Genomic DNA, 122013 nt, shown 5'->3' with positions numbered 1-122013 from the left:
TAACATATTTCTCCTATTATTTTTTCAATTTTTTACAACACTAATTTAAATATATTAATATTATTTTAAAAAATATAATTATTAACTATGTTATTAAATTATCATCTTAATTAATAAAAAAATTATATTTTAATATATTAACAAAATGTTTATTGGACACTTTTATCTCTTAATCTTACAAAATAATCTCCAGCATTATCCCAACTAGATTCCCTGAATATATAATAAATAATTCAAATTCTGAAAAATAAGAATCTTATATTGATTAACAACTTCAACAATAATCTTATGTGTGTTCCCTATCATTATTATAGTATTAAATTCAAATTCTTTTAACTCCCTATCATTATTATAGTATTAAATTTAAATTCTTTTAACATAAAAATAAGAAAAATATGGGAAAGAGTGTCCAAAAAGTAGAAGTTGGATATTTAATTATTAAAAAACAATTGATGAATGAGTTAGGGATTAAGAATGAAAAGCGGATCCAAAAATTTAGAGAATGAGTAGGATTTTGTTTAAGTGAATTTTTGTCCATATTGACCGAGATGCTCCGATTATTGTTGACTTATTGTCACGATACGTCCGTCGAGTTAACTTAGTTTTGATTTGTTTTTCTTTTTTGGATGAAACTCAGCGTGCTCAACTTGTGGTTTTGTCCAACTACACGTGTAAGTTGTGAAGTGAGTTATCCCGTTGGCCAGTGATATCAGCTGAGCCCAAATTTAGTTATATATTTCGTCATCCTAATTTAATTTTATATAATTTTTATTATAAGATGTTCTCTCGTTTCTCTTACATTTAAAAATAACAATCTTTAATAATGTAAAATATTATTATATTCATTACTGTTTTTCAACATCTCTATTTTATAATAATTTGATGAAAAATAAGTATGATGTTCTAAAATTATATATAAACTAAACAAACACGCAAATGATCGGGGTGATTATGATAAATAATTAAATAAATGAATAGAACCCTACACCCACATTCCAAAGTCCTCGTCATTACCTAGAAGAGGTGTATAGGTGAATAAGGATATGCTGATAAATAAAAAAGTTAAAATATTTTTAAATTATTAGATTAAATAAAGATGAAAAGCTTAGATTTTAGATTTCAAAATTCTAATAAATACGTGTACTCCATGGAACTTTGCATTCCATTTTATGAACCCATTAATCTTCTGAAGTGAAAGCTTCATGTCAACCATGCATCGCTTCCATTCATGTTTCATTTATGTTTGATCAATTATAAATATTTGAAGATACTCTTAGAATTTCAAATACATAAAATCTTGTTTTCCGGCTCCTAAGTCTGTAACAACTTTCAATAAAATATGATCAACCATTTTGGTTACATAAGCAAGTGATAAGAGAGTTTTTCAAAATCGAAGATAATAAATATTATCATTTATTTTTGTCCGGCTCAATAATTTTCTAAAATTTCTAATAATAATATATTAATAATTAAGTCTTAATCTCAAGTTATTTATTTTTTCTCTCTAAAATGAGCAATAATCTCAAATTAATTATAGACAAAATCATCTAGCGGTATCTTCTAAAGTTGATTAAATTTTATCATATAGACATATATACGTATTTAAAAATTCAGAAATAAGATTACTTTAAACTTTAAACATCTTTATTGGGCCGACTAAGCGTGTCTTGATCAGAATTCAGTATATTCTTTCCGAAAGCCCATTATTTATCCTCTTCTAGTTGCTAATCAAATAATACCAGACAAAAGCCCAATCCACGGAGTAAATCTGAACTATGCGGTTGGACGAAGGGACATCGATGACCTAACTATCGGGATAAATCAGATACACATCAATTCCCAGAGCAGCTCGGATTTCACTAATTTTCGTTAAATATCTTCTTTTCGATAATTCAACTGACAATTTCACGTACGGATTTTCACATACACAAAAACTTTTATCGATTAAAACCATCATTCTAAGTAAATAATAACTAATATGGACATACATTGGAAATATTTTTTTATCTTTTACGTAAACAAAACATAAACCTATTCAACCGCACTCAAAAACATAAAATCATTTCCCTAACTTATTTTCTCGGATTGCACCAATTTTCATTAAAAAATCTTCTTTGATAATTCAACTGACAATTTCAAGTACGTATTTTCGCATACACAAAAAACTACATCAATAGAAATCATCCTACTAAATAAAAAATAATTAATATGGACATACATTAAAAATACTCTCCCGCTTCTACGTAAACAAAACATAAACCAATCAATTCAACCGCAGTATAAAACCATTTCCCTAACTTATTTTTGAAAAATAAAATAGGGATAACAATTAAAACATGAAAAGATCTTTCCGAAAATAAAGTGCGAGGCGCAGCATTAATTATTGGGAGCAGTACGAAACTTGAAAATATTTCACTCGAATAGGAACGGCCGAGATAAAACAAAATACCTCCACACAAAAATCACATGGGCGTGTCGGAGTAAATAATAATGCAAGACGAAAAAAACATTAACCTGTCTCAGATTCTCAAGTAAATTTGGATATGCAAACTTTGATTATGTACCGTTTTTTGCATGTAGATGATACAAAATGTTGCAGTAACAAACTCTGGAGTATCTTAGTTGAGATGTACTCCTACATTCCAAACTTTTGCATCAAATTGGTAGCGAGTATCTGGAAAAAGTAGCTTTTGAAAAGCAAAAAAAGGACAACAATCACTGGATAGCCATAGACAAATCCAGATGATACGAGATCTATACTGCAAAATCATGTGGCTGGGGATTAAATTAGAGCCCAGGGCCTCACTATCGTACTCCTACAGCTTCATCTAGAATACTTCAATTTTTTTACAGATTTGACATCTTATTCCAGATCATCTCTTGCTTGCTAGTGCATGGTACTCCCTCCGTCTCTAAATGCTTTTCTTGTTTGTACTTTTCACGTTTGCCAACACACACTTTTAATCGTTAATATCTTTCATTTTGTAGTAGCATTAAATATAAAAACTTCACTGTATTAAAGTACTTGTGAATACGAATCTAACAAGATCACTCATGATTATATTTAATTTTATAGATTAGATGTAAATTAATAATTTGTCTCATGTTATGAACAGTACCGACATCACAAACAGGAAAAGAAAAAAGAAACGGAGGGAGTAAACCTTTTTTGATTAGACACCTCAATAAATGTATGTACTACTTCCGTCCCAAATTGTATACGTTATTTTTTGACACGTTTTTTAAAATTTTTTTAAAATATAATTTTATAAATATTTTTAAATTATTTTTTAAAAAATAAAAATTTGATGTTTAAACTTTTATATAAAGAAGGATCCCCGCACCTTCTAGTTTTTCAATATAGGTCGATTGTGTATGTTTAGTCGTGAGGAATGAGGATGGAGTTAAAAGTGTATTAGATTCGAGTTACTATAATAATCTACATTTTTTCTGTTCCAACTATTCTTTCTAACTTTATTCTGTGATATTTCTTTTTTAATTAATCTTCAGTCCAATCCAAAATATAAAATTCGGGGGATAGAGTATTATTCACGGGATAGATTTTTCTATAATTTCAGTTTCTCTATTCTTTGAAGCAGGAGATTAGTTCAGATTAGTGTGTTAATCTGGTTTACCTAGTCGGGTTAATGTTATGATCCCGTCAAAAGAAAAGGACAGAAAAGGACGGAGGCTAGGGAAGAAAAACGAGGATTTTAGGAGACTAGGCAATGGTTACAACAAGTATTACAGTAGTACAATAAAGATGATGCAGCCTTTTACAATGCTGCCAAGCAATTAACAGCTCACTTTTTCAACACTTCCATCGTTTGCTTCAAGCCAAAATTTTGCAGTGATATTGATCTTACTATGACTTTTGTACTACTTTCCAACACTATGTTCAACTCTTGTTTTTCTTGCTGCTCATCTTTACCTGTATTATTCCACCACATTGTAAATTGTTTATGTTCCGAGAATTTCTTCACGGTTTCCCCTAAACAAACGCAGTTGCCCGATATTAATATATTATACGCAAAACATCTCATAAAATAATAAATACTTGACCAAAAGTTTTGAGGCAACTAATCAGAAATTCATGGATTTAGAAAAGCCAGCTCTGATTGACATAGATTAGAATATAAATCGCCGTAGATTTTGATCCAACTATAGAGCTGTAGTTCAGGTCGGGAAGCTCGTTCAGTTCGAACTTCTTCAACTGGACTCGACTCGTTTAGTTAAATGAGTCGAGTTCGGCTGAGGTTCTGTCTCGTTTAACTAAACGAGAAGACTCGATTTGACTCATGAATTAAACGAGTTAAGTTCATGTAAGAGTTTAGACTCGATTAAGTGTAAAATTAAACAAGTCGGCTAAATAAACGAGCCAAGTTCGTGTAAAGATTTAAGCTCGATTAAGTATAAAATTAAGCGAGTAGGTTGGAATCAGCTCATTTAGCTAAACGAGCCCGCTCGATTCGACTCATAAAACTAATCTTTAGCTAAATGAGCCCGCTCGATTCGACTCATAAAACTAATCGAGTCGAGTTTGGCGGAGGTTCTGACTAAACGAGTCTGATTGTCTAACTCAATTGATCTCGACTCGCATGACTCGACTTAAAACCCTATATAATTAAATCCGTATTCACGAGATACCGGAGGTTCAAATCTCATCAGTCTCTCGGAAATGAAAACCGTAAAACCCGATTATCCAATTAAATACAATAATACATCGAAATATAAAGGCGTGGTGCAAAAAGAATCTGAAGTGTGAACAGCCGAATGGCCGCGAACAGCCCATGGAAATAGATTTAACAAGGCGCACCATCAACAGTCTGACAAATACAAAATTAACAAAGCATTAGGCCTTAAAATCAAACCTAGACTAATAAACAAGAGCATGTGATTCCAAGACAATGACTTAATGACGCCCAAACAAAGCACATATTCAAACACGAGAACAGCTAATTCGCAAGGGACAAAACTTATTATAAGACAAAGGAAACCCTGAATTGAGGAAATTTTGCAACAAGGAAGCCATATTATATGCAGCTAACATAAAAAATGATCCAACAGGCAAAGACAATTAGCAGTGGTGCCAGAAGGTTACAAAACTAAGCATAGTATTACAAGCAAACAGGCTGAACAAAGTCAATTAAAACGAGGGATTCAAGTCTTTGTCGAAAATTAGCTGTTTTTATCATTCAACATGCCACATAAAGCAATCCCAACAAAGAGAGAAAACTAGACATAGAGATAATCAAGAATTATACAGATATTTGTGTGTATCACAAGTGGTCCAAACTAATACTTCCAAAACTCCCAACCACTAGAAGATGAGTTCTTTCCCACCCCATAACAATAAAGCCAATTCTTGTGATTTGCTAATTTATCTTATATTCCAGCCCGTTTCATGAACCCGAATATTTGATTTTTGGCACCGGGTATCTGTTAAGACTACAATTCTAAGAAGACGGGCAAGATTTTAACATGGTGATACCCGAATGACATGTTTTTGCTGAAACTTGAACAATCGACCTATAGTTACAGGGAAACAGGGACGGGACTACCGTACTAGAAATTGAAATTATTGACGCTGAAAGATGGTGGCATCCATGATTTGGACTCCTGTCAATCATACCTAATCAAGCTAATGATGGGGGTAGGTTTTGGCTTTTGATATGGCACCAAATTGAAATGGTCCACCATTGAAGCAGCATTGAAAAAGACCAAAGCTTTAAAGTGTATGCACTTAGCAAAGCAAGAAAAATCTGTGCCTGGCTTAATGTAGTTATTTTAAGTCCTATAATCAATGACACAGAAGTAGCTGGAGAGAATTACAAAGATTTTGTTAAAGAAAATGGAGTGAATATCTCTAGAATTTCACATTTCTAGCAAATTGTCCTACAACACTCTGGCAGTTATGTAACTGACAGAGAATACAAAGAACTAGACTGCTTAGTAATGGTTAACAGACAGAACATAAAATACAAAGCCAGAATGACAAATTTTACCAGAAATATCACAGAGTTGAAGAATCATATCTTTAAGAAGCAGCCAAAGTTTCTGAGGTCAAGCCTGAGGTGGATAACAGAACAAGATCAGAAAGACCACGAAAGTGTTGGTTCAAAAAATATGAAGGAGATCCAACTGAACTACTGAAGTGAACAAACAAAATTCTTCATATATTTCTAGAGCACAAGTATAAAGTACAAGTTCACTATAACATAAGCACTTGAGATGCATATTCAGAGATTAGCTTCTGGTTATAATATCCATGAACATAATAAACTGATTGACCGTCAATCATGAACATCGCAGTACTATGACCTCCTTATTGCTGGAGGCTAGACTGCGTAAAATTGAAATTAAAAGTTTGTCAAATACTAAAATGAATTACAACCCACTTAACATTATGAAGCGCCCTTCTGTGTCTTGCACCAAGAAGACAGCGGCAAGTGCAACATCCTTCGTAATGAGAACAATGGGGATCCCAAATGCTGAATCGGAGAAGTGCCGAACCCGGATCAGCAAATGACAACATCAGTAATAAGCAGATACTACACAAATATATAGCTACACACCATTAGCGCAATAGTGGGATGAAAAAAACCCAAGTGGAAGTTAACATTCTGCTATGTATGGCTGCCTGTAGTTGAAGTTAAGTAATCTATTGACAGCTGTGATTAACAAAGTCCTTTATCTTGTCCATTAGAGTATAGAAATGGTCATTGTTCGGCAAGAAGTAGAAACCAATTGTTGCCTCATCCAGAAATAGAAGCTCCACTTCTTGCCCAGCTTCCTTCAGGCCTTCTACATAAGCCAATTGCCAGTCTTGAACAAGATCCAAACCTGCCACACAGACTAAACTTTTTGGAAAATTCTGAAGTCCTTTCATGCTCTTTGACCTAGGGCCAAATATATTACATGCTGGATGGTCTCTGTCTTCACCTTCGGGTAAATATGCTCTCCAGTACCAATCCCGATCTCGGAGTGTCATGAAATACCTTCCATCCAATCTTGTCTCTGAATCCTTTCGCTCTTCGCCACCAAAGAATGGATGAAGAAGTATATTGCCCAGGACTTCAACTCCGGACTCTGCAGCCTTTACTGCAACATGGTGAGCAATATTTCCACCGGAACTATCACCAGCTAAATAAACATGAACTTTAGCGTCCTTCCCACTTTTTAGCCATGGTCTCGAATGAACCCACTTTAGAGCTGTCCACCCATCATCATAAGCACAAGGATACCGATGTTCAGGTGATCGACGGTAATTTACTGAAACAACAACTGCATTGCAAATGCCAACAAGGCGACGACAGAAGGTATCGTATATAGCACTGTTGGAGGACGAATGGGCGAAGCTTCCTCCATGGAAAAAGATTATTACAGGCACAATTTCTGTGGTGCTCAAGGGCTTTTCGAGATCAATGATTCCCCGTTGAGTTTCACTGTCTGGTGCTGACCTATAAACACGATTGAGAAGGTTGGTGACACGATCAATAACATCAAACGAGTAAACCCCATTAACAGGAATTGTGTTGGCAGGAACTTTCCGATCAAGAAACTCAGCCAAATCACGATTAAATGTGCCATCAGGACGGCGAAGCATGTTGTACGCCAGTTTGAAATTCGATATCAGAATCCATGTATTCAGAGGAACAACCCTCTGCAGAAAATACAAAAAAGCAAACTGTTAGAACTTCTAAGCTAAACACCCAAACTTTTATAGCACAAAATCCCTTAAATTTAGAATTGAGAAACAATAATTTCTAAAGTGAGCATAAATCATATGATAAAATCCCTGGAAACTATAAAAAGTAATGCATAATTCATCACAAATAACTAACTACTTTAAAAGAAACAAAGGGGTTGATAAAAATAGAAAGAACAACAACTCAAGCCGTTTAAATCATTGTAAAAATCCAATCTTTAACCTCAAATCAGCTCATATATCACCCAAAACATTAAATTTCTTGCAAAGAAAGCAAATAAATACAAATAGCAAGAAAAAACACACCCCATCAACCCAAACAACATCATGATCTCAAATTAATCACTTCAACTAAATTCCAACACATCATAAAACAAGCATCAAAGACAAAACTTGAAGTGATCTAAACAACACTGAATTTACCTTGGATTCACTAACATTCACTTCATTACTACCAGCCATTACAAAGCTTCAAGATTCAAAATTTAAAACCCAGAAATCAAATTCCACAGATCTCCAAATTGATGAGCTCAAAGTCCACCAAACCTCAAAAAGATCACAACTTTAGGCCTTTAAGCTTGATGGGTATGTATATTGACGAGTGAATCAAGCAATATGAGTTAGTAGAGGCTCAGAGAAAAGAGGGTGGAGATAAATATAAGTTATAAGTATGTGGGAGGAGTAAGTAGAGAGAGGAGAGAGAGAGAGGGTAGAGTCAAAAACGCAAAAGAGACGACGGTGAGAGAGACGGAGACGAGAGAGACGACAAATCGGGCGGCCAAAATGAAACTATTTAGTGGGACCTCGCCATTTCTCGCTACACTCCAAACTCACTTTTATCATAATTCATACCAGCATTTCTCATTACGTAAGTGCATATATAGACACACATTTTTATACACGCCTACACGCATTCACGGAACCAAGTTTTTGTCTATGAATTGTTTGGATATTATTTTCGTTTTGCAAATGCTACAAGTCTCAAACCACATACTCCCTCCGTCCCATTTTAACTGATTTTGATTTTTTTACACGTATTTTAAGATGTTAAAAAAATTACATCTAAATATGATTATTTTTTATAAAATTTATATCAAATAAAAGTTTAGAGTCTAAACTTTTATTTGATATAAGAATTGGAATTTTTTATTGAATGTAGATATTGTTTTTTACACCTCAATATACATGTTAAAAAGTCAAACATCAGTTAAAATGGGACAGAGGGAGTAGTAAATGATAAATTATTATTAAAATCGTATTTTAATCGGCGTAAGAATTTCTGTTTTACCATCTCAATTCCTCAATTCAGGTTATGGATTGTTAATAATTTTCGTATACATTAAATTAATAATTAATATTAATATGTTATTTACAACTTAAGATTTTGAAATTTTAATAACACCTTAGTGAAATATAAAACAATCTAATAATTCTCATTAGTTTAATTTAAATGATACGACTATAATATATTAGATATTACAACAAATCAGTCTATCAAACTTTGAATAAGGATTTTATATATATCGAACCAAAACATGATTTAAGATCTAAATTATGAATAAATTCAAAACCGGCAAATTCAAGTACATGTGTGTGCATATAATGATATAATATTATATATAAAATATATTTCATAATATTTTTGACATAAAATAATTGATACATATTCATTTTACTTTTCATAATTTATCGTTTCTTCATGTAAAAAACTCACTGATTATTTTAATTATTTTTTGAGAATAACTTAACGTCCACCCATAGTTTTGTCCCTCTCATTTCTTTACTGTTACTATTTTGGCATATCCCTCTCATTTCTTTACGTTACTATAAATAGTAAATTTTTTCCATCATTACACCCACTATCTTCCCCCACTATCTCATATTTAACAATAAAAACTACTATTACACCCACTACTTTCCTCCACTATCTCAAATTTATTATAAAATATTGATGGGTCCCACTACTTTACTCACTTTTCATCTAACTTTACTCATTTTTCATACATTGTTTTGGTCTCCGTGTCCCCCTCTAATGTAAACAATTGAGGGGGACGGAGGGAGTAATATGTTATGTATAACTATTTATTCAACTTAATAACTAATAAATTTTTGGATTTATTGTCTCTTAGCTTGACCCATTTTATTATATTGTATTCGGTGACGGTGAATTAATGGGAAAGGCGTGGTACAAAGCTAATGCAAAAATAACTTTAACGGGTTCATGAATTCACCCCATATAAACCACTCCTTTTTGTTTGCTATACGTCACGTTTTTTCTTACCTTTTCTTTTCGTATTCACTTTTTGTCTTGTTAATTTTTACCAAGGTGCTCTAAAACCCTCCAAACTCACCTTAAGCATTTCGAAAGAAAAAGTTAAATCTTTATCTAAAAATTAATAAAAAATATCATAAACAGAGACTACAAAAAAGATGTTAAATATTTCATTCCGATGATGAGTTCATCCCATCTAAAATTTAATAATCATGTTAACGAATGTTTAGGAGCTCTAAAAATATATTCGAACATAATACATTATCTATTTAATAATAGTATAATATATTATATATAATCATTTTTAAAATAACAACATAATCCTGTTAGAACACGGCTAACAAGCTGCACATAGTCAATATTTCATAACATCCTTCCAAATATTTTACTAATACTACAAACCCGAAGTTATAAATCCGATTTTTAAAATTTCTTTAAATATCCTTCATCTGTATTTATTTGTCACTTTTAAGATACACCCATCTTAAAAACAAACATATTAAAAAAGTCAATTGGATGATTGATTTCTTAAATACTTATCTTATCAAAATGATATAATAAATTTCTAGAAAATTTAAAATTTAAAATATTATTAACGTATAATCTATCATTATAAGAATTCTCAAAAATTTCACGTAATCAGTAATTATATAATTTTAATCAATTATTTAGCCACACCATAAAGATGCTCTGACATGGGAAATCGAAACATATGTTTAAATGTTCTTGTAGTCGAGTTAAATTAAATATTTTTTCTTAATTCAATAAAGTTAATAATTTTTAAATATGATTTCAAATAGTTTGCTATACCAAAATTAGGGACTGCCTAACTGGTGAGTGATGAAGAAGTTAAGACATCCTGAAAAACATTAAAATAAACACAGAGCAGGAAGGGGCAGAAAAATATTAAAAATTCGTGTTTATATATTTATAGTGTATTAACACATGTCGGTCATCCTCGGGTCATATTTTCCAATACTAGGGCCACCTCCTCCAGGTGTCAGAAGCCTGTTCCAGTTATACAATTGGGCTTGGCTAATTTGATTATCCACCTGCTCCGCTTTTTCGTCCACTCCGGTATCACGGAGACCGGATTTTGTCATTTTTACACACCAACAAACTTGGATTATTATTGTTTAACAAATTGGAAAATTGGATCGATGGTTCTCCAATTACAAGTACATCAAAAGAATCGAATTGTAACAAAGAAAACCTTGAGTTTCTGTCAGTTGGGATGAGTTTAGATAGATTTGGACTCAGGTTTATAACCGAACAAAAAGATATTCAAGAATAATTTTGAACAGATTCTAAGTTCCATCGAATCTGATTAGCGTTGTCTTGTATCACTACAATAGTTTCTTTTAACTTTTATTTTTAAGTCATGATTTTTTTAGTCATATCTTACATTTTATAATAAATTATATATACATACATAGGGTAGCACTCCATAGCATACCCTCTTATATGGAGTTACGTAGCACACCATTATAAATATACACATAATATATATTCTATTATATTTTTTATGAAATATAATTGCAAATTTTGATTATTAAACCGAAAACGAAGATATACAATTTTTTTTATTCCAAAGATCATCTAAAATTATGCAATATCTCAACATGATTCTATAACAGAATAATAATCATCCAGAATTATTCTGTTGTAGAATCAGTTTCGAAAATATACTTTTTTTCATCAAATTTTAAGTTTTAAATTACTTAAAATAGATATATTTTATAGTATTCTATATTAGAATCACGTTTTATATGTATTTTATAACAAAATTTATAATAAAATTGATGATTTATAGTGGCGCACTATGTAACTCCATATAAGGAGTCCCTCTTTTGAATGTTGGCCTACATATATATATATATATATATATATATATATATATATATATATACTATACTATTAAAGCTGAAAGATTAAAAGTTTGGTCGGTCGGTACTTGGGCCAATATATGGGCCTATCTATATAACTAATTATTCTTTTTAATTTGGGCCAAATTACGGGTCTATCTATATAACCAATTAATAATTCCTTTAAAATCGTCGGTACTTGGGTCAAAATACGGGCCTATCTATATAACTAATTATTCTTTTTAATTTGGGTCAAATTACGAGCCTATATATATAACCAATTAATAATTCTTTTAAAATCGAAACAATAAAAGTTTGGTAGGTCAGTACTTGGGCCAAAATACGGGCCTATCTATATAACCAATTATTCTGGACCTATCTATATAACCAATTATCTTTTTTAATTTGGGCTAAAGTACGGGCCTATCGATATAACCAATTAATCCTTTTAATTGAAATATATTACCTTTTTTATATTTCTGACTAAAAAACTTAATCTTCTAAAATAACATTAAGAAACATGGTAATTACTTTTTTAAACTAAAATATATAATCTTTTCATAAATTTTCTAACTAAAAAATTAATCTTTTACAATTAATACGGACATGGGCGACATATTTATACGTAAAGATGTGAGCCAAAAGTCTAAACGTCAAATAATAAAAAATAGAGAGAGTATTATTATATTGGTCGGGCGGTCGGTACTTGCACCGAAGTACGGGCCTATCTATATATAAACCAATTATTCTTTTTAACTAAAATAAATTATCTTTATATATTTATTAGCTAAAAGAACTCAATCTTCTAAAATAATATCGAGCAACATAGTAATTGTCTTTTTAATCAAAACGGGTTATCATTTTTAGATTTTCTAACTAAAAAATCGAGTTTTTACAATTAACACGGACGTCATATATATTAAAAATATAATATCATTAAATATAATTATTAATAAATAACATGTGATATTATTAAACCAAAAATACATTAATAACATTATTTTTAAATACTCTAATGATCTCACATTAAAAAAATTTTACAAATCTATCATATACTATATATTATTACAATATTAATAAAGCCGAAATAAAAAGTTCACTTGGTCGGTCAGTTAGTAAAGTTGGTGAATGGGTTGGTATTCGAACCACGGAGCTCTTGAATTTATAACATGTTATACTATATTTTTTTTTATCATTTATTAAACCAAAACATTAAATTCAAATTAGTATGATGGGTCGGTATTTGGTTTCATACGTCTCTTTAAACTATAATATGTTTTATACCATATTATGAATTATTAATAACGAAATATTAAAAAGGTTGATTGGTTAGTTTATATATGAGTTTATAGGCCTTCTTAAATTATAACATGCAAAAAATTATATTTTAACATTCTCATTAAAATATATATGTTCGACCTAATATTTAATTAGCCATTTGACGGACTTAACTATGAAGAATTTATCCAACTGCTAAATAAAATATTTATTTAACCGCATTATTCTATCATAATTTTATTTTTACAATAAAATTAGATAAATTTAAGATATATAAAATAAAATAACAAATATGTTAACCGCCCGTGCATTGCACGGGTTATAAGCTAGTATATATATATATATGTATATATATATGAGTTGGGTTCAGTGGAGACCCAATATAATTGGAGTCTCCAGAGACCACATCTATCACTACACCAACAGTTATGGATCAATAAGTTATAAAATTCTGCACTGTTCAAATTAGACGGTTACAAAACAAATATATCCATTTTTAGTACTGATGAACAGAGTTATCACTGCAGATTGCAGATCATTTGCAATGATTGTTCATTCGTTCTGCACCATTGTCTATAACAAAATAAATCTCTAATCACTCGAATATGTCTAGTCTAGTAGAAAACAAATAAACTAAAATTTATTAAACAACTATATATTGAGAAGAGTTGCGGGACAAATATGATAATGTTAAAATAGACAATAATTAAGCAAGTAAAAGACAAAATTCGCAGAACAATGTATTATAACTTGAATCTGATGTGTAGTTATGCATAGAGATAATTCACAAAACTGTAGTTCCTTGATTTATGTGTTCCTCTCACGCTTATTTACATACAGATCTAGATTTATATAAGTAGGATTAAAAAATAATTAACAAAATAAGATATGATTAATATAGACCCTTAGATTAGATTGTAATGAATGGTGTAGATTTCGGTCTCCAATACTCCACAAGAATCAGGACTCCACAGAACTTTTCCCATATATATATATATATATATATATATATATATATATATATATATATTTTATTCTGATACATAATAATCGGACGTAAAATGTGTAAACAATTTAACACTTACAAATTAAGCAAACATAATACATTACACATTCTGTGTTCGTAAAAAGACGAATATATTATTATTCTTCTAAATTATTCAGATCGAATAACAACATTATACTATTAAATTACTGATAAATAAATAATAATAAATCAAATAAAAATTAAAAATACCTTATAGATAGACGATTTTATTCTGTAATCTCCCGAGAGTTTCCCGATAATCTTATGAAACAAGTTCTCAGCTCTAGAAGAGGTGCACAAAGTAGCCATCGATAAACCAAACCGGTTCTAAAACGTGTTCAAGTGTTCCAATCAATTAATTGTTCTCCATTATAACGTTAAACACAATAGTTTAACTGCTGTTGTAGTTTTGTTAACCTGAGTATCGATCACCAATCACTTTTAAATTTAAAAAGATATATGCTGCAATTTTTACACGTAATGGCCAATGGGAGACATCAACAATAATCGAAATTAATTTATTGGCACTAAGCGTAATAGGAGGGGATCGAATTCGAGCTCAACTGAGTTCGTTCTTAATTCTAATTAAGTGAATATGAAATTTAATCATTTATTTTAGTGTTAGTTGGAATAAAAAATATGATGGATATGGGAAATGAATTCTGGATATAAAAGTATTTAATAATATTAATGTGGGGAATGAATATTATCTTTTGGAAAGACCGGAGAAAGAGCCAATGAGATGCAAGTGGGTGCAATTTTGGACTCATTAGTTGTCAGTATTTGAAGGTGGCTGGCTAAGCATGTGCCACACACACAACCATTTTATATGTAATAATATACTGATATATCTCCCGTCCTCGTGTAATTTTAAAAGTTTTTTTTATCATGTATTCAAAATAATTTCTTCAAAATTTTCTTTCCGGAATATTAATAACACATATTTGTTAAAGTTTTCACTTATAACAAAAATATTACCTTTAATTATATGTTTAAAATACTTAATATTAGATTAAAAAAAATGAAACACCCTGAAGGTGACGTGAATAGACTCGTTAAACGAGCCGAGTTCGCGCAAAGGTTTCATTTAGCTAAAAGGCTCGCTCGGCTCGTTAAAACCGGCTCATTTAGCTAAACGAGCCGGCTTGTGAAATTAACCGAGTCGAGTTCAGGCAAAGATTTAGGCTCGATTAGTTAACCGAGCCGGCTCGACTCGACTCGATTAAACTTAGTTCAAATTAGACTCGGCTCGGCTCGAATTACAGCACTAAATGTGAACAAGATTGTGGAGTTGTTTCACGAAGTGTTTATTGTTTTATAAAAAGAGGTTTATTATAAGTGAGATATTAATTTTATTTTTTGTACTTAGACAAACAATATGAATAATATATATAATATAATATAGAAAAAGTATAAAGTTTTGAGTAACAATCAGACAGATATGTAGAAATTTATATTCCCAGACATGACTCTAGTCCAAAAATTACAAAAAATGATATTAGCTAGGTTTTCATGAAAGACTTTTGGCGGATTTGAAAGGGAAAAATGAAATGAAACGACTAAAATATACGATAATAGTAGAAGTAGGGGAATGTTTTGAAAGAAAATTGAGTGAGTTTAAATTATTATCATAAAATTTGAGAAGAAAATGAGTATAGCATTCTTCTTCGAATTGGGGTTAAAATCTAACATATGTTGTATAGAATGGAATGGAGAAATAAATGAAATTTATAAACATTCCTTCATAATATTGTTCAAATTTCATTACATTTCTTTCATATTCATTTTAAAATAATGATACATCATATCATTTTAAAATTGTTATAACCATAATAATTTTTGAAAAGAGAGAAATTTCAGTCTCATGGGAATACAACATTTTACATGTCCTCTATAATTTACATAATAATATTTTCCATATTTATTTCTATCAAAAGCAGGAAATTATACATCTTTTTGATATATAATATGTAAGCAAACATGAAAGTTATAAAGCTTAAATATTTACACTGAAATGCTAAAGGGAATATGGGGTGCTTTTCTGGAATTGCAAATTGACTTGAATTATACACCTTGATTGATATGAATCTTCATAATGTCTGTACATGGTTAATCGAAGACGACAAACCAAAATCACAGGTTAAATAAAGCCGCCCATATTCGAAGAATCATCGATATATAAATAAATAAATGTAGAGCAAGACCTGCATTATAACAGATGTTGTAGTCGGTTTCGTACCAACACTTGCTGACTTTAGTAGTAGTTCAACGAATTGTAGCATCAATTTAATTTTATAATTATGCGTGGATAAAAAGTCCGGTACAACTACAATGAATATGTGTTTTTATTCTGACTAATGCTTATAAAATATGTTTACAGATTAATTCTGATTCCCGCAAAATAACCTGATGTATAATGCTGCAACTGCAACAGATAATTATGGCGAGGAAATGAGTAACATGAGTCCCGTCTAATATCTGCAACAATCGGAGTGATTCAAAGTCGCAGAACTCTGATTCCAAGATGTATGTGCATCTCTTATTTTAAAGCAATTATTCATCTTAATTTAATATTGCAAGGTAATGGACCTAGTCAGATGACATGTATCATGTTCGCATAATATTAAATGTATGTAAATTGTCCATGTATCTAGCTTACAAATTGCATGGGTAATGGTAATCGAAGCAGCAAGAATGACGATTGCCATGAGCAAAAATGGAAGATACATGGATCCCTTTAAGGAGATCAAATTATTTGAAGGTTTGCCACTCCGCCATGGAAAACAAGACTTTTCAGTTCTCAATGACTCAATGTATCAGCCATTACATTTTTACTGATTTATAGATAAAAGACCAGCTAGGGGCTTTCATTCTCAGAATCTCAGTATTCTCGGGTATCTGTTAAATACATGGAGATATTTAATGAAATTTTATGTCTATCTGTTATTGTATTTAAATAATTTTGTATATATATTTTTTATAATTTAAATAATAAAATATGTGTCTTAAAATATAACAAATTCCGTCGATATAGATAATTAATATTTTATCCAGTTATCTTTTTTTATAAATAAATTGTTTTTTTAAAACAAAATAAACATATAAATCCTTTTCCGATAAATTATTGAATCCCGTAATGAGACATACACAAATTTCAACATAACATGCTGACATTCTAAAATATGGGTTTGATTAATAATCTTGATGACATGGTACTCAAGAAGATTTTATCAAAAAAATTTGATTTTTGATTTTATTGAAAAACAGATTAATACAAAAGATGATGGCAAAGCTAAAAGGGCTTGTAAGCTAAAAATCTGGAAGTGGAGAAGTCTTGACTATACTCTAATTACAAAACACTCTCAGGACAGAGTAGATAGAAATAAGAACTTTAACCAATTGTCTTTAGGACCGTTTGACTGGATTTAAAAGAAGTGACTTATTGCTTAAAATAAAGAAGTGGATTATAAATGAAAAATTAGTTTAAACTTATAGGTTATTAAATGTGTTTGGATACCCGCGACTTATAAGTTATAAAGAAGCTTCAAATCAAAAAAAAAGCTAGGTTTCCTAGATTTTTTTCTTGGCTTCTTAAGGACCATTTTAAGTACTTATTTCAGCTAACCAAATGGTACGAAAAAAGCTGAAGCCCACTTTTTTTATAAATAAGTCATTGCCAAACACCCGCTTAATCAAACTAATTAAAGTGCTCTCGGGGAGTCATTTGATTTTTTGTTCATACTATCTGTTTGTAGACTCCTGTAGTAAGCTAATTGTAACAGGGGTGCCTATAAACAAAATGTTTCTTTATAACAGGAGAAGCTGGGGCATAAACTTGGCCTATCTGTTTTGGGCCCTTCACAATAGTTTTAGTCTTGCAGAGCCTTTTGGACTATTTGGGCCTTGGAATAAAGCTTGCAAAAATTACTATTAAACGAAGCCCATATTAGCGCGCCATGATATTGATACCGTGAGACCTGGACATGATTTCAGCTGTTGTTTAATCAAACAAACCCCAGACTGTCCCTCAATTTGCCTCTTAGCGGTAAAATCAAGTACAGGTTCTGTAAATTGTTTTACCAGTAATATCCATGTTACATCAAAGTTACAAGTAAAACATAAATAAATAAATATGCAAGAATGATGCCTATTTTTCAACAGAAGTGGTTGAATGGTCTTCTTAGTTGATCCATTATAATATCAGCTCATTGCAATATTTAAATCCATGTTCTTGTTTCACTTGAATTCTAGATTATTCATCACATATTTTAAGTAAAGGTGTGATGTATACAGCATATCACTATCACAAATTATAATCACATTAATGTGTACATAGTTAGGTGATGTACACCTCGTTTTGAACCCGTTGTTAGTATTTTGTTTCTTTAGTCTCCATCCATTGTTAGTTTCTTAGCATAATACAATTAGCTTTGTATTCTTCTCTTAGTATGTTTTGCTATCTGCTCTTCATATCTTGTTAGGTGATGTACACCTTACTTTGTAACTATTCTTGTATATTTTGGTCATTTACTCTCTATACCATGTCCTCTATTAAAAATTTGAAGTTCGTACAATAGATTTTGTACTCATCTCTTTGCAAAAATCGGAAATCAGGATTAATTAGCTGCTCTATTGATTCAGAATTTGTTGATTTTTTTTTTTTTTGATAAATCAGGAATTTTTAGTACGTTATTCATACCGTGACTTTGTGGGACAAATTAAGGAAGCAATTCTAGTGGAGTTAAAAGATAGTGTTTAATTTGGTTAATTTCATGATAAGACCTCATTCATACCTCAAAAATTTCTTAAAAATGGTCTCTTGTTCTGGTAAACAAGTTTGAGTATACTCCAAACTGTGGTTTTCCTTGCACTTTCTATGCTTATGCTGATTCCTTCAACATTACCCAAGTCAATACTATCAATGCATACAAAACTGCAGCTATCATTTACAATTTTATATCAATATAATGAATCACCTTAAAATAATGTCCAACATGGAGACTTGATCAATCTGTCACCATCTTTATACCTCTCCATGTTACAATATTTCTTCTCCTAGTAATCAAACTCATCTAAATCTCTGAAATCATCTAAGCAAACTCCATGGATAGACTTGTGAAGCTAGATGTAAAAGAAGTGAACATAGTCTTTAACAGAAATGAAATTTGTTCCACCACCTTTAAGGTAACTAATCTCATGCACACCATGGCTGTGGCTGTGTCTCTTACCACTACAAATCCTTCTGTTTTGTCAATAACACCTCCTTTCTATGTTCTGCCTCCTCTGTCAACGTCGTCTTTCGCTCTATGTTTGTCGCAGCCATCTGATTACCCTCCTCTGGCTACTCCTCTGGACAGTATCATAGTGAAATCAACCATGCTTCCTACTGGAAAAGCCAATCTGGAGGCACTGCAGAAGCTGTTTTCGAAACCTGGTCCTAAGATATTTAAGGATGCTGTGATTCCCATCACCTTTGTCGGTCCTCAAGTCGTGGAATTCCTCCTCAGTCCTTCAAGGAAAATAGATAGTGCTTATGTTCTGTCAAAGGCGATCAAAGCATGTGATGAATCTGAGCTTTGTTTGTTATTGAGGTCAGCTGTTAAGTGTGGAAATTGTTATTTTGCGTCTACGCTGATTGAAGCTGGAGCTGATGTAAATAAATGTGATTTCACTAATCGGTCTTTGATGTCCTTGGCAATTCAATCTGGAAAATCTGATATGCTTGATTTGTTGATTGATTGCGGTTATGTTGTTGATAATTCAGAAGATCGGTTATTGCACGAAGCAGCAGCAATGAATCGACTGGATTTGATGGAAACTTTGTGCCTAGGCTATTTAGATATTGATGTGAATTTGGCTGATTTACATGGCAGAACAGCCCTTCATGTTGCTGCAATTTATGGACATGTGGAAGTTCTTCAATTTCTTGTATCACTAGGAAGCGATCCTGATGCAGCAGATCAAAACGGTTGGACACCGCTTCATTGTGCTTCAATTGCTGGACATGTAGAAGCAGCTGAATTTTTGTTGACTTGTTCAGTTTATGTGAAGTATGCATTAACTAAAGAGAAACAAACTGCATTTGCTCTAGCAGTCGAAAAGGGTCATTTAGATTTATATGATATGTTACAATTAGGGGATGCACTGCATAGAGCTGCAAGAATAGGTGATGTTCATGAGATCAAGAGATGTATTGCAGAAGGAGCTAAGGTAAATGGAAAAGATCAAAATGGCTGGACCCCTTTGCATAGAGCTGCATTCAAGGGTCAAACAGAGAGCGTAAAGGTTTTGCTTAATCATGGAGCTAATGTTGATGTGATTGACAATTCGGGCTACACACCACTTCATCGTGCAGTTGAGGCTGGACATGTACCAGTGGCTTTGGCTTTGATTGGACACGGAGCAAAAGCAAATATGAAGGGTCTCAAAGGTGTGGTTCCATTGCATTTGGATTCTTTCAAGAACCATCTTTCTCTTGTCACCCCTTCGTGTGAGGAGAAAGAAAGAGCTTAAATCTATGTACAGAATTTAGCGTGTCATGTATATCTGAGTACTGAGGTGTGTTCTTTAATCTGATAACTTGTGATCAGATATTTAGGACTTGCGTTTTGTAAATAAGGCCTAAAGGTCTTGCATAACTCTGAATTATGAGTATTAGTGTGGTTAGCCTTCAGATTGTAAATCCTTGTGCAAGAGAATAGAACTTGTGTCAATTAGATATCTGAACTTCAACTATATCATCAGAACTACGTGTCTAAGATTTTAAATACGTGAACCTGTGTTGCCAAAAGTGCGGAACATGAGTTAGAGTTTGCCATAGCCCAGTAAGTTGCATTCTTTAATTTTTCTAAAATTAATACTAAATAAAGTAGCACATGAGCAGATCAATGAATTAATGACATTTGCATTTTACACATGGACCCAGATCGCGTACTCAGAAAATAATATGCTAACATAAAAGTCTTGTATACTGGAGTTCTTCAAAATTTTCTCTAGATCATTTCAAAGCAGGAGTCTTATACATGGGATGCAAAGCTAGTAAAAACCACGGTACCTTCTACAACAACCAATTGATGGAGATGTATCGCATGTTTGATGGTTATAATGACTTGTTAAAAATGCACCTTGGTATGACTAGCTAGTTACCTTTTGTTATATGTTGCTGTTTGTTGATCACTTCACATGGTACATACTATACATAGGTTTCGTCTGTAAAACACATACCAGAAATCCAGGGGCGGCCCTGAGACGTGCAGGGCCCTCGTCAAAATCAGTTTTCAGGTCCCTAATCTACTATATTCTACATATTCCATACATTTTACATATAAAGGATTTGAATATTTTGGGGTCCTTAAGCGTTGGGGTCCTAGATGCAAGTCTTGTCCGCTTATAGTCAGGGCCACCCTTACAGAAATTATTTAATTTCTTCAGTTTAATGAGACTGTTGAACGTGTCATTGGCAGAAAAATCAAGATACCAAGAACCGACAATGGTGGAAACATAATACGGGCTTTGACAAAGTCAAGATTCTAAGAACGACACATTCCTTATAGTGACTGCCAGAAATTTTCTAGACAAGCCTTTGAGAGTTTCTTGTTAGTTGTTAGGCGGAGCTCCGAAATATGAGAAGAATTCCTCTGTGCTAAACTATTTCAGTGCTTCCAAGTTTCACGTTCCATTCTTCCGGAAGAATTCCTCTGTGCTAAACTATTTCAGTGCTTCCAAGTTTCACGTTCCATTCTTCCGATGAATCCGATCCCTGTACAATATCATATAAATGGGGTACCATGATTCTGCAACAAGAGAAACTAATAAGATAGTTTACCTTGGCATTTGAAGTCCATACATCTTTTGGCATCAGTATGGGCTTCCGTAACTGTCAGATCGAGACATATAATACTTGTCAGTCCAGTTTCTGCCACTCCATTCTACCTTGAACTGTTTCTAGTAATACCAGCAGATGCACTAGAAACAAGATGATCTAATCACATCCAAGTATTTCTAGCAATATAATAAAATATAGAAACTTTGCACAGTGATTTAAAGATTTACATACTTCATCCATTTCTATATTGCAGGAGAAAAAACAGACGTGCCAGAAGCAAGATTGAGTAGTAAAATTAATTTGTAGTTTAACGCTGACAGGGTTCAGTTTCCAGGTTTAGTGACTCTAGATTATGCCTGAAACAATCAAGTTATGATTCAGACATAATATTAAAATGTCAAATGAAATGCCAAAATACTAGATGATTTCGCTTAATGTCCATATAATTTACAAGATTCGCTATTGTTAACCATTTCTAGTTTAATTAAGCTGTAATACAGGAACTCCTGAAGCAAGTCGAAATACCCATATCTGATTCTCTCTTTCTAACAGTTTTACGAACTTTTTCTGTAATTTCAATTTTTAGGAATATTTTTCGACAGTGATAAGCATTCGTGATTTATTGCAGAGTTACAATCTTGATGTTACCATTTAGCCTGTCAGTTATGGCTTGGCAACTGCATGTTGCAAAACCTGTGAAGGTATTACTGTATTTTTCTTATTACTGTAGTCTTTTTGTGTACAGTCAGACGGTTCTCCAACTACTAATTGGAGGCTTGCAGCTCTTCAGTTTGGAAAAATGTAATTCTGCCGAGGATTCGGGTCCCCAGCAATCAAATCAAAATTATATGGAAAAGAATTACATAACTACACTTGGAGAAGATATAATTACATATTCGGATTTTAAAGTCCGCATATATTTATTTTAGGTTGCTCTGGTTACATGTAACATTAAACTATATAATGGAATCAGTATTTTTTTTTTTGGCTCTATATTAGTTTTCGCGTATTAATTATCAAAGTTGTTTTCGGGGTATTAAATTGTAAATATTTGTTTATCTCGATTCGATATAAAGACTATTCATGAACTTGTGCTCATCGTCATGAACGGCAATCGGTCATCTCGTTATTATCGCCACACCCTCGCGACTATCGCCTCACCATCCTCTATAATAAATGATAATTTAATCACCTCGCTAGTATCGCCTCCACATGAAAAATATCGCCCGTCCATCACTATAAAAGGCATCTCCGTGTTGTTTAGACTCTACACTTTTCCTTACATATCTTTTCACTTACATATATAATTTATTGCTCTACATTTATGGTCTATGGAGTGTGTTTGGTGTCACGACCTAATCTATGTTTCTGTAACTTTGTATTAGGATACGCCGTGATGTTTCCGATTCAAAAACCATTGCAACAGTACCAAGGTTCACTGCTAGTTGATTAATATCTTGTTAACAATTAATTAACATCATGCTAATAATTGCCATAAATAATCCGGCGTCATCTTGGTTAAACCTTAAACATGATAACTAATTATCTCGATTTCATGGTTTTTGTTCTACTGTACTATTTATCTCGATTTCAGTTGTACAAGTCTATTTTTAAGCACCTCTGCTCATACACATTTATTTTGATGTTATGCTAGGTGTGCAATCTAAGCAATGATTGCCCTTTGTGAGATAGATCACCAACTAAAATTTGACGTGTGGCCTATTTAAGATGCCTGGAATTGAATGACCAAAGGGGGTACATCTGCGGGTGAGGCAGTGCGTCATTCGAAGAGAAATTTAGATGCAACACCTGCAGAGGTGGAGCCGTGGAGGAGTTGGTCGTTGCTCCACATATGCTTCGAAGGAGGGATATGTGATAGTAATACAGTTTAAGATCCAACATATGGGAACATACACTTTTTCTAGGCCGGCCATAGGGTTTTTTCGGATTATAGTTAGGAGTAAGCGTTCAGCCGGTCGACTCACTGAGAAGACGAACAATTCTAGGAAGAAACTTGGATCATTTGTCCTTCCCGCCTAAGATTTTATTTCAATTGCATATTATGTATGACGGGAAAATAGATTTTTAATCACCTAACTTATTGTACTTTAGAAACCTACTACTCAATTATAGCTTTTTTTTTTCTTTTACTCACTATTACTAGTGTTAGGTTCAGATTTCTTTTAATCACTTAATACTAATATTAGGTTCAGATTTCTTTTAATCACTAATGTTAGGTTCGGATTTGATAATTTACATTATGTTAATATTGATGATGTGATGTATGTTTATATTTTTATATATAGTATTAATAATATAAAATGAGCTTGTAAAAAAATTAAAATCGAGAAAGATTGTTATTAGAATTCTAGAAATTCATGAAATTATCAATCTGTAATCAATAACTTCAAACAATTCATCCTTCCTAAAAAGATAAAGTTGAATTTAATGATGCAATGCATCATTTTTTGATATTAAAATTTCAATCGACATGTTAAGCCCAAGATCACACTCAAATTTTATCTTTTTGAATCTTAATAACTTGAACTTATTTCAATTTTTAAGATAAAAAAATCATTTGAGAGGACAAATTTACCTTCGATGATTGTCCTCTATAATGCATTGTTTTTCAAGTATTAAAATTTCAATTGACTTGTTCACTCCGATATCACTCTCAAATTAAATTTAGTTTTCTACTTTTATAGTATTGTTCCTTATTTTTATACAATAGATAATCATAAAATTTCTTAATCTTGGTTTGAGATTTATATGATATCTTAATTGGTTGTTGAACTCCACAAAAATATAGTATCACTTAACTCGACTTCGCTTGAAAATTGATTGTAGATGATAAATTATTTGAAGTCATTGATTTCAAATTGATGGTTTAATGATTTTTTAGAATTCTAATTATAATTCTTCCCGATTGTAGTGGTTCATTTATGTTATTATTACTCTCTCATTCTTTATAGTTCTATTCCACTACTTAGACATGTATTTTAAGGTTCTTACTTCTTTTAAAGATAGTTTCATAACTTAATTTTGAGATTTAATTTTTGTGTATAAAAATTCAGACGTTAAATTTTTATTCGAAAAAAATTAAAATAATTTATGAAACTAAATAATTTAGGAGCCTTAAAATGCGTGTCAAACTCTTGTCCTCCAGGGTAAATTATGCAGGGGACATACGGAGTACTATATATAAAGATAGAGACATATCAAATCACCATAATATTGTAGACTATTATTATGTTTTAATAATGCTACAAAAAGAATAACATAATGTTAATAATCAAATATGAACATAACATTAGTGACTAAGAAAAATCCGAACTTAACAATAGTAACTAAACAAAAAAATTATAGTTTGATGATAAATTTGTAAACACACAATAAGTTGGGTGACTGAAGAAATCCATTTTCCCTATCTATAACATAATTATAGTGACACCAACTTGTACAATTTTTTTGCTAATGCCATATGATTTCATCAATAGTAAGGTTTTAAGTGTGTTTGTCTCGATATAAAGATTTATATGTTTGTGTTTTAATCTATTTTCGATTTTAAAATGAAAAATGTATGTTCATATAATAAGTCACGGTTTAAAGTAGATATAAGTCAGGACCTGACTTGAAATCAAAAATTAATAAAATATACTTTTTTGATATGATTTTTTATAGGGGTTTTTTCATAAATATATAGGAAAAAGTAAATTTTTGCAAATTTACTTTTCTCAAGAATAGCTATTTGCAGTTTTACTACACTAAGTTTCTAAATTGCAAAAATACTACCCCTCCATTCTGCAACTGAATGCAACCACATGCAACTGAATGCCTGATTTCAAGTTCCAGTTCTCGAATGTCATTTTCGACCTCATCCTTGGAATCCATATATATATATATATATATATATATATATATATATATATATATACATCAATTGTAACTTACAGTTTTCAGTTGCATATGAGATTGCATTCAACCATATGCAACCTCATATGCAACTGCAACTCCTGATTTCAAGTTCCAGTTCTCGAATGTCATTTTCGACCTCATCCTTGGAATGCCCCTGGCGGGGCCATTAGATCAAAATAGAATCAACTGAATACAACCTCATGAGCAACTGAATTTTTTTAGGGTGGGGTGATAATGTGGTGGATTTGGGTTGCAGGCCCCGCAGGGGCAATATTCAACTGAATATGCAATCTCATAAGCAACTAAATGCAACTGAAAACTGTAAATTACAACTGATGTATGGGTGCCCCTGGCGGGGCCATTAGATCAAAATAGAATCAACTGAATGCAACCAAATGCAACTGGATGCAACTAAATGCCTGATTTCAAGTTCCAGTCTCCAAATGTCATTTTCGACCAGATTTTCAGAATCTATATATATATATATATATATATATATATATGGATTCGAAGGATGAGGTCGAAAATAACATTTGAAAAGTGGAACTTGAAATCAGGCATTCAGTTGCATATGAGGTTGCATTTAGTTGCAGGGGGAGGGGGTAGAATTTTTGCAATTTAGAAACTTAGTTTAGTAAATATGCAATTAATTTAGGAAGATGGTATTTTTGCAAATAAAATCCTAAAAAATAGTATATTTGATAAATTCCCTTTTTTATATTATGAGTTTTTAAATAAAATTAAATTTCAACACTAAAATAAATAATCTATTAAATTTATATTTTAATAATTCATAATTTTTTATAATAATTTAAAATTTAATAAATACTTGCGACTTACCTTATGACCTCATTTATTATAAATTATTTAAAATGTAATTCAGAAAATAATATGCCAATACAGAAGTCTTGTATACTGGACTTCTTCAGAAATTTTTCTAGATCATTTCAAAACTGAGTCTTATACATGGGATGCAGAGGTAGTAAACCACGGTAGCTTCTCCAACAACCAATTGATGGAGATGTATCGCATGTTTGATGGTTATAATGACTTGTTAAAAATGCACCTTGGTATGACTAGCTAGTTACCTTTCGTTATATGTTGCTGTTTGTTGATCACTTCACATGGTACATACTATGCATAGGTTTCGTTTGTAAAACACATATCAGAAATCCAGGGGCGGCCCTGAGACGTGCAAGACCCTCGTCAAAATCAGTTTTCAGGTCCCTAATCTACATATATTCTGCATATTTCAAACATTTTACATATAAAGGATTTGAATATTTTGGGGCCTTTAAGCGTTGGGTCCTAGGCGCAAGTCTTGTCCGCTTATACTCAGAGCCACCCTTACCGAAATTATTTAATTTCTTCAGTTTAACGAGACTGTTGAACATGTCATTGGCAGAAAAACCAAGATACCAAGAACCGACAATGGTGGAAACATAATACGGGCTTTGACAAAGTTAAGATTTTAAGAACAGACACATTCCTAATAGTGACTGCTAGAAATTTTTTAGACAAGCCTTTGAGAGTTTCCTGTTAGTTGTTAGGAGCTCCGAAATATGAGAAGAATTTCTCTCTGCTATACTATTTCAGTCCTTCCACGTTCCAATTTCCATTCTTCCGATGAATCGGATCCCTGTACAATATCATAATAATGGGTACCATGATTCCGCAACAAAAGAAATTAATAAGACAGTTTACCTTGGCATATGAAGTCCATACATCTTTTGGCATCAGTACTTGCCTCCATACAATTCACGAAATTTGCTATTGTTAACCATTACTAGTTTAATTAAGCTCAACCTTTGTCTTTTATATTTCTTCGAGTTACTCTAACTTGCAATGTGATACAGGAGCTCCTGAAGCAAGTCGAAATACCCATATCTGATTCTCTCTTTCTAAGGGCAACTCCAACCCAACACCAAAACACCATTTTGGTGTCAAATTTGGTGTCAAATTCACTCCAACCCAACACCAAATTGGTGTAAAGTTGACACCAAATGAATTGGTTGACACCAAATTTGGTGTCTAAGTATTGATTTGGTGCAACTTTTACACCAAATTTGGAGTTTTCCAAAATACCTACTATACCCTCACATATGTTAATGAAAACAAAATTATTCCACCTATGTCCCATTAAAGTTGTTTTATGTTATATTATTTATTCTTTAATCATAATTGTTTTAAATTTTCTTTCTTTACTATTTTACTCATGTTTTTTATTTATTTCCAAATATCAATAAATTTATATTCTTATATAGAAGATATGTTTTTTAAATAGCTTTGATTAAAAAGAAAATACACAATGATTAAAATATAAATTAAATAAAACTAAAAAGTTTGCATTACTTTTGAAAGAAATGGAGACGACGAATTTCATGATTTTCTTAGTAGATATCGACAAATTAAAGATAAGGAAGCTCATTTTGAACTTCACAACGCTTTGATCGAGCATATATGGGAAGAGCACGGGAATTCATATAATTAAGTTGTCCTCTTGAATTTATTAATGAATTTATAATTATTTTAGGTCCTTGTTTATTTGACATGTTAAAATTTAAGTACAAATTCAATATTGATATAAATAACTTAAAAAGAGAGAATATTCCATTTTATGTGTAATAGATTCTTTTTGGTGTAGGATATGGTGTTGATGGGTTGGAGTGAAATTTTGATTTGGTGTAGTTTTCACATCAAATTGGTGTATTTTTCACACCAAAATGGTGTCATGGGTTGGAGATGGTCTAATAGTTATACGAACTTTTTCTGTAATTTCAGTTTTTAGGAATAATTTTCGACAGTGATACGCATTCGTGATTTGTTGCAGAGTTAAGTATCTTGATGTTACCATTTAGCCTGTCAGTTATGGCTTGGCAACTGCATGTTGCAATACCGTGAGGGTATTATTGTATTTTTCTCATGACTGTAGTCTTTTTTGTCTATAGTCATACGGTTCCCCTACTACTAATTGCAGCTCTTCAGTTTGGAAATTTTTTATTCTGCCGAGGTCCTGGTCCCATGTAAAATCCGTGATTTATTTATTAATTAGATATTAGATATTAATTTAATTAGATAATTATTGTATTTAAAATATTCCGGAAACCTTTTGTGCAAGCTAATTGATTAGAGATAATATTTGTTATTTGTGGAAATAAGTGTAGAATTGATTTGAAAATCGATATCTTTTAGAATTAAGGAATTGTGTGTATAGAATATTTTAAATTTGGAATTTACTTGGAGAGGTTGTAAATCAACTTCCCTAATTAGAATTAGAGTTTGTGCACCTATATAAAGAGCCCTTGACATTAAGAATAAGTCGTACAGCTCTTCTTCAGCCAACAGGTACGATAACCTCTGATGTTCAATACATTTTATTTAAGTGATGCATCGTGTGTTAATTGGAGTTCGATGATATGAGATTTCGGATAAGTTTGACACGTGGATTTATAGATTTTAGCTGCGCCTTTATAATAGTCATCTTTGTAATAGAATTTTAAATTAATAAATTCGTTGTAATTTAGTTTTGGATTTAGTTTTAATATTCCGAAAAGTCAAAATGTTACATCCCAACAATCATATCGAGATTACATGAAGAAAATTACATAACTACACTTGGGGAAGTTATAATTATATATTCGGATTTTAAGGTCTACAAATATTTATTTTAGGGTGTTCTAGTTACATGTAAAATTAAACTATCATGGAATTAGTTTTTTTTTTTGTTATTAGTTTTCTGCGTTTCGCATATTAACTATCAAAGTAGTTTTCGGGGTATTAAATTGTAAATATTTGTTTATTTCAATTCGATATAAAGATTATTCAAGAACTTGTGCTTAGTTATTCATCATAAACGACAATCGATCATCTCGTTATTATCGCCACACCCTCGAGACTATCGCCTCACCTTCCTCTATAATAAATGATAATTGAATTACCTCGCTATTATCGCCTCCACATGAAAAATATCGCCCGTCCACCACTATAAAAGGCATCTCCGTGTTGTTCAGACTCTACACTTTTTCTTGCATTTCTTTTCACTTACATATATAATTTATTGCTCTTAGTGGTACACTTATGGCACAACCTGAATTTATGTCTCTGTAACTTTGTACCAGGATATGCCGTGATGTTTCCAGTTCAAAACCCACTGCAACAGCACCCAGGTTTACACCTAGTTGATTAATATCTTGCTAACAATTAATTAACATCTTGCTAATAATCGCCACAAATAATCCGGTGCCATCTTGGTTAAACCTTAAACATGATTATTAATTATCTCGATTCCATGATTTTTGTTATGTTGTACTATCTATCTCGATTTCAGTTTGTATAAGTCATTTTTTAAGCAGCTCTGCTCATACACATTTTATCTGTTGTTATGCTAGGTGTGCAATCTAAGCAATGATTTCCCTTTGTGACACAGATCACCAACCAAAATTTTGATGTGTGGCCTATTCGAGATGCCTCGAATTGAATGACCAAAGCGGGCACTTTGGGCAAAGTTGGGAATCATTTTTTCCGCAACTTCGACTGTCAGAGTTGAAAGTTCAACTTTGTGCCATTGCCGGTCCGACTTTGGCATTCAGAGTCAGTGGCCGAAAATCAGTAGCCATTTAGTTCTCTGACTTTTTGCACAACTGCGTGCGAGGCAGTGTGGCTTTGGCTTTGATTGGAGTCATTGGACACGGAGCAAAAGCAAATATGAAGGGTCTCAAAGGTGTGGTTCCATTGCATTTGGATTCTTTCAAGAACCATCTTTCCCTTGTAACCCCTTCGTGTGAGGAGAAAGAAATTGCATCAATCAATGTATAGAATTTAGCGTGTCATGTATATCTGAGTACTGAGGTGTGTTTTTTAATCTGATAACTTGTGATCAGATATTCAGGATTTGCGTTTTGTAAATAAGGCCTAAAGGTCTTGCATAACTCTGAATCATGAGTATTAGTGTGGTTAGCCTTCAGATTGTAAATCCTTGTGCAAGAGAATAGAACTTGTGTCAATTAGATATCTGAACTTCAACTATATCATCAGAACTACGTGTCTAAGATTTTAAATACGTGAACGTGTGTTGCAGTGCGGAACATGAGTTAGAGTTTGCCATAGCCCAGTAAGTTGCATTCTTTAATTTTTCTAAAATTAATACTAAATAAAGTAGCACATGAGCAGATCAATTAATTAATGACATTTGCATTTTACACATGGACCCAGATCGCGTACTCAGAAAATAATATGCTAACATAAAAGTCTTGTATACTGGAGTTCTTCAGAATTTCTCTAGATCATTTCAAAGCAGGAGTCTTATACATGGGATGCAAAGCTAGTAAACCACAGTACCTTCTACAACAACTAATTGATGGAGGAGTATCGCATGTTTGATGGTTTCTTTTGTAAAACAGATATCTGAAATCCAGGGGCGGACCTGAGACGTGCAGGGCCCTTGTCAAAATCAGTTCGCAGGTTCCTAATCTACATATATTCTGCATATTTCATACATTTTACATATGAAGGATTTGAATATTTTGGGTCACTTAAGCATTGGGGGTCCTAGACGCAAGTCTTGTCCGCTTATAGTCAGGATCACCCTACAAAATTATTTAATTTTTTCAGTTCAGTGAGACTGTTGAACTTGTCATTGGCAGAAAAATCAAGATGCCAAAAACCAAAAATGGTGGAAACATAATACAGGCTTTGACAAAGTCAAGATTCTAAGAACCGACACATTCCTTATAGTGACTGCTAGATATTTTTAAGACAAGCCTTGAGAGTTTCTTGTTAGTTGTTAGGATCTCCTACTATGAGAAGAATTTATCTGTGAAATACTATTTCAGTCCTTCCACGTTCTATTCTTCCGGTGAATCGGATCCCTGTACGATATCATATAAATGGGGTACCATGATTCTGCAATAAGAGAAATTATAAAGATAGTTTACCTTGGCATTTGAAGTCCATACATCTTTTAGTATCAGTACTTGCCTCCATACATAATATAAATTTCAATTGAAATGCCAAATACTAGTAGATTTAGCTTAATGTCCATATAATTTACTAAATTCGCTATGTATACTCTAAGTTAGAATGTAATACAGGATCTCCTGAAGCAAGTCGAAATACCCACATCTGATTCGTGATTTATTGCAGAGTTACGGATCTTGATTTTGATTTACCATTTAGCCTGTCAGTTATGGCTTGGCAACTGCATGTTGCAATACCTGTGAAGGTATTACTGTATTTTCTCATGACAAGGTGATTGCAACATTTTATCTGATGTTATGCTAGGTGCGCAATCTAAGCAATGATCGCCCTTTGTGACATAGATCACTAACCAAATTTTTAATGTGTGGCCTATTCGAGATGCCTTGAATTGAATGACCAAAGGGGATACTTCGCGCAAAGTTGGGAATCATTTCTCAGCTTTGTGTTATTGAGGGTCCAATTCTGGCATTCAGAGTCAATGGCCGAAAAATGTCGAGTAGCCAATTAGTTTTCCAACTTTCTGCAGGTGAGGCAGTATGTTATTCGAGGAGAAGTTTAGATGCAGCACCTGTAGAGGAGCAGGAGTTGGAAAAACTCGTTGCTCCACATATGCTGCGGAGGAGGAAGACCTGACAGAATATACAGTTGAAGATCCAATGCATGGGAACATACACTTTTTCTACCCCGGGCATAGGTTTTTCTCGGATTCTATTTTGGAATAGGCATTTTGTCGGTTCGCGGAGAATACGAACTACAGAAAGGAACTTGGATCATTTGTACTTGCATAGCAATGCAAGAAACAACCTTCCATCTAAGATTTTACTTCAATTGGATTTATGTGTAACATAATTATAGTGACAAGTCAAGATTATAAGAAATCACAAATCCCTTTTTAGTGACTGCTAGAAATTTTTTAGACAAGCCTTTGAGAGTTTCTTGTTAGTGGTTAAGATCTCCGAATATGAGAAGAATTTCTCTGTGCTATACCATTCCAGTCCTATGTTCCATTCTTCTGATGAATCGGATCCCTGTACAATATCATATAAATGGGGTACCATGATTCTGCAACAAGAGAAATTGATAAGATAGTTTACCTTGGCATCTGAAGTCCATACACCTTTTGGTATCAGTACTTGCCTCCATATTAAAATTTCAACTGAAATGCCAAATACCAGTGGATCTAGCTTAATGTCCATATAATTACGAACGCTATTGTTCACCATTACTAGTTTAATTAAGCTCACCCTTTGTCTTTTATAGTTCTGCAAGTTACTCTGACTTAGAATGTAATACAGGAACTCCTGAAGCAAGTCGAAATACCCATATCTGATTCTCTCTTTCTAATAGTTACACGAACTTCTTCTGTAATTTCAATTTTTAGGAATAATTTTTGACAGTGATAAGAATTCGTGATTTATTGCAGAGTTACAGATCTTGACATTACCATTTAGCCTGTCAGTTATGGGCCATGGCTTGGCAACTGCATGTTGCAGTACTAGTGGCCACTTTTTGTGAGACTTTTTTTTTTAGGTTTTTCCCAGAAAAGTGGATTTAGCCATTTATTTGAAACATAAAAATAAAGTCCAGTTATTTATTTGCAAACTTGAAATTTTGACCATCACAATAAAAACGGATAAAATTCGGTCATCATATCTACTTCTATATATTAAATTGCAACCAAGGACAAAAAGAGCAAAAGAATTAGGCGTGAAATGTCTATTATACCCCTACTTAACCTATAATTACAAAAATGCTAATATGGATCATTTATTATATTCAACATATTAAATATCATTGATTAGCTATTTGCACATATATATTTATGTTAATTAATTACACTTTTTACCTATTTATGACCCTTTATTTATAAAAGTTTTTTAATTAATATATTCCTACAAAAATTTATTAAACGCTAATAGTTAGTTAATTTGAAAAAGAAAATATTTTCTGAACTGATTTTGGAACATTTAATCAAACTATCATTTTAATCATAAATTTAAATTAAGATATTGTAATTCTCATTTTATTTAAAAATGAAAATTATTTACATGTAATGGACTTAAGTGACAACTTAATTAAATTTGTAACCACTGTTTCAAAAATCAAATTATGATTTGACTCAGTGATTATATCGAGTAATGAGTATTTGGGTAAATATTGAAGTACTGGGAAAAATTTGGATTGATTTATAAATTAATTTTGGAGATTAAATTATTAACATTTGTATATTATACGATAGATTATATTATATATTATAATACTATATCCAATTTCACGAGTCTTGGATAATTATGTCATTATATTCAAGGGCTTTTTTTATTCATAACTACGTTTTCAATCTTATTTTCAAAAATACTACCTTATCCAGTCTTATTTTCAAAAATACTACCTTCTCTAAAATATTTTCAAAAATACTGTGGTTGCATATGCAACCATATATGCAACTACAAATCCTGATTTCAAGTTCCAGTTTTCAAATGTCGTTTTCGACCTCATATTTGGAATCCGTATATATATATATATATATACACGTTTGCAACTTACAGTTTTCCGTTGCATATGAGGTTGCATGCAACCTCACATGCAACTAAATGCAATTGAAAACTGTAAGTTGCAACTGTTTTTCGGGTATTAATTATAAATTTTTGTTTATCTCAATTCGATATAAAAATTATTCTTCAATTTGTGTCAAACATATTACTCCCTCTGTCCCAATTTATTTGTCATATTTGACTTTTTATGGTCAAATTGCCCAAACTTTGACTGCAATTTATATATATTAAATAATTTCAAAAAATTATAAAAAAACATATTACTATAATCTACATCTAATCTATTTTAAAATGTATTATTAATTATCGGTCAAAGTTTGATCAATTTAACCACAAAAGGTCAAACAAAACAAATAAATCAGGATGGAAGGAGTATTTATTAGTTATAGCGACAATCGATCATCTTGTTATTATCACCACAATCTCGTGACTATCGCCTCACCTTCCTCTGTAATAAATGACAATTAATCACCTTGTTATTATCGTCTCTACGTGAAAGATATCGCCGACCCACCGCTATAAAAGGCATCTATGTGTTGTTTAGACTCTGCACTTCTCCCTATATTTCTTTCAGTTACATAAATATTTTATATTGCTCTTAGTGGTCCACCTATGGAGTGTGTTTGGTGGCACAACCTGAATATATGTTTCTGTAATTTTGTATTAGGATATGCCGTGATGTTTCCGGTTCAAAAGCCACTACAACAATACCAAGGTTAACTATTAGTAAATTAATATCTCGCTAACAATTAATTAACATCTTGCTAATAATCGCCACAAATAATCCGGTGCCATCTTGGTTAAACCTTAAACATAATCATTAATTATCTCGATCTCATGGTTTTTGTTCTCCTGTACTATCTATCTCGATTTTAGTTTGTATAAGTCTATTTTTAAGCACCTCTGCTCATAAACATTTTATCTGATGTTATGCTAGGTGTGCAATCTAAGCAATAATCGCTCTTTGTGACATAGATCACCAACCAAATTTTTGATGTGTGACCTATTCGAGATGCCTTGAATTGAATGACCAAAGGAGATACTTCGCGCAAAGTTGGGAATCATTTCTCAGCTTTGTGTTATTTAGGGGACAATTCTGGGATTCAGAGTCAATGGCCGAAAATCTCGAGTAGCCAATTAGTACTCCAACTTTCTGCACATCTGCAGGTGAGGCAGTGTGTTATTCGAGGAGAAGTTGCAGCACCTGTAGAGGAGCAGGTGTTGGAAAAACTCGTTGCTCCACGTACATATGCTGTGGAGGAGGAAGACCTGACAAAGAATATACAGTTGAAGATCCAATGCATGGGAACATACACTTTTTCTACCCCAGGCATAGGTTTTTCTCGGATTCTATTTTGGAATAGGCATTTTGCCGGTTCGCGGAGAATACGAACTACAGAAAGGAACTTGGATCATTTGTACTTGCATAGCAATGCAAGAAACAACCTTCCATCTAAGATTTTACTTCAATTGGATTTATGTGTAACATAATTATAGTGACACCAACTTGTACAATATTCTTGCTAATGCAGCATAAATTCATTAATAATAAGATTTTGAGCCTGTTTACCTCGATTTATATGCTGGGGTTTTAATTTGTTATTGATTTTAAATCGAAAAGTTTTTGCTTGTATAATGTTTCACAACTTAACTTAGAGTTAGAAATACCGTACTTAAAATCTAAAATTTGTAAAAAAAAAATTTTAATAAATTTTGAATAAGTAAATCAATTTGTTCCGATTACTAATTTAGTAATTTGTAGTATTAGGAGGGTAAACAGTAACTTTTTGTTGGATTTTACCACATGCTCGTTGTACAACATATGTGTATTTTTGGATGTTGGTCTTGACTATAATAATCTATAAGAAAATGACAACTAAATATTTTTGGGTGTTGGACTCATGTTCATCCTTTTTTTATTCTTTTGAATCTACACGATCTAATATTTAGAAATTATAAACGCTATCTGATGTAACGTTTTACTCGTAAAACATCACATCGTGTAGTATTTTGTAGGATTTTCAAATCTAAACGCAACATGATCTAGTGTAATTTTCTTCCAAAAAATCAAAATACTGAATTATTCGACATTAGTAAATAATAACTGGGACCCTTTCTTCCAACTCTTAAGTGTTGGGAGTCTTAGGCGCAAGTTTTGTCTGCTTATAGTCAGGGCCACCCTTACAGAAATTATTTACTAGTTTCTTTCGTTTAGTGAGACTGTTGAATGTGTCATTGGGAAGCGACAATGGTGGAAACATAATACGGGCTTTGACAAAGTCAAGATTATAAGAACTCACAAATCCCTTTTTGATGACTGCTAGAAATTTTTTAGACAAGCCTTTGAGAGTTTCTTGTTAGTGGTTAAGATCTCCGAATATGAGAAGAATTTCTCTGTGCTATACCATTCCAGTCCTATGTTCCATTCTTCTGATGAATCGGATCCCTGTACAATATCATATAAATGGGGTACCATGATTCTGCAACAAGAGAAATTGATAAGATAGTTTACCTTGGCATCTGAAGTCCATACACCTTTTGGTATCAGTACTTGCCTCATACATAATATTAAAATTTCAACTGAAATGCCAAATACTAGTGGATCTAGCTTAATGTCCATATTATTTACGAATGCTATTGTTAACCATTACTAGTTTAATTAAGCTCACCCTTTGTCTTTTATAGTTCTTCAAGTTACTCTGACTTAGAATGTAATACAGGAACTTCTGAAGCAAGTAGAAATACCCATATATGATTCTCTTTTTCTAATAGTTACACGAACTTCTTCTGTAATTTCAATTTTTAGGAATAATTTTCGACAGTGATAAGAATTCGTGATTTATTGCAGAGTTACAGATCTTGACATTACCATTTAGCCTGTCAGTTATGGCTTGGCAACTGCATGTTGCAGTACCTGTGAAGGTAGTGAGTCTACTAGTCTTTTTTGGTATTGTAGTCACTAGTCATACATACAGGTCTCCAACTACTTGCAGCTCTTCAGTTCGAAAAAAGAGTAAAATATATGTTACTGGCCACCTTTTGTGAGATTTTTTTTAGGTTTTTTCCAGAAAAGTGGACTTGGCCATTTGTTTGAAACATAAAAATAAAGTCCGATTATTTATTTGTAAATTTGAAATTTTGACCATCACAATAAAAACAGATAAAATTCGATGATCATATTCTATTTTATTCTTGGAAAAATGTATATATGTAGAAACCGGATCTAAAATTTACAAATATTTATTTTAGGATGCTTTGGTTACGTGTAACATTAAACTATCATGAAATGTATTTTCTTTTGCTATATATTAATTTTCGTTTTTTAATTATCAGAATAGTTTTTTGGGTATTAATTATAAATTTTTGTTTATCTCAATTCGATACAAAAATTATTCTCCAATTTGTGTCCAACATCTCCCTCTGTCCCAATTTATTTGTCATATTTGACTTTTTATGGTTAAATTGACTAAATTTTGACCGTAATTTATATATATTAAATAATTTCAAAAAGTTATAAAAAAACATATTACTATACTCTAAATCTAATCTATTTTAAAATGTAATATTAATTATCAGTCAAAATTTGGTGAATTTGACCACAAAAAGTCAAACAAAACAAATAAATTGGAACGGAAGAAGTATTTATTACTTATTAGTTATAGCGACAATCGATCATCTCGTTATTATCACCACAACCTCGTGACTATCGCCTCACCTTCCTCTGTAATAAATGACAATTAATCATCTTGTTTTTATCGCTTCTTCGTGAAAGATATCGCCGGCCCACTGCTATAAAAGGCATCTATGTGTTGTTTAAACTCTGCACTTCTTCCTATATTTCTTTCACTCACATAAATAATTTATATTGCTCTTAGTGGTCCACCTATGGAGTGTGTTTGGTGGCACAACCTAAATCTATATTTCTGTAATTTTGTATTAGGATATGCCGTGATGTTTCCAGTTCAAAAGCCACTGCAACAGTACCAAGGTTTACTTCTAGTAAATTAATATCTCGCTAACAATTAATTGACATCTTACTAATAATCGCCATAAATAATCCAGTGCCATCTTGGTTAAGCCTTAAACATAATCATTAATTATCTCGATCTCATGATTTTTATTCTACTGTACTATCTATCTCGATTTCAATTTTATTTTATAAGTCTTTTTTTAAGCACACGGCTCATACACATTTTATCTGATGTTATGCTAGGTGTGCAATCCAAGCAATGATTGCCCTTTGTGACATAGATCACCAACCAAAATTTTATTGTGTGGCCTATTCGAGATGCCTAGAATGGAATGACCAACGCGGGCACTTTGCGTAAAGTTGGGAATACATTCTCAGTGTCTTCGACGGCCAGAGTTGAAAGTTAAACTTTGTGCCATCGAGGGTTTGATTTTGGCATCCAGAGTCAGTTGCCGAAAATCTCGAGTAGCTGTTTAGATCTAACTTTCTGCACATCTGTGGGTGAGGCAGTGCGTTATTTGAGGAGAAGTTTAGATGCAGCACCTGTAGAGGAGGAGTTGGAAAAACTTGTTGCACCACATATGCTTCGAAGGAGGAAGATGCTTCGGAGCTAGGTGTAAGCATTTGGTCGGTTTGCGCAGAATACGAACAACTACGGAAAGGAACTTGGATCATTTGTACTTCTATAGCAATGCAAGAAACAATCTCCCACCTAAGATTTTACTTCAATTGCATTTTATCTGTAACATGATTATAGTGCCACCAACTTGTACAATATTTTTGCTGATGTCCATGATTTCATTAATAGTAAGATTTTGAGCCTGTTTGTCTCGATGTATATGTTCGGGTTTCATCAATTTTCGATTTTAAACCGAAAAATATTTGTTTGTGTAATAGTTAGCACTTGATTTAAATTTCGAAATAAGTCGAAAATTGACTTATAATCAGAAATTAGTAATAAATACATTTTTTTATATAACTTATTTTAATTTTAATAAAATCAATTTTACACACAAATATATATAATTTATTAAATTTATCTAATTATTATTGATAATTCATCAATTTTTATAATAAAAATTATCTAAACAGATAATTCAAACCTAACACTTATTAGATTATGTCAGGTAAATTAGAATTCATAATTTTAAGTCGGGCAAACTTATAAACATTTTATGTAAAACAATGTCCAATTTCTTGCCAACAGTTGGCCAGTGGCCATCTTTGCGGGCCATAAACAATTCAATCTGATTAGAATTGTAAAAGGCCCACGAATTTAGCCCACACATGTCCAGTCCAAACACACTCCCAAAATTTCAGAATTTTCGAACACTCTGAAAAGTTATAAAATGTCATGAACCGGGTTAGTAGTGGTTAGTTGGTTGAAGTTAGTTAGTTGGTTGAGAGGAGAGGGAAACAGATTCTATATAACAGATTGTGTCTAGAATAGTAGGAGTCTTGGCTGATTAGTTACACTACTTCTTCCTAAATTCTCTCTGTATTCTTCTCATATTCTCTCTGTATTCTTGTCACAGTTAGGGTTGTTGTGCTTGTAATTCATTCAGTATATTCAGTATCAATACACATTTCTTCAGTTCAATATAAGATTTACAGTCACGAACGTGACATTTGGTATCAGAGCTTCCGATTCTTGGCCAATTTAAGCAATGGCTAGTAACACGCGATCTCGAGCCTCAGATGAATCTTGGAAGGAATTGGATTTGAAGATTCAAGAAGTTAGTAATTTGTGCCACAAGAAGATTGCAGAAAGTACGGCTGCAATGGAGAGCAAGATTATAGGCAAAATGGATCAATTAATGACGGTGGTGTCTAATTGTGATGCTAGATTGGAGGCCTATAACTTGTCAATGGGAGAAAGGATTTCATCTGAGATAGCAGGAGTATTACAGAGAAATAATGTTGAAAGGAGAGTTGGGAGAGATGGAGAAATTTGGGTAGAGAAAACACCATTATTGGCAACTCCCAGAGTCAATCAAGCAAGTCAAGGGAATGAGGAACATATCAATTCCAGGGAGAGACAGAGTTCTGGTAACAAGAATGTTATGATGCATCAACCCAGACTGGAAATACCCAGCTTTGGGGGAGATGATCCAAGATCTTGGATAAGGAAGTGTAACAAATACTTCTTATTATATCAGGTTAGTGATTCTTGTAAGTTGGATATTGCTGAATTACATTTGGAGGGTAAGGCAGACTTATGGTATCAAAGTTTTAGGATGATTAAAGGAAAGGTTTCTTGGGTGGAATTTTGTGATTCTGTGATGAATAGGTTTGGAAAAAATGGGGGCATTGATTTTCAGGAGGAATTCAATAAACTAACTCAGACTGGGTCATTAATGGAATATGTAGAACGTTTTGAGGAATTGAAATCATTGGTTCTGCATAAGAATACCAATTTGGGGGAGAGTTATTTCATTTCCAGTTTCATTTCTGGCTTAAGAAATGAGTTGAAACCTATGGTTAGGTTGATGAAACCTCAGTCATTGTTAGATGCAATGGAGGTAGCACAATTTCAGGAGCAGACTATAGATGTGTTGTTAAGGAAAAGTGAAGTCAAGAAATCATATGGGACAACAACAAGGAATGTCACACAAAAGAAAGAGGGCACTGAGGAGAAGAAATCTGGAGCAAACAATTATTTCAAGAAGATTTCACCTGAGGAATTTCAGTATAGGAAGAACAATCATTTGTGCTATAAGTGTGGTGAAAAGTATGGCCAAGGGCATGTATGTAAAAATGAACAATATACTTACATGTTAGTGGAGGAAGAAAAGGAGAAAGAAATTGTAAAATGGTTAGATGAGGAGGAGGAAGATTTGGGAACAGTTACAGAAGTATCCTTAAATGCATTGTCAGAGAGTATGCTGAGAAAGACAATCACATTGGAAGGCTGGATCAAGGATAAGAAAATAAGGATTTTAGTAGATACTGGCAGTTCTATAACTGTGGTGGATAAAAAGTTGGCTGAACAATTACAGTTAGAAGGACAAGAAAGGGAAGCTATATCAGTAAAAATGGCAGATGGCAGGACTGTGTTAAGTAAGTTAGTAGTTCCCAGAATGAAGTGGGGAGTACAGACTTACAAATTCTGTTGTGATGTGAGAATTTTAGATATTGGGGCTTGGGATATGATTGCTGGTGTAGATTGGCTAGAACAATATAGTCCAATCTTATTTGATTTTAAGAAGTTATTCCTTAAGCTACAAGCTGATAAGGATGTGGAAGAACAGATGTTGTTACAAGGGGAAGTTAAGGAAACTACAGCTATTAAATTGGTCAGAGGGAAAGAATTGCAAGATTACAATCAAGAATTGGTGAGAAAACAGATTACACAGGAGGTGATTAATACTGTAGGCCAAGAACAAGGAGGGGAGAAGGCTGAGTTACCATTGGTAATTAACCAATTATTGGAAGAGTATGCAAAGGTATTTGAAGTACCACAGACCTTGCCACCTAATAGAGCAGTGGACCATGAAATACCACTCATACCTGAAGCCAAGCCTTTCAAATTAAAGCCATACAGGTATCCCCATTCACAAAAAACTGAAATAGAAAATCAAGTTCAAGAGATGCTGAAATCAGGTGTCATAAAAAACAGTAACAGTCCTTATGCTTCTCCAGTAATTTTGGTTAAAAAGAAGGACAACTCTTGGAGATTTTGTGTAGATTATAGGCACTTGAACAAGATTACAGTTAAGGATAAATTTCCAATTCCAAATATTGATGAACTATTGGATGAATTGCATGGTTCAAAGGTATTTTCAAAACTGGATCTCAGGTCAGGTTATCATCAAATTTTGGTTAAGCCAATTGATACTGCAAAAACTGCTTTTCAGACACATCATGGTCATTTTGAATTTGTGGTAATGCCTTTTGGTTTAACAAATGCACCTGCTACTTTCCAGTCTTTAATGAACCAAGTTTTCAAGGACTATATGAGGAAATTTGTCTTAGTTTTTTTTGATGATATTCTCATTTATAGTCCTGATTTGGAGTCTCATACAGAACATTTAAGATTGGTGTTGAAGGTGTTACAGGACAATCAATTATATGCTAAGATGTCTAAATGTTCATTTGCTGTGGATTCTGTTGAGTACTTGGGACATTTAGTCTCTTTTCAGGGTGTTAGTATGGATCCTGCTAAGGTAGAAGGGGTAATGAAGTGGCCTGTACCTACTGGTGTTAAGGAGTTAAGGGGTTTTTTAGGTCTTTCAGGCTACTATAGGAGATTTATTAAGGGGTATGGTATAATTTCCAGGCCTTTAACAAACCTCCTTAAGAAAGATGGGTTTAAATGGGGAGAAGAGGCTAATGTTGCATTTCAGAAGTTAAAAGAAGCATTGTGCACTGCACCTGTTCTGGCTATGCCAGATTTTTCTCAGCCATTTATTCTGGAGACAGATGCTTGTGGGAAGGGCATGGGAGCTGTGTTAATGCAGAATTGCAGACCAATAGCTTACTTAAGCAAAGCATTTAACTGCAAAAATCTGGGATTGTCTGTGTATGAGAAGGAATTGTTGGCTTTGGTGATGGCTGTTACTAAATGGAAACATTATTTGGTAGGCACTCATTTCATTATCAAAACAGATCATCAAGCACTTAAACATTTGTTAGAACAACAGTTGCATACTGCCTTACAGTATAAGTGGATGTCCAGATTGTTTGGCCTGGATTATGAGATCCAATATAAAAAAGGTATAGAGAATGTTGCTGCAGATTCATTGTCAAGAAGTATGGAAAACAAGTTGGTAATGGAGGAAACAACTGTAGCTGCAATTTCAGCTGTGCAGCCTGTGTGGATCCAGCAGGTAGAGAAGAGTTATGAGGGTGATACTGTGTGTCAACAAATAATCAGCAAATTGTTAATTGATTCTCAAGGGGAGAAAGAGTTTGAGTATGTGCAGGGTATTCTTAAAAAGGAGGGAAGAATTTATGTGGGAAATGGTACTGATGTGAGAAGGAATATAATTCAGACATTACATGCTTCTGCATTAGGAGGCCACTCTGGACAGACAGCTTGTCTCCAGAGAATTAAGTTGGCTTTTTATTGGCCTAATATGAAAAGTGAAGTGAGTGAGATGATAAAAAGTTGTGAAGTTTGCCAGAGAAGCAAGAATGAGCATGTACAGTACCCTGGTTTACTACAGCCTCTGAACGTTCCCACTCAGATATGGAAGGAAATTTCTATGGATTTTATAGAACAATTGCCAGAATCTAATGGAAAAAATGTTGTATTGGTGGTGGTTGACAGATTGACCAAGTATGGTCATTTTATTGCATTACAACATCCTTTTTCAGCTAAAGAGATTGCAGATGTGTTTTTAGACCACATATTCAAATTACATGGGATGCCAAGCTCAATTGTAAGTGATAGAGACAAGATTTTCACTAGCAGTTTCTGGACATCTGTATTTGAGAAGTTGGGGGTGGCTTTACATTTCAGTACATCCTATCATCCTCAATCTGATGGTCAAACAGAGAGGTTAAATCAATGTTTGGAGTCTTATTTGAGGTGCTTTACAAGTGAGAGACCTAGCAGTTGGAGCTCATGGTTATCCATGGCTGAATTCTGGTACAACACTTCTTTTCATACCAGTCTAGGAATAACTCCACATGAGGCTTTATATGGGGTTAAGCCAATTCCATTGAGTATGGGAAGTTTACAGGACATGGTAATACCTGCAGCCCAAGATTTGTTGTCTAAAAGAGTGCAAGTTTTGCAAACCTTGAAAGAAAACCTAATCAAAGCACAGAATAGAATGAAATATTTTGCAGATGCTCATAGGACAGATAGAGTTCTGCAGGAGGGTGATTGGGTGTATTTGAAACTGCAGCCTTATAAACAGCAGTCAGTTGCTATCAGGAGCTCTTTAAAATTGGCAGCAAGATTTTTTGGTCCTTTCAAGGTGTTGCAGAAGATAGGTTCAGTAGCATATAAATTGCAGCTACCACCTCAGTCAAAGGTCCATCCAGTATTCCATGTGTCTTTACTCAAGAAGCATGTGGGAACCATACCTATATCTGAAGGAACATTGCCAGAATATGATCAGGATGACTTGGTAATACTGGAACCAGAGAGGGTTTTGCAGAGAAGACAGATTACAAGGAATGAACAGCTGGTCATTCAGTGGCTGATCAAGTGGAAGGGATTGGATGTCAGTGAAGCTTCATGGGAGGATGCTACATTCATTACTAGACAGTTCTCTCAATTTCAACCTTGAGGACAAGCTTGTGTTTAAGAGGGAGCGATTGTCACGAACCGGGTTAGTAGTGGTTAGTTGGTTGAAGTTAGTTAGTTGGTTGAGAGGAGAGGGAAACAGATTCTATATAACAGATTGTGTCTAGAATAGTAGGAGTCTTGGCTGATTAGTTACACTACTTCTTCCTAAATTCTCTCTGTATTCTTCTCATATTCTCTCTGTATTCTTGTCACAGTTAGGGTTGTTGTGCTTGTAATTCATTCAGTATATTCAGTATCAATACACATTTCTTCAGTTCAATATAAGATTTACACGAACGTGACATAAAACTCCCGCACAGTAAAACAAAAACATCCACGCTGGCAATCCTGGTGAAACCCATTCCTCCAATCACAGCCCGCTGTCTCTCCCTATAAATAAATTCCACACTCATCTTCTCTTTTCATCGCAAATCCATTTCAATTCCTAAACCTATACACACAAACACTTTGTAGTTTGTATCTATACATTTTCTGAGTAATCGCAATCATGAGTTCAACAGGAGCAGGCAAAGGCATCGCCGGCAGAGGCAAATCCAAGGGCACCAAATCAGTGTCCCGGTCTCAGAAAGCCGGTCTGCAGTTCCCGGTCGGTCGGATCGCCCGGTTCCTCAAAGCCGGCCGGTACGCTCAGCGGGTCGGGTCCGGGTCCCCGGTCTACCTCTCCGCCGTTCTCGAATATCTCGCTGCTGAAGTAAGGAACTAAATCACATTCTCTCATATGTCATTGCTTAAATGTGTGTGTATTAATGTGTGTTTTGTGTGTGTAGTTGTTGGAATTGGTGGGAAATGCGGCTCGAGATAACAAGAAGAGCAGGATCATCCCGAGGCACATTCAATTGGCGGTGAGGAACGATGAGGAGCTGAGCAAGTTGTTGGGGTCTGTGACGATTGCGAGCGGTGGTGTTCTGCCTAATATCAATTCCGTTTTGCTGCCCAAGAAGGTTGCGAAAGGGAAAGATCAAATCGGCTCTGTTTCTCAGGAGTTTTAAGGCTCTTAAGTTTTGTAGCCCAAAGTTTTAAATGTTTTGCAGCTTTGGGGATTAGTTGGATTGTGAATATGGGGTTTATTCTGATGCGATGAATCGGTTTATGCTATAAATGATGATTAATGAAATGATTTTGTGAGAGGCATTTATTTGATTTACATTTATACTATTTGTGTAATCTTCTTTTGTTTAAGATAGGCTGTTCAAAAATTAATAATTTTTTGATTAAAAAGATTTGAATTACCCTAAAATCTCTAATAAATTTTGAATAAGTTAATCCAATTGTTATGAATTTAATTTGTAGGTTTTGGATGATTGGCAGCAGCTTTTTGTTGGATTTTACAAGGTGTAATTTTGTGCAATGATGAAATAAGCGCATTGTGTTTCATAGCAGCAATTACGAATTTACGATGATTCCATGAGTGGAGTTGCAGAGGAATTGTGATTTTTGTTTGAGGTAATTGCTCCTAAATATTGTTCAATAACTCAACTCGCACCCCCTATCTTTACATTTCAAGAATCATATGCACTCCCTTCCGTTAAATTCTGTTAAAATACTTCTTCCGTCTCAATTTACATGTCCCTTTTGCTTTTTGAGTAGTCAAATTGACTAATTTTTGACCAACTATTAGAAAATATTTATTTATTATTTTAGGAAATAGAAAGTTACCTAGTAAAATAGAATAAATTTACTTTTTGATGATATTTTTTTTAAAAATTTTGTTTAATTAAGCTATCCCCATATCAAAATGATTTTATATATCAAATGATTTTCAATTTTTTAGTGATATGTGTATTAGGTATTTAAAATACACACTATTTTAAATATAAAAAATAAATATATACACTTTTATTAAACAAAAATTTGATATGTAAAATCATTTTGACTTAGGGATAACTTAATTAAACAAAAATTTAAAAAAAAAATCATCAAAAAGTAAATCTAGTCTATTTTAATATGTAACTTTCTATTTCCTAAAATAATAAATAAATATTTTCTAATAGTTGGTCAAAAATTAGTCAATTTAACTCCTTGAAAAGCAAAAAGGACATGTAAATTGAGACGGAAGGAGTATTTTAACGGAATTTAACGGAGGGGGTGCGTATCGTTCTTCAAATATAAAGATAGGGGGTGCGAGTTGAGTTTCTCAAAGTATGAGTATAATATCGTTTTTGAACTTAACATACTCTAGTAAGAATCGGATTTTAATAATTTTAGAAACAAATATAAATAAATTTGATCAGCAACGGTACCTTGCGAAATAAAACAACAGTTCTTTAACTTATCATAGTTAGAATTGGATTTTGATACTATAGTTCAAAATACAAATGTATATACATTTGATCACTGAGGGTAGGGATGAGCAAAAACCGAACCGCAAACCGAAACCGAACCAAAAACCGCAAGAACCGCACGAAACCGCACCAAATAAAATCGCACCGAATAGAAACCGAACCGAATAAAAACCGCACCAATACTTTGGTTGTGGTTTTGGTTTTCAAAAATTTTAAAACCGAATAAAAACCGAACCGAACCGCAATAATATTTATAATTATTTATTTATTGTTTATATTGAAATATAATATAATTTTAATTGTATATATTACAAAATATATAATTATGCATATATATTCAGTTGATCTAATAAATGAAATCTAATGCATTTTTGTAAGTTATTTGTCATTTTGAATTTATAAATCTTATTATGAGAGTATGTGGTTATTAACTAATATAAAGATGTAACTCTTATTAACAGCCACTTCCAGAATCTAATACCATGGAGAAGGTAAAGGTGCTATTTCTTACAACACTATTTTACAAAACATTACTAACTTTCATACAGAATCAATGTTATAGAAGTTGTATGGCCCGAAGTGCACTTCAGTGAAGGCACTGTAAGGGGTTTGGTTGTAATTGTTACAGGATAAGTATGAGTTATTGCTATGTTAGAGAAAAACTGGTAGCTTTGGCAACTTGCAGGGATGCTAAGCTCTTCAGTTATTTAATTATATGATTATTTTTCGCGTATTTTTGTGAACTTGTTAAAAATCAAGATTTTTTTACACTCTTCACGGTTTGAAAACCGAACCGCACCATATAAAACCGAAACCGATCATTTTAGAAACCGAACCGCACCAATGATATTTGGTGCGGTTTCGATTTTCAATTTTAGAAACCGCACCTCGTGGTTCCGGTTGCGGTTTTAGGTGCAAACCGCACCAAACCGCACCATGCACATCTCTAACTGAGGGTATTTTGTGAAATAAAATAAGCCGGTGTCTGCAGAACCACCCTCGCCTATATAAACAATCAACGTTAGAGTACTATGGAACAAAAATTTAAGAAAAACTAGTTACAACTACTTAGAAGCTGCTTTATGTTTACGTTTAGACAAAAAAGAAGATTCTCTCAACATCAAGAAAGCAAACCCTAGCTCTGGCCTTGAAATTGTCAAGTTTTTTTTAGGCTTGGTGAGCAAGATTGAGTTGCCCTGATCGTCGTGTTCCAGTGTCATTGATTTTGTTGAAGATAATAAATAATTTGTTGTAGCTGGGAAGCGGGCTTGCTGTCTTCATCTTTGTTCGGTTTCGCAAAACTTGGTTTGATCTCTCTGTCTCTACTCGAAATCTTTTAGTTTTGTGTTTCTTTACACATACATTGTTTTCCGTTTGTTGTTGAATATCGGGCCTAGAGAGTTGAAGTTCTCTTGACTAGGCCTTTGAAATTCTAGGGTTTTGTGATTGTTAACATTATGGAAGTTTTTTACAAGTTTAAAAGTGCGAAAGATTATGATTCTCTCCCTATTGACTGGCATTATACCACTGCTTCTGATGTAAAAGATTATGTACTTAAGAAAAAGTGTTCTGGCAAGCGTAATAAAATTCATTATGATAGCCTCACTCTTGTTAATGCTGATACTGATGAAGAGTATCTTGATGGGGAAGCTTTGATTCCTAAAGGTACTTATCTTATTGTACGTCGTGCGCCTAGATGTTTCTGCATGCCTATTGTAATCGACCCTCCTGCTACTCCGGAACAGGAGGATGATTCTTTGGTGGAGAACAAGTTAAAGGAGGACAATGCCTTTGATCAACCATCTACTTGTGTGTTTCCTCAAGAATCAGAATGGGTTGAATTTTGGAATGATTTGTCGCCGTCTGAAGTTGTTCAGGATGCTGGTACTAGTAAAGCTGATGTGCACAGCAAGATTAGTGATCGAATTAAATCTTCTGCTTTGAAGTGGAGGCAGCGTCAATCTCCTGCTGATAGATTTGGGCCTGGTGGTATGGGTGGGAGAGGCTTTGGCCGTGGGTTTGGTAAAGGAGGCATGTCGGACAACATAACACCCTTGCCAGGCTATATATGCCGTAGGTGCAAGGTGCCTGGGCATTTTATCCAGCATTGTCCAACTAACGGTGACCGTGATTTTGATATCAAAAGATATCAGCCACCAAGAGGCATTCCTAATTCTATGCTAGTGGCTTGCCCAGATGGTTCATATGTATTACCAGGTGGCAGTTTAGCTGTTTTAAAACCAGATGAGTCTGCTTTTGAGAAGGAGATGCAAGGAATACCCTCGACGCGTTCTGCTCCTGTCCTCCCTGCAGAGCTTCATTGTCCTATCTGCAAGGCAGTTATGAAAGACGCTGTTTTAGCTAGTAAGTGCTGCTTTGAGACTTTTTGTGACAAGTGCATTAGAGATTTTATCATGTCCAATTCGTTGTGTACTTGCGGGGCCAAAAATGTGCTTGCCGATGATCTTATACCTAACAAGACAGTGAGGGATACCATTGTTCAAATTTTGGAGTCCACTAAAGGCAGTGGGAGTGATGGTGGCAGTGCTTTTTCTTGTTCTAAGGTTCCATCACCTAAGTTTTCTGAACCTTCAAAGGAGGTTTTGCTTGCACCTAATAGTGGAGGCAATACAATGGTTGAGGAGATGACAGGACCAATAGAATCTGACAAAGATGTAAATGAAAACTTGGGTAAAGTGACTGTCAGAAAAGTTGTTGAATTACCTGAAGCTGTGCGCGAGTGTGCGGGAGAACCAGGGTCTCAGATATGTCCTCCAGTGACTGATGCGGATATGCAACCTAAGATTCAGTGTTCAAAAGAAAAAGAAGTTTCTGAATGTGCACAAGAGTGTACGAAGGAACCAGGGTCACATATGTGTCCTCCAGTGACTGATGAAGAAATGCAGAAGCCAACTCCTGGGGATGCAGAAAAGAAAAAGAAGAAATTTACAGATATGCAGTCGAGTCCTCTTCAAGACTCTGCACATATGCCGCTGAAATCTTCTGGTTATAGTTCTTATTGGAATTGCATGCAAACTGGATATGATGGGTTTGGCCGGCCCTATTGGGGACAAATCCCCTTTATGAATCCTGGCCTCGGGTCAATGTCGATTCCATTTGGAGGTGCCTTTCATTACAGTCCATTTGGAGCACCACATGTGATGCCCGTACCGCCTCAGAGGGACCTTGTGAAATTTGGGACTGGGAAATCAGAGTATGCCTGGAAACGTAAAGCCAGTGTCTTGGCTCGCATAACAAATCCAGAAGGGAAGATGGCAGTCCTCAAGAAAAGAAAGCTTGGTAATTCTACTGTTAATGGTTTGAGTCATCACAGAAGCCACAGTATGACATCAAATCAATACCACGAGGACCAATGGAACACTGCAGTTGCCACGTCGAAGAATATTTATGAGTCTGCTGACAACCATGATGACGACCACAGACACTTCAAGAGGAGGCCTTCTAAAATTGAAACATCACCTGTCCCTGTAGTGGCAGACAGTAGGCGTACTGGTAGAGGGTGGACGGAGAAGAGGGTCATAGCAGCAAGCATCAGTGAATTATCTGTGTTTTGAATACTGAACTATGTAGAGAGAAATCAATCTGTGAAATGAGCCTGTACTGAGAATTTGAGAGGGAGGAAACTTAAGTTGTAAATTGTAATGCTTTTCTATTGTGAAATAAAAATATTTGCACTTATTATATGAGTTGAATTTATATATGTTCTTTATATAATAAGAAAGTCTGTCTTCTTTTCCCAAACAACAGTTAATAATTATATCATCATTAAATTACCTAATAGTTATGTTGCCAATTCTGGTGAAAAGTATTATGAACTTGTGGTGCTTGTTTGATAGATTTTGTCTCTTATACTTTGCAGCCCTCTCCAAGTAACATAAATCACCTATACATTCGGGTTTAGCAGTAACAAGACCTAAGCACTGTCGATCTAGAAAACATATGGATGCACCTGCATGTTTCTATGCTTAGACTAAGTTTTTAAGCATATGGCTTTATCTATAGCTACTGCTATTAAATTTTCCTCGGCCTGTCATTCTGCGTTTGTTTATACTGCTTCAAACAGAATGTTGTCTTGCTGCAACATGTATTGGCCTTTTAATCATAGTGTAGTTTATATAAATCTTACATTCTTATACTTAAGAGAACTCTCCTAATGAATCTTTTTGTACTGATATAGATATTACCTATACAACTGATATTCCGAGACCTAGAATAATATAAAGAACATAGTGATTAACCTGAAAGTTGCCAACACATTAACCACCTGAATTTAATAGTAAAGCTGCAGTTTGTGCGTAATATCACATTCCTTTACCGCAGCACAGAAAGCTCCGCGAAGTTCTGAAATAATTTTATGATGAATACAGTCTTCCCCCAGCACTATTTGCTCATTGTGTGTTCTAGTAGTATATTAGATCAATGCAAATTTCCTTCCTTACATTCCAGCTGAACTGAATGTTTCGGTGGTTAGCACATGCATGAAGAAAGTGAGAAATATTAAGGCACTCAGTTGCAGCGCTCTAATTAAATTTGAAGCAGCGCGAGAGTTACCTAGTAGAGTTACCTAGCAGCGCGAGAGTTAACTAGATTATCATGTTGTATAGAAGAGATCATTGTTATCTCTGTCAAGAACTCCTGGATGCCCTGAGTTGATCCCTCAGAAAGCACTTTTACTGCCACCATGGTGCCACCTTCAGCTTCCCCTGAATATGAAAACAGTGAAATCATATGCTAGAAATAATTCACATTCTTCAAACAATACATAAATTCATAAGAGAATTTGTGAAGTTCTCTTATCTTGTAAACAGAACGGAAACCTCCCATCCCAATCTTATTAACTGCACGAAATTATCACAGGCACTTCGCAGCTCTTTATAAGAGTACAATATGATGTTCTGAATGTTTGAGACCTCTGTATGATAAGTCACTTGGCTGTTATTACAGACATATGTGAAGTATAGTGCTCATAAATGCAACCAAGTCATTATTTCTCATAGAAATCCTCTTACATCGATCTGAAAAGAGTAGGATGGAGATCAATGTACCTTCCTCCAATGTTATGCCGTACTTTGTTGGAGGTGGTGTCTTTCTGCTAAAATATGCAGTAAAGCAAGCCATTAGACCACTTGTTGATTCTAGGTTGATTAGCTGATACTTCGCGCATACAACACCTTCCTCGTCAAAACCATCAACAAGTCAGTAACATGTTGAATGATTTCATAAGTAGCGATATCAGCTAAAACAGCTGTAGTTGAAGGATCACATTATACTGAGAATTATAGCTAATGAAAATAATTAAGTGGATAAATTATATGAGGATTCATAACACCTCATGGCTTAGTGTTATATATGCTTAAAATTCTAAATTTATGCATGCATTGCGACACCTAAACCTAAGCAGAAACTGATGCTCTATGAGACCCTCAGAACCTGGCTACAAAAATGAACAAGAAATGCTCCCACGGAAGAACCTCAGAACTCGGCTACAAAGAAATTTCCATGATGCCAAGAATTTGACTATAAGCTAATAATTCAAGTAGTTAGCATAGCTACTTGCTTTGGTTTCTCCACTCAATGTCACAACTTGAAATCAAATGAGAGGGCCAATAAATGTAAAAATATAATACATCTTACCTGCCAAATAGGCTAATGTTGAAACCTAGACCTCCAAAGTTTTACCAGTTGATAGAGATCCAAAATATGAGCACTCCAGAGTCAAGAATTTTAAAAAACACTTTGGAGTATTTACCGGTTGATGGGCAAGGCTTCCATAATAGGACTTTCTGAGTTTTTTGAGAATTGTTTGGACACTCCAGACAGCTTATAGTTCCTGAATAATTTCTTTATCAACCCCCCCTCATACATCTCAAACTTCTGAAATGCTGAATTTGCTTCTTGTAGAAACACCTACTACCTGGTAAAAGATCCAATATATGAGAACAGACATCAGAAAAGAGAGCTGGAGGATGAAATATCAGAATCGAAACTCTGGTGGCATATGAAACAGAAACAAACCTGACTGATATGTTTGTCTGTTAAAACTGAAATGACAAGGAAGACAAGCCAAAATGTGGCCAGGAAAAATACATAGCAGCAACCTAATGTTCCTTAATTCAATGCCATATAATTTTTTTTTTTTTTTTTGAAAATGAGAATAAATCTCAACGAGCATCGGCAATTCACCGTGATAATTCTTTCATTCAAGAAAGCTTATTATCTAACCAACAATTTATCGATCGGTAGATACTCCATGACAAGAAATAGCCTGTCCATTTCATATGTTCAAACCAAGGTATTCATCAAACCGCATGAACCACACGCACTGCTCCGCACCACACCGCAAAATGCGATTTTTATTTTTCGTGGTGCGGTTACGGGTTGAAATTTTAAAAAACCGCGCGGTGCGGGGCGGGTTGCGGTTTAACATTATACAAGCGCGGTTCAAACGGCACCGCTATTTTCTAATATTTAAAAATATATCATAATTACAAATATATATTTATAGATAAATTATTTTTATAATGTTATCTCCTATGTTTTATATATGTTCAAGTTACTCAACTAAATTTTAATAATTTTATAATATAAATTAAGATTAGCTCTAAGTGCAGTGTTGTAAAAAGCGGGAATCAGACTTAATCGGTGAAGTGACGGAACAAGGATTAATTGGAGATTAATTGAATTGATCGGTGATTAATCGGGTTGATCGGTGATTAATCGGAGATTTAATCAGTTCAGTGAGTTACGGAACAGGGATTAATCGGTGATTAATCACCGACTTTTAGAACAGAGGCTCTAAGACGACAAATTAAATATTATAATTATATATTTCTATAAAATAATTTGTTAGTGTTGAAATCTTTTCATCTTCATCGTTATCATATTATATTTCCTTTGATGAGTACCGTAATTTTGAATTGGTAAATATATATATATATATATATATATATATGTATATATGTATATATATATATATATTATAAAAATTATTTTTAAATATATATAATCTAAAATTATATTTATATTGTCATTCAAAAGTATAGTTTTTTTAATTTATAAACAACACAAACCGCACGAAACGCACGTGATGTGATTTACGCAGTTTTATATTACACAGTACGATTGCGATTTACGGATTTTCTTAAATCATATGCGCGAGCTGATTCGCGATTTTAGGAAAAAACCGCTCACACTCGACTCAATCCGTCAAGTATACATTATGACCAAGCCAAAGAGTGAAGGTCAGCTCTGTATAACCAAGGGCCAGCCTCCATTTTCTTCCCTTAGACAAACACTATCCTTATCCATATTTTTATTTCGGGACAAGTCCAATAATATTATTCCCCGAGTTTCATATTAATTGTTTTTTATATTTTTTTACACGTATTTTAAAATGTTAAAAAATCACACCTAAATATAGTTATACTTTATAAAATTTATATCAGATAAAAATTTTAAATCTAAACTTTTATTTAATATAAGAATTGAATTTTTATTAAGTGTAGATAATATTTTTTATATTTTAATATACGTGTCAAAAAGTCAATTATCAGTTAAAATAGTACTCCCTCCGTCCCTAAATACTTTTCATGTTTGTACTTTTCACGTTTGCCAACACACACTTTTGATCGTTAATATCTTTCATTTCGTAGTAGCATTAAATATAAAAACTTCACCGTATTAAAGTACTCGTGAATACGAATCTAACAAGATCACTCATGACTATATTTAGTTTTATAGATCAGATGTAAATTAGTAATTTGTCTCATGTTATGAACAGTACCGACATTACAAATAGGAAAAGAAAAAAGATACGGAGGGAGTAAAAGGGAGTATAAAATAATGTTTTGAGCTAATATATGTACAGACTCAGATAGGGCGGTGGCAATTTTGGGGAACCGGTCGGGTTCGTGCCGAGTTGAACGTACCTGGGTTTTTTTATACGAATCTGAACTCAACCCGAACCCGAAACGGGGTTGAGAAATCATGACACGAACCCAACCTGGTAGGTACCCGAATTACCCGAAACTGACATGTTTAACTTGAACTCAAGTTGATCATTTTTAACACGACCCAAAATGACCTGAAATTTTGAATAAAGCAATAAAAATAATATTATTGGTCTTTAATTTGCAACATTACAAACGGAAAGTCAAAAATCCCGACCCTAATTCATATTTTTTCGAGTCAGTTTCGGGTCTTGTCGGATTTTGCCACCCCTTTAATAGCGGAGCAGTAAAAACAAATGTAAGTAAATTTGTTTTATTTTGGGAAATAAAACAACGGTCTTAACTAAACATAATTGGAATTGGATTTTAATATTCTGAAAACACATTTTCTTCAAAAAAAAAAAAAAAATATTCTGAAAACACATGTATAACGTATATACATTTGGTCACTGAGGGTACTTTTGTGAAATAAAATAAACCGGTGTCTGCAGAGCCACCCTCGCCTATATAAACAAACATACGTTCGAGCATAAGGAAACAAAGAGTTAAGGAAGCCTAGTTTCAACTGCTTAGAAGCTGCTTTATGTTTACGTTAAGACAAGAACGAAGATTCACTCAAGATCAAGAAAGCAAACCCTAGCTCTGGCCTTGAAGTCGGCAAGTTTTAGCGAGGCTTGGTGAGCAAGATTGAGTTGCCGTGATCTTCGTGTTTCATAAATTTCATCGAATTTGTTGAAGATCATATATTATAATTTGTTGTAGCTGCGAAGAGTGCTTGCTGTCTTCATCATTGTTCGATTTCGCAAAGCTTGGTTTGATCTCTCTGTTTTTACTCGAAATCTCTTAGGTTTGTGTTTCTTTACACATACATTGTTTTCCGTTTGTTGTTGAATATCAGGCCTAGAGAGTTGAAGTTATCTTGACTAGGCCTTTGAAATTCTAGGGTTTTGTGATTGTTAACATTATGGAAGTTTTTTACAAGTTTAAAAGTGCGAAAGATTATGATTCTCTCCCTATTGACTGGCATTATACCACTGCTTCTGATGTGAAAGATTATGTACTTAAGAAAAAGTGTTCTGGCAAGCGTAATAAAATTCATTATGATAGCCTCACTCTTGTTAATGCTGATACTGATGAAGAGTATCTTGATGGGGAAGCTTTGATTCCTAAAGGTACTTATCTTATTGTACGTCGTGCGCCTAGATGTTTCTGCATGCCTATTGTCATCGACCCTCCTGCTACTCCGGAACAGGAGGATAATTCTTTGGTGGAGGACAATGGCTTTGATCAACCATCTACTTCAGTGTTTCCTCGAGAATCAGAATGGGTTGAATTTTGGAGTGATTTGTCGCCGTCTGAAGTTGTTCAGGATGCTCCTAGTAAAGCTGATGTGGGCAGCAAGATTAGTGATCGAATTAAATCTGCTGCTTTGAACTGGAGGCAGTGTCAATCTCCTGCTAATAGATTTGGGCGTGGTGGTATGGGTGGGAGAGGTTTTGGCCGTGGGTTTGGTAAAGGAGGCATGTCGGACAACATAACACCCTCGCCAGGCTATATATGCCATAGGTGCAAGGTGCCTGGGCATTTTATCCAGCATTGTCCAACCAACGGTGACCATGATTTTGATATCAAAAGATACCAGCCACCAAGGGGCATTCCCAATTCTATGCTAATGGCTAGTGCAGATGGCTCTTATGTATTACCAGGTGGTGGTTTAGCTGTTTTAAAACCAGATGAGTCTGCTTTTGAGAAGGAGATGCAAGGAATACCCACGATGCGTTCTGCTCCTGTCCTCCCTGCAGAGCTTCACTGTCCTATCTGCAAGGCAGTTATGAAAGACGCTGTTTTAGCTAGTAAGTGCTGCTTTGGGACTTTTTGTGACAAGTGCATTAGAGATTATATTATGTCCAATTCGTTATGTACTTGTGGGGCCAAAAATGTACTTGCCGATGATCTCATACCTAACAATACAGTGAGGAATACCATTGTTCAAATTTTGGAGTCCACCGAAGGCAGTGGGACTAGTGGTTGCAGTGCTTTCTCTTGCTCTAAGGTTCCATCACCTAAGTTGTCTGAACCTTCAAAGGAGGTTTTACTTGCACCTGGTGGTGGACTGAATACAATGGTTGAGGAGATGACTGAACCAATAGAAGCTGACAAAGATGTAAATGAAACCTTGGGTAAAGTGACTGTCAGAAAAGTTGTTGAATTACCTGAAGCTGTGCTCGAGTGTGTGGGAGAACCAGGGTCGCAGATATGCCCTCCAGTGACTGATGAAGATATGCAACCTAAGATTCAGTGTTCAAAGGTTCCATCCCCTATTTTGTCTGAACCTTTAAATGGGATTGTAGTAGCAACTAAAACTGAAGAAAATACAAATGTTGAAGAGATTTTAGATTCAATAGATGCAGAGAATATTACACAGAAAACTCTTGGTAAAGGGATCGTTGGTAAAGATGTAGAAGTTTCTGAAGCTGCACAAGAGTGTATGAGGGGACCGGGGTTACAGATGCGTCCTCCAGTGACTGATGAAGAAACGCAGAAGCCAACTCCTGGGGAAGCAGAAAAGAAAAGGAAGAAATCTACAGATATGCAGTCGAGTCCTCTGCAAGACTGTGCACCTATGCCACTGGAATCTTCTGGTTATAGTTCTTATTGGAATTGCATGCAAACTGGATATGATGGGTTTGGCCGGCCCTATTGGGGACAAAACCCCTTTATGAATCCTGGCCTCGGGTCAATGTCGATTCCATTTGGAAGTGCCTTTCATTACAGTCCATTTGGAGCACAAAATATGATGCCCGTACCACCTCAGAGAGACCTTGCGAAATTTGGGACTGGATTTAATGGAGAATTTTGTTCTTGGGAAACCACTAAAAGGCGGAAGCGTGATCATGAGAAACATGGAGGAAGCACAGAGGTTTCTAGAAATAGGAATTGCAGTAGAGACATGATAAGCCATGATCAACCCCGGGAGAAAAAACAGCTCTATCAGCAGCCATCAGAATCAGAGTCAGTGTCAGCCACCCGATTGCAGATCTGTCCAGACCTACCACCACCGCCATCCAAATACTCCACTGGGAAATCAGAATATGCCTGGAAACGTAAAGCCAGTGTCTTGTCTCGCATAACAGATCCTGAAGGGGAGATGGCAGTCCTCAAGAAAAGAAAGCTTGGTAATTCTTTTCCCACTGTTAATGGTTTGAGTCATCAGAGAAGCCACAGTAGGACATCAAATCAATACCACAAGGACCAATGGAACACTGTAGTTGCCACGTCGAAGAATATTTATGAGTATGCTGACAACCATGATGACAACGACAGGCACTTCAAGAGGAGGCCTTCTAAATATGAAATATCACCTGTCCCTGTAGTGGCAGACAGTAGGCGTACTGGTAGAGGATGGACGGAGAAGAGGGTCATAGCAGCAAGCATCAGTGGATTGTCTGTGTTTTGACTTCTGAACTATGTAGAGAGAAATTTGTCTGTGAAATGAGCCTGTACTGAGAATTTGAGTGGGAGGAAACTTAAGTTGTAAATTTTAATGCTTTTCTATTGTGAAATAAAAATACATGCACTTATTATATGAGTTGAATTTATATAATTTCTTTATATAATAAGAAAGTCAGTCTTCTTTTCCCAAACAACAGTTAATAATTATATCAACATTAAATTACCTAATAGTTATGTTGCCATTGCTGGTGAAGAGTATTATGAACTTGTGGTGCTTGTTTGATAGATTTTGTCTCTTGTACTTTGCAGCCCTCTCCAAGTAACATAAATCACCTATACAATCGAACTTAACAGTAACAAGACCTAAGCATTGTCGACTAGAAAACATATGGATGCACTCATGCACCTGTATGTTTCTATGCTTAGACTAAGTTTTTAAGCATATGGTTTTATCTGTTGCTACTGCTATTAATCTTCCTCAGCTTGTCATTCTGCATTTTTTCTACTGCTTCAAACGGAATGTTGTCTTGCTGCAACATGTATTGGCCTTTTAATCTACAAAATAATGAATCAGATGTTACATACTAATACATCTTACAGAACTAGAAAAGTTGCCTGAACCAGAATTTTAGTCTTATCAAATTCTTATACAAGAGCTAAGCGATTTCATGTGGCCTTTCCCTGGTCACTCACGTCTACTTGCACCTGCAAAGTTATTTATTGGAACAAATAATTTCAATTTAGCCGCTTTGGGCTTAGATTAGCAATAAATAAGATAAGTGTAGATTGCATGTTAATATCATAGTGTAGTTTATATAAATCTTACATTCTTATACTTAAGCGAACTTTCCTAGTGAATCTTTTTGTACTGATATATATATTACCTTATACAACTGATACTCCGAGACCTAGAATAATATGGAGAACATATTGACTAACCTGAAAGTTGCCAACACAGTAACACCTGAATTTAGTAGTAAAGCAGTAGTTTACAACTTTAGGTGTAATATCATATTCTTGTACCCGTAGCACAGAAGGCCCTGCGAAGTTCTGAAATAATTTTTACGATGAATACAGTCTTCCCCTGCAGCACTATTTGCTCATTGTGTGTTCTAGTAGTAGATTGGACTTTGTTCTTTGTTTAAGCTTCTTTATTTCTTCCTTGCTTTCTCACTTGTACTCATTTATGAACAAACAAACATTCACCGTATAAACAAAATTCAACCATTAGCACGTGTTACAATCCATTCATAGCAGATTAGCAGGATGCTTAGTGAACAAAAATTTGCACACAAAGGATCAGTTTCTCACAGAGGCCTCAAAGCATAATTATGGAGCTATATAAACGAAAATGTGGCATGTTGGGGATGTAGCTCAAATGGTAGAGCGCTCGCTTTGCATGCGAGAGGTACAGGGTTCGATCCCCTGCATCTCCATCTTTTTGGGCCTCATCCATTTGTTTTGAACTGAACTACATTATCCTAAATCCTAATCTTTGTTGTTGTTTGCACTTTGTATCGCCTGTGTGCTCTCCAATGGCAGCTGTCCCTCAATTCAACCTCGCTCCTGACATACCCGTTTCAAGACTCTGCTTAGGTACACTCATTATGTGCTTGTTTGTATATATGGTGTTGTTGCTGTTTATGCTATTGTGTATCTGATGTTTGCAATTGAATCAATAACCCCACATAGGAACAATGACTTTTGGACAGCAGAACTCCCTGTCTCAATCTTTCCATCTTCTCGATTACGCTTTTGATGCCGGAATTAACTTCTTTGATTCTGCTGAAATGTAATTCTAATTCCTCACATATATTATATATATAAGACACTGTCTTTAAGTCTGCTGTGTGTTGAATTGCCCTGACAAGTTTTGTAACCCCAGGTATCCGGTGCCTCAAAGTGCTCAAACTCATGGGCGGAGCGAAGAGTATCTTGGTTGTTGGATTAAAGACAGAAAAATACCTCGTGATCGTGTTGTTTTAGCCACTAAGGTCAATTCCTTTTACTTCATTGTTTAGGGTTACTTGGTTAAGCATCTTACGTCACTGTCCAGGGTTACTGGGTTAATCATGTCTTTATTTAATTTAATGCTTATTAAAAAAAATATTGTTCAGTGCCGAGGTACTAACCTTTTTAGCTATGTTGGTTCTGGAAATCGATGTTTACATGTTGGTGTTTCTATTTTGCTGAATATTTACTTGTTGGAAAAGCTCAATTTGTATATTAAAATGTGGCTAGCTTTTTTCGTAAGGTTAGTGGACCATCTGGACAGATGAGTTGGATTCGAGGGGGGCCAACAAGTTTGGGTGCCGGTAATATAACACAGGCCATTGACAATAGGTTGGACCTTAGTTGATAACTATATACTATTTAGTTGATATTATGGGCTACTGGACTTTAATATTCATTCTATATGTGCAATGTTCTGTTTGATGATTGTGCTATTTACATCTTTACATGATGGAATTACCTCACAGTGATATGATTATACTATTTGTGTGAATGTGATTGTGTTACAATTTTATTCTGCCCTCTGCAGCTTACTGCGGCTTCAAACAGATTACATTGACTTGTACCAGATTCATTGGCCTGATCGGTCTGTATGGTGGTCTCATCTTGTGATTTCTAAATATTTTTAAAGAAAGAAACTTAATATTGAGTAGCTTATCATGCATGTTTGTTACCTTTGTTGGTCAACGTGCAGCTATGTTCCGATGTTTGGTGAAACTGAATATGACCTAAGCAGACAGTTTGATTCTGTGGGGATTGAGGAACAACTAGATGCTTTAGGTAGAGCTGCTGATGCTGGCAAGGTTAGTCAAATGTACTGACTTCTCATTCTGCAATCAATTCTTTCTTTCCAGCATTATATACCTCTTCATAGAATAATTTTTTTTCTCTTAGATCAGGTACGTGGGCCTTAGTAATGAAACACCATATGGTCTCATGAAGTTCCTACAAGTTGCAGGAAGTACGTCTCGGTTTCCCAGAATAGTATCTGTTCAGGTGTTATTCAACTTCATCCTAGTTTGATAGTGAAACCTCTCTCTTAATCCCAGTCCTCCACATGACCACAAGGAGTACACTTTATTTGCTTTGATGTTAGTGCATAAGTTGATGTATTTTATTCTTTCCTGTAGAACTCCTACAACTTGCTTTGCCGAAATTTTGATTCTGGATTGGCCGAATGTTGTCATCATGAGAGGTAATCTCACTGTTAGAATATAAGATCCTGGAAAGGGCCATTCTCTAACACCTTGAGGTTTTAGAGTAACTGGTTCCTTGATATGGTATCAGAGCTCAGGCTGGCAGAGGACTCAAGTTCGATCCCTGCCACCCCCAATATTCTCACAATTTATAGTGGCACGAATGGCAAATTAATGCTCCAAAGATGAGCGCCCGTGATCCACTCTCGACCCATAAATGGGCTCTCGAGTGAGGGGGAATGTTAGAATATAAGATCCTGGAAAGGGCCATTCTCTAACACCTTGAGGTTTTAGAGTAACTGGTTCCTTGACATGGTATCAGAGCGCAGACTGGCAGAGGATTCGGGTTCGATCCCTGCCACCCCCAATATTCTCACAATTTATCGTGGCACGAATGGCAAATTAATGCTCCAAAGATGAGCGCCCGTGATCCACTCTTCGACCCATAAATGGGCTCTCGAGTGAGGGGGAATGTTAGAATATAAGATCCTGGAAAGGGCCATTCTCTAACACCTTGAGGTTTTAGAGTAACTGGTTTCTTGACACACGAGTTCACCATTTTCTCGATAAAAATTTCCCCCCTTAATTGTTATGGAACATAATTTGTGGGCCATTTGCATTTAGAAACCCATCCAACTGCATCACTTATCATATCTGATTTTTTTTCTCACCATTACAAGTATTTACAACTTAGAACTGAACTTCCATTAATCTTAGATATCAAAAGGTTTCTTCAGTTGTGAAGTTTACTCTGGAGAGAGTATTAAGACATACAACATTCGACATTATCATGTCTAGCATAGTTTGGCAACGATAATGTATAGAACTTCTAATTTCTCTACACTTTCTTGTTGTTCTTTTTCCTGAATGGCTATAGTATTGTCTCTCTTCTCATGTTCATGATAGACCTCTGCTAAAACTTGAGGAGGGCAGAATTGTAAAAGTTGCTTCTCAAATAGGTTAAAATATTGTCGCATGTTGATTAAAATATCTGAAAGTGTTAATGCATCTGCACTTTTGAAGTTATATGCTTATATTCTTCTCATAGGAACTTTAGTTCATCCCTATTTTTAATCGAATATGGAATTTATAAGCTGATAATCCTGGCAACATTTTATTGGACATTTGTAGGGTCAGCTTATTAGCTTACAGTCCTCTAGCAATGGGCATACTCTCTGGCAAATACCTCTCACCTGATAAGGGGCCAAACGATGCTCGCTTGAACCTTTTTAGAGGTATTGCCAACATGTTGAAGGTTGTGCTATCAGTTGTTTGTGTTTGGTTCTGATAAGTACTATTTTCCCTTTTAGGAAGGTATTCAGAAGGGGAATCGAGATACAATCTGTCTAAAACTATCATAAAAGAAGCAACCAAGGTATGCTAATTCTTCTAGCTTGATGTTACCGTCCTATGAAATTCTCTTAGTATATCATAGACGGGCATACACTGCTTACTTAGTTAATGGTATACTGTGAAGGTATAATCTTGTGTCCTTTGGTCAAAACTTGAATCTTAATATTATTGCTCTTTATCACACATCACACCACCATTATTGAGTATAGTAGATGATCATGGCAGTCCATTGAAGCGCTAGAAGTTAAGTCTCCTATGGATCTCTTTTGCTAGATTCCCTAAACACAGTCACTTGTTATTTGAGTTACAAAACTATGTTTCTTCACTGCACACTCATGTACTAGTGACCTAATTTTGCAGGCATATGTTGCCATTGCGAAGAAATATGATATTCATCCTGTATCTCTAGCAATTGGTATGATTCCTGCTCTTCGGTAAACTATATTCTTCTTTTTGTTCCGATAACTGGTATGTGGAGAAGTGTCTAGCATGTGTGAGTGTAATTATTCATAGGCCTCTGTCTCGCTCTTTCTTTATAATATTTTCTTGTGGCAAAATATTTTAGGAGAAATATCTGTTCAAATTTAAGATAATTTTGTCAACAGGAAGAATATGATAGTATTTGGCTTGTACTGTTGCATTACTCTGCTCAACAATCAGGATACACTCAATATGTTTGGTTCTGCTGTTGTATGCTTTATTATGGTTGTAGAGAAAATCATCTCTGAGTGTATTGCTCTTTTCTGGGTGAAATCGGCATTCCATAGATCATTAAATTTATCAAAATAACTTACCAAAATTTGAATCAATCTGGGCCTTTCTGTTATAGTTTAGTTAGATATGGTCTAATGGGAAGTCCTCTCCAGTGTAGGGATTTTTATGCCAGATATTATATTGAGTTAGCAGACTGTGCATAATTTTGTGTTGTCAATATTTCCTCGTGTCCCCTTCTTTTACTTGAATCTTTATTCTTCTCTGGCAGCCTTTGTTTTGAAGCACCCACTTGTTGCTAGTGCTGTTTTCGGTGCGACAAAGTTATGGCAGCTTCAAGAGGTCATTAAAGCAATTGAGGTTGAGCTCAGTCCGGAAATAGTCTCAGATATTGACAGTGTCCACTCAAAGTTCCCGAATCCCTGTCCCTGATCACATTCATACCTTTTGGTGTTTTTTTTACACTTCTTTGTCCATGACACTCATGTCAATAGATTATGTAGTCTTTCCACTTCCAGAGTGCTGGAATGAAAAACAATTTATGTATTTATGTTAGATCTTAACAGTGATTTACTCTGTTAGGCTTAAAATATGTTAGTCCTTAGAAGCCAGTATATATCCGTTGACAAGTTTGATGCAAAATCAAATAATATATAGAAAATCCAAAACATCATTGCATATTTCACTTGTTTGCTACGTTGTTGAATCTTTAGCTGAGCGTGAATTATACTTTTGAGAAATAACTAAAAAGAACAATAAAAATAAGAACCTTGAATACTTGAATCCAAATTAGAGATTCACGCTGCTGACCTCTTGCACGGCAACTATATAGACACCAAAATGTGATCAAAACATTGACTAATTAATATTAAATGAAAAATGGATGAAAACCTACAAGAGCAGGGCATTTTTTTCATCATCTGCATATAAAGGTAGACAACTTTCAATATAACATGAGGGCGATGGCTTCGCTTCGATATAACACAAGAGTGATGGCGGATTTGTCCGAATTAGCTTTGTCAAGATAAATTGATTGCAACAAATAAAGTCTTCACAACTTGGTAACATGAAACAATTGGCACGCAGGTTTCTATATAACAACTGGATGCAGAAAACTTCAAACTCAATGTTCATTTTTCCTAATAAGCGATATTGACAGACATTCTGCATTGTTGCCAGAAAGATTATAAGCTAACACAAAATGTTCCCTTTAATATTTGCAGCACCAAGTAGCAATTTACCAACACGAATATAGAGTCAAACCATAGGCGGGAACAATCTTGAGTGGCTAGACAGAACAGCCTCCTTGACATAGTTCTTGGAGTTATTTGGATCAGGAACCCAACGAATCTCACTCATGTTTGGCGTCTCAACAAAAACCATAGTGAACTCCCCCACCTTCTCAGCTTTCCCCCGTTTCCCAGCTCTCAAAACAAAACTATTGCTGCGATTATAGGAGAATATGCCATTGGTGAGACGAATAATATCACCCGGCTCAAAGGCCTCGCACTCTTCTCCCCAAAACTGAAAATGAACTGAAGCAGTTTCATCGGCCACCAAAGCAATGCAGGTCTTCTGTTGAGATTCTAACATAATCCTTCCTTTATCCAAGAGTATAAACCGCGTGTTTATGTTGTTCTGCGCTGCTGGAGCTATATCTTTCAAAGAAACCATCGTTGCCATGACACTTGTACAGCCTACATATATAATCCGAAACACATAGAATAAGTAATGCACCATAGCCAAGTAAGCTAACTTGCAAGAAAGTTATTGAAGAGAAAAATGAACCAAAACATATACTATATATTACTAGCCAACAAGCACCATTCAAATTTAAATCTAACGTTCAAAAATTAACATCAATATGAATAGGAAATCCTACAAATACAATGCTACTAAATCTCTTGAAGCACTTCGTCTCACAGGCAATTTCTCAAACAGATTGCGGGCGAACATTAGTGTTATAGATTTTGATTTTTACATGGTTTACTAGTACATCATGGTGTCGTTTAATTTTATATTACGTGTGAAATCGATATAGGAAAAATGAGTGTAATATCATCATGTATAGTGTTCTTACCTGCAGGTAAGAGTAGCTTTCCAGTAAGTTCACTACAGAGTATAGACCAAATAACTTGGGTCTAGAATGAAAATTATGATTTTCTGGGAAGCGAAAATTATGTATGTTTGTATAAATGTAAACATAGTTAACCAAGAATTTTTTTTATTTTAGAAAATAATCAAAATAGTTTTTTTTTTTTTGAGAAATTGATAATTTCATTAAAACGCCAAACTTTCGGACAATATTGTCTCCAACAAAAAGAATGGAGGAGACGAGATTACAATGGAACTATTTAGCTCACAAGGAATTCTCGCAATGCTATGCGCAACCTTGTTCGCTTGCTTCCTAACAAAATTAAGCTTGAGTCGATCATTATGTCTCAGAATGTTCCTGCATTGATGAATAAGGTCACCAAGCTCCAGTAAGTTCTCCTGGCCATTCTGAATTGCCTCAACACTTAGCAAAGAGTCACTTTCGATCACTACTGCATTTGTATAATTCTGTGCCCAAGTCAGTGCCTCAGTAATACCTGTCATTTCAGCTTCCATAACCGAGAAAGAGCCTGCAAATCTCATCTTCTTTCCTGTAATGTAGTGCCCCTGGTGATTTCTTAAAACCATACCAATGCCAAATGAGTTTTGTCCGTCCACAACCGATGCATCAACATTAATTTTTAAGCACCCTTGCTCTGGAACTTGCCACTTCCGACCATCTCCCTGTTGTCTGTTGCTCAGGTGTGGTGAAAATGAGACTTTCTTATTAGCTATTTGCCACTCTAAGATTTGTTTCGCACTCCAAGCCATGACAGTGGCTGGTGACATAAATCTATTCTCAAAAATGCGTTTATTCCTTGCAAACCATACTCCCCAGAGAACTGATACCATTTTAACCAAAATCTCATCTGGACCATTAGCCAAAGTATGAAGTAACCATTCATGGCTGCTTTCTATGTCCCACACGTTAGAGTCGAAACCTTTCTGTTGCCAGCATTCTTTTGCGAAGCCACATTCAAAGAACAAGTGCCGTAGGTGTTCTACCTCACCAGTACACATTGAACAAACAATTGGGGCTGGGACACCTCTTCCCCTTAATAAGATCCTGATTGGTAGAGTATTGCGACAAAACCTCCACAAGAAAACTTTAATTTTATGAGGGACTTCCAGATTCCAGATTTTGTTCCATCCCTTCGACTGTTGAACTCCATCATTAGCAGGCTGACTTTGACACCACTGATAGTACCCTGATTTCACCGTATACTTTCCATTGGATGAATGGATCCAGGCAACCCTGTCTCTAGTATACCCCTGTGGAATTCGAGTGTTTAAAATGGCATCTGCATCCTCACTGCTGAAATTGGCTCTGATTTTGACCTCATCCCAAGCCCTTCTGTTTTCCTGGAATAAATCGCAAACTTTCAGCTGCATCACTTGACTACTGATTTGTTCCCTGTTAACGCAGAAATTCTCTTTCATACGAAGCCACCTATCAGTTGCAATGCTAATAGATGTGCCGTCCCCCACAACCCATCTCAGACCCTTCTTCATCTCTTCTTTTGCCTCCCATATACCTGACCAGGTGTAACTAGCACCACCTGTCCTACCAGCTTGTAGAAAATGACTATTTGGATAGTATCTAGCTTTTAGAATCCTTGAAACTAAAGCTCTTGGGTCGTTTATTAATTTCCAACACTGTTTACCCAGGAGAGCTAGATTAAAGCCATTGATATCTCTGAACCCCAGGCCTCCATCCTTCTTTGACATACACATTTTATTCCAGCCTAGCCAGCGAATACCTTTGTTTGAAGAAGAGTTTGATTGCCACCAGAAGGCATTCATTACTCTTTGAATCTCTTGACAGAGTGATTTAGGAATCAGAAAACAAGACATTGTATATGCCGGTATTGACTGAATCACATTTTTCAACATGACTAATTTACCAGCACGTGAAAGCAGCCTCGAGCTCCATCCTTTAATTTTCTGAATCACCTTGTCTTTCAAGTACCTAAACACAGTTTTCTTTGAGCGGCCAATCAGAGATGGCAGGCCAAGATACTTGATGTCTCCTATATCTTTATGAACGCCAAGCTCTTGTTTGAGTGCTTCTTGCTTATCTCTTCTTACATTTGAACTGAAGAATATGGCTGATTTTTGATAGTTAACTGCTTGCCCTGACCACGCCTCATATTCATTTAAGATTCCTTTGACTGTTGAAGCTTCTTCTGTAGTCGCTTTAAAAAATAAAAAACTGTCATCAGCGAATAACAGATGGGTTATTGATGGGGCCAGATTGCAAATACAACATCCGTTTATGCTACCATTCCCGACAGCTGACTTTAAGGATGATGACAAACCTTCGACGCACAGCAGGAACAAATAAGGCGAGAGGGGATCTCCTTGGCGGAGACCTCTAGTTGGTATTATGGGGCCTATCATAGATCCTTGAAATGAGATCGAATAAGATACAGTTCGAACACAAAGCATCATCCATTCAATCCATTTTTCTGAAAAACCCATGGTAGACATTCTGTGTTTAAGATACCTCCAGCTCACACGGTCGTAAGCCTTACTAATGTCGAGCTTTAAAGCCACCACACCATCTTGACCACTATTCTTCCTTTTCATGTAATGCAAAAGCTCAAATGCCACCAAAACATTATCTGTGATGTTTCGGCCAGGAACAAAAGCCGATTGCTCCTCAGATATGACCCCTGGTAGAATTTTCTGCAGTCTATTTGCCAACACCTTTGCTACTATCTTGTAAAGAACGTTACACAAAGCTATCGGCCTGAGGTCTTTAGGGTCGTCAACATTATCTTTTTTAGGAATGAGCACTAAATTTGTATCATTTACATCAGCAGGAAACTTGCCCTCTATAAGCCACTGTCGACAACAATTAAATACCTCTTTGCCAATCAGATTCCAAAAGTGTTGAAAAAAAGCCGGGTTTAAGCCATCTGGACCACTTGCTTTGTTAGGTCCAAAGTATCGTAGAAGGGGGGTTGAATACGATACTCACTACAATTTAAAATTCTTTCGAATCTTGCGGATAAATAAATTGCAGTCCTGTAATGGGTTTCGTGTTCCGGATATTTATTGGGTCGGTTTCTGAGGATATGAAAATATTAAACCAACACACAATATTTTCAAGGTATATTTGTATATTGATAAATACCTCGAAGGTGCTATAAATCCAAACCCGAAGGTTCGGCTACAATGGCCACTACTCTCAATATTACAAACTCTAACCACTATTGATATTTCTATTACAAAGCTAGGCTAGGGTGTGTGTATAGTGGGAGTAGCCGTGCAGAGCACTTGGCCATTTCATCCCGAAGGATGTTGTATATTGTGAGAACCACAATCACATATTTATAGGCTTTCATAAACTAACCATGGTTAACGAGTTCGTCCTGGACGACTTGAGTTCGTTCGGGACGGATTCGATTTATCAGAAATAAACTAACTCCCAGGTGTAATGAATTGGCGCCAGTTACATATACATATATATATACATGTATTGTAAAGTTGCGCTTGATCCAGTGTACAGGAGGGGAGTCAAACCTTGCGCGGTCAAACCTTGCGCTATACAGGGGTTCACTGTGATTTAACTTAGAAGAAATCTAAGTGAATTAGCGCTTTGACTAGGTGAGTCAAAGCTTGCGCTTTGACCACACCAGTCAAGAGTTGCGCCAACTCAATCCATACAGTGTCCACTGTATACTCCACTTAGACAGAAATGTACAGCTTTGAGTTTGCGCCAAGGATGATAGATAGGAGGCGCAACATTTGACCGGGTCAAATGTTGCGCTCCAAGCCTTTGTACAGTGTAGATGCCTTAGTAGAATTTCCAGAGATGAGCCAAAGTGTACCACTGAAGGAATGGCTTGGAGGCGCAAACTTTGACTTGGTCAAAGTTTGCTCTCCAAGTGAAGTTGCTCTCATGTTGTATGTATGTGACTTAGAAAATATTCTAAGTCCAATTCAAGCTCCATAGTGAATGTATTCCCTTGTTCTCTCTCATCTCTTAGGGACGAACTTTGACTTGGTCAAAGTTTGCTCCTCAAGAGTGCATTGCCTTCACTGTGATAATACTTAGAGAAATTTCTAAGTGAGGAAGAGCTGTTGACTTTTGGTCAAATGTTGCTCCTCACATAGCTTCCTTGTTCTCTCTCATCACTTGGGGACGAACTTTGACTTGGTCAAAGTTTGCTCCTCAAGAGTGCATGTCTTCACTTGTGATGGTACTTAGAAAATCTTCTAAGTGAGGAAGAGCTGTTGACTTCGGTCAAATGTTGTTCCTCACATGGTAAGAGCTTTCCTTGTTATCACTCCTTTGACTGAGATTGACTTGAGTTTGCTCCATCCATATATTTATATTATATTATATTCATAATATTATATAAATATATGTATAAATAAAGATATATATATATAAATGTATATAAATAATATTTATATAAACATATAGTAATATATATATATATACATATATTTAAATATATTCTCATATATTTAAATATATATAATATACATAAAATTATATGTAAATATAAATATAAATATATATAGGGATATATATATAATTATCTATAGATATAAATATACACATATTTATGCACATAATATAATATATATATATATATATACACTTAAATATATAAATGTTTATGTAAAATATAAATATATATACTATATACATATATATTTATTTAAATATATATATACATATAAATATACATATACATATGTTTAAAGAACATATATACATATATATTATATATATTATATTTAATTAAATATACATATATACATATATAATTATATTTGTACATATACAAATATATAAGTGCACACATATATAAAATGTCACTTCCTGATATGGCTTTCTGTGGAAGCTTTGACATATGGCATTTGAGCAGTAAGCTTTGGCATAGCTGGCATTTGACTTGGCTTTGGAGCAAATGACTTGATATGACTGGATCAATTCTTCGATCGATAAATACTTTGCAAAGCTCCGTACGTGCTGACGCTTAGTGCACTGGTCTGGTTCACAAGCGACTAACACTGAAGTTAAACATTGTACCATCTTTGTCAGCAAACATTGATCAGTCGGTTCCGGGTTAGTTTATGCTTCAGTTTGTTGATTATAAATAACCAACCAAGATATATAAAAATATCTTGCTTCAGGGGTTGCACTGAAATCTTTCGAGTACTTGGACAACATCTTCATTGCTTCCACAATCTTGAATACTTCAATCTTTATTCTTCACTGAGGCATGAACATATTAATGAACTTCTTCCAGTGAACTTATTCCTTCAAGACTGTAGATGGCTTCTTCAACCTTTGTCTTCGTATCTTCCGATTCCGGTGCAGGCGTAGTGTTATTTACTTGTCCTGTTCTATTGTTGAGTTATCATCCCTATGTAACAGATAGGGTTGTCTTTACATTTAGACTTACATGCTTTATCTGGATGCATGTTTTTCACCGCTTGAGTAAACTCTGAGAATGTCAACTCCGCTGTTAGCATTTCATTCTGAGGCCTGGTAATCACTGGAACAGTGTCATGGCTCAGAAAATTGTTGCAACTCTCAGTACCCATAAACACTTTACTAAAATACTCCTTTAACAAGCACATTCCTTCGTGGCTCGTGATCAACGCCCCATCTTCTGCTTTAAGACTAGATATGTGATTTAATTTCTTCCTACTAGAAGCTGCTGCATGGAAGAATTTGGAATTGGTATCGCCATCCTTCAGCCAAAAATTCTTAGCTCTCTGCTGCCAATAAGCCTCTTCATGACTTAGAAGCTCATTAAGTTTGTCTTTCTCATCAAAGTAACTTTGAATACCATCGTCATCCTCCCAGTCTTTTAGAGCATCGATAATCTCTTTTTGCTTCACCACTTTTTCTCTAAATTTGTTAAAAAACTCCTTTCCCCACTTCGCCATAAAGGTTGAGACTGCTAACAATTTTGGTAACAGGTGCATCGCAGGAAGGTTTTCCCAATACTTTGATACCTCCGAGTGAAAATTTGCCTCTTTTAACCAAGTATTCTCGAACCTAAAACGAAATTGTTTTTTAGGGATCGAGGTGTTTATCAACTCAATTTTGATGGGATCATGGTCAGAAACAATGGCATGAAAAACCGTTATTGTACATAATGGAAATTTACTCCACCACGAGCTAGAAGCGAAGCATCTATCCAATCTCTCACGAACCCAGTTGGCTGTCCCTTTGCTCTTCTCCCAGGTAAAGTCACCCCCTTTAAGGTCTAATTCAATTAAAGAACTATCCTCCACTGCATTTCTAAACCCATCCATTAGACTCTGGGGATGCTTATGCTTTCCTTTTTTATCACTGCTATACAAAAGATCATTGAAGTCTCCAAACACGCACCAAGGCAACTGAGAACTTGAAGCCAGGTACCTGAGAAAGTCCCACGATTCTTGTCTTCTTTCTCTTTCAAGAAAACCATAAAAACAAGTTAAGCGCCAATCTCCTCCGCTTCTTTCTTTTATTCTGATATCAATATGATTATAAGATGAGTCAAAAACATTGCACACCAAATTTTGTTTCCAGAACACTGCCAATCCACCACCTCTACCTTGCTTATCTATAGAGAAAAAATTAACAAAACCAAGCTTTGAAGCTAGAGCTTCAATTTTATTACTATCTGCTAAAGTCTCGGATAAAAATAAAAGATCAGGCTTATGAGATTGTACCATCTCCTTTAAAACTCGAACTGTGCAAGATGAGCCCACACCTCGACAGTTCCATCCTATAGCATTCATAATAGATGGCTGGCTTGCCTTGCAAGCTCAGCCGGAATGTTGTGCTCAGATACTGATAAATCTCCATTTGAAATACCAGTGTCTATTTGGTTGTGACCTGTCTGAAAAACAGTTGACTTGTGGCCCAAATCAATTTCCATATGGCCCGCCCCATCTGTTACACCCCTCCTACGTTTACGGTCTTCTAACTGGATAAGATCACTATCCTCCTCATTTACGTCGTATAACAGATTTGACGTAGCTGTATATCCCTATATCCCTGAAGAGTTGCTCCTTTTACTGCCAAAGATTTGTTGCGACCATCTCGGGATTCCGTTGCACCCTAATCACTCGCCACCTTTATCTCTTTTCCTTGATTTGAAAAATTTCCCCCCGAAAAGTGCTGGAGGTTACCGTCTCCTCCAATCCTGGCCTCCCACGTGTCATCATTCTCCTCCCGTAGCCATTTGCTCTGAGCTTGCCCCGCCACCCTACGCGGCGGTGCTCTGAGCCAGGTTCCCCACTCCTTCACCACAACACCCTCTCCTTCCTGTGTAGCGTTCCTGCAGAATCTATCTGTGTGAGTAACCAATCCACATGAAAAACAGAACTCACCCAATCTTTCATATTTGCAGTCAACTATGAATTCTTTCCCGTCTTTCTTTACTATCTTTTTTCTCCGTTTCAGTGGTTTCCTAAATAATCAAAATAGTTATTCTGTTTTTGTTAAAAATTTAATATTATAATTTTGGTGATGTAATTTATTTTTTAAAATATTATATTACTCTGCAGTATAATAATAATAATAATAATAATAATAATAATAATAATAATAATAATAATAATAATAATAATAATAATAATAATAATAATAATAATAATAATAATAATGTTTACACACTTAAATATATTTCGAGAATTCTTCCTATAACACGATCATACACATATACATATAATTAATTTAAAAATTAGAGAAAAAACCGACAACTAAATATATAAATTTATAAGATAATCTGCGGTACTTTGGCATATAAAAATGTGGAAAAAAGAAAATATGCCCTTATTTATTTGTATTGGGCTGTTGGGCCTAACTGTTGACCCGAATCATCACCATTCATAACATTCATAAAACTCAGTCGTCAAAGTAAATGCTCTCCCCTTCTGTAAAACCCTAAACCCTAGCCAACAAAAATCAAATCAAGAAAAGCTCAAAAATGGCGGAAGAAAAATCAACAATATCGAAAACATTTCCAATCAAACCGAAGCTAAAACCCACCTTAAACAAATCCACACCAACACCAGAATCTAAGTACTGGAAATCATTCAAATCCCCAAAAGAAAACCCATCTCAAACCCTTGTTTCTTCCATCACTTCCCTCTCTTTTTCACCTGCCGAGCCTCACAAATTCGCTGCCACTCACTCTGCAACTGTAACTATCTTTTCGGGTGATACCCTTTTGCCTGAATCGACTCTTTCTGGGTTTAAAGATACTGCCACTTCTGCGTCTTTTCGGGCTGATGGGAAGTTGATTGCTGCTGGTTCGCTTTCTGGGGTTTGTCAGGTTTTCGATGTTAAGACCCGGGTTGCGCTTAGGAAATTGAGGGGGCATTCGAGGCCTGTTCATGTGGTTAAGTACCCGAGAGTGGATAAGCTGCATTTGTTTTCGGGTGGGGATGATGCGGTTGTTAAGTATTGGGATGTGGCGTCGGAGAGTGCGGTGGGGAATTTTGTGGGGCATAAGGATTATGTTAGGGCAGGGGGGTTTTCGAGTGTGAGTGATGATGTGTTTGTTACGGGGTCGTATGATCATAGTGTTAAGGTCTGGGATGTGAGGGTGGGGAACAGGGGGAGTGTGGTGGAGTTTAATCATGGGAAGCCGGTGGAGGATGTTGTTTATTTGCCGTCTGGGGGGTTGGTTGCTACGGCTGGGGGGAATTGTGTGAAGATTTGGGATGTGATTGGGGGTGGGAAGTTGTTGTATACGATGGAGAGTCATAATAAGACGGTTACTTCGATTTGTGTGGGGAAGATGGGAAGGGAGAGTGGGGAAGAAGCTCAGGAGTATAGGATTTTGAGTGTGGGGTTGGATGGTTATATGAAGGTTTTTGATTATGCTAAGTTTAAGGTTACTCATTCTATGAGGTTTCCTACTGCGCTTATGTCGGTTGCATTTTCGCCTGATTGTTCGACTAGGGTGATTGGTGCTTCGAATGGAGTTCTGTATGCTGGGAAGAGGAAAGTGAAAAAGGATGTGGGGGCTGAAATGGGGAAGGTTGAGGGTGTGGAGGTGCATAGGAAGAGAGAGCTGAGGCCTGCGCGTATCAGGTACTTCAGTAGGGGGCAGAATTCGAAGCCATCCGAGGGGGATTATCTGGTTATTGCTCCAAAGAAGGTAAAACTTGCTGAACATGATAAGTTGTTAAAGAAGTTTAGGCATAAGGACGCTTTGGTATCTGCATTGAGTGGGAAGAATGCGGGGAATGTGGTGGCTGTTATGGAGGAATTGGTAGCTAGGAGAAAGCTGTTGAAATGTGTTTCGAATTTGGAGACAGAGGAGCTTGGAATGTTGTTGGAGTTTCTGCAGAGGCACTCAACAGTGCCAAGATATGCAGGTTTATTGATGAGTCTATCGAAGAAAGTTGTGGAGATGAGAGCTGAAGACTTAAGAGCATCAGATCAGTTGAAGGGTCATATTCGAAACTTAAAGCGTTCTGTTGAGGAAGAGATTAGATGCCAACAGTCGATGTTGGAAATTCAAGGTATAATATCTCCTTTATTAAGGATGGCTGGAAGATGATTAAATATCGTTCTTTTTCACTCAGTACTTTGGGCATCTTTAATTTATCATGGGCAGATGAAAAGTTTTGCAATCAATTGTATTCTTGTCTAATTGTTATATCTCTGTGTTTTAGAAAAACCACATGGATCATAGAGTGTTATTGGCTACGAATTCCTTGTTGTGCTTGGCAATGGATGATAAAAGTATCTCATTATACATTTTTTTAAGCACTCTATCTATTAGTATATGAATGTCTTGTCCTAGTTGATTTTTTCAGTCCATTATCTGTATAATGCGGCTCTGCATTTATCCTTGAGCTTAGTGCAAGCAAACATCAGTTCTTAGGCTTTAATGATGAATTGCTTTCCTTGTTGTGCTTTGCAATGGATGATAATAGCATCTCATTATTCATTTTTTAAGCACTCTATCTATAAGTATATGAATGTCTTCTCCTTTATGATTTTTTTCAGTCCATTATCTGTATAATGTGGCTCTGCATTGATCCCTGAGGTTAGTGCAAGCAAACATCGGTTCTTAGCCTTTAATGATCTGTGAATAGATCATATTAAACATATAAATATAGGACCAGAAGCATCGCATGAACTGGTCTGTTTTTCCTCCAGTATTAAATTTGGTATAGTGTGTTTGATTATTAACCAATTCAGTGCTAACACTATTACCATAAATTTCCTCTAATAGGACTAGTGATGACCGTCATAGAGTTGTTCCGGAAGTGGAATAGAAAAATAGCCGAGAATAGAAGTTAACTGGCTGTGTATTCAGGTCCTGCATTAAAGCTTTCTTAGTAAATTTATTTGCAGTTGTGTGAACTTTATATTCAAATCTATAATATGAATAGCAAGCCTCGTCCGGATATTTAAAAATAAACTGATAAAATGCAATAATATAGAACTGCATATTTTACAACTAAATATGGGACAGAGTTGAGTCATGGAGCTTGTGCAAGGCTTTGTGCTGTGTAGTTGTGCTTTAGGCTTATAGCGTCTCAAGTTACCTTGCTTAAAATCCTGTGTAATTGTACTTTTATCGAGGCAGAATATGACAGAGGTTATCTGGGTTTTTTTTTTTCCCCGGATTTTTCATTATACATAGGGAAGTTGTGCATTCCGTGCAAAGTTCTGGAACTGGTCCAGAAATAGATTTATTTTCTAAACTCAGAAATAGATTTTCGAGTTAAGAAAGTTTAAAATGTAATGATTTTGGTATTAAAAAAAAACTTTTGGCTAACATCTTAAAATTTTAGAACCAATAACTTAACATGGTACGAGTGCCGGAGGTCATATTGATTACATAGAGACATTTAGTCCAGTTTTGAAGGCTACTACAGTTGCATGACACACCAGCTAGCTTCCGCAGCAGTTAGATACTCCCTCTGTCCCATTTTAACTGATGTTTGACTTTTTAACACATATATTGAGGCGTAAAAAAACAATAGCTACACTCAATAAAAAAGTTCAATTCTTATATCAAATAAAAGTTTAGATTCCAAACTTTAATTTGATATAAATTTTATAAAGAATAACTATGTTTAGATATGATTTTTTTAACATCTTAAAATACGTGTAAAAAAATCAAAAGCAGTTAAAATGGGACGGAGGGAGTATTTAAAATGGTCTCGACTCTCGATTAAGTTCTTTCCTTGTGCAAATTGGTTTTACCGTGTCTCAGCTTTGTGCAATCAGTTCCCAAGTCTTTGGCAAAGAGTTTGCAATATCATATACTTAGGCCTCTTGATTACCGTCTTGGAAAGTAAAGCAATGAGTCCTCCAGCTCCAAGTAGACCAGCTTCGAGTTGTCTCGTTTTGTTGGGAATGTTTTTGTTGGCGCACTTGCCTGACATGTCTTATTTCCGATCTTTACTGGCCTGGTGTATGGGATGCACTCGACTAAATCTATAGCTAAGTATATTTCTGCATACCCCGATGTGGGCTGGATCCGTTGGTGGTTTTGCCATATATCTTGTTAGGAATCACATTCTATCTTGTTACAATCTCCTCTGAGTTTGAGGGGGGTGTCGAGAAATACAGGTCATCAGATAAGTGATAAACCCATTTCTCAACCAAAGTTATCAAGTTGTGTTATCTAGTTTCTACAAATATAATAGATAATGTAAATGATTATTGTTAATCACCGCACACACATCTGAATCTGAAATACAGTTTCCTCATTTCTTTCTACCTTACAGTTACAAGAACGAGAAGAAAACAAAAATTTACAGATACTCTTTTGAATACACCCGTTCTATAAGGTTAGAGGGAAAATTTTAAGAAATAAGAGATATGGAGGCAAATATTTAAATAAAAATGTGAGAGTTTCTCTCGGATAAAAAAAATTGGAAGGAAATTTTTCAAAATCTGTCCTGGAAGATCTCTAAATTATACTCGCAACAAGCAGAGCACAAACATTCTCCATACTACTTTAACAGTACATCAGACTATCAGGAGACACGGTGCTTTCCACTTTTTTCTAAATATTTTTCACTTCTGCTTTTCTTTGTAATGCTCAAAGGATTATACTGTACAAATAATTTTATTTTTGACTTCATATAAAGAATTTTGCATTGCTTTCTGTCTTGCTTTGCTGAAATTTTCAAGTGCCGCGCTGGATTATGTCCAAGAGAATTGGAGAAATTTGTAACAAAGGAGACAATCAATAAGATTGTAATAAATATATTCATCGTCACAATTCAAATATCAAATAGCATCAATTTGGTTATGATTATTGTTGTTGAGAACATGACAATTAACCTAGTCAGAACAGGGTAGGATACTCTAAATATAACAAGCCACACCAGTAGGCTAGTTTAAGAAAACATGGCTACATGTACAAACATGAATATACAAGTGCTGGGGAAATTTCTACACTACCACTTTCAAAGCTAATTTTCTAGTTCATTTAATTTCCAACCCAGACCTTATGCTTCATTAAACCTTTTGCTTTGCAAAGAACCTGGTATTATCTAGCTGGATGCCCCTGTAGAAACATAATAACAAAAAAACAAGTAAGATTTATTTATAAAAAAAACAGAACACACTCACACCCACAGCGGGACAAGGCAGCACAAAGAAGAGGGACTGACACACTGCTAGGTAGTTGCTTAATAGTCCCATATGTTACCCTAGAGTACAAATTCCACTAGGGTTGTGTTCACTTTGTTGGAAAGGAATGGGGGTGAAATGGACTGAAAGTCATAAGCAATATCTTTGGAGAAACAAAAAATGTAGGAGTGAATAGTGACTAAATATGAGAGTAAAATTTTTTATGCTAAAGATTGTAGGGAAAAAGAGGGGAGAATGGAGGAGGGTTAAAAATGGGGCGGGTTCGGGGCGGGGACTTCATTTCCCAGCCCCGCCCCACATAATTTTTTCATGCCCCATCCCTGCCCCATTCCCCGCGGGGATTTATTTTTAATCCCCATCCCCGCCCCACCGGGGACTTAATATAATTTCGCCCCACCCCGCCCCGCTTCTATAATATTACACTTTAAATAATTACTTTAAAATTAAGTAATTTTTTCTTCAGAATTTAATAAAAATATACGAGACATGTATATTAAAAGCAAAAAACTAATTATAATAGAAATCAAAGAGACATGTTATACATTGTAAAATTATAGTTTTGTGTATTAAAAATAATAATATTAAATATAATAAATATATTATATTAAATATAATAAAAATCTTATATTTAATATAATTATTTATTTATATTAAATATATGTGGGGCAGGGCGGGGAATCCCCGCGGGGATTCAACAAATACCATACTTGCCCCATATTTTGGCGGGGCAGAAAATCATTCCCCGTCACTGCCCCATTCCCCATATTAGCGGGGCGGATCTGCCCCATTCGGGGCGGGTTAGGGCGGGTTCCCCATTTTCCCCACCCCATTTTTAACCCTTTGGAGCCTAAAACAGGCAGTTTAGATTTTAGTGTAATTTGCCATTAAATCTAAATGAATGGAAGAAGTAAAAAATAATTATAAACATTTCCTCCAATCCCTCCTATATTCAATGCAAGTGTCATTCCATGCTCTCCTAATTCCATTCCATTGTGAAACAACCTCAGAGTTAAGGGTCCGACCCTCAGTACAGACACTGTGCATGAACTAGTATCAAACCAGCCTAACAGTAAGACATAGTAGCCATACATTCATCGCATACCTGAAGTTCTAGAAGCTGCTAAGTTCTCGGCACTTGTTTGTCCTTTCTTTTCCTCTCTCGAAACTCTCAGTGACTTGAGCTTCTGGGATGCTCTAAGTGAATGTATTAAAGGAGCCTCCTCGTCCTCATCTTCTTCTTGCTGGTCTTCTTCATCTTCGTCATTATGGTCGTCCACACTGATAGGGTCCTCTTCTTCACTTGAACTTTGCTCATCAAAGAGTTTCTTTCCATGTATATTATCTTTCTTACGAGGGCGACCACGACGTTTTATGGAAGCCCCTGGTTTGTCATCTGCTGCAGCCAAATGCCAATTCACATGTAAGATAGAAAAGATACATCGAGTCAATATGCAGATTATCATGGGGAAAAAATAGCACAGTGTTAACAACAAGAATAGCATTAAGGATTTATGATAGCCTAGTGGCAAGCCTCCACCCCATCCACCCATGACCAAGGTATTATTCCCCTCAACAACACATGACCAAAAATCCACCCATTAACCCATGGATAATATCCTCAGTCCCCTCTCCCCATATAATTTGTCAACTAATGTATTGAAGTTACATAGACCAAAAAAAGAACAAAACAAATTAGTCTAACAAGTTGGACAATAGGCTTGGCAGTTCAAGTGATAGTTTCTTTGTAAGGACATAACAAGAGCAAACAAGATGCTCTTATCTTCTGAACATGAACATCAAAATCAGCTTAAATTTTGATAATTTTGTTGTTGAAACAAGAAAATATGAAGATCAGTAATGACTTGGAAAGGCAGGCAATACAGAAGGAACAAAGCACCAGGCACATCTGCATGACTGAACTAGAATGTGACCCACTGCTAGAAATAATACGTTGATATAACCTTTAATCAGCTTTCACAAAAAGCAGCATAGTTTTGACCAAAACATTAAAAATGTTTGATTGATCGGACAAGCTTAAGATTTTTGTACAAATAAAAGCCCTTTTTATAGTAAAAACGAGTACAAACCAATTTACAATAAAAGGATCTAGTGGAACAAGACCCTCTATATATATCGATATTAATATATGAGAAGATTGATATTTTAAGTTGAAAAAAAATCGTGCATATTCCATGTGCTTAATATAGTAAGAACGTAGAAGTCATTATTCCCTTCAAATCAGGTTGTTTTTTCTTTTAAATGAGAAATTTATGTTTTCCTTTTTGTTGTACAAAGTATTGACTGAAATAAGCAATTTGATCTAGATCTTAATTTCACTTGCAACCCACAATACTTTTGTTCCTTGTTCTTTCACCCCCTTCATTTCTTTCTTTTTGACATTTTATACCAGAACAATTCTACTAAAAAGATGCAGGATATAAACAATGGATCAGCAATGGCATTTAATATTATCAATCATCATGAATCAGCATACAACAGAAGTGTAGTATACAATTACCTTGTAAATCTTCATTTTTCGCATACTTCTCCTGCAAGCTGTCTTTAAAAGTGTAGTATGGACGCCAACCACTGGGATCTACGTCCGTGTCCACATTCTCTGTACGTTTTTGTACGTCCTTCAAACTAATTGCAAAAACAAATTCAGATCAACTCCCCCACCTTTTGAGAAACAGTCACAAAAAATTTATAGATATGTGCTTAAAAGGAGAATCCTTACATCTCCAGAATATCAGGTCTAGGAAGTTTGGAAACAAAATTAACAACGAAATCTAAGAAAGCCAAATGCTTTGGAGCATCCAGAAAAGCAAACTCAATACCATCCTTCACAATTTTCAATATATCTGCTCTATGTTTGCTTCGACCAGCACCAACAAAAGTACCGGAAAGTCGAGCAGAAAGATCTTTGCAATCCTTGTATAATTTTGCAGATATGTCATCTACATCATCACTACTCGACATTACAACCATAGTTCGTCGATAGGCCTAATAAAAAGGAAGGCAGAAGGAACTGTATTAAGTAACCAGTGAAACAAAGGCACAAAAGGAAATCTGACACCAATAGCAAAAAGATTTTATTTTATGAATTCTATGTATGAGTAAATTAAGGCACAAGGCAGTGTCCTGCATTCTGTTAAAGTTTTCAACTCATATATCCATCTTGAAAAAAAAAAGAATTCAGAGCATTCTGCATAATTATCTATTCCTGCAAACACATATTCTTAAACATATACCAATATTTGATTTGCTTCTAATCTATATTATTTTATGAAAGCTGAAACAATAGAAGTTTGCTCATAATCCAATATATAAGTACATATAGGCCCAAATATAGGTAAAAAAGCATTGTGTGATGCTATTAGTTATAAAAAAACACTTAAAATAAGCACTGAGAAGTGATGTTACAGTTTAAGCACCTAGCTATTTATACAATACATTATATATTATTGATACTAGCCTTACATCCGTGTGAAGCATAAGCAAGTATATAATTCGAAATTCATCACTTTTAATCTAACTTTTAACGCCATTTATTTAGTGGTTCAGTATTGTTAGATGCCCACATTTTTCGCATGAGAAATTCTATGATAATGTATTGAAGTTCAATTAAATTTTATTAACCGATTGATTATAATTTCTTTTAGAGATTTAGTTTTACAATGTTTTTTTTATGTTGTAAATGGGTACTAGAAATAATAATTTATCATTTATCTGTAAATGTTTTCCTGATATTAATGTGTTGATGTGCTTTTTGATTAACTTTAAAATCATATATTTCATATTTCTTCAGTTGTAAGGAAAAGGATATTATTTATGTCAAACTGGCTTCCTTTTTGTCTTTGAGTAGAACACATCATTGTTAAGAACAGTTACATGATCATTCATGTTTGTTTTGAAGTGTCTCAAAGTAGAACACATTAGAATCAAGTTGTTTAGATAATTTTTTCCATTTGTCTTTTGAAAAAGGCAGTGAAGAGGGTAATAATTTAGGGATGACCAAAAATATCTAACCAAACTACTACAAATTAATATTATCCATATGTTCGGTACTTCGGTTATTATAGTTTAGCATAGATTTATTACTATCTTATCTTCTCATATAAGCTCTGAACTTTAATTCAAAGGGGTGCCAGAGTTAAATATTGTTATAACGACTGCAGAGCCTATATCTTCTTTGAAAAGGTTTTGCTAAGCATTACTGTACTTCCATAGTGAACAATGACTTTTCAAGGGTTTTCTGCTTTATTTCTAATTCTCATACCTTTCATTGCTGCTATATCCATGCAATAGACCCCAACACCGAGCAGTGTTATAGGTAAAATTTGTAGTGCACAATTAACAGATAACGTGTTTTAGTTAATAATTAATAATTCCTTGATAATTAACTACAAAATAATCTCTGCTTATCATTTAAAAGAGACCTTACAAAGGAGAAAGATGCCCAAGTAGGTACTCTTACAAGAGGAAAAAAAGTTGAAACAAACAGGAGCCTTGTTGCAATTATAAAAATTTAGGATTGCACTTACATGTTCATATCAGCGAGGAAAATAGAACAATTTCTATGACATCTATATTTGTGGGTTACTACTTAATTTAGAAAACCTATATATAAAAATGTAGGAACGAAACGTCTCGTTGCACGATACGAAGGTTGATAGTTCAGATCTTTAATAATGTAAAGAAAGAAAGCGAAGAGGTGTTATTTTAACTATAAAATTTTGGTTTACCCACTTATCAAGTTATCATACCAGGAAAGTAATTGAACCCTTAAGTAGTTACTAAGAATAGGGAGGAAATATAAAAAGAGCCCGATTTTATCACCCATGAGTTTGTCACTTACCCTTTTCAGTGCTTCCAAGAATATGTAAGAAATATCATCATCTTTTTTCTTCAGCAATGATATCAGATGCTTAACAATCTCACCAACATTTGTTCCATGCATTACAAAGTGAGAAATAATTTCTGGGGCAAGAAACTCCTGCAGACCCAAGACATAATGAAGAGAAAAACACCCATTTAAAGACATAAAAATCTTGGCATGCTTTGTATGGTTTAAATGTTTATTCTTTGGCTAAACATTGGTAACTGCTCATATTTTCCTGAAACATCGTATATTATACCCTAAAATAATTTTCAAATGATTACAATTTACAGCCCAGATATACTTTCTAAGAAATCTACTAAATCCTTCGCCTAAATTAGTGCCGCTTTGGCTTGTGACATGTATTTTAAGGCACGAAAAAAAATCATAATCATAATTGATATAAACTTCAATTTTTATAGTATATACAATTTCAGATTAAATTTTATTTGAGATAAAATATTAAATTTAAAAATAAGTCTGAGCTATAAAAAAATAAACTCCTTGATATGTACCAGAAGTCAAATCGACAATTATATAGGAACAAATGGATTACAAATTTGCACAGCAAGATAGATGCAATAGTTACCTTGGGAACTGCATCAGTAGCAATCAGCTTGGCAGCAGCAATCATAACTGCATCCCTGTTGGTCTCCTCAACATATTCTTTCTTAGCATCTTCTTCTTCCGCTTCCTCTGTTGACATCAGGAAATTAGTCCCACGTTCCAAATTGTATATGGAGAAATTCTTTGCATAGCCAATATTTGTTAAGTGACCATAAATTAGCACATATAGAGTTTGTACATGGTATATGCAAACTATAGTTTCTCACACTATTACAGTAAAGACAATATTAAATATTATCACCTGAAATGTTAAGTTGCTGTTCACACAGTCCCCAAAACCCTCGAAGAACAGAAACATCAGGACAGTATCCTAGATGCTCCAACTTTGTTGAGTTGAAGTTTGTCTTTCTGAACAAACACCAGGTTTCTGCAAGTATAGTACAAACCTTTTCCGTGGGGTGGCAACGGGTGACCAAAAAATATTAGGAATAAAATCATCACTCAGAAAACAATTCAGTTTCATAACAAAAATAATGGTCAAAAGAATGAATACTCACTCGACAGGCTAGAAGGTGTCCACATTTACTCTCTTCCTGACTTCCAGTCAAGGGGGGTAGGTAATGCTCAAGTTGCGCAAACAAAGCAGTCCTTTTGGTCATAAGGGAAGAAACAGATGCCTCGGGGATGGTTTTGTTGTTTACGATCGAGTGCAAGGACCAAGAAACATGCAGGTGCATATTCAGAAGTAGAAAACTGACAACCTGAATGACCAAAGATAGTTTACGACTATAAGCACTCAGCAAAGATGGAGCAGCATTATCTAAAGAGGCTCTTTAGTCCAAACCTCATCATCCATGTTTCTGAAATTTTCAAGAGTATTCACTATTTCATCATATACACTGTCAATTGGTACAGCCCTCGCCAGTTGAAGCTCGTACAGCCTTTTAAGATTCACAAGAAGTGAGTACTCGTCATCGCCATCCTAAACAAAAATACGTGTTAGCTTTAATCGTATGGCCAAAAAGGGAGAAGGGAGGCGATCCCATAGGACATACCGCAACTTCTTTTATTGAAGATTTAAGCTTGGCAATCAGCTCATCCTCTAGTTCCTTTAATTTATTTTGGGCGAAATCTTGTAGCTCCCCATGGCTCTCAGAAGAACAGAAGATTATAGCCTTCACACAAGATCTAAGGACATCCTTTTCACCATGTTTAAAAAATGCATCTTTTATGAGCTGAAGAACAGTTTTGAAGTTCTGAACATAAACCCAAAAAGAGGGGAAAAGTCACTTGTTTGCTCATCTGCAATAGTATCTGATAAACGTTACACTGTAATAAATTGTAACACACCTGTTCTTGCCTCTTCAAAGAATAAAGCTCAAGATTCATGTAGACTATAATCTCAACTAGCAATGGTACTTTAGCATCATCAACCATGTATTTGCGCAACAGCTGTGGGTAGTTCTTCATCATGGCGACAGTTATATTTTTTCTATTGATTTCAATTGTTTCCTGATCATGAATCATGAAAATAGCTATTAAAATATACTCATGCAAGTTATAAACAACAAATAACACAGCAAATATTTGAATATGATGAACACAGCTATGCATTTAAGTACAATTTAATTAATAGTTAATGGTACTCGAAAGAGTAGATAGAATCAAATTAACCTTGAGGTACAAAAGTCAGGAAATTAGAGCTATTAGCTTTATTCACACTATCAGACTTGTAAATAATGCAAAATCCAAAAACTGGATGTACAAGTCTAAGCAAAACTTATTTCAGACTTCCAAAAAAAATCAGTTTCATGGAAAAGTTGCTTGTCGTATTTGTGGCTATATTGCAAGCAATGTCCTCTCACGGCAACTTATCCGTCATGTATCATTATTAGTAATAGGGCAAGGGAGACAATAATGTGAATTCTTTTCTTCAGACTTGTACATAACGCAAAATCCAAAAAACTGGATGTACAGCCTAAGAAAAACTTATTCCAACTACTCACAAACTTTCAAGAAAAATCAGTTTCATGAAAAAGTTGTTTGTCATATTTGAGACCATGTTGCAAGCAATGTCCTCGCACTGCAACTTACGCGTCATGTATCATTATTAGTAATAGGGCAAGGGAGACAATAATACGTATTCCTTTCTTTATTAACACTAGCTACAAAACATTATTAGCGGTGGATACTTGCTAGTTATTTGTATTTTATTATTGCCCTCGCTATATTACAGCAGCTACAAAAAAAAAAGGGAATTACAAGTCAAAAGTCAAAACCAAGCTTGCAATAAAAAAAGCAGGCATCAACATATTCGATATATTAGCTACAAATGCTAATGAAGGTAGCAATTGAAAAGAAACTCACTCTTTGAGCTTTGGTATAATACTGTTTTCGGTTATCAGTAGCAGGCACAATTCTCTCACCCACTGACTTTTTCACAGATGCACATAGAAGCCAAGTAAGATTAGTTATATCTTCATTAGTCAGCTCAGTTGACGAGTTCTCACTCAGTAGCATAGAGATAATACGCTTCCAGTCCTGCAAATAAGCATTTTACTTCACTTTTTACTGACATCTAATGTATAATAAATGGTCCTCAGCAACATGACACCAAATCCCCACCCAATTTAACAACTGACAAAATTCAATGGTAATTACTGATTGTGTTCATCAGCCGACTACATATATCATATATGATGATAAAACATACTTGTAAAACAAAAAACAGAACTTAACACTAATAATGATACCAATTCGAGATTAACAAATCCTTAACTTTGTGCAAGTGCCAACTCTATCTTAAGCAGACATTAAATAGTAAAACACACGACTAAAATCATGGTAATTTCCTAGTGGCACAAAGACGAATTATAATCAATTGCATTGGAATTTTAGGAAATAATATTTCAGTTTTTTTAATTAAAAAAGGCACCAAAATTGATGTTTGTTACCAGGAAACAGAGTCAACAACATTGTAGCATATTCTAACTATACAATTTGCAGTACATAATAGAAAGAATACCACAGATCTCCAGTAATTTTTTAAAGCAATATCTAACTACTTTCATATATTTACACATCACCTAAACTATTTTTTTGAACTGACTAGAGATAGTGTTCCGACGCATGCACAACTATCAACACAATTCAGGAACAACCCTGAGTACAAAGGAGTTATGCAAAAATACCTTCATGGCATTCATGAACTCCCACACATCATCGATGACATATATACTTAGAATTTGATCTTCCTGAAACTCTCCAAGTATTTTCAACATTCTGACTAAATGAACCTCTGAAGAATCATCTTCTTCACCTGAAAAGTATAGCTCTCTTCAAATCAAGTATTTGATTGCTTACTCAAAATCATACATGATACAAAAGACGTTAATAAAAACCTGATGAATGAGATTGAGAACTATTAAACTTTTGCGCAATCAAGTGATCGTACACTAGTGCCCCGATAGCCCGCCTGATATCTGGTGGATCATCAATTAGTAAATCATACAGTGAACCTAATTCCTCATCAGGAACTAACTGGTGTCTGCAATTCGCCAAGGAGGTAACATAAGATACTTTAGACGCTTCATACATTACAATCAAGAGAATGAAATAACTTAATGCAGACTATTATAATATTTACGCTTTTTAGTCACATACCTTAGTAATTGTTTGACTAGTCCTATTGCACATACTGCCACTGAAATATCAATGTCATCAGCAAGCTCAAGCATCCGCTTATAAAATCTTTCTGTAAACAGACCAAGAGATGGAACATTGTCATCCACCTCATATAGGTTCTGCAGAGCAAGGACAGAAGCCTTTCTCACACCAGCACTCTTCAGATGCAGCAAAAAAAAAATATAGTATAAGATTGCTAGTAAAACATAATTTCCGATACAAATAAAACAGGAATTACAAGAAAGGTTGGATGTCGATTACTTACCTTGTCATTCAATGTCCATCCAAGATATTTTAAGTATAAATCTTGCAAGAACAAGGACTGGTAAGATTGTATCCACACACCAAGTGACTGAATACATGACATCCGAATATCTGGATCAATGTCTCTGTAACGGTGCACAAATAACCTTCCAAACAGAAAATAAATCTCAAGTAAACTTGACATTGTTTTGTCAAAAAAAAAAAAAAGGTCAACATGAAGTGAAGAAGAAAAGGAAGTGGACAATAATTTAATAGTGTTAAAGCCTACACTAGAATATATACAGCTTAAAGCGTACCCTGTAAATATTTTTCGCATCATCCCTTCTACCATTGTTATGTTTTCATGTGTAACTGTCACCCTATTTTTAAGTGATTCCACGCGAGGTCCGTCAGATGTTTTCTTCATTTCAGCATTTAATTGTCTCTGAGTAGTTTCTCGTTGTGCACCAAGAACTTTAGCTACATTAATGAATGACGTAACAAGCTGGAGCCCCATTAAAGAAGCAACTTGACGATAAACTCTAGGAGGAGTGCTGAAAAGGTCAGATAAATAGACGGTGTCAAAAGGGCTTGCATAAAGTTAATAAATCTAGATTTAAAGCTAAAAACCAACCATGAAAGTGCAATTATGAAGTTTATGCACTTGTCGAACAACACTTGATCATACAACGGACCATTCTGGCACTCAGCAACTAGATTGTCCCAGAAAAAAACTAGGTTATCTTTAAAATTCTTAAACTCCTTCTTTTTGGAATTTTGATAATCCTCAATTTCCCCCTAAGATTCGACTTGAAGTTAAGGCAACATTCAATACGTAAACAATAATCCTATAGCTAACATCAGCATGATTTATCATATAATAAGATTGTTATTGGGTAGGTCATGCCTGGCTAGATATGCAAACAAATGCTATTTGCCTTTTAAAGAAAAAAAGTAATAGACAGGATACTTTTTTCAACAGCTTACAAAGTCGGTTATAATCTTTAAACAAACAAAGTAATATTTACTTAACCAAGCCTATAAGCCTCAGATAAACAGGATTTAAATTACTCTTTAAGTATACAAACAAACAAAATAATTCAACAAGGATACATCTCGAGCCAGCTTAACAAGATCTACTACAACATCGTCAACATCAGTCTCATCTAAGAATTCTCCTTGAATGCGGTACTTTGCTCCGCATGCCTGTACAGTTGGTAAACAATACAAGTTAGAGTGATGTCAACAAGGTGTTTATTTGGAAAGTTTACCCTTTCAGAACGGAGAAAACAGACTCCTTCATTTAACCGCATTAAACTAGAATGTGAATAGGTTACCTCAAACAACATGGTCAGAAGTTCAACCATTGCAGGTTTTGGATCCTTCTCATAACTCTCAACCCATAACTTAACCACCCGCGGAATATGTTTTCCGTTCCCTTTAATAACCTCTGCAATATTAACAAATACACTCGACAAATAAATACACTAGATACATAAATATGCTTATGTACAAGCATATTATAATTATATATTCACATGCAAATATGCAATACGTAAGTAGCCAGGATCATGTATAAATTCTTATTACACAAACAGAAACAGGCATGCATATGTTAGGTCAAACCCACAGCTCTCACTGGCTGTTTATCATCAATGACCAGTGCATCCGTTGCCATAGATCTAAGTTGATCGGCTAGTTCGCTACAGCATCCCTGTCTAAGGAATCTCCTACCCTAATAGCAACAGCTCTCACTACCTCCATATGTGTGTGTGTGTGATGGGTATATAAAGAGCATTGTGTATATGTATACATCCCTACCCTTGCTTACTAAACTAAACAGTCCATGTATAGTCAAAACACACAAACAGATACCAATCCGATATACATACAACCAAAACACAGGACCAGAGCATGTACTAACAAAACCGACAACTACATTAACCTAATTACTGCAATTTACGTCAGCAGATCTACTCATAAAGCAATAAAATTCTTATAGAACAACAGCACGAGGTTATTAACTGAATATATACCAATCAGAGTGTTGTAGCTCTCCGGTTCAGGAGCCGAAGATTCTCCGGCGACACGTGTACGCTTGCTACCTTTTGGACGCGGTTCTTCAAAATCCTCGAACGAATTTTCATGTTCCGGGCTCTGACCGTCAACAACACTCTTACCGTACACCAAAACCCTAGGTCTTTTCTGTTCAGAACCAAAATTAACACCACAATTAAACTTTTAAATACATACACATAAATATAAATAGATGAGACGGTGACAAGTGGAGAGTGTGACTCACCGAACGGCGAGATGCGGTCGCCGGAGCCACCGGTGGTTCTTCCATGACCTGGAAAATTGGCTGTGTGTATTGTATGCCTCTGTTTGTGTGTGTGTGTGTGTGTGAATTAGGGAAATAGTTGGGGGGTGGTGTAGTAGATTGAAGAGGCTGTAGAGAGAGAATTTAGGAATGGAAAATGGCAATCTCCCGCCTACGCTGTATTTGGGAACACTGTTTGCTGATGAAAATTTGGGGGGCGGGGTATATCCTGTTTTTACATATTTTTTATGTGCGTGTAGATTTTTGACGATAAAATTTTATTCACCGGAAACCAGAGTGATCTAGTTTTATTTTTTTTATTAATCATTCACTTTTCTCATTCACTTTCTTCCCTTTTTTTATATTATCTCGCATATAATCCCCTTCATTCTCAATCTTTGTTAATATAGTCAAAAATGATGTGTGTGTGATTATCAATTGTGATGGATGAATGTAATGGTCGAATCTGATGATCTCGTTATGATTAGAATTCAGAAATTATTGATTTCCGATGATGTTGATGTAAATTGTTTATTGATAAATATTAAATGAAAGTTGGTTGAAAGTGTTTGTAGGTGGTATTCGTAGGCGGTTATTGTGGTGTTTGCGAGAGAGATAAAAGTATGGAAGAGGTTAAGAAGACGGGGATATACATGTGATAAATAGTTAATAATATATGAAGACATATCACGAAAAATCGATGACAATCCATATATATCAAAAAATTATTCTCAAATCTGAATATTTGAATGATTATCAGGAGCGGATATACCTTAGGGCCCCTAGGATAGAGGACCCCTCATTAATATTTTTTTCTACTTTTTTTTTTATACAGACATCTGCATATATATCAAGCCAAACTTCTACTGTTTCATATAAGAAGAATCTTGTTACAGTAACCGTATCTGAATATTTGAATGATTATCTGAGGCGGATCTATCTTAGGGCCCCTAGGACACAGGATCCCTCATTAATATTCTTTTTCTACTTTTTTTTAATATAAAATTCTGCATATATATCAAGCTAAACTTCGACTATTTCATATAAAAAGAATCTTGTTATTGTGACCGTATATTTAAGATACAAACAGCTTGTTCGTCAATGAACAGGTGCATTTGATTTCAACTTTTTGTATTAACTAGTTGAGAAACCGCGCGTTGCGGCGGCCTATAAAAATTATATTAATGATTCATATTAATTATTGTAGAATAAAATAATTTTGTGGCTGTTTATAAAAAGTATATTAATGTTTCAAAATTAATATTTGTATGACAAAATAAATTTTATATTATAAAAATCTTGATGTAATAACAATATTAATGTATAAAATTGCAAAATTGGACTATAATTCATGGTGAAAAAATTAAAATAAATTTATACACGTAATTAACAATTTAAAATACGACGAATCTTAATTTTATTTGTGTTTTCTTTTTTAAAATAATCATGTTCTTACATGGTCACCTTACTCCAATTTTTTTTTGGATTAATTGTGCACAAAAATATCTAACTTCAATCCGTGAGAGATAGCGGTCTATAACTACCCTTACTCAGCCTTTACTTAAAAATTGCTTGAACGGAGCAAACAGATAATGTATGAATAATTTTTTTTCTGTATACAAAGTAAATCATATAAAAATTAACAACAAACATGTCCGAAGAACAAAACAAATATTATAAAATAATAACCAACAAACATATATCACTAACAGAATTTATTGATATCATCTATCAATATCATGTCAAGACTATATTCTTTTCCCATGTTTAGATTTGTCGACTCCGACATAGCGGTCTATAACTACCTTTGCTCGTAACAAATTTTTATTTTTTAATACTGTACAAACAGTCTTCACTTATCGTTTCATAAAAACGGCACCACCGAGTTAGAAATCGAGCAAAAGAACTATCACCAAACAGAGGTCGGGTTGTGGTATTGAGAGAGTAGGTTGTGTTTAGATGATACAAAACCTTATAAGGTATAGGGGTATTTATAGATGCAGAGAGACTTGTGTGCTACTCTTTCCCATAATTAAATAATCTGAAATAAAATAAGATTAAAACTTTCAAGCTACTATATTCCATAAATAATCTGAAAACAAAATCAGACTAAAACTTTCAAGCTACTATATTCCATAAATAATCTGAAACAAAATCAGATTCTGAAACTTTCTTTTAATATACCCGAAATTAAAAAAGGTAATTCTAATTTTTGATATTTTTCATCCAAATATTTCAGAAAATTAGAAAAATATAACGGAGCGATGTGAGAGGCGCCACCTACACGCCCCCCGCTTCTCCTTTATATAAGTATATTGACTAGTTGAGAAGCCGCGCGTTGCGGCGTGATATAAAAATTATATTAATGATTTAATATTAATATTTGTAAAATAAAATAAATTTACGGCAGCTTATAAAAATTATGTTAATGATTCAAAATTAATATTTATAGAATAAAATAAATTTTATTTTATAAATATCTCGATGCAATACTAATATTAATATATAAAATTGCAAAATTGGACTATAATTCATGATTGAAGGATGAAAATAAAAATATGCATGTAATTAACGATTCAGAGCACGACAAATCTTAATTTTAGTGTGTTTAGCATAGGTGTGTAAAAGTGTGAAAGATATTTAGATGCAACTCCGAAACCATCCCTAATTTTAATTGGGATAAACATTATCTTCTAGTTGTACAAACATTATCATCTTGGGACGTATGAACTCCAATCCATTCATGGGTTTATTAGTGATTCCTTCCTTTTTTTTGATTGATTGTCGGCAAAAACATCAATTTAAATCCATGAGATCGCGGTCTATAACTACCCTGCTTGCAAGTCGCAACAAAACAAATATGTCCGATCAACAAAACAAACATTATAAAAGAATAACAAACAAACATATATCCTTAAAGGTTAATTTATTTTCAAAAAATATAACCTTTTTAAAAAATATGATGATACTTTCAAATTCTGATTTAATTTTGATATTCTAAAAAGTTAGTTCTGAAACTTTCTTCAAATATATACGAAACTAAAAAAGACAGTTTTTATTTTTGATATTTTTTCATCCAAAAATTCCATAAAATTAGAAAAATAGAACGAAAAAAGGTAGTTCTGAAACTGGTTTTGATATACACCTTTTCCAAAAATATGATGATACTTTCAAATTCTGATTTAATTTTGATATTATGAAAAAGGTAGTTCTGAAACTTTCTTCCAATATATCCGAAACTAAATAAGACAGTTTTTATTTTTGATATTTTTTCATCCAAAAATTCCAGAAAATTAGAAAAATAGAACGGAGCTCTCTAAGAGACGCCACCTAAACGCCCCATACTTCTCCTTTATATAAGTATATTGATTTGTACGTTGAAATATTTTGTGCCCTCTAACATAAAACTTCCTACATCCGCCACTGACGATTACGATCAATAAAACTTCAATCAAATTTATTATAAATTTCATTTTTGTTGAAAAGAGCCAAAACCTCTTCCATCACAATTACACGATCTAATTTCATGACATCATTCAAGATAACTCAATTTAATATAATAGCACAATGATTTAATGTTTGTAAATTTTAATACAGTATTATAAGATGTAGTTATATAATTTATCATACTATGTATATAATAATCAGTTAATTCATAAAATATGTTTGTTTTAAACATACGATTTGATTTATTGAATTTTAATTTGCATTTTAATTAAATACTTTATAATTCTATAATTGGAAAAGTTCATTCAAATATATTATTCAAAATTATTGTACTGGAATAAATTCGATTCATCAAAAATATTTATTTCAAAAAACAATACTAAAATGTTATAATTACACAGTATTTAATTCACTAATATAACAATACTATATAAATAAAATTTAATCCATATTACTACAATTTATTACATGTAATATGAGAGTCAGAATGATAGGAGTAATAACCTTGTACTTTGTAATTGACAAAAAGGATATAGTTGGGCCCCACTAGACGTAGATAAAGTGAATGTCCAACGGCAACTAACCTCCCAAATTTGAAATGTGTGGCCGTTTGTACTTGAGCTTTTCATATCAATCAATATATTTATATTTTTATTCATGCATATAGCCACTTTAAACTTCAAAAAACTCTAAGCCATTAATGCCGGTCATTCAAAAAACTGTAGCCCATTTCACCGAGACCTAGTTTATATGTTTGTACAGAGAGAAAGAGAGTGCTGTAGAGAGAGAAGCATGACAGGAGTGGTGATGATAACAAAGGGAGCAGGGTGTGGTGGGAAGATATCAAGAAAAGCTTGTGCTTCTGAAGCTCAGGAGCAGCAAAATCAGCTGTCGTTGGTGGCTTTGTTGCTTGCTACTTTGAGGAAATCAGTGTCTTCTTCGTGTAGATTGGTGGGTGATGAGCAAGGAGGTGAGTTTGGGTCAGCTTCTTTGGTTCAGCAGATGGAAATAGGATGGCCTACTAATGTTCAGCACTTGAGCCATGTCACTTTTGATAGGTTTCATGGGTTTCTTGGTCTTCCTGTTGAGTTTCAAGTGGAGATTCCTTGTAGAGTCCCCAGTGCTAGGTTTGCGCTCTCTCTCTCTCTCTCCCCCCTCTCTCTCCCTCTCTCCTTCTCCTTCTCCTCTCTCTCTCTCTCTCTCTCTCTCTCTCTCTGTCTCCTGGTATGTATTCGGTGTTATGAGTTGATTTTGAAATTCTAGTGGTGGGCCAAAATGATAATTTGTCGAAAACACTGAATTGTAAGTAATTATGCTCTACAATGTTCAAGAAAAGTGAAAAAGAGTCTAATTCTTTAGATCTGCTTAGGTAAGTAATGATTAAGCTTAAATTACTTGCGGAGTCTTTGTTTGCTAGTTATTTCAAGTTAGGATTTTACTTTCAGTTGGAAATTGAGCTATGATCATTTTAGTTCAATGGTGAAATTGCTAGAAGTTGTGTGATTGACAAAAAGTTGAATGCAAAGTCTGTCTTCTTGGCCTAATTCTACTTGCTTTATACAAGAAGTGTGGTTAATAAAGATGAATAACATATGTGTTGCGAGCTTTCTAATGTACATTTAATTTTTATAATTGGTTGAAAGTAAATTTTCCTGTCATATATTCCTCTCTTTGCCTTTTTAGTAATCAAATAAAGTTACCAGGCTCTACAATACTGAAGAGTATGTTTCTCATATGTTTGTTCTTATTGAACTTTTCATATATAACATGACATGCCTTAGACTCTCTGCTTGATTCTTCGGCCAACAACAGAGTTATGTGTACCAAATGCCAACGAACAATATTTAATTTAACTTGAAATATTTTATTGCTTAGCATTATCGAGTATGTACAACCAACGTGAATTCAGTTTTTGAACTTTGTGGTGTGCTATTCTGTCTGGACTACATTTTTCCTGTGAAGTCGAGCCACGATTAAGTTCTTGCCTCATATTACCTATCGCTATTTTGAATTGTATACTGTATGCAGCATTAGTCACATAAAGAATTTTATTTCAATTGTGTGGATTTGGGTTATAAATCTAATAGCTTGAAATCTTGTTTCCTCTCTTCTCTTTGAAATAATTTTCTATAAACCAGAAGTTTCTTTTAAGAAAATTAGTGTAAATGCTGAACTATTTGTGGCCTTGCAGTGTGAGTGTATTTGGGGTCTCGGCTGAATCAATGCAATGCTCATATGACTTAAGGGGGAACAGTGTGCCTACAATATTACTGCGAATGCAGGAGAGGTTATATTCACAAGGAGGCTTGAAGGTATCCTCCTCACCATTCATATTATGCGAATGCAACAATCTTCAGCATTTCTCTAATTGTTTTTGTCGGTTATGCAGTCAGAAGGAATATTTCGTATAAATCCAGAGAACAGCAAAGAGGAACATGTGAGGGATCAGCTGAACAGAGGCATTGTGCCACAAGATATTGATGTTCACTGTCTGGCAGGTCTAATTAAGGCCTGGTTCAGGGAGCTTCCTTCTGGTATTCTTGACGGGCTTTCGCCAGAAGAGGTATTGCAATGTAATACGGAGGAGGAATCTGTTGAGCTTGTGAAACAGCTAAAACCAACCGAGACAGCACTACTCAGCTGGGCAATTGATCTCATGGCTGATGTTGTTGAGCATGAGGATTCCAATAAGATGAATGCCAGGAATATTGCTATGGTTTTTGCTCCAAACATGACTCAGGTTATTATTCCATGTCCACAATAATCTTTTTTCAATTTTTGAAATATCTGGCTTTAAAATTATATTTTATTTTTATTTTCCGGACAGATGTCTGATCCTTTGACAGCCCTGATGCATGCTGTTCAAGTAATGAACTTGCTTAAAACATTGATAATGAAAACGCTACAAGAGCGTGAAGAGGCTTCAACTGGAGGATATTCACCCATGTCAAATTGTTCTTCCAATAGGTTGACTGATTTCGAAAATACCAGCTGTGAGCTCATTCCATCCCCCTTACACCACATTGCTCAAGTTGATTACAATACTTATAGCGAGACTGAAGATGAAACCGAGTCAGCTCTTGACACAGTAAATTACTTCCCAAAACAAGTCGACGATAACAAAGAAAACACAAGTAACAGTTTTACTGACAAAATAGGAGATATAGAGGCAAGTCCTGAAAGTTCCCGCCTCAGTGCTAGTGATGGAGAAGGCTCAGGATTGAGTTCAGTAGATATTATTGAGTTCAGAGTTGGCAAGGGTAAATCAGAACATGATAAAATCGTCAGTGACGGAAACAAGGTAGACAAGCTGGTGGATATAAGTTATCATATGCCTTTGTGTGTTTGAAGTGGGCAAGTCTAACAGATTCAGCTAATTTGAAGCTTAGCTTGCTGTAAAATTGTTGTCTTTGCGTAGAAGTGCTGCTTGTGAGTCTTTGTTCAGCTGGCGGCTGAACCTTTTTCTTTTGTCTTTTAGGTGGGAGTGGTTTGCTTTGTGAGTCTTTGTTGTTCAGCTCAAGGCTGAATGAATTTTTTCTAGTTTTCTTTCTATAGGAAATTTTTAACTTTGACCATCTGGATCCAGACTGGTGTCTGAACAATATGACTTTGGATGAAAAAAGATCCAAGAAAGTTTATTGGTGGATCTGGATGATTTGTTTTCAAAAGTTCTTTTGCTAAGCATTTTTTTTCAAAAGTTTCTTTTCTTTTCTGTTTTTTTTATCTAGCTTATGTTCAAATTTTGCTGAAGACTCTTTACAAATAATGCCTATACATGATAAAAACATCAATGTGCTTGAGATTGTTAACAAATCTGGATTTCACATCCAATGAAAGTTGTCTTTCCAATGCCAGTCAAGCATTGAACTTAGGAATAACTCAACAAAGTTAATGGATCTGTATAATTCTTGATTCACCCATAAAATTTGGACTAAACCATTTAAAAGTTGTAACCTTATGCAGACCAGTGAAATCTAACTAGTGGTTCCTCAGTTATGCTTACATTCTTGAAAGATTACTCTGTTGCATTATAAATTATCTCTCTTGGACCGATCTGGAGAAGGAAAGTGATGTTGCGGATATCAGAATAATTTTAGACGTGTTTTTGCCGGAGTTTTGTGCATAGATTAAACCTACCGAGGCTTGTTTGATGTGCTTAACCCTTGGGGTTACAGCATATTACTTACTAATCAGACTGTGGTCCCAATTTAATCACGACTTCTTAAGAAATGCATTGTGATGAGACAAAGTTGTTTATCTGTAATCTTCTCATCAGCACTCCAATTTCAGAATAACAAGTATACCAGACACTGACCTGCTCCAACTTGTATTATAATAATCTGCATACTGCATTAGATCTAAATGTTTTTAGCATTCCCACCAAGAACTCATTACTTAAATAATGCCTGCCAAAGAAGACTCTGGATTTGAATAAGTTGAACATTTCAAGATTAAATTTCTTGACAGCCTTTACAATTAGTTTCATAATGTGCTAAATTGGAGAACCAATCAAGTATGAAAAACTATGAGTTATTTTTTCTGCCAATAATAATGAAACTTGCTAAGAAACTAAAAAAAATCCAGAACCTCAAGAGGAATGAATCAAGAAGCTAAACATGCATCCCAGAACAACTTGTCTTTCTCTTCTTTCTTAATTGAATCCACTCTAGAATCAACAGACACCTTACACTTCTTCAACTGTGTTCTTGAATAACCAACTCCTGCATTCCGACTGCTGCATTCTTGGCTAACAGCACCATCATCGTCGTCTTCATCATCATCTTCATCATAATCATTCCGGTGTCTTTTATTAGAATCATAAACATGACCATGCACACGTACTAGATCAGTACTCTTATCGTTATCATGATACGTGTCACAAATCTCAGAAGAATCGGAGCAGCAAGACTGACAATCATCAACATCATCACAAGTCACCTCCTTGTTATCATCATCATCATCACAGGAACAATTGGTGAGATGAGAATCTTCCTCAGAATCACCTGTGGATTCAAAGAGCAAGAAAGGAGATACCTCAATATAACCATGCAGATTTTTCCAATCCATTTTGTTGGACTTAAAAAACAGAACTCTGTCCTGATATCAACAACAATGAAACCACCAAGGATCTAACTTGTTTTTGTAAGGAGGGGAAAAAGTTAAGGAGAGGAGGTTGGCTAATTTGACACTTAATATTAGTTGTGTAGGTGTAGCTGACCTTTTATAATCTTTTGAATATTCAAAAAAACTATAATGGATATTATGTGCACGGGGGTTCAAACATGTGCAAGCTGGTCTTCTAGATGAGGGCTGTTTATAAATTAGATGGGGGCCTATCAACGATTATGGTAGCTTTCATATGTGTCATATTTCATGTAGCCTTTCTGAATTTACGTAAATAGAAGGTGACTGTTCGACATTTATAAATTTTAAGTTTGTATGTTTTTGGCGTTTTTGTCGGTGACTTTCTAAAAACGAGTGGAATTTCTGGTTTTTAAATTCTGGAAATAAATTAGGGTTTTGAGAGTCGACTCCCAAAATTAGCCGTCACTTCTCCATTCTTCACCTTCATCCTCTACATCCACCAAATCATTTTCGCTCTCCCATCTTCTCCACTATTTACCTGTTTTTTGTTTTTCAATAAAATCGAGTGTTGCTTAAATCTCGAAGATTTCAATCGAGTTTTATTTTCAGATCTGTTTCGGATTTGAACTTGGACTTGATTGTTTTCTGAATAAATCAGATCTTTTGAAATCAAAGGTCCGATTGTGTTTTTCCGTCTCGCCTTTTGGCGTGTGTTGATTTAGTACCCATTTTTTGGGTGTTATATTTGTGGTTGTTATGTATTCCTGCATTATCAATGAGAATGATTGTGATGGAGTTTTGGGAGATCTGGTTTATCGCATCATTAATACTTTCGGCATGTCTATAGCTGGCTCCCGGCATGTAGATAGCTGGGGTATGCTTGGAACGGTGGTGATCGCATGTGCTCACCTTTCACAAATTATAGTTGTTCATTATTCGAGGATTCTTGTTCCTCATTGCTTAGTTTTTACAACTGAGTCGTCTGAACACCGCAACAGCCATGGAACTATTGTGAAGGTCAATTGTGAAGCTACCATTTTCGGGATTGATATAGGCTGGATTACTCGAGAAGCCTTTGTATTCATTTTCAATTTCAAGAATCATTGGATTCATTGTGTTAAGCAGTCTGGAAACAATGCGGCTATTTGTTTAGTTCGTTTTATTGTTTATTAACCTGATTGCATTGTCAGTTGGGGATCTGTTCCGACTAGACTTGTTTTAATTTAATGGAGTTAATTTGCATTTTGTCAAAAAAAAAAAATTCTGGAAATATGATTAGCCGTTAATGCTTAATATCAACCGACCCACGTCTATTGACTAATTAATTAAGTCAGTTTAGATTAATGTTTTAAAAAAAAAAAGTCAGTTTACAAAAGAGAGACTTATTATTAATAATCGAAATGTTATTTATAATGAAATGGAATGATAATTTGTAATTTATGTGTTTTTATATTTTTTTTAATATTCATAATTTGTTAGATAAAGGAAAAATTAACATGATAATAAATATAATTTATTCTTAAGAGGGCTATGTCAAATTTCAAAAATGAAAACAAATCATCGAAAGAAGTTTGTATTTTCAACTTGGCTTAAAAATCATAACTTCTAACCCTTGTTTATATGAATGATCATCAAATTGAAAGCCCAACTAGACGGACACTTCAATTTTAATAAATAAATAATAGTATATCTTGAGAAAAAAAAATTATGGGAATTTGATCTACGTGCATTATTACGAGTCGAAAATACATGGAACAGGCAGCACTGTAGAATTGAACGCGGGGAGACTAGAAAACAATTGACTTGCGAAAGATAAAGGTTAAGGACTCGTTGAAAACGTGTGCGTAAACAATACAGAAAAACAAGGAAATAACAACTAAAACAATTCCACAACTAGTTGAGTAGTTTCCACATTTGTTCTCCTAAAGGCTATAAGCAGGACGACTCGGAGCCCGTAATTCAATTCGAAGCTTCACTTGCACAGCTAAATAGCTAATCCCTAACTCTTGCCATTTAGTAACAAAACAGTAATGATAGTTGAGTTTTCTAGCTTTCACTTGTTTCTCCAACTTCAACTTAGGCCTCATTTGTTAACACCTGAATGACACCTATCTGAACCATACCTCTTGTTCACACCGTTTGTTAAATTGACACAGCTGGACGACACAAAAAAAATTCTGGACGACAGAAAAAATTTGTCTGGACGACTGAGGCATAAAAAGGCATAAAAAGGAAGTTGGATGGTCCAGAGGATGATTATGCAGCATACTGATGTTTTTTTGAGTAGAATACTGATGCTTTTTACTACCCCTTCGAGAGTTCTATATTAAAAACTATCAACTACCCATTCTTATTTTTTTTATTAATTAAAAATAAAAATTAAGAGGTGCGTATAACAAATTAATTTAAAAACAAGGAGACTAGTTAAAATGCTTAATTAAATGAAAAAGTAAAAGTTTATTAACATTCTAATAAATTTTAATATGTTAGTCGTATTTACAATGTAATATACTATTAAAAAAATCATACCGCTAATCAAATTTTAAAAACCGATTTGGTCAAATATTTTTTAAGAATTAATCAAAGATATATTTCGAAATATATTTTGTTGTGTGAAAAAAAATAATATTCATATGTATCATTTTTTTTCCATACCATTATTTATTACCTAAATTAGGTTTAAAAATTAAAAACAATTATTATATTAGAGTATAGGAATAAACATACAAGATATTATTATATATATTCATTTTAAATGAATTCATGAATAGTGTATCATTATGATATAAATGTAAAATAAACAAGCATTTCATTCGGAAACTAAAAAATTTAGTTATCAAATAATACCATTCATCCAGCATCCAGATTATCAATCATCCAGAAAATTAACTGTTCAGAATTTACTGTTCAGATTTAACAAATGACCCCTTATAGTTTACGTCACTGAGCATTCGGCGGCAATGTTCAGTCCAAAATCGAATCGAACAATAATTACTGAAAATTTGAATATCATTTTTCTTGAACCAAAGCGAAATAACTTAGTGAGTCTCAGATGAAATAAAAACTATAAGTCTGACATTTCGACACGTAATTCTAAATCGTTTGATAATATAATTAAAATCTGCTTTTATTCAAAAAAAAAAAAAAAAAATTATTATTAAAAAGTTTAATAAAAATATATGATTGATAGTAGAGTTTTTCTTTCTTTAAAATGATTGATGTTAAAGTCAATTACCGTTGTAATCCTTAATTTGACCCAAACACATATGAGTACCTGTATTTTTTGTGTGACAATTTAAAATCTAAATGTTCTACTTTTTTTATTTTGTAACCCCTACTCGCGTTTTCTTTAAAAATTACAATCAACGTTATCTATTTATATTGTTATGCTTGTGTTTTGTCTTACCCTAATTTTTTGAAAATAAGTATTTATTATATAAAAAAAATGAAAATGTGTATTTCTTCAAGTTCAGTCAAACACATCTTAGATAAACAATAATTCAGAAAAAGTTATTCTGAAAAACATTGAGAATGTTTATTTAGGTGAATTCGAAAAATATACATATTTTCAAATTTTTTTATAAATAAATAATTTATTTCTGAAAAAAAAGTAATACACACATGACAATAAAAATATAAATAGATAATGTTATTTATAATTTTTGACGAAAAAGCGAGTTGAAGTTACAAAATATAAGGATAAAAATATTTACATTGCAACCTCTCATAAAAATAGTGCAGTACTCATATGTGTTTGGACCAACATTAACGATTACAAATGGTAATCATCTTTTATTATTATAATTCAGAAACAAATATAAAGAATAATGATTTGAACTATACATTAAACCTTAAAATCAATATACTTATATAAAGGAGAAGCGGGGGGCGTGTAGGTGGCGCCTCTCAAATAGCTCCGTTCTATTATTCTAATTTTCTGGAATTTTTGGATGAAAAATATAAGGGGGGGGCGTGTAGGTGGCGCCTCTCAAATAGCTCCGTTCTATTATTCTAATTTTCTGGAATTTTTGGATGAAAAATATCAAAAATTAGAGCTACCTTTTTTAGTTTCGGATATATTGGAAGCAAGTTTCAGAATCTGATTTTGTTTCAGATTATTTATGGAATACAGTAGCTTTAAAGTTTTAATCTGATTTTGTTTCAGATTATTTAATCATGGGAAAGAGTAGTACACAAGTCTCTCTACACCTATAAATACCCATATAGATTGTATGATTTTGGATCATCTAAACACAACCTCCTCTCTATCAATACCACAACCCTACCTCTATGTGGTTATAGTTCTCTTGCTTGATTTAATAACTAGGTGGTGCCGTTCTTCTGCAACGAGAAGTGAAAGCTGTTTATACGGTATTAAAAAAAAATAAAAGTTGTGGCAAACAAAGGTAGTTATAGACCGTTATGTGGGAGTCGACAAATCCAAATACGGGAGGAGAATATAGTCTTGACATGATATTGATGGATGATATCACTAAATTAACTATTAGTGATGTATATTTGTTGGTTATTCTTTTATAATATTTGTTTTGTTCATCGGACATGTTTGTTGTTAATTTTTATATGATTTATTTTGTATACAGGAAAATATTATTCATGCATTATAGACCGCTATACAGGAAAATACTTATATAAAGGAGAAGCGAGGGGCGTGTAGGTGGCACCACTCACATCGCTCCGTTCTATTTTTCTAATTTTCTAGAATTTTTGGATGAAAAATATCAAAAATTGCTCCGTTCAAGCAGTTTTTAAGTGAAGGCTGTTTATATAGTATTAAAAAAAGATTGTTACAAGTAAAGGTAGTTATAGACCGCTATCTCACGGATTTAAGTTAGATGTTTTTGTGTACAATCAATTCAAAAAAATTGGAGAAATGTGACAATGTAAGAACATGATTACTTTAAAAAAAACACAAATAAAATTAAGGTTCGTCGTTCTTTAAATTGTTTAATTATGTGTAGAAATTTATTTTATTTTTTCACCATGAATTATAGTCCAATTTACAATTTTATATATTAGTATTGGTATTACATCAAGATTTTTATAATATAAAATTTATTTTATCCTACAAATATTAATTTTGGATCATTAATATACCTTTTATAAACAGCCACAAAATTATTACATTCTACAAATATTAATATTGAATCGTAATATAATTTTTATAAACCGCCGCAACGCGCGGCTTTTCAACTAGTTATTAGTTATTGTCAAAGAATCAATGGCCTATATTTCAAAAATGGACACTTTACGTGGTCTTATCAAAGATGGCAACCATACTGATATGTATTCTACATGTACAATTTCTCTGGTTTTTTGAAGTAATGTGATGACTAGTAATTAAATTCAGCAAAACATGGTGTTAGATATAAATACTACTATGGGCTATCTTAAAGAATCTTGAACTTGCCTAGAAACCGTAAAAAAAAATAATTAAAAATTACAGCTTCAAGAAGCTAAGCATGCATCCCAGAACAGCTTGTCTGTCTCTTGTTTCTTCACTGGCTCCATTTTACAATCACCATACACCTTACACTTCTTCTGCGTTCTTAAATAACCAAATTCCACATTTCGACTTGTACATTCTTGATCGATGGCACCATCATCGTCGTCTTCATCTTCATCATTCTGATGTCTGTAATTAAAATCATAATCATCACGACTCCGCACGCGTTTTAGATCAATTTTGTTGGAGTCGTAAGAGCATTCTCCAAATTGATCATTGTCATAAACGTTTTCAATCTCAGAAGGATCGGAGCAGCAAGATTGAGCATCATCAACCTCATCATAAGGTGTTACTTGAACGTCATCATCGTCATCAAACGAAGAATTGCTGAGATCAGAGTCTTGTTCAGAATCACCGGTGGACTCCAAGAGCATGAAAGGTGACACCTCAATGTAACCATGCAAAGTTTTCCAATCCATTTTATTCTGGCCTTTCTTCTTTTAGCAACGGTGCCGAAAAAGTGTGAACCGGACTTAATCGAACCCTATCTTAAGGCTTCTTTATTTGTGAAGCTCCAAATGAAACCCTGGTCTATATATATGTAGTAAAATGAAGAATTGAAGGAGGAAAGACAGGAGTGGCTTCCTAGACATGCACTTGTGCTCCCTTTTATAATGGTGTAAAAAGTATAGAGACTGGTGTATTGGATGGATGTGGAGATGTGTACATGTGTGTTGCAACAAGTTCTAGATGGATATATATAAATAAAAGCTGGTGGGCCGGAGCAGCTGCTAATAATTGTTAAAAGATGTGGAATAATACTATTTTAGATGAATGAATCCAATCAATAATGTTACTCGAAACAGCTATATTGGCATGTGACAAAAATAAATCAGGGGGACCGCGGACAAGATAATCATCCACCCCAATGTAACGAGACAACATACATGTGATTTGTTTATTAGATTACTCTATTTATTATTTAATGTAAGAAAATGAGAAAGACTTAAAATTTTGAAGAGAGTTCTGTTAGAAAATGTAACATTATATATGAACTTAGGGCTTACATTATATATGAAATTAGGGCTTGCTTTTGTCATATATAATGTAACATATTTCAACATTATATATGAAATTAGGGCTTGCTTTTGACTATAAAAATTTACGATAGAATTTCTCGATTCTCAATTCTTTAACCGCAAAACATGGAACAAGCTGTACGGTCAAGACTGAAGCCAGCATGCACACATTAACCTAATAAATCGATTTGAACAAGAAGAGACTAGAAGGCAATTGACTGAAAATTACGTTGAAGACTAGTTAAAACGTGTACGTATATACACGAGGAAAAGGACAACTCGCTGCTACGAATTGAATCTCAGGCTACAAAAATTGTCCAATAAAAAACATGCATAACTTGCTCCTCAGTCTCGATTCCTCAAATTGCAATCATACAGTATTACCATTATTTATCCAGTTATGCAAATAAAATATATGCAAGTTGTTTCTGTTAGCTATGATTTCATATGGGGGTCACTAGACGCTGTCCATCTACTCGTCTAGATGCTTCAAACGGGTCAACACAATTATCAAAAGTGCTAATTGCATTATATTCACCACATTTACAGGAGATGGCAACATTAATTCTATGCTTACTCGTGTACAACGGAGACCGTCGTGTATTTTAGACTAATTTATTAAATAAGATCTCTTCAGTTAATTACTTGGAGAAGTTCAATCCACCATGGATACTAATTAAATTTATAATCTTATGATGATATTGTTTAAATATAAATTCATCGTCGAACATAAGCAACGGGTTTTTTCAAACACAAAAGACGGATAAAAGATGCATAATACTTTTTGGTCAAATTACCAAGATTAATTAGCTTGTTATCTGCGGTCCGATTGCCTAAGACCGGCTTTTTGGTAACATCTCGTGGACGCGGAGATCTGGTTCATGCACCATTGCTATTTGCTACAGTTGGGAACATCTTGTATGTTTATATATTGATATGTACTTCATTTAATTTGATAGCTTAAGTGGTTAAGGGTTTACCTCTGATAACCCCGGGCCAGCTTGGAAGCAAGCTACCCGTTCCCTAATTTGATAGCTCTAGTGGTTAAGGGTTTACCTTTGATAACCCTAATTTGATAGCTCTAGTGGTTAAGGGTTTACCTTTGATAACCCAGGTCTAAGTCGTTAACATGTCTAAGTGAGACTCTAGCTCATCTAGAGATTATTTTGGTAAAAAAAAATTTCAGGGAAAATGATGTCAAAAAATGTAATATTATAGAAGTATTTTCAACAAAATTTGAAAATACATGGTATATTCTTTTTCAAAAATTTATTTGATATAATACCTAAAACGAATATCTTAGTGTTTGTTTGGTATCATGGTGGAAGTTATTTTCTATACCAACTTCTACTTTCTATCTACATTAAATATCCGGGTATTAACACAAACGTGTTTGGTTAGACATGTTGGATATTTTAGTTCCTGCATATTATTTGTTTGTATTTTTACTTTTTTAGATAATATATTTTCATAATCATAATGTCTTTTATTATAATTAAATAATAAATATCATTTTTTGATTAAAATAATAATCATACAAAATTTATATGACTTTTAAAAATTACTCCAAATTATTTAGCAATAGTCTATACTAATAATTACACAAAAAATAAAATTAATTAATAGTATTTTTTATTTTATATAAAATTTGTATATAAAGTTATAAACAAAATTTTAATGAATAAATATAATTCAACAATATAATTTTGAGTTACATATAATAATAATAATAAATAAATAATAATCCCTAAAAAATTTAATATTTAACTTTTTTACTATTATATGTATCAATTTTAGAATTGTTTATATATTTTCAGATTTATACATTAAAGTTAAAGGTGGAAGTGTGAGTGACCGAGGGGAGGGGGGAGTGGGTAAGTAACTTCCTAGGTTTCACAGGTATTACAACTTCCCAGTTAGTTAGACTTCCTGTGTTTTTGGTAAACCAAACAACCTGATAGATTGTCACTTCCCAGCCATTTAAAATACCCCAAGAACTTCCTGCCAACCAAACGGCCTCTTGGACCCGTCCATGATCTAAGATAAGACAAACCTGAAGGTTAGGGCATCAAGGTTCTTCACCCTAAAGCTGAAAAACCAAAAGGAAGGGGTATTTTCACCTAGGGATTATGCCCAAAGACACGGATGCTTAGTTAGATTTGTATAGCAAGCTCTTCAAGAACTAAAGACTTCAGATCGGATGAACTAAAGGCTTTAAGATTAAGAACCAGAGCACGATTGGATAGCCCAAGTGGTGGGCTTATCCTCTCTTGTCCCGGGACACCGGGTTCGACTCTGGCTCACTCGAGAATTATTAGAACATATACTAATTTGTAAGGCAAATAAGCCCGCATTGTAAAAAAAAAAAAAAAAACACCAAGACACGGATACCCCTGCAGGTCACTCTTTTGAGGATCTTTAGATTGTATGAACCAACTTTTGCAATTTCTCTATATTTTGGAACAGCTTCTATACCTATAACATAGCACGACAACACTTGCAAGTGGTCGAATGATACTCAGATCACTGGAAACACTAGCTGACTAGCATATGCTAGTTTGTCCGAATGGCTATAACTTCAGTTCTGATTCTAAGGACTTGGCGTTAAAACTCCGTTAAACCGCAACTGCAACTTTGCAGTAATTAATCTGGGCGAAGCAGGGGGTAGCACAAAAAAGTGAAATTAGGAATGACATTAAAGGGAAGTATTCGTATGACCCATTTCAGATACTATACTTACTCCAAATAGTAGCACGGAAAGGAACGCCAGTAATACATCACAAGTCGATAGATGTAAACATATAAAACAAAGATTACTATTAATGCACATGGCAAATTAAGATAATCACCTGAAGAGTGAAGAATCTCTGCAGCAGCAAGCAGTTCCACAGCAAGAACACAGGGTGGATACTAAACATAATTTTGCAGTTTGCAACAGCAGGGAAAACAATGACTTGGACCCCTCTGGTTCACAACTTAATCCCTAGAATCTCAAATAGAGGTCATACACATGGGAAAGGCTGCAGATACGTAGACAAATATGACAAAAGACATTCATAGAGTACAATCAACAGCCAGTAAAGAACATTTGTAGGTCATAACAGGACGGCTGAGTTTTATTTATTTTTGCCTACTGATGCCTAAAGTAAACTAATGAGGTAATATTATGGGCATGAGCAGAGACTAGTTCTGGAAAGCTTATGAGTTCTGCGGCAAAAACCAGGTTTTGGGAGAAAAATCAATAAATTAATCAATGTCTAATGGAATTACATGTTACAAGAAATTACAAAATACAATTGCACAGATTTGAATAATTACAGTATCATGGGCTTGAATGCTGGAAGGCCACTACAATTAGGAAGGGCTAATTGCATATGACCACTAACAGTCACGAATCCTACCCACAATAGCTGAGGAGCTGCAGTAACCTGACGTAATCATGTTGAATGCGAGCACTTACGACAGAGATAGCTGCTTTCTTCCTGAGCTTACCTCCAATCAAGTCAGTACAACTGGTTCTGTTTGTTGTCTCTTTTAAGTTGAACCTTTAACTTCTTACCACCTAACTGGAAACCATTCATCGTACTAATGGCAGATTGCGCAGCTGCTGGTGAGTCATAACTTACAAATCCTGCTATGAAAGGCTAGTTAGATGAAAAATAATATATACTCCAAACTCAAATCCTAAGATATAAAACTTCATACCAAAACATTTGCTCACTCCGGTTGCTTTGTCAACAAAAACTTTGGCACTTAAGACCCTACCAAATGCCTGGAATGCACTAGCCAGCTCTTGGTCACCAAACTCTTGAGGAATATGATAGATAAATAAATTAGCACCAGGTGGACCTGTATTTACAAAATAAGATTCATCAATTAGATATGGGTAAAAATACATAAATATAATATCATTAACAAGAGACTAGTAACACAACCTTCTAGTTGACCTCCTGAACTGGTGGTGACAATAGGGACACTTGATGATGCTGCCAAATAATTGTTTGCAGCGGGTGGTATAGGACCCTGAGGACCACTTAAGGGCCTGTTACTCATTATTCCCCCAGAGTATGCTAAAGGATATTGAACTCCGGTCACTGCTGGATAAGCAGAACCCAGATACCCTGCTCGTGGCATGGTATAATTTCTTGGGGCCATTCTAGGGGAGAATTCAGGTCTAGATCCACGCACTGCACTTCCTTGGTTGACTGATGATAGCATATTATTGAAAGAATTTCGATTTTGCAATGGTGGAAGGCGATGTGGCATTGGTCCATAAGTTCCAGGAGCCTACTAAGACAATAAATGTTCATCAAATTGCACTTCCTTTTTTATCGGGTATATCAATACAAGCACAACCAAGAAAGCAAAATGAACCCTGGGGCGCTGAAAAGAGTTACCATCTTGAAATGTATTTTGTCGTCTATGGAAGAGGACCAAGCAGCTATCATAGTATAGTGTATACTGTATCAGAACAGGACTTGGGGAAAAAGGAGGAATCACATATCTCACCTCTCCTCTTTGACTTGTTAAACCATTGTTTACTCCATTTTCTCAATTTTATTGCCCCTTTTACAAGATCAATAGTTACAAATCTTTCCCTAAGTTACAGAATATTTCCAGCAAACAATAAGCATATGTTTATTTGCAAGTACTGTAACTGGAGATCCTCTTCCAATGTATCAGTAAAAGGATTATTTATTATTGTAAAAATGTTAATCCATGTTAGTGTGGTACATTACACGAGTGAGATTATTTACTGTCTGGACTATTGTGCCACTTATATTTTTGAACATGAGTATATTATAACACAGTAGTACAAATATTAACTCATATTTAGCACTCAGCACAATATTTAATCCATTCCCATATATTGGTCGAGAACGCGGTCCCACCTATTAAGCTTTTTTTTTTAATTCAATATTAGCTTTTCGACTTCTAATCCCCACCAAGTTATTCAAAACAATGCAGGATCATTTTTTAGAGGATTAATAATCATTTCCAGTGATTAATCCAAGCCAATAAATACTAAACCAAATGTGAAGACACCAAGGAAACAGACCTGGTATCCATAACCATTGTACGGGGACATATATCCCATTGGCATGGCTCCAAATAATGATTGATGCTGTGGAGAGTCGGAGTTCACCATATTGAGAGGCTGTGACTGAGCCTTCTGAGCCCTCCGAGCTAATCTTTCCTTCTCAGTATCTGCCCACTTGACAACTAAAGGAACAGTTGAACCCTAATATACACAAGTGACAACAATGAGTTAATCATCTCCTCACTTAGTCAAAACAATTGATTAAAAGACAATAATAAAAATAAACAATTGATTAAAAGACACTCGTGGCAAACCTCCATTCTGTGATTCCCATTTAGGGCCGCTATGGCTGCAAGTGCTTGTTCTTTTGTCTCATATTTCAGAAAAGCACAGCCTGTATTAATATAATAGATATCCGGTCAAAACTTTAGAAGCATTTAGAAACAATCAGGTAATAAGATAAGTGATGAAGTTAAGGCTGTAAAATACATATTATTATCATTACAATATTTAAAGACATGCTTTGAAGAAATAAAAGAGCACCTTTGTTTGTCTGCTGAGAACCTCGCAAAATTTGCAAGTCTTTAATGTCCCCATATTGCGAAAACAAGTCAGAAACTTCAACCTCCGTCACATTTTTTGGAAGCATACCAACAAAGAGCTTGTGTTCTGGTTAGAGAAAAACACTAAATTTTTGAAGTATCTAATCAAACAATAAATGAATGTTGAAAATAAAAATGAGGTTGCAAATTATGATATACCTAATCTTTCCAACTCTCCATCTGCATACTTCACTTGAAGTGGGCTAGATGCCTGTAAAACACATAAAATATGTCCTTTACTCAAAGAAATTTGAAAGTGAGTAGAGTATTGAAATGTTTAAACTCATTATAATGGGTTACTGAAAGTTGTGTGGCACTTAAACAGGCTTGTGATTATGCTAAAGACCTATTCATTGCTTATCCACATATATTACAAGTTTATCTGGTGATATGTTCTTTTGAGGTCCCATTTGGTAGGCTGTTGCAGACAGCAGAAGCGATTTTTTGCTGAAAATTCAGGTAAAAGTTGTTTGATAAATTTGTACGCAGCTTTTCGGCATAACAATTTTTTTAGAGAAAGCATGTCCCCAAGCATTTGAAAAATAGCTGCTTTTCAACTTTTGCGAGAAGCTGTGACAGATTTAAATATCAAAATTCACCAAAAATATTATTTTTCACATTATACCTCAAAACGTGCAAATATAAAAAATATTACCAAACAGTAATCTGAAACAGCACAACATTTTTGAACAACACTCCCAAACAGACCCTTACTTATCACCCCCCCTCTGCTAACATGTCATGAGGATTATCAAATGGTAAAAGTCCATACATTGCCTTGAGGCCCTTGACAAAGCAAAACATAAATTCAAATTCTCCTCATCATCCAAGCCCCTAGACACACCCAACAGTAGTGACTAGATCCTCCCAGATTTAAACAGAAATTTACAAAATCTTTATGTTTAGAATTAGAGTATCCAGTTTTAATGCGTCCACAGATCCAGAGGAATGGATAGTCCATGTGAAAACATTTTCTAGACTTAAAGATGAGTGCTAATCTCATTATTACATTTTTTTATACTAGTTGTTCCAAAAAAACATTAACTAAAAATATTAATCTACGCAACATCAAGATATGTTATCTTACTATGTAAAAAAAATTGTGCTGCTCTAGTAAGTGATTTTACTAGAAAAGTCAGCTCAAAAGCAAGTTCATATTGGCTGAAGCATTCCGACATTACTTTCAGGCGAAAAACTAACAGTAACATGTTTAATTTTCAGCAAATGAACATATTTTTGAAAATCAATGTGCTGTAAACTATCAAGCAAACTTGTTCAACCATCGATAAAATATGATCTTCTAGGCACTTAAACATCTTACAACTTAAGTTGCTCTACTTCAATTAAGTTTCAATCAAGAAGTCATTGTCAAATGTGGAAAATTGGAAACCAAGCCTCTTGTAGGTTATTTAACAACATTGTCATAAAAACAGCAAATATCACGATAAAGCACTTCAGGTTGAACTGGAAATTACTGTAGATGTACACAATGAGAAATTGAAGACTTTACTTATTTTCAATCAGAACAAATACTATATCCAAATGGACTTAGAAATTTTATACAATTTGTTTAATTGATTGCTCAAGTCAGCACTTTCTAATACTCTGAGAAATTCAACTTAACAAGTCAATCCAGTCCAAACCTAACTACATTCCGCTATTTTAAGTTCCTAAATCACTATTTAACTTAAAACACATTTCCAATTAAACTCTAGTACCGCAATTCAACAAAAAAAACATAATTAAGATCCGAAAGCAACTTACGCCAGGCAGCGTTTTCTTATTATGCAAAGCATTCACCGCCTTGTCAGCCTCTTCTCTAGACGGACATATCAGAAAACAACACCCTGTCAAACACAAAGTACCGATACAAAACACAATTAAACTAACTAAAAAATCATAATCAGCACAACTAAGACCACTAATTCGTTACATTACAGTCCAAATCCACAAAATCAAACTCAATAACTCCAAACAAACATGCTAATCACCTCGAGAAGCTCGCGTGATTTTGTCTTTGATGATGTTGACCTGGTCAACGAGAGCAACTTGTTCAAACAATTCAACAAGCTGCGTCTCCGTCATTTGCTTAGGGACTTGGCCTACGAACAGCTTCACGCTCTCCTCGCTGTCTCTCCTCTCCTCCGCCATTGCTGATATATGTATGTATGTATGTATAGGCTGCAAGTATAGCTGTGTTTAAAGCTCTGTGTTGATCGGCTCAGCTTTCTCTCTCTAGAACAGGGAGCAGCTTTCTCTCTCTAAAACTACTATGTTGAGTTTATTGTTTCTGGAAAAGGAAAAATAAATTGAAAATTGACGCACTATTTGGGGGAAAGTGGGGCTTCTTTTAATGCTCTGTGTTTTAATTTATTTTTGTAGTACATTGTTAATGGGGGAGAACAAATGCCAGTGTTTCTTGGGTTTATTACGAAACTGCCATTGGGTTAAGCAACTGCTCAGCACTTTCTTGCTAGTTGGAAGTTGCAACGGAGAACGGAATCGACAAGACACGCTTACGTAATCCTGGGGGACGTTTTTATCCTTTTAAATGTCCAACTCGTCCTTATACCAAAGCGAAAACTTTGGTGGGACCGGCTTTCATTCCGCTTTGCTTATATTTTTTTATCGACAATTCGAAGTTTGAACTAAATTAAATTAAATTGGACCTCCAAAATATTATTCCCACAACAATCAACGTAGACATAAAGCATGTTTGACGGACTAATATTTCAGGATTCCGATTTTAAAATTAAAATTTTAATTTGTGTTAACATTCGTTGAATTCGATAAATTCCGATCCGAAACTCGTTGAATCAGAATCATGTCTCGATTTTCGAGTCCGGATGGGTCTGAATCTTATAAAAAAAAATTGAATTTTGATTTGGATATTGAAAAACCCAGTCCGAGTTACCCTCTATAATCTAACGATGTTAAATTAAAGGACTTCAAATATGTTGATTATAATGGTTGTTTAAATTGCACATACAAGACATTACTCTCTCTGTCCCAAAATAAGTGTTATTTTGATTTTTTATACGTAATTTGGGATGCAAAAAAAATCATATTTCTACATATTATTTTTTAAATTTTCTTTTTTTGAATAAAAGTTTAACATCTATATTTTTGTTTAGAAAAATAAAATTTGAAAAATAATGTGGAGAAGTATGCTTTTCTTGCACCTTAAATTACGTGCCGAAAGTCAAAACGACACTTATTTTGGGACAGAGGAGTATATAAAATTTGCTTAAACCGTAAACACATTTTGTTTTGATAGTGTTGAACATATTGATTGACCATATTTAAATATAACATATTATTATTATTTCAAGTTATTATAAATAAAATGAAATATTTTAATATGCTAATTGGTGATGTGACATTTGCTACATAATTGTAGTGGTTTGACAAAATAGACCTGCACAAGAATTTGGTTAAAATTATAGGCAAGAGGAAAATGTGATTAGAGTATGATATTCTCATGACATTTTTTATAAAAATGTTTTTCGGTATACCGAATATTTTTTGGTTGGGAATCTTTTTTATGGTTGAAGTTGTTGTAAGTTAATATCTATTTAATCATAAACATATTGAATATATTATTTAGGTGCACACGTGACATGTGTTTATAAACATTATCTAAGATTAAATCTAAAAAATTTAATTGCGTCGGGTCCTCCACAGACTTGAACAGTGATGTTAGTTATCAGCATAAAATATGATTTATAACAGAATAGTTGTGACTAATAAGAATGACCCTAATTCTTAATCACAAAAATGTTTAGATTACTAATACGAAACTTAATTATTTCAAGTAGAATTCTTGATATCAGTCACAATTTTATGGAAAACATGATACTTGAGAATTTTGACAACATAGTCTCACAATAAAAGCGTCAACTGTTAAGTTGTTCGTTTTGTGTCTAATGAATTGGCTTTTCAAAAAAAAAAAAAAAAAACTGAAAAGAACAATGTTGAATATTGCAGAGTACATCTGCGAGATGAAGACACAATAGCAGCTTACCAACTTTATCATTAACAGGTGTAATGCCTAAACCAAATCATAATTCACTTTAAATGCTGTCTGCTACACTGATAGTCGACATAACTCAGAAAATGATCAGCATATAATATAAGTAGCCCCCCGAGAATCCGAGTTTCTTACAGGCTTTGCTGGTGTCAGTTTGTTATTAATAATGGAAACACATCAGTTCACGCAGGCCACAGCTTGCACCGGTCCTCAAATGCAAAATACTGGTAAATTTGTAGTTAAAAAGGGGCATTCCGAGAATCGAACTCGGGACCTCTCGCACCCAAAGCGAGAATCATACCACTAGACCAAATGCCCATATGATGAGTCATATTAAACATTGAGAATAGTTTCAAATATAAAGTGCCGGTTTTGTAGAGCAAATTAATAATAGAGCGTTTGGCTAGGCCACTAACTTTGTTATTTGAAATTCAGAATTATATAATTGTAAACAATATATTATAAGTTTTATAATTTTGAATACATATTTAGTAAATTAGTTTTTAAAATTATAAGAGTAAATGACAAAGTGGTGGCTGTAGTTTTCCAAATTTTACAAAATATTGGCTGAACTTCAAAAACTACAAAATGGTGGCCGAAGTTTACTTCCGTCTTTTAATAAGGTGGCTGCCGTTAAATTATCGTTAACGGACTTAACGGAACCATGAATAAAATGAATTTTTGATAAAAATTATTTGTCATGAGCGGGGAAATTACCATAGTACCCTTTAACATTCCCCTCTCTCCTTCATCTTCCTCTTTCTGTCAGCTAGACGGCTCGGCGGCGGCACCGTTCCTGTCCCCTCCTCTCCCTCCGACCTTTGTCCAGCTCAATCCCGTGCTTTCTACAGCCTCTAATCTTCTCTCCAAAAACAGTGTTAAAAAATCTCACTCATCAGGTAGTTTCACATGTTTTTTCGTCTTCTGCACACACAAACTCAAACCCAAACCTTTGTGTTCATCTTCCTCTTCTTTCCAGCTTCACCCCTCCGTTTCTCCCCCGCTTCTCCGCCGTCATCGAGCCGTCACCGATAGTTACGCCGTCGCGGCTCCCACCCTCCGTTGCCTACAATCAAGCCCTTGAATACTCCCCTCCATGTTCTAACTCAAACCTCAAATCAATTTCACGATCAATTAATTAGACATTAAAACCCCAATCTGTAGTTTCTGGAGGTGGTGTGGAGTTTTGGACGGCTGTGCCTGAATTTGTGTAGAAACCCGCTTTTACCCTTCTATTCTTTATTTTTGTTTGGACTTAACGGTTTAGATTAACGGACCTTGACGGCGGCCACCTTATTAAAAGACGGAGATAAAGTCCAGCCACCAGTTTGTAATTTTTGAACTCCGGCCAATATTTTGTAAAATTTGGAAAACTACAGCCACCACTTTGTCATTTACTCAAATTATAATAAAATTCTAAAATTTACAAACTTGTACTCCAGTATAAGAGACACTGTTACTTGAGTACTAACAAGTGATATATTTTTCTTTTGTCCATCCACTAGAGCTAAAAGTGAACTCCCAGGATCCTCCCAAATCCCAATAGGGTCTTACAGATCATGTTGCATAATTCACTTGTCTTCCAACTGGTCAAGAATTTGTTGTCACAAATGTGTGAACTGCTCCGATAAAAACAGGGCTTTGCGTTGATCCAAAAGGTCATATGATTCGAACCACACCCGCTCCAGACAGCTCACCGAATACCTGCCCTGAATCCCTCCTTATCAAGGCTGGTTCGTTAGTCTTAAATTAAGCAGTGTGTAGCAAGTAGCAACTACCAAAGCCTTCTGATATGGAGTACTAATATCGGTAGTTTATTGTTTGATATTTTCTTGAATAGATTTTGTGTTTTAATTTGACCCTTTATGCCTCGCCCATTTTGTTGACACCTGACAAATAATTGTTATAACATACTTATCCGTGCATATTAACAACGTCGGGTAAGACTTGATTTCTCATGTAAATAACCGCAGAAGATACAACATCAGTAACTTGGCCAGAAACATTAGTCCCTCACCAGTAAGCTAATAAATAGTGTATGAGGAGATAAACTGTGTATGAAGCAAATTTGCATATCAAAACATAAAAAATGTGATTTATGTGAGAACTCAGCATTAGTGAGAAAAAAAAAGGAAAAAGAAAAAAGAAATAAACTTTGCTCATCTCAGCTTCTAACCAAAGTCAATATTTTATCAATAAGCTCAATCCTAATCCCTAATTTGCTTCTCTACACCTTTTACTTTTAGGTTGGTACCTTAAACTGAAGGAAGGATTACAAAAATTGCTCTCTTCTAGAACACAAATTAATTCCAGCAGAAAGATGCTCAAGAGCAGATCCAGGTCTGTAATAGTCCCTCATTCTGTTCTTATTTATCAATATGTGTGTGTTTTCTGTATATGATTATAATTTGTGTTCTCTTAGTATGTTTGGGTGTTCTTTCATTTTACGACGAATGATACGTGTTTATGACTAATAATTGGCCTGAAAATGAGATTATGATATAATGAAAGGGGATTCTGTGGCTTAGAGTAAAAAGAAGAAATTCATCTTAGGTGTAAATCTTAAGTAGGCATGATGTGCTACATTTTAATTGCATCCTACATTTGCTGCTGTACTGCAGATGCATTTTTCTTTCCGGAACTCTGAATTCCCGAGGCTTCGACAGACGCTTCTCTGCACAAAGGTCTGTTACATTGTATTGCATATTGCGACTAAAATTATTTGTGATAGTAGCTTATCATTGTCCATACATGGACTAGATCTTAGCTAAATCCTACCCCAAATTATACAAGAATTAACTAAAAAGAGTTTCGTTATAACAAAATGTAGAAGGAAAAACACAATTTTGTTTTTTGGGTACACCTTGTCACGGAAAAAAGAAAAGTAAATTAGATAACAGTGATAGAGGTTATAATCGGTCTATTTGTTTACAATGAAGCAAGCTTGAAGGCAAGGTGGCTCTGATTACTGGAGCAGCAAGTGGCATTGGGAAAGAAACTGCAACCCGGTTTATCTCCCAAGGAGCCAAAGTTGTGATTGCTGATATTCAGCATCAATGTGGCATGGACCTAGCAACAGAACTTGGATCAAATGCCTCATTCTTCCCCTGCAATGTGACGAAAGAGTATGATATCTCCAATGCAGTTGACTATGTTGTCTCCAAATACAGACACTTGGACATTATGTACAATAATGCAGGTGTCGCATGCCACACTCCTCCTAGCATAATTGACCTAGATCTTGCAATGTTTGACCAAGTCATGGCAATTAACGTCAGAGGGATTTTAGCAGGGATCAAGCACGCTTCCCGTGTGATGATACCGCGTCAAAGTGGTTCCATCCTGTGCACGACAAGTGTCACTGGGCTAATGGGGGGTTTAGCGCCGCATACATATTCAGTATCAAAGTCATCAGTGATAGGAATGGTGAAATCTGTTGCATCAGAGTTGTGCAAACATGGGATCCGAATTAATTGCATATCACCATTTGCAATTCCAACCGCATTTTCCATTGAAGACATGAGCCGGTTCTTTCCAGGAGTGGAAACACAAAGGCTCATTGAAATGATTCATAATGCAGGTGCACTAAAGGGAGCAAAATGTGAGCCGGTTGATGTAGCCAATGCTGCACTCTATCTTGCATCCGATGATGCCAAGTACGTTACTGGGCATAATCTTGTAGTAGATGGCGGTTTTACATCCTTCAAGGCTTTGGAGTTTCCAGCACCAGGTCAATTACAATAAGAATGCAAGTTGTACACTGACTTATTGTACTACTAGTTTATTAGAATTTCTGTTTTGTCATCTCTATCTAGAGCATTAATCATGTACATTATAGTAGCCTTCTTACACCAACATCTTAAACTCTTCCTTCAGTAAGTTACATATTTTTCACTCTGTCCTGAAATTCCCTCCTCTTATAGCAGCAGGAGATGATGGGACTGTGCTGATACTTGTTACATAATACTTGTGACCATAGGTAGCAACATCTTTCAAATCATATAACGCTCTTGATAGAATTTTTCTGCTCTTTTTATTTGTTCTCCAGAAGTCATCTCAAGTGAGACATCTCACAAGAAAAGAGAGTGAAATTAAGTGGCCTTTTAATGTTTGTTGAAGAGTATAAGATCTTGTTAGAGTCTTCCTCTAACACCTTAAGGTTTTAGATGGAGGTGAGTAATTCATCAACTAATTGCGTCGTGGCTGAAATATTGTGGAAGTATCCATAGTTTTTCTGGTTAAAGACTATTTTGGTGAATAGTTCTGCAATTCCTTAGTCTTTCTGGTAAGAATCCGAGACATTTTGGTGAATAGTTCTCCAACTAATTGCATCGTGGCTGATATGTTGTAAAGGTATGATATCCATAGTCTTTCTGGTAAAGAATCTATTCTGGTGAATAATTCTTTAACTTATGCCTCATGGCTGAAATATTGTAGAACAACAGAACGACTGCTGAGGTCCACTTACTCCAAAAAAAAAAGGAGAGGAAATATTAAAAGTGTCGGATAAATTAGACTCAATTAGTTCAAGACTTGTTAATTGCACCACGTTTTTCAAATCCTTCCACAGTACCACCCAGGGGCCAGGAGACACTGGTGAATGGTGATGCTTTTACCAGATGGACTTGTTGGTTGCTGGTGTTGATTAATTATCCCAATACATACCAAAGACTACTTTGAAGTGAACGTACGGATGGAGTAACAAAACACATTTAAATTAAGCTTGAAATAATATAAAGTTTAATCCCTTATTCTCCATTCAAACCAAAAGTAAAAAACATAATAAAAATCAAACAAGGTTGTTGATATCATTGGCCACGTTCTGAGCATCCATAGCAGCTCCATACAAGCCTCTTCTTGCCAGTCCCACACAGTACAATCCCTTCTCTCCCTTCCAGTGGTTCGGAAATTCAGGTTTTGGAAGCCCGTCATCGTTGAGAAGATATTCATCTCCCTGTCTCATCATATACCCAAGTAAAAGTTGATCACCATATGAATTTATGCATTATCAAGTTCACAATGAGATTGTGAAAGTTTTAGTTTTACCTTGAGCCACGCCTTGGTGGATCTGGTGAAGCCAGTTGCAAAAATGATAGAATCAAATGGGTAGGACCTGCCATCCTCAAATATCACTTCAGTCTCACCTATGCTTCTCAATCCAGGCAAAACCTGCAAACAATCGAGAATCATAACTCTAAATATTTCTTGAATCTACATCAACTGTATACACAATATGAGTTATACCTGAATCTCACCAGACTTGATTTTGCTGCATGTCCCGACATCGATAACAGGAAACTTACCATACTTAACTTTTAATGAAAAGGGTCCTTCTTGCGGCCTGCAGATTCCATACTTGCTTAAATCTCCGTACTTTATCTTGCTAAGCAACACCATCAAGGAGTCGACTATGTAATACGGAAAGTAGTTCAGTAACTTTAGCCCCCAGTACACCATTCCTCTTGACAGAACATGTACCTATACATTTTCAAGTTACTTCTCATGCAATAAGTACTTTTAAGCCAAACGGCCCCATAAATTGAGATAAACACTTATACTAAAATACAAGAAAGAAATTGGTTTACCGGACTTCTGACAACGATTGAAGCTTTAGCACCATGATTTGCAAGATCAAAAGCGATCTCCATGCCAGAATTTCCACTGCCAACAACCAGGACATGTTGATTTTCATAAATACCACCGGATTTATATTGAGTTGAATGTATCACATCCCCCGCAAACTTACTCAACCCTTCAACTTTGGGTATATAAGCATCACAAGTCACTCCAGTGGCCACAACCAAAAACCTGCTGATGTATTCCTCAAGCTCACCAGAAACACCGTTGGTAGCCTTAACATTCCACTTACCCAAGCTTTCATTGTAAAATGCGGACACAACTAGTCTTTGGTACAAAGGATTTATAGCAAAATGTGTGACATAATCATCTAAGTATTGCAAGAATTCCTTCTTGGGAACAAAAGTTGGAGATGATTTCGGAAAAGACATGAAAGGGAGTTGACAAAACTGTTTAGCCAGATGAAGATGGAGGCGATCATACGACTTGTGCTTCCATAAAGAAGCAAAACAATTTTCTCTTTCGAGAATCATGTAAGGGATTGATTGTGCTTTTAAACATGCTGCTGTTGCAAGCCCGGAAGGACCCGCACCTACTATGATTACAACGGTTTCTTTAACATCCATGAGAAAGTGATCAGTGAAAAGTTATAAGCATGCAAAATGAGGACATGAGTTGGATATTTATATTGGATTCGTCAGTGAAAACTCTCGGGTACACTTACTTTGTAATTCCGATACAATGTACTAGCTAGGAGTTCAGTAGTTCGCTTATAGTAGTGCGTGCAGGGTGGTTTTCTAAGAGTCCGCCAATCAACTCTTTAAATCTTGGAATGGCAACAGTATCATGACACGCGGTTTTTTTTTAGATAAAAATGTTAATATTTATTTAATGTATAATGATGAAAATAATATTTTTAAAAATAAAATTTTACAATATTTCAAATTGAAAGATACAAATTACTAAAAAGAATAAATAAATTGAGATTTAAGAACAATAATATTGGATATTAAGAGATATAATATAGCAATAATTTTTTTTCATAAAAATAAGGTATAATAATAATGTTAGATTTGTAATATAGAACTAATTTATTTTATATTATAAAATCAAGAGACATGAAACATTTAATTATTATATAAAATGATAATAATATATTTTCTTAAAATATAATCAGTTCTTTATAATCAATCCTTCAAAACACAACGTAAACAAATTTTGGATAATCAGTTATGGTCTAGCCAACCATTTTAACTAATAAATATACTAAAATATATTAAATCTTATATTATAACGGATTTACAATGATACTAATTAAATTAAACCAAAATTTTAAAATTATATAAACTTTGATTAAATATTCAAAAATTTGAAATTTATATAAAATTATGATCAAATAATCCAAAATTCTAATATTTATTTTAATTTGAAATAAATTTGGTTGTATAATGTATTAGTTTTCTTAAAATGTAAAATTAAATTGAATACAACTGTACCCCATTTTTTAAATTCTAATTCTATTTTTTTAAATGCATAAACCCATGCATGAACGAGGGATTCAGATATTGATCTCTCCGATAATAGCACAAAATTTCCGCAGAAAGATGTTCATGAACAAATATATAGGCCTGTTTGTTTGCCAGAAGTTCTGGCTTCTGCTTTTCTTAACCCGTTT

General features: G+C 34.5%; 15 protein-coding genes, 1 long non-coding RNA gene and 2 other non-coding genes across 23 annotated transcripts; 9 read left to right on the top strand and 9 right to left on the bottom strand.

Annotated features, from left to right (window-relative positions):
- Nucleotides 1-6155: 6155 nt before the first annotated feature.
- LOC108223835 (gibberellin receptor GID1C) lies at nucleotides 6156-8627 on the bottom strand. The gene is made up of 2 exons (XM_017398272.2): nucleotides 8132-8627; nucleotides 6156-7663 (listed from the first exon to the last, which is right to left on the bottom strand). The coding sequence occupies exons 1-2, from the start codon at nucleotides 8168-8170 to the stop codon at nucleotides 6662-6664; spliced, it is 1041 nt and encodes a 346-aa protein (XP_017253761.1). The 5' UTR covers nucleotides 8171-8627; the 3' UTR covers nucleotides 6156-6661.
- Nucleotides 8628-18983: 10356 nt separating this feature from the next.
- On the top strand, nucleotides 18984-20868 carry LOC108221636 (protein VAPYRIN-LIKE). Its single transcript, XM_017395500.2, has one exon. It carries the CDS (start codon nucleotides 19254-19256, stop codon nucleotides 20661-20663), a length of 1410 nt encoding a protein of 469 aa, XP_017250989.1. The 5' UTR covers nucleotides 18984-19253; the 3' UTR covers nucleotides 20664-20868.
- Nucleotides 20869-45036: 24168 nt separating this feature from the next.
- Nucleotides 45037-45794, top strand: LOC108220286 (histone H2AX). The gene is made up of 2 exons (XM_017394016.2): nucleotides 45037-45341; nucleotides 45418-45794. The coding sequence occupies exons 1-2, from the start codon at nucleotides 45138-45140 to the stop codon at nucleotides 45637-45639; spliced, it is 426 nt and encodes a 141-aa protein (XP_017249505.2). The 5' UTR covers nucleotides 45037-45137; the 3' UTR covers nucleotides 45640-45794.
- A 153-nt stretch (nucleotides 45795-45947) lies between these two features.
- LOC108220285 (E3 ubiquitin ligase PQT3-like) lies at nucleotides 45948-50621 on the top strand. Of its 2 annotated transcripts, none has more exons than XM_017394014.2 (2): nucleotides 45948-46093; nucleotides 48104-50621. In XM_017394014.2, the coding sequence occupies exon 2, from the start codon at nucleotides 48390-48392 to the stop codon at nucleotides 50505-50507; it is 2118 nt and encodes a 705-aa protein (XP_017249503.1). In that variant the 5' UTR covers nucleotides 45948-46093; nucleotides 48104-48389; the 3' UTR covers nucleotides 50508-50621. The 2 variants fall into 2 exon arrangements, with proteins under 2 accessions (XP_017249503.1, XP_063950841.1); XM_064094771.1 differs by having other exon boundaries at nucleotides 48029-50621.
- Nucleotides 50622-51025: 404 nt separating this feature from the next.
- LOC108220287 (uncharacterized) lies at nucleotides 51026-53065 on the bottom strand. 2 transcript variants are annotated; one of them, XR_001806709.2, is made up of 5 exons: nucleotides 52969-53065; nucleotides 52588-52867; nucleotides 51999-52124; nucleotides 51505-51865; nucleotides 51026-51404 (listed from the first exon to the last, which is right to left on the bottom strand). It is a non-coding gene; the product is annotated as an uncharacterized LOC108220287 (long non-coding RNA). The 2 variants fall into 2 exon arrangements; XR_001806708.2 differs by lacking the exon at nucleotides 52969-53065 and having other exon boundaries at nucleotides 52588-52933.
- Nucleotides 53066-55866: 2801 nt separating this feature from the next.
- LOC108221635 (E3 ubiquitin ligase PARAQUAT TOLERANCE 3-like) lies at nucleotides 55867-58359 on the top strand. The gene has a single exon (XM_017395499.1). It carries the CDS (start codon nucleotides 55867-55869, stop codon nucleotides 58357-58359), a length of 2493 nt encoding a protein of 830 aa, XP_017250988.1.
- Nucleotides 58360-59718: 1359 nt separating this feature from the next.
- Nucleotides 59719-59791, top strand: TRNAA-UGC (transfer RNA alanine (anticodon UGC)). Its single transcript has one exon. It is a non-coding gene; the product is annotated as a tRNA-Ala (tRNA).
- On the top strand, nucleotides 59792-64301 carry LOC108220656 (uncharacterized). Its single transcript, XM_017394480.2, has 12 exons — nucleotides 59792-59951; nucleotides 60048-60147; nucleotides 60241-60349; nucleotides 60610-60698; nucleotides 60898-60954; nucleotides 61063-61171; nucleotides 61263-61364; nucleotides 61499-61563; nucleotides 62696-62799; nucleotides 62875-62939; nucleotides 63278-63332; nucleotides 63900-64301. The coding sequence occupies exons 1-12, from the start codon at nucleotides 59891-59893 to the stop codon at nucleotides 64058-64060; spliced, it is 1077 nt and encodes a 358-aa protein (XP_017249969.1). The 5' UTR covers nucleotides 59792-59890; the 3' UTR covers nucleotides 64061-64301.
- Nucleotides 64302-64618: 317 nt separating this feature from the next.
- On the bottom strand, nucleotides 64619-66153 carry LOC108222212 (uncharacterized). 2 transcript variants are annotated; one of them, XM_017396120.2, is made up of 2 exons: nucleotides 65709-66153; nucleotides 64619-65325 (listed from the first exon to the last, which is right to left on the bottom strand). In XM_017396120.2, the coding sequence occupies exon 2, from the start codon at nucleotides 65309-65311 to the stop codon at nucleotides 64886-64888; it is 426 nt and encodes a 141-aa protein (XP_017251609.1). In that variant the 5' UTR covers nucleotides 65312-65325; nucleotides 65709-66153; the 3' UTR covers nucleotides 64619-64885. The 2 variants fall into 2 exon arrangements, with proteins under 2 accessions (XP_017251609.1, XP_017251610.1); XM_017396121.2 differs by lacking the exon at nucleotides 65709-66153 and adding an exon at nucleotides 65511-65660.
- A 7405-nt stretch (nucleotides 66154-73558) lies between these two features.
- LOC108222863 (protein SLOW WALKER 1) lies at nucleotides 73559-75467 on the top strand. The gene has a single exon (XM_017396812.2). It carries the CDS (start codon nucleotides 73675-73677, stop codon nucleotides 75256-75258), a length of 1584 nt encoding a protein of 527 aa, XP_017252301.1. The 5' UTR covers nucleotides 73559-73674; the 3' UTR covers nucleotides 75259-75467.
- A 2447-nt stretch (nucleotides 75468-77914) lies between these two features.
- LOC108222861 (sister-chromatid cohesion protein 3) lies at nucleotides 77915-90244 on the bottom strand. 2 transcript variants are annotated; one of them, XM_017396811.2, is made up of 22 exons: nucleotides 89996-90244; nucleotides 89730-89898; nucleotides 89031-89143; nucleotides 88807-88899; nucleotides 88328-88491; nucleotides 88011-88247; nucleotides 87716-87860; nucleotides 87430-87608; nucleotides 87168-87313; nucleotides 86958-87085; nucleotides 86134-86307; nucleotides 85117-85278; nucleotides 84822-85022; nucleotides 84611-84748; nucleotides 84324-84527; nucleotides 84068-84212; nucleotides 83789-83895; nucleotides 83179-83316; nucleotides 81058-81323; nucleotides 80839-80963; nucleotides 79423-79713; nucleotides 77915-78234 (listed from the first exon to the last, which is right to left on the bottom strand). In XM_017396811.2, the coding sequence occupies exons 1-22, from the start codon at nucleotides 90038-90040 to the stop codon at nucleotides 78221-78223; spliced, it is 3384 nt and encodes a 1127-aa protein (XP_017252300.1). In that variant the 5' UTR covers nucleotides 90041-90244; the 3' UTR covers nucleotides 77915-78220. The 2 variants fall into 2 exon arrangements, with proteins under 2 accessions (XP_017252300.1, XP_017252299.1); XM_017396810.2 differs by having other exon boundaries at nucleotides 79423-79716; nucleotides 89996-90232.
- Nucleotides 90245-94117: 3873 nt separating this feature from the next.
- LOC108220982 (rho GTPase-activating protein 2) lies at nucleotides 94118-97157 on the top strand. The gene is made up of 4 exons (XM_017394887.2): nucleotides 94118-94587; nucleotides 95652-95772; nucleotides 95850-96200; nucleotides 96288-97157. The coding sequence occupies exons 1-4, from the start codon at nucleotides 94211-94213 to the stop codon at nucleotides 96807-96809; spliced, it is 1371 nt and encodes a 456-aa protein (XP_017250376.1). The 5' UTR covers nucleotides 94118-94210; the 3' UTR covers nucleotides 96810-97157.
- Nucleotides 97158-98062: 905 nt separating this feature from the next.
- LOC108221634 (uncharacterized) lies at nucleotides 98063-98527 on the bottom strand. The gene has a single exon (XM_017395498.1). The coding sequence runs from the start codon at nucleotides 98525-98527 to the stop codon at nucleotides 98063-98065; it is 465 nt and encodes a 154-aa protein (XP_017250987.1).
- Nucleotides 98528-104011: 5484 nt separating this feature from the next.
- On the bottom strand, nucleotides 104012-104488 carry LOC108221633 (uncharacterized). The gene has a single exon (XM_017395497.1). It carries the CDS (start codon nucleotides 104486-104488, stop codon nucleotides 104012-104014), a length of 477 nt encoding a protein of 158 aa, XP_017250986.1.
- Nucleotides 104489-108312: 3824 nt separating this feature from the next.
- LOC108219954 (RNA-binding protein BRN1) lies at nucleotides 108313-113079 on the bottom strand. Its single transcript, XM_017393557.2, has 9 exons — nucleotides 112723-113079; nucleotides 112496-112578; nucleotides 110891-110942; nucleotides 110673-110798; nucleotides 110444-110523; nucleotides 110148-110330; nucleotides 109024-109375; nucleotides 108794-108937; nucleotides 108313-108719 (listed from the first exon to the last, which is right to left on the bottom strand). The coding sequence occupies exons 1-9, from the start codon at nucleotides 112880-112882 to the stop codon at nucleotides 108592-108594; spliced, it is 1308 nt and encodes a 435-aa protein (XP_017249046.1). The 5' UTR covers nucleotides 112883-113079; the 3' UTR covers nucleotides 108313-108591.
- A 1928-nt stretch (nucleotides 113080-115007) lies between these two features.
- TRNAP-UGG (transfer RNA proline (anticodon UGG)) lies at nucleotides 115008-115079 on the bottom strand. The gene has a single exon. It is a non-coding gene; the product is annotated as a tRNA-Pro (tRNA).
- A 1761-nt stretch (nucleotides 115080-116840) lies between these two features.
- On the top strand, nucleotides 116841-118658 carry LOC108220834 (short-chain dehydrogenase reductase 3a). 2 transcript variants are annotated; one of them, XM_064094799.1, is made up of 3 exons: nucleotides 116841-117101; nucleotides 117383-117445; nucleotides 117698-118658. In XM_064094799.1, exons 1-3 carry the CDS (start codon nucleotides 117082-117084, stop codon nucleotides 118503-118505), a joined length of 891 nt encoding a protein of 296 aa, XP_063950869.1. In that variant the 5' UTR covers nucleotides 116841-117081; the 3' UTR covers nucleotides 118506-118658. The 2 variants fall into 2 exon arrangements, with proteins under 2 accessions (XP_063950869.1, XP_017250188.1); XM_017394699.2 differs by having other exon boundaries at nucleotides 116843-117101; nucleotides 117701-118658.
- An 853-nt stretch (nucleotides 118659-119511) lies between these two features.
- On the bottom strand, nucleotides 119512-120965 carry LOC108222612 (probable indole-3-pyruvate monooxygenase YUCCA10). The gene is made up of 4 exons (XM_017396508.2): nucleotides 120347-120965; nucleotides 120006-120239; nucleotides 119808-119930; nucleotides 119512-119715 (listed from the first exon to the last, which is right to left on the bottom strand). The coding sequence occupies exons 1-4, from the start codon at nucleotides 120962-120964 to the stop codon at nucleotides 119551-119553; spliced, it is 1140 nt and encodes a 379-aa protein (XP_017251997.1). The 5' UTR covers nucleotide 120965; the 3' UTR covers nucleotides 119512-119550.
- Between the last annotated feature and the right edge of the window lie 1048 nt (nucleotides 120966-122013).

Source organism: Daucus carota, chromosome 5 (genome assembly GCF_001625215.2).
Source record: "Daucus carota subsp. sativus chromosome 5, DH1 v3.0, whole genome shotgun sequence".
Classification (NCBI taxonomy): Eukaryota; Viridiplantae; Streptophyta; class Magnoliopsida; order Apiales; family Apiaceae; genus Daucus; species Daucus carota.
Note: the sequence above shows the minus strand (reverse complement) of the source record. Positions and strands in the feature narration are given on the sequence as shown.

Excerpts from the sequence above, each read along its gene's own strand:
- LOC108220285 (XM_017394014.2), top strand. The coding sequence starts at position 48,390 with ATGGAAGTTTTTTACAAGTTTAAAAGTGCGAAAGATTATGATTCTCTC.
- LOC108221636 (XM_017395500.2), top strand. The coding sequence starts at position 19,254 with ATGGATAGACTTGTGAAGCTAGATGTAAAAGAAGTGAACATAGTCTTT.
- LOC108220834 (XM_064094799.1), top strand. The coding sequence starts at position 117,082 with ATGCTCAAGAGCAGATCCAG. Across the intron at positions 117,102-117,382 it reads ATGCTCAAGAGCAGATCCAG|ATGCATTTTTCTTTCCGGAA; the intron begins GTCTGTAATAGT and ends GCTGTACTGCAG. Across the intron at positions 117,446-117,697 it reads AGACGCTTCTCTGCACAAAG|AAGCAAGCTTGAAGGCAAGG; the intron begins GTCTGTTACATT and ends TTGTTTACAATG.
- LOC108221635 (XM_017395499.1), top strand. The coding sequence starts at position 55,867 with ATGGAAGTTTTTTACAAGTTTAAAAGTGCGAAAGATTATGATTCTCTC.
- LOC108222612 (XM_017396508.2), bottom strand. The coding sequence starts at position 120,964 with ATGGATGTTAAAGAAACCGTTGTAATCATAGTAGGTGCGGGTCCTTCC. Across the intron at positions 120,240-120,346 it reads CAATCGTTGTCAGAAGTCCG|GTACATGTTCTGTCAAGAGG; the intron begins GTAAACCAATTT and ends GAAAATGTATAG. Across the intron at positions 119,931-120,005 it reads TCAAGTCTGGTGAGATTCAG|GTTTTGCCTGGATTGAGAAG; the intron begins GTATAACTCATA and ends GATTGTTTGCAG.
- LOC108220286 (XM_017394016.2), top strand. The coding sequence starts at position 45,138 with ATGAGTTCAACAGGAGCAGGCAAAGGCATCGCCGGCAGAGGCAAATCC. Across the intron at positions 45,342-45,417 it reads TCGAATATCTCGCTGCTGAA|TTGTTGGAATTGGTGGGAAA; the intron begins GTAAGGAACTAA and ends TTGTGTGTGTAG.
- LOC108220656 (XM_017394480.2), top strand. The coding sequence starts at position 59,891 with ATGGCAGCTGTCCCTCAATTCAACCTCGCTCCTGACATACCCGTTTCA. Across the intron at positions 61,172-61,262 it reads GAGCTGCTGATGCTGGCAAG|ATCAGGTACGTGGGCCTTAG; the intron begins GTTAGTCAAATG and ends TTTTTCTCTTAG. Across the intron at positions 61,564-62,695 it reads GAATGTTGTCATCATGAGAG|GGTCAGCTTATTAGCTTACA; the intron begins GTAATCTCACTG and ends GGACATTTGTAG.
- LOC108222863 (XM_017396812.2), top strand. The coding sequence starts at position 73,675 with ATGGCGGAAGAAAAATCAACAATATCGAAAACATTTCCAATCAAACCG.
- LOC108221633 (XM_017395497.1), bottom strand. The coding sequence starts at position 104,488 with ATGGATTGGAAAACTTTGCATGGTTACATTGAGGTGTCACCTTTCATG.
- LOC108222861 (XM_017396810.2), bottom strand. The coding sequence starts at position 90,040 with ATGGAAGAACCACCGGTGGCTCCGGCGACCGCATCTCGCCGTTCG. Across the intron at positions 85,279-86,133 it reads ATTATACCAAAGCTCAAAGA|GAAACAATTGAAATCAATAG; the intron begins GTGAGTTTCTTT and ends ATTCATGATCAG. Across the intron at positions 85,023-85,116 it reads CTTTGAAGAGGCAAGAACAG|AACTTCAAAACTGTTCTTCA; the intron begins GTGTGTTACAAT and ends GTTTATGTTCAG.
- LOC108222212 (XM_017396120.2), bottom strand. The coding sequence starts at position 65,311 with ATGGCAACGATGGTTTCTTTGAAAGATATAGCTCCAGCAGCGCAGAAC.
- LOC108221634 (XM_017395498.1), bottom strand. The coding sequence starts at position 98,527 with ATGGATTGGAAAAATCTGCATGGTTATATTGAGGTATCTCCTTTCTTG.
- LOC108223835 (XM_017398272.2), bottom strand. The coding sequence starts at position 8,170 with ATGGCTGGTAGTAATGAAGTGAATGTTAGTGAATCCAAG. Across the intron at positions 7,664-8,131 it reads TGAATGTTAGTGAATCCAAG|AGGGTTGTTCCTCTGAATAC; the intron begins GTAAATTCAGTG and ends TATTTTCTGCAG.
- LOC108220982 (XM_017394887.2), top strand. The coding sequence starts at position 94,211 with ATGTTTGTACAGAGAGAAAGAGAGTGCTGTAGAGAGAGAAGCATGACA. Across the intron at positions 94,588-95,651 it reads TGTAGAGTCCCCAGTGCTAG|TGTGAGTGTATTTGGGGTCT; the intron begins GTTTGCGCTCTC and ends GTGGCCTTGCAG. Across the intron at positions 96,201-96,287 it reads TTGCTCCAAACATGACTCAG|ATGTCTGATCCTTTGACAGC; the intron begins GTTATTATTCCA and ends TTTTCCGGACAG.
- LOC108219954 (XM_017393557.2), bottom strand. The coding sequence starts at position 112,882 with ATGGCGGAGGAGAGGAGAGACAGCGAGGAGAGCGTGAAGCTGTTCGTA. Across the intron at positions 110,331-110,443 it reads ATGGGAATCACAGAATGGAG|GGTTCAACTGTTCCTTTAGT; the intron begins GTTTGCCACGAG and ends TGTGTATATTAG. Across the intron at positions 108,720-108,793 it reads CGGAGTGAGCAAATGTTTTG|GATTTGTAAGTTATGACTCA; the intron begins GTATGAAGTTTT and ends CTTTCATAGCAG.